We start from the raw sequence: 144179 nt of genomic DNA, 5'->3' as shown, positions 1-144179 counted from the left end.
ACGTGGATTTAAGCTATTTACCCCTAGACGAAGGTGTGTTGGCACCTGGAATCCCCTTTTCCAAAATATAACCCATTTCCGACACAAGCGACCAATAGAGTTGCTCGTACAGACCTTTACCAGCTACTTTATTGGTCGCCAGCAGGGAGCTCCTTCATTGGCACACTGACTGCAGTCTTCCCTCCTCCTGACCCTACTGTGACATTGAGAGGTCCTCTCCCCTGTACTCATCTCCATAGTCCCTTTGTCACTCATTCTCCTTTACTTAATCCCTGCACTTATTTAAATCCACAGCGTTACAAATAGCAGTACGCAGCAGATCCACAAACTCAGCCCCCAACGCAGCAAAGACTTTCCATTGACTAATGGTAGTTCTGGACATCTTTAAGCCTGAGAAGAAAACAAAACTGATTTGAGGATCTTATCTAGGAACTTGATCTTTCCAAGTAGATTAAGAGACATGTCTTGACACATGCAAGGAATGCAACTGCCATTCTTTCTTGTTAGATGAAGGACAAAAGGTAGATAAGCATACCTGGGAACTCTCCGGGTTTGACCCAGAGATCTCCAGGTGAAGCTCCGGTTCTCCAGGTCAACACCCAAATCCACCTACTCCAAGCGTGCGCGTGACTTGGTTCTGGTGGTAAAAGGGTTAAAATTGACATCTGGCCTAGACCGGAAATAGTGATAAAAATAAAAATATCCACCCTTAATACCACCCGCAATGAACTATAATGATATAACTAATATCATAACGCTGCCACCACCAAGACAATTTATAAATTGGTCCCCCAAGCAAATTAGACTACAAATCCACACAATATACTTTAACACAATAATTAGGTGATTTCAAATTACCAATAAAATGGTCTCATGAGGTAACATGAGTCTTTACCAGACAAAGGCAGAACTCAATAAAGGAATATTTATTATGAACAAAAAATAGTCACAGTGCATACAAAAAAGATGATAAACTGATTATTTACACCAAACAGGCAAAATAAAAAGGAGAAATTACAGAAAACTTAACTACTCACTTGAATTGTAAAGTAACAGTTCTTCTGGCCCCTAGTAAGCACACTGACCAATTTCCTCTCATTATCTTTATACCTTTTCCAGTTCATCTCGAGTTTCCAAGCTGGCCCAGAGGTGGTATAAGCGGAGGGAAGGTGTACCTACAGGAACCATAAGTGACCTCCCCCTTGTGTTGTGGAAACATATCAGTCAAAATAACTAATTTTCATTTTATCATCCCTCCTGTGCTTGCCACAGCAATAATTCATGCATTTATGAATTTCTTGTAAATTATGAAGTCCATAGATATGTCACACTTGCTACTTATGACTGAATATCAGACTTCACAATTCCTTCCAAACAGCTTAAGTTGCACTACCCATATTTGTATTCTTTTGGTAGGGTGTGCTTTCCCCGTTCTAGATATGCACAAAAGGAGGTATGATTATGAATGTATGGGTTATTATTGATGTATGTGTTGGATATGACCTGGATATGAAATGGTTTTTCTGATTGCTAGTGGTCACTTAGTATATCAAAGAATCCAGTATCTATGAGGGGATACAGTCATATGGTGGATCAAGTAGACATAGCTTCAAAAGACAAATTTATCTGATAAGACCTTTTGGCACCACATGCCTGTACAATTATTAAATTAAACCCTCTCATGCTGAAATTCGTCATCCCTACCGGGTAGCAAGTCCGTGTATGCACTACACATGTTGGCGTGACAGGGCTTCCTACCCATTTGCCCCATAAATGGGTGTGTTTCCCACCGACATCAACGGGAACACCCTCAACATCAGCGGGAATGCCCACCGACATGAGCGGGACTGCCCAGCAGGGGAAGGCTCCGGGTAGCCAGAGTGAAGAAGTTCCCAGGTATGTAGATAAGATAATCCTTTGATTAAGATGAAAGATTGAGAACACCTTAGGCCAGAGTTCCAGGAGAGGGGTTAAGGACACTTCACCTTCATGAAACCTTAGAAATTGCAGAGGTATGACTGCAAAGAACATACTCTTAAGAATGACAAAGGAAAACTCTTTTATTGCTGTGAATGAAGAATACATCTTCAATAATCTGGGCTGTCAAATTCTGGTGGTCGCTAGCAAGAAAAGTTGAACTTTTATATTATCAGCCAGTCTTTGCTCCCTAAAAACACTCAAGGTAGGCGGTTGGACCCTAAGTATAGCAGGATAAGGCATTTACCAAAGACTAGCCAGAAAAATAGTGCAACATCAGGGTCTATAGGTCATGTCCTCCAAACCTTACCTGGTCTTTTAGATCTTGGCATACTTGACAGATGTCACCTGTTAGACTGTAGACTGTAAGCAGTCATCAGCTTCTGCTAAATCTCCAAAGAGTCAGCTTTAGGGAACTCAGACAAGGATGCAGGACTGGACTCTGATGGTTCAATCTGCTTTCCTTTGTCTTTAGGTCCTTGCTTAAATATATTTCCTGGTACATTTCCCTCCTGCCTGTCACTTTTTGACATTTTGGGGCCCTGCTGTCCAGCTTAATTGTTATTGTTGAGACTAGATTTGAAACATCTGCATTCTGTAAGTAATCAACTCTAACTACAGAAGGGGGAAAAAATGAGTAATGCTCTGTGTGTACCTTGAAGTGGTTCATTAGATTTCAACTTACCGGACTAGGTGCGTGTTGGTATTTGAAACATCAACCTTTGGTCACAGCTGAGATTTCCACATGTTTACCGGTCAACCAAGTTCTAGAAGAGTCTCGACATTTTGCGCCTAAAGCATAGCTGATGACTTGTTCAGGTAGGAGAAGACCTTGATGCTAGTTTTGTAAAGAAAATTGTCCACCACAGCCATGATTTAAAGGTAAGCAGCAAAACCCTGACTTGGAGATGCATCATTCCCTCTCCTGATAGTACTCCAATATGGAAGTAATGCTGAGGAGGATCTCAAATAGGGACTAGAGGGTAGTTGTCCTATAAATCCAGGGTGCCTGGTAGTCTCCTGGAGACAGGGATTCCAACAGTGATTGTTTGACAGCAAGGTTTAATTGGTAACCTTTGACCAACCACAGGTCATATAAATCTGACAGTAGACAAAAGCCATAGAGCACATCTCGAATGCCCCTTTTTGCTGATGTAAAGACTCAGACCTTAATCAATCCCTGGTCTTGTCTTACATTCAGGGTAGCTTTTTGCATATGCAAACATATGCAAACACAGAAACCACTTACCACTTTTGACCAGCTTGAAAATTTACCATTTATAACAACTCTCTGTTCTCTATTTCTAAGCCAATGTTCTACCCAAGAACCCAATTTGCATCTAGACCAATTTCCTTCAGTTTGAATACTAACCTATTGTGTGGAACCGTGTCAAACGCCTTGGCAAAATCCAAGTAGATTACATCCACTGCAACACCCTGATCGACACTTCTACTTACTTCTTCGTAGAATTCAATTAGATTAGTTTGACAGGACCTATGTTTCATAAAACCATGCTGATTTCTTGAATATTATCCCTAAACAGCCCTTCAAATACTTTCCCAGCCACGGAAGTTAAACTCACAGGTCTATAATTTCCGGGCACGGAGTTTAAACCCTTTTTGAAAATAGGAACCACATCTGCCTTCCTCCAATCCTCTGGTACAATTCCTGAAAGAAAAGAATCCCAAAAGATTAGAAACAGAGGTTCACTTATTTCCTGACTCAGCTCCTTAAGTACTCGTGGGTGAATACCGTCAGGCCCCGGAGCTTTGTTAACATTAATTTTCTTTAGTTGCTGCAGCACCTTGTCCTGAGCCATCCACTCACAGTTTGACTGAAAATTTTTCTCAATGGTCCTATGTATATCCATTGCCATAGGTTCCTCCTTAATATATACTGAGGAAAAATAGTCATTTAAAGTTTCTGCTTTTTCCTGGTCCTCCTTAACCAACACTCCCCTTTCTGTTTTTAATGAACCTACAATTTCATTTTTTCTTTTTTTTGAATTTATGTACTTAAAGAATTTTTTGGGGTTAGTTTTGCTCTCTTTGGCAATCACTCTTTCATTTTCTAGTTTAGCCCATCTAATCACCTTTTTGCATGCTTTATTGGCTTCCTTATATCTTATATAGGATGCCTCTGATTCGTCTGATTTAAATGCTGCAAAAGCCATTTTTTTATTTTTAATTTTCTGCTTAAGTCCCCACTAAGCCACATCGGTTTCAATTTGTTTCTTTTATATTTGTTTCCTAGTGGTACATACTGAGAAGTGTACCCTGCTAATATTTGTTTGAAAATACTCAATTTTTCCTCAGTATTTTTATCCCTGAAGAGCTTTTGCCAGTCTATAAGTTGTAAAGCTGTCCTTATCTTTTTGAAATTGGCCTTCTTAAAATTATACGTTTTAGCATTCCCCATGGGCAATTTCTTTTTTGAGTTTATTTCAAAAGAGACCATATTTTGATCACTATTACCCAAGTGCTCCCCCACTTGAATGTTAGACACAAGATCAACATTTGTTTGTTATCACCAGATCCAAACAAGTATCCTTTCTAGTTGGTGCTTGTACCAGTTGTGACATGAATGTGTCATTTAACAGGTTCAAAAACCTGAATCCCCTTGCAGAACTACTAGTCCCTCTATCCCAATTTATGTCCAGGTAATTAAAATCTCCAATAATTAACGTGTTTCCCAGATGTGTAGCTATCTCAATTTGCTCTAACAGCTGCTCTTCCTCATCATTATTAACATTAGGTGGTTTATGACATATCCCAACCAGTAGTTCTTTTCCTTTTTTTGCCCCAGGTTGATATCTACCCATAAAGCTTCCACAAATCCCTTGTCGCCTTCAAGATGCTTAATATTTGACTCGTTAGCTCGTTGTTAACATACAAGCATACTCCTCCTCCCTTCCTGCCTTTTCTGTCCTTCCTATATAACATATAACCTTTTAAGTTAACTGCCCAGTCATGGGTCTCATCCCACCATGTTTCTGTTATGCCTATTATATCATATTGCTTAGTATATGCTATTGCCTCTAGTTCTCCCATTTTGTTATTTAGGCTCCTTGCATTAGCAAACACACATTTAATATTACCCTGAGTCTCTTGAATTTTATGAGAATTTTTATTAATACATACCTCCTCTGTTCTGATCTTGCCCCTCTCCTTTCTGCGCTATCTCCATTTTCAAGATCCCTGTGTCCCTCCCCCCCTACCACTAGTTTAAAAACCCCTCTAGCCTTCTAGCCATCCTCTCCCCTAGCACAGCGGACCCTCTTCTGTTTAGGTGCAATCCATCACCGCTATAAAGATTGTACCCAAGCGCAAAATCAGCCCAGTGCTCTAGAAAGCCAAAACCCTCCTTCCTACACCATGACTTTAGCCACGCATTTACCTCCCTGATCTCCCGCTGCCTTTCTACTGTTGCCCGTGGCACAGGTAATATTTCTGAAAATACTACCTTGGAGGTCCTTTTCTTCAGTTTATCTCCTAATTCCCTGAAATCATTCTTTAGGACCTTCCATTTTCCACTGACTTTGTCATTGGTACCAATATGGACCATGACAGCCGGGTCTTCCCCAGCCCCTCCCAATAATCCATCCACTCTGTCAGCAACAGGGTTGAGCCTATCAGAACGGCAGATTATCTACTCTCTTAATAATAGAGTCCCCTACCACCACAACCTGTCTAGCCTTTCTTAAGCTCTCAACCCCACTCATACTAGAGGGGTTGTTCCCTCAGCTGTTAGAAGGAACAGCTTTCTCCAGTATAGCTACTCCTGAGCTGATGCACCCAACATCTTCACTCAAGTGGGCAAATCTGTTAGGCTGCACAAGGTCAGGACTAGCTAAACCTTTCCTATTTCCTCTCCCTCTGCCACCACGTGTAACTGTTACCCAGCTACATGCCTGTTCCCCAGCTGACTTATCTCCTCCCTCTTCACTACCTGCACACACTAAACTCTGCTCAGTGAGCAGCAGACTCCTTTCAAGATTGTCTATCTCTCTCAAAGTTGCAATTTGCTTCTCCAGATCTCTAATATGAGCTTCCAGAGAAACCACTTGCTCACACCTGCCACAGAGGTATGGACCCTGGACGGATTCATCCAGGCATGCATACATTAGGCAAGATGTGCATTGAGTCAGATCATCAATTTTGCTAACTCCCATAACCATACTCACAATCAAGTATAAGAAAAAAAATAAAATAAATGAGAATCTACAAAATAACAGTTAAACAAGAACACCCGTCAAAAATAAACGGTTAAAAGTACAGAACTATAGTTCAACAAAAACAGTCCAATAAATATATAGCAGTATAAATACAGTACCTTGTGGAACCCCTTTTTCTCTTTCCAACTCATGTTTCTTTTTAACTCCTGCTTAAAATAGCCTACTTGTAAAAGAGGCTCAAGTGAGCAAGCTCTGAGTTAGTTGGGGCTATATATAGATAAACCCACACAGGTGAAACTAGGTAACCACTCCCCTCAATTAACTGAGCTGCAGCACACAGAAGAAAAAAAACACACCAAAAATAAAGCACCCAAAACAGTAATTAAATGCAACCAAATAAAGCTTTACTTTTACAATCACCAGTTGTACTCCTCCAAGGGAACTCCTGTTTCTTTTTAACTCCTACTTAAAATAGCCTACTTGGAAAGAGACTATCTCAATGCAGAAGCAACTCAAGTATATATTTCTGTAAAGCAGACAACCCAGAGAATCCTATCAGGGGTATTTCGACATTTTTCATACAGCCATTTGGCCACCATTCACTGTCAAAGGTGGCCGCAGAAATTATTTCCTGTGCTTTTCTTCACCAACATTTCTGTGTTGCTTAGAATTTCTTGCACAGGGTATTTGTGATGGCAGAGAAACCCAGCCAAAATTGTTAAGCTGCATCTCCTGATTACAGAAATACCCCACATGCTTAGTTTTTTTACTTTCTAGAGGGCCACATCCATCCCTTACATATAGTACCCTAAAGGGTAGTATTTTTCATACTTACGGCATAACGGGTTTGAAGGTTGTTAACGGGGAAGGGGGTTTGTACAGTGAAGGAAAAAAAAAATTTGATCCCCTGCTGGTTTTGGACATTTGTCCACTGACAAAGACATGATCAATCTATATAATTTTAATCTTAGGTTTATTTGAACATAGAATAACAACAAAAAATCCAGAATAACGCATTTCAAATAAGTTATAAATTGATTTGCATTTTTATTCAGTGAAATAAGTATTTGACCCCTTTGCAAAACATGACTTAGTACTTGGTGGCAAAACCCTTGTTGGTAATCACAGAGGAGGGATTTTGTCCCACTCCTCTTTGCAGATCCTCTCCAAGTCATTAAGGTTTTCAGCTCCCTCCACAGATTGTCTATGGGATAAAGGGTTTGAGATTGGCTAGGCCACTCCAGGACCTTAACGTGCTTCTTCTCGAGCCACTCCTTTGTTGCCGTGGATTTTGGGTAATTGTCATGCTGGGATACCCATCCATGACCCATTTTCAATGCCCTGGAGGAAGGAGGTTCTCACCCAAGATTTGACAGTACATGGCCCTATTCATCATCCCTTTGTCTCTTACTGTTCAAATAAACCTACCGTTAAAATTATAGACTGATCATGTCTTTGTCAGTGGGCAAACGTACAAAATCAGCAGGGGATCAAAACATTTTTTTCCTCACTGTACTTTTTAGATGTTGTGGGAGGGCACTGGGATGTAAGGGTTTTTTCTTTTTTTATTTTTTTTTATGATTTAATTTATTTTGTATTTTTGTAATTTTTATTTTGTTATCAGTGCAGTATGGTTAGAGGTCCTCTTAGGCACCTTTTGAACATTATTATTAATACCAGTGATGTCAGAATGACATCACTTAGCTCGCTTTATTGTTTCCGTGATTGTGTCCGTGATCAGTGCATCATCGGAGCAATCGGATGACTTGCATTGAGCATCACAGTGTCCGTGCGTAACCCTGCAGGGGATATCCTGTCCTCTGATGACCTTCTGGGTGACGTCAGCAGTGATCGGGCATTTTAACTGTAACGGCTTTCTGGCACTTGCGCCAACAAACATTACAAAGTTGTATTTGATTCCACTTAGAGGTGTACCCACTTTTGTTGCCAAGGTTTAGACATTAATGGCTGTGTGTTGAGTTACTTTGATGGGAAAACCAAATTTACACTGTTATACAGGCCGTACACTCACTACTTTACATTGTAGCTGTCACGTCCTACCCAGGCCGTGGCGCTGCATATCTCAATCTTGCTTCAGTTTCTCTGTTTTGCTTTAATCCGTTCCTGGATTTCCTTATGCTCTGATCTGCCATTCCTTGCTTCTAGTACTGATCTTTGCTTCAGCTCTGTTTCCTTCATAGGTGTGCCCCGCCCATTATGTTTGTCTCAGTCTGCAGTCTACAGGTATGTCTCTCTAATATGTGTATAGATTCAATGTTCAGTTTATTTCGTACCTCTGTAAGCAGGCTTTAGCGTTGGGACTCACTGTCATTGGAGTACTTTGCGTAGTGGTGGACTAAGCATACTATGGCCATAAGATGTGACGGAATCTCCAATAGTTATCATATAGTCCTAGGCTACTTCCTGTATGCATGTGTGTCAGTCTGTGATGTAACCTGTGGGGTGTCCTGTCCTGTCTTGTAACCCCGGTAGAGGGGTGTCATGTCCTGTCTTGTAACCCCAGTAGAGGGGTGTCCTGTCTTGTAACCCTGGTAGAGGGGTGTCCTGTCCTGTTCATGTCGGATCTTGAGTATTCCTTGTTCCCTGTTGTGCCCTGTATTATGTATATCTTGTCTGGTTATGGTTCTTGCTTGGTCTCCCTGTCTCTTTCTTGTTATGTTTTTGCTATATACTCTGCTTAGCTACCCTATTCTCAGCCTGCAGCATCCTGCACATGATTCCAGTGCTATGTCTCATGCCTGCTACAGGGTGCCTGCAGGATTTCTCCAAGTTCTGTTCTGTCATCATCCGCTGCTTTGTCAGGGCGCTGGTATGTGGCTGCACAACCCTAGATGCCCACCGTGAGAGTACTGTCGCCCTGCACCAGGCCCTGTCCAACTCCGCTACTGCACCGTAACGCTGTTATGGAACCATTATATATATATCAGCAAGAAACGCTTATTGCTTTAATGAATATAAGCTGGCCTCGACCAATAAAGGGTTACACCTCACGCAGATACGTGAGAGACGCAAGTAGCAGTGTATTCAGTTATCTATATTTTACTAACCGCAAGCGCCATTCTGGCTATATCTTGTTGCAGGAAAGTATCTAATATTTGTTTCTAACGGTTTTCTGCCTTTCTGCCTATTTCCGCATAGTTTCAGGATTAACCAATTAATAAGCTTTACGTAACCTGACGTCCCTTTTTGACGTCCCTATATAATCTATAATATAAACAAAATAAAGCAGAGTGATTTTGGACCTGACCCAGAGTGTGTCGTGTGTCTTATTTTTCTCTCCGTGCACGTACATTTATATTCACATAATTTGGAGCAGTTCAACAATTGAAGAAAGGCTTTATTGGAAAGCATCCAAAACAGTTGGCGCCCAACGTGGGGCTCGAGGAAGCCGTACCTGTCGGAGGTCCCTCCCGGGGAGAGTTCACGCCGTGAGCTGACGATTAGACCCTGGGACTGCAGCCCAGTTACAAGGTAAGATCGTTTCTTATCTACCTTGTGTGTCTCTCGTTACTCACGTGTGTATTCGGAGGAGGGAACTCAGGTGGTTGACGCACCCTCGAGAGGCAATAAAAGAACCCCATGTAAATCTACTGTATAATCACTTGTTGAACTGTGGTGCCTCCCTTTTGCTGGCGAGCACACTGTTTCGGAAAGGTTTCGGAAAGTGTTTCAAGTCTACACCGGATCAACCCAGTTGCTCTGATCCCCAGACGGTGCTGTAAGACTAACACTAATTTGGACAGCCTAGTCGTCTGTCCCTAGCACACTGTAGAAATCGGTAAAGTGTTTCAAGTCTACACCTGATCAACCCAGTTGCTCTGACCCCAGACGGTGCCGTAAGACTAACACTATTTTGGACAGCCCAGTCGCCTGTCCCCAGTGCATAATATTACTACAGTGTGTGTGTGCCTCGCTCGTATCAGAAGGTTTCGGACGGTTGCGGACAAGGTTACGATACCGCTGCGGAATGGGGAACGATAACAGCGTTCCAAGTGGGTTCTGTACTCCCTCCCAATTAGTTGCTGACAGACGAGGGAAAAGATACATTAAGCAATTATCTAAGTTGGAAAAACGATATAAAGTACCCAGAGGAGGAACCTTATCAATTTGCACCTGGCAAAACCTCCTAAATGAAAAAGCAGGAAAATTAGACGACGACGGATTGAAAGATACTGTTAAAATCTGGCTAGATTGTAGCAAAGAATTTAAATCGTTAGATGGCGAAGAAATGTATGATGAAAAGCACTCAAGATATCTGTGTAAAATTCCAATGTTTTATACGCCACAGCTCTATAATGGCGCCGAGTCGTCGGACAAGGGGTGGAGCTGCCCAGCCTGTAATGCAATGACGTCAGGAAGCCGTCGCTCTTGTCTGTACTGTGAGGCCCCCCGCCCCCCGTCTACTCCGGCTACTGTGTCGTGTCTGACACAGACACCAGCGCCATCTTGTGACGCACTTCACCAACTGTCTTCAGTGGAAAAACCCCCACCAATTGCCTGCCCCGCCTTCCATGTTAAATCCGGTACAGGCATCGAGGCCATCTTTGTTAACTGACAACGCCCAAAATTCTGGCCTACCTCCAGCTCCGTTATCTTCTATGTCTATTCCCACAGTGTCATTGTACCCAGTAGTTAATCCGGATGGCACATTTGTATTACCTACCCAGATTACAGCACCCAGACATATGGTCCCAATCATGATAATGGCAAGCGGTGAGGAAACAAAGAAGGAAAATATATCTACTAGTGCTGTTATGCTTCCGGCCCAACACCAGGCTGAGGAAGGCCTACTACTCCAGGAAGGCAAAACACTAGAAAAACCTCAAACAGTACTATTTCCACCCACTCCTCCCGTAGTTACACCCCCGGTACCTACACCCAGCACTACTGTCCCGTTAATGATGATGGGCCCAGGCGACAGTCCAGAAGGGGAGGAATCCCAAAGTATTTACCAGAGCTTACCTTTTGTACGTTCTCCTATAGGCCATCGCCGTATAAGATATACTCGACAATCTGATACCGAACAGCCCTCAAGTACGTCAGCCCCTCAGCCACCATCCATGGGGAATACAAATCCCAATAATCCGTTTTCTTCTCAATTCGCTGAAATTATGTCTGCAGCTATAGTACAAGCCACCCGACTCGCCACAGAAAATGCTACTCCACGAGATGGTCTCGCTTCCACGGAGCCGCGTTCCAAGTATGTAGCATTCAATCCGCAACAACTGTATACAATCGTCAAAGATCTCCCTGAACCTGATACACATCCAATGCCATTTTATCGAAAAGTTTCACAGGCCTGGACTACCTATGGATGTACCTGGTCTGACCTTGTTAGTATTGTCCAAGCCAAAGCAGGAGACTACGCAGATCTTATTCTCAACCAAATTATACGAGACCCATCTTATCTACCTTGCGATCCCAGATCCACTGAATCAGGTCAACAGTTTATCAAGCAATTGGAAATCTGGGCGAAGGACAGATTGTCCGAACAAACAGTATCTCTACAGGATATAACTCAAGAAAAAGGAGAGTCAGTGGAGAAATATGCCTACAGAATCAAACGACATTTTCGTGATCTAGGATTCTCACTCCAAGAAGTGGCACATATTCGTATGTTGGGTCGTGCCTTTGTAGACGGCCTCCATTCTGATCTCAACAAAGTACTCACTACCTGCCGCCCGGAATGGAGGTCAATGGATCTTGAAGTCCTTATACAGGTTGCTAAAGGATTGGAGGCAGGAAACAGCAAGAAAAAGTCCGCCATCATGGCGGTAATGACCGGAGCCGACGCCACTAATGAAGCCACGGACAGACAGCGACAACCTCGTGTGTTTTGGATGCGGAAAAGTCGGTCATCTTAAAAGAGTATGCCGTAGTCGCCATCTGTGGGCCGCTTATCAAGCCCAGAACCAAAACCAGAACCAGAACACTCTTCCTCCACCTCCTCCTCCTCAGCCATAGGAAATAGGCGAGCAAATGGAGGAGGGGGACTCTATTTGCATGGCCGTCTCCGCCCCTCCTTCCGGCCCTTCCCCTAAGATCACTCTTGATGTAGCCGGAAAACCTTGCTCATTTCTTGTTGACACTGGCGCTGCTCGTAGCGTGCTTTGTGAGACGGATGCATTACCATCCTGGCTATCTGATATACAACTCCCCTGTAGTGGGTTAGAAGGCGTGGTTCAACACAACCCACTCACACGCCCCTTACCCGTCACAAGCTCTTCAATACATCTGCCTTCATCTACTCTAGCTCAATTTGTGGTCAGTGCCACTTGCCCTTTCAATCTTCTAGGAGCGGATTTTCTCAGCAAAATCCAAGCCAATATTACCTTCACTGACAAAGGAACTGTCACTCTCAACACTGCTCTTGCCCCTGAAGAAACCTGTATGCTTATGGCAGTAGTACATGATCCTGGTGCCGAAACCTGGGATAATCTATTTAATTCTTTGAATACCATGCTAGACCATCTTCCAGCTACCCTATGGGTGTCACGGACTGGGTCCAAGCTGGTGGCTGGAAGGACCCAGCGCGCCCGATGGTTGTTTGCAGGAGTCTCGATGCAGTAGCGGAGTCTGGGGCAGGGCCTGGTGCAGGGTGACCACACTCGCCCAGGCGTTGAGCACCTAGGTAGTGCAGCCAAACACCAGCGCCCTGATATGGCAGCAGATGGAGTCCAGAACAAAACGAATCCTGCAGGCACCCTGGAACAGGCATGAAGCATATCACTGGATCACGTGCAGGATGCTGCAGGCTGGGAGAATGGAGGCTAAGCAAAGGGTTAATGTAGCAGACACAAAACACAGCAAGGGAAAGGGAGACCAGGCAAGAAACATGATATGAAATATACACGAGAAGTGGCTAGAAACATGACATGAATAGCGTAAAGTATAAACAGGCACAAGACAAGGAATAAACATAACCAGATAAGACATACATGTTACAGGGCACAACAAAGGACAGGGAAGAAGGCAAGGAACACAGGGGAAGGAGTGAGGAGCCGGAACCCTCGGACGCTTCTCCTATAAGCAAGGATAGGACATATTAACAGGGACATGGGGAGAGGAGAGAGGAACCGGAATCCTCAGATGATTCAAGGAAGAAGGGCAAAGGTACATAAGAGACAAACAAACATGAATACAGAAACTAGCCTAGGACTACAAGATAACTATTGGAGATTCCGTCACATGATATGGCCATAGTATGTTTAGCCCACCACTACGCCAAAGTACTCCAATGACGGTGGGTCCTAACGCTAATCCCTGCTGACAAAGATACAAAACAAACCACACATGAAAACCAAACACATAGCACTGAGACATACCTTAGACTGCAGACTGCAGACTGAGACAAACAGAACACACAGGTGGGGCACACTTAATAAAGAAAGCAGAGCTGAAGCAAAGAGCCGGAGCAGAAGCAAGGAATGGAAAATAGAACAAAGCAAAAGGAAATCCAGGAATGGATCAAAGCAAAGCAGAGAAACTACAGCAGGACAGATATGCAGCTCCGCAGCCTGGGCAGACCGTGACAGTATCCCCCTCCGAAAAGAGCGGCCTCCGGACGCGAACAGAAACATCAATAGAAGGAGGACCCGCCCTCAGACGGGAGAACGGAGGAAACAAGTCAACCCAGGAACCAGCATACAGAGTCCGAAAAACGTAGGAGTCCTTCGATGACCAGCACTGCCGCTAGTAGACAAATCTCCTCCAAAAACAGGAATCAGAATGACTGTACAGGATTGAGGAAGTAGTCTCTAGCTGACATTTAGAGCCAGACGAAGGCAAGGTAGATAAGCCACTTGACAAGGCAGACACGGCAGGAACCCACTTGCTGGGCACTCGACCAGGGTAGGCCGGATACAGGCACTCATCCTGGGAGTCCACAGTGGTCGCTGGCCGCAAACTCAGGAAACCCTCTTTCAGGGTACACGGCGGTTGCCCACTTGCAGGGTACTCGACCAGGGTAGGCCGGATACAGGCACTCATCCTGGGAGTCCACAGGGGTCGCTGGCCGCAAACTCAGGAAACCCTCTTTCAGGGTACACGGCAGGTTGCCCACTTGCAGGGTACTCGACCAGGGTAGGCCGGATACAGGCACTCATCCTGGGAGTCCACAGTGGGTCGCTGGCCGCAAACTCAGGAAACCCTCTTTCAGGGTACACGGCAGGTTGCCCACTTGCAGGGTACTCGACCAGGGTAGGCCGGATACAGGCACTCATCCTGGGAGTCCACAGTGGGTCGCTGGCCGCAAACTCAGGAAACCCTCTTTCAGGGTACACGGCAGGTTGCCCACTTGCAGGGTACTCGACCAGGGTAGGCCGGATACAGGCACTCATCCTGGGAGTCCACAGTGGGTCGCTGGCCGCAAACTCCGGAACATGACAGGAAGCCCACCGGAAGGGGCAAGCTTGGTAGGAAGCCCTACGGAAAGGGCTAGCTTGGCAGGAAACCCTCTGGAAAGGGCACGCTCGGTAGGAAGCCCTACGGAAAGGGCTCACACATCAGGAAACCCTACGGAAAGGGCACGCTCGGTAGGAAGCCCTATGGAAAGGGCTCACACATCAGGAAGCCCACCGGAAGGGGCGAGCTTAGGAGGAAACCCCTTTTGATGGGGTGCACACAACAGAAAACCCCGTTTGGTGGGGTGCATGAAAAATAGCCCTCTGGCCGGGCTGGAATGCTGCAGACAGGTACGGAGGCCCACTGGAAGGGCAGACGGATACGGAGGCCCACTGGAAGGGCTGACGCTGCAAACTCCACTCCGCGAACTCCTGGCCTTTTACCTGCGGACATGTGTCACGGACTGGGTCCAAGCTGGTGGCTGGAAGGACCCAGCGCGCCCGATGGTTGTTTGCAGGAGTCTCGATGCAGTAGCGGAGTCTGGGGCAGGGCCTGGTGCAGGGTGACCACACTCGCCCAGGCGTTGAGCACCTAGGTAGTGCAGCCAAACACCAGCGCCCTGATATGGCAGCAGATGGAGTCCAGAACAAAACGAATCCTGCAGGCACCCTGGAACAGGCATGAAGCATATCACTGGATCACGTGCAGGATGCTGCAGGCTGGGAGAATGGAGGCTAAGCAAAGGGTTAATGTAGCAGACACAAAACACAGCAAGGGAAAGGGAGACCAGGCAAGAAACATGATATGAAATATACACGAGAAGTGGCTAGAAACATGACATGAATAGCGTAAAGTATAAACAGGCACAAGACAAGGAATAAACATAACCAGATAAGACATACATGTTACAGGGCACAACAAAGGACAGGGAAGAAGGCAAGGAACACAGGGGAAGGAGTGAGGAGCCGGAACCCTCGGACGCTTCTCCTATAAGCAAGGATAGGACATATTAACAGGGACATGGGGAGAGGAGAGAGGAACCGGAATCCTCAGATGATTCAAGGAAGAAGGGCAAAGGTACATAAGAGACAAACAAACATGAATACAGAAACTAGCCTAGGACTACAAGATAACTATTGGAGATTCCGTCACATGATATGGCCATAGTATGTTTAGCCCACCACTACGCCAAAGTACTCCAATGACGGTGGGTCCTAACGCTAATCCCTGCTGACAAAGATACAAAACAAACCACACATGAAAACCAAACACATAGCACTGAGACATACCTTAGACTGCAGACTGCAGACTGAGACAAACAGAACACACAGGTGGGGCACACTTAATAAAGAAAGCAGAGCTGAAGCAAAGAGCCGGAGCAGAAGCAAGGAATGGAAAATAGAACAAAGCAAAAGGAAATCCAGGAATGGATCAAAGCAAAGCAGAGAAACTACAGCAGGACAGATATGCAGCTCCGCAGCCTGGGCAGACCGTGACAATGGGCCTCTGGACCTATGGACATTGGACGTCTCAATGTCCCACCGGTACAAGTTGTGCTTAAGGATCCTAATGTTCTTCCATACAAGGCCCAATATCCTTTATCAGTGGCCCAACTAGATGCAATATCTATTCAAGTAGCTGCACTCCTAGAATCCGGTGCAATAATACCTACTACTTCTCCTTGCAATACTCCGCTGTATCCAGTCAAAAAGAAGCAGATAAAAGGCCAACCTCCAGTGTACAGGATGGTACAAGATTTACGCGCTGTCAACGAAGCCACGGTTCTGGATACCCCTATTGTGCCAAATCCACATACTCTTCTATCCAGTATTCCACCTACGGCATCCTGGTTCACTGTAATTGATCTTGCTAATGCCTTTTTCTCCATTCCATTACACCCTTCGTGTCAATATCTTTTTGCATTCACACATGCTGGTCGGCAATACACCTGGACGGTGATGCCACAAGGAGCTCAAAACAGCCCATCCAGTTTCAGCAAAGCTATGTCTTCTGTGCTTTCTTCATGGCAAGACGCTCACCCGGAAGTTGAGCTCCTGCAATACGTGGATGACCTACTTCTTTGTGCTCCAGACCCATCCACGTGTCAAGAAACTACCCTGGACCTACTCTATTTTCTAGCTACAGCTGGCTGTAAGGTCTCCAAATCGAAACTACAGTTATGCCTTCAAAAAGTGATTTTTCTGGGACACTGTATTACCAAAGGCCATGCCACAGGTGTTCTCACTCAGATGCACGGTGGTCGACATCGTCCCCTCGGATTCTACTCCAAACGATTGGACCCAGTTGCTCGCGCGACACCTTCCTGTGTAAGGGCTATTCACGCTGCCAGCTGTCTTCTGGACGTCACTTCAGATATTGTCCTCGGACATCCCTTGACAATTCTAGCTCCACATGACATCTCAGCTATTTTACAACAGACTCAACCCAGACATCTCACTGCTCAGCGTCATCTTCGTCTCCAAGGGAGTCTGTTGTTGCCCGACAATGTTACTATTCAACGATGCAATGTTCTCAATCCGGCTGCCCTCCTTCCACTTCCAAGGGGGGAGTATACTGATATTCCGTCTACGGATTTTATTGATCTAGCCACAGAAGAAGATCTTCAGGAACAGCTATTGTGGCATACACAGTCATCAAATGTCGATTTTCCAGATGTACCACCCGAGGACGATCCACATGATTGTCTGACCATGATGCAAGCGGAAGTCGGTTCGCCTCCGAATATACAGGATACCCCACTCTCAAACCCAGAATGGACCCTATTTGTGGACGGCTCCAGATATGCCGATGACAAGGGTCATTTCCATACGGGAATGGCGGTTACGACTGACACGACTGTACTCTGTGCAAAAGCTCTACGACCGGATCAGTCGGCTCAGGAGGCTGAACTAGCTGCCCTCACCGAGGCCTGCATTATGGCTAAAGATTCTACCGCGAATATCTATACGGATTCCAGGTACGCCTTTGGAGTTGTACATGATTTTGGAGTCATCTGGAAGGCAAGAGATTATATCACCGCAGCAGGGACTCCAATCAAGAACGGGAAAGCAGTTGAAGCTTTGATGACTGCGGCCCTACTCCCGAAACAAGTTGCAGTGATCAAAGTCAAGGCACACTCACGGGCTGACACTATGGAAGCAAAAGGAAATGCCTTAGCAGATAGTGCAGCCAAGCAAGCAGCTCTCGATGAAGACTCAGTGGTCCCTTTAATGACGGTGACCAAGAAAGCACCAATGGAATTAGACTGGGATATTTTAATTCAATTACAACAACAAGCTTCAACCAAGGAACAAAATCAATGGATACAAGAAGGAGCATCCGAGGATGAGCGGGGAGCCTGGGCCAGAGGCCAATATCTTTGTTTACCCCGGACTTTATATCCTTTAGTCGCATCACTAGCTCATGGACCGACGCATCAGTCTAAAACCATTATGAAGGAGATTATCGACAAAATCTGGATCGCACCAGGAATCACCCCAATGCTAGCACGAACCACCGAATCATGTTTAATCTGTGCTCAGTGCAATACCGGAAGGACAGAACCTACACCATCCAAATGTTTACCGAATGCTCAATACCCTTTCCAACGGATTCAAATTGACCATATTCAAATGCCGATGTGTCAGACATTTCAGTATGTACTGGTAGTGGTAGATGTGTTTTCCGGATGGCCAGAAGCCTATCCAGTACGAAACCAAACCGCACCCACTACCGCAAAGAAGCTTATTCAGGAACTCATTTGCCGGTTCGGTGTCCCAGAAGTCATAGAAAGTGATCAGGGACCTGCATTTACGGCAAACGTCACTCAAGAAGTGTGGAAAATTATAGGTTCACATCTTGCTTTCCATACTCCCTACAGACCGCAGAGTAGCGGGAAAGTGGAAAGATTAAATGGCATAATCAAATCAAAGATATTGAAAATGACACAAGAGACTGGTCTAAATTGGGTACAGTGCCTACCCATCGTACTTTTTGCTATCAGACATACGCCAAAGGCGTCACACAAACTGACCCCACACGAAATACTTTTTGGAAGTAGCCCTAGGTTAGGACAATACTTCCCACAACAGTTGCAAATGAATTATGAAACAATGGCAAAATATGTTATTGCTTTGACTACTCAATTATCTAATATATATACCCAAGTTTTCTCTTCTATTCCAGATCCCAATATCCTCGAAGGTACTCACTCTCTATTGCCTGGAGAGTGGGTGGTCGTGAAGAAACACGTCCGATCTACTTTGGAACCGAGATTCGAGGGCCCTTTTCAAGTGCTACTAACGACTCCTACCTCAATAAAAGTTGAAGGGAAACCCACGTGGATACACGCATCGCATTGCAAGAGAGTCAAAGGATACGATCCTCCAATCAATGACTCCTAGAATGCATATCCTTTGCAAAAGAGTGGGCATCCCACTATTATTATCATTCATTTTCCAATATATATGGGGAAAACCAGCCCAAGCTATCAGTCACCAGGGGGGTCGGGTAGCCATTACAAGAGATGCAAAACAAGCAGGTCCTCCCATTTTTTGGTACAACTCCAGTAGCACAACAGTAGCCACATACTCATTCCAATTTTGTCACATTATAGATTGTGTTTCTAAACGCTACACCAATGTATATACCGGGGTGATGACACAAGAAGGGGATACCACCGACAATTTTGACCCCGGGTATTGTGATGTTCAAATAGGAGAATGTGTTGGGTACATATGCTATGTTGGAGGGCAATGGGGGGACGACTGCAGGTATTGGGGCTCTGTTATAACTAATTCAGGAACCAAATGGGGATATAAGCCCCCTGAAGCCCTAGCCCTCAAAGATCAATATGGTAAATCATTGCTCTCACGAATGACTCTCATATCCACCGGAACTGGTGATAACCAACGATACACCCTTACTATAGAGAATCCCCGGCCAACTGATGCTCGAAAATATATTTTCGGGATTTACAAATATGGTTTCATGAGCGGCAAGGCCCCCTTCTATCTTAAAGATATGTATAATAGTTTAGAATGGGAAGAGCCACAAGGTAAACCATCAAACCAACCAGTTTCGAAACCACCGGAAATTCCATATGCTGTTCTGCGCGCCATTCAAAGTATGATAGCTATAGCGAATCCCACTTATGATGATACTTTAGCCATAGAAACTGGATATAATGATATTAATCTATGGCTCGAGTGGATGCAATATTCTGCTATTAAGCACAATAAGTCCAATTGCTATGTGTGTGGTAAAGCCCGTCCACATCTGGGTACAGTACCCCTACAGTTGCCCTATCAGTCACTACTATGTCTGTTGAGTCTTTATACCAATACCAGTAACAAATTCACCGAATGTGAGAAATGGAAAAGAGAATATCCTCTACTAATCGAGGCTCCCAAGCTCAACGGAGGAATTACTATATATTCTGGCACTTATATTTGTATTTCAAACACCAAAGGAACAGGCAAATTTCTTGGTAAATTCTCTAATGGTAATTGTGCTGAATACAGCAATTTGACCGGTCCCCCCACACAGAATCAAGTATATTCTCTGGGACACATCTATTGGCTATGTGGAGATATGAAATTGCGCACCAGATTAGAAGGTAGTTGGACTGGTGAATGCGCACTGGCCAAAGTTATAATGCCGTTATTTATAATGTCGGAAGAGCCAGAAGCTGTTGAGGCCCAGTCTACCCTGTTCCGTAAAAAACGCAGTGTCTCAAAAGCCCCCGAAGGAAGTTTCGACCCCCATGTGTATATAGATGCAATAGGAGTTCCTAGGGGGGTCCCAGATGAGTATAAAGCCCGAGATCAAGTAGCCGCTGGTTTCGAATCCATTTTTCCCATTGTTACAATAAATAAAAATGTTGACTGGATTAACTATATCTATTATAATCAGCAGAGATTTGTCAACTATACCCGAGATGCACTCCAAGGACTTTCGGATCAATTGGAGGCTGCAACCCAGATGACTTTTCAGAATCGTATGGCATTAGATATGATTGCCAAGCTTTGCATCTTCTTATGAAACACCATCTAGTTCGATAGTTCCCCCTGACAGTAATCCCCGCCCCGTGTAGGGACATATAGATCCGAGGGACATGTCCAAGACCTGAAACCGGGATTTTATCCAATAGGGATAATTTGTCGCCACTGCAGGTGAAGAGGATGCGGGATCATGTCCGGTAGGATCTGTCAGGATTAGGGACAGTCGGCCATCGTATATTCAAGGGGGGACTGTTATGGAACCATTATATATATCAGCAAGAAACGCTTATTGCTTTAATGAATATAAGCTGGCCTCGACCAATAAAGGGTTACACCTCACGCAGATACGTGAGAGACGCAAGTAGCAGTGTATTCAGTTATCTATATTTTACTAACCGCAAGCGCCATTCTGGCTATATCTTGTTGCAGGAAAGTATCTAATATTTGTTTCTAACGGTTTTCTGCCTTTCTGCCTATTTCCGCATAGTTTCAGGATTAACCAATTAATAAGCTTTACGTAACCTGACGTCCCTTTTTGACGTCCCTATATAATCTATAATATAAACAAAATAAAGCAGAGTGATTTTGGACCTGACCCAGAGTGTGTCGTGTGTCTTATTTTTCTCTCCGTGCACGTACATTTATATTCACATAATTTGGAGCAGTTCAACAATTGAAGAAAGGCTTTATTGGAAAGCATCCAAAACAACGCCTGAACACAATCTTTGGGTGCTCTGGGTCTTTACAGTAGTCTGTATGGACCCGGTACCTGACAGTAGCATAGTGTCATTTCTTCAATGTTGTAACATGAAAAGATATGATAAAATATTTACAAAAATGTGAGGGGTGTACTCACTTTTGTGAGATACTGTAGGTTCGAAAAACACGCGGACGATACGTCCGAGGGAACATAAAAGGAAGAACACAACGGAACCGGAAATATATCTCCTGAGGAAGCCACGCACTGGCGAAACGCGTAGAGGATCACTTGCTTTGGACTATACTTTGCTTTTATTATTTTTTGTATCCTACAATACGGACATCTTTTAACTTTTTAACCCAATATCGGATTATTTCTTCAACACATGTAAAGTGTGATTTCCGATTTGTTTGTGAGGGCCGAGTCCCGGAATAACAGAGGGTTGTAGTCAATGGCGTATATTCAGAACAAGGTCTTGTTACCAGTGGGATACCTCAGGGATCTGTACTTGGACCCATTCTCTTTAATATTTTCATTAGTGATATTGCAGATGGTGTTGATGGAAAGGTATGTTTATTTGCCGACGACACAAAAATTTGCAACAGGGTTGATGTTCCTGGAGGAAGAAGCCAAATGGCAAACGATCTAGGTAAGCTGGAAAAATGGTCAGAGCTGTGGCAATTGGCATTTAACGTGGATAAATGCAAAGTAATGCACCTTTTTTTCGTTAGATCTACTCTAAAATAGGCAATATTAACAATCTTTTTCAGGGGGGGCTAACCCGTAGCCACCCCCCCTCAACAAAAATTTCAACAAAATGTTACTGATTATGATAGCTCCACGTTAGATCAGGTTTGATCAGACAAAATTTTTGTTAGATCTAGTCTAATTACTGAGATATTGCATATTTAATGAGGGGGGCTGGCCCTCCCTCAACTGAAATTTGGAAAAAAAATGTATGGATTTTGGTAGATATTCGTTAGATCCGGTTAGATCAACTCTTTTTTTTGTTAGATCTATCACACAGGAGGCGGTATTCACAATCCTATTTTGTGTGCAGGGGATGGGTATACATACGAGTTGGCCCCCCTCAACTGAAATTTGGATTTTTTTTTATGGATTTTGGTAGATATTCGTTAGATCAACTGTTTTTTTCGTTAGATCTATCACACAGGAGGCGGTATTCACAATCCTATTTTGTGTGCCGGGGTGGGTATACATATGGGCTGGCCCCCCTCAACTGAAATTTTGAATTTTTTTTATGGATTTTGGTAGATATTCGTTAGATCCGGTTAGAGCAACTATCTTTTTCGTTAGATCTATCACACAGGAGGCGGTATTTACAATCCTATTTTGTGTGCGGGGGATGGGTATACATATGGGCTGGCCCCCCTCAACTGAAATTTGGAAAAAAAATATGGATTTTGGTGGATATTCGTTAGATCAATTTTTTTTTTGTTAGATCTATCATGCAAAAGGCGGTATTCACAATCCTATTTTGTGTGCGAGGGGGGGGGATTAGGTTTTATTTCCTAAATGCTTTATTTCCTATCTTTTAGCTTTGTATCGCGTTTCCAGGGCCGGCCTTAGGTGTTCAGGTGCCCTGTGCGGACCACCCCCGAACTCCACGGAACAGTGGTAGAGCTCAGCGGGACATAAATCCCAAATTTCAGTTGGAGGGGCAGCCCATATGTATTCTCATCCCTCGCACACAAAATAGGATTGTGAATACCGCCTCCTGCGTGATAGATCTAACGAAAAAAACAGTTGATCTAACCAGATCTAATGAATATCTACCAAAATCCATTAAAAAAAATCAAAATTTCAGTTGAGGGGGGCCAACTCGTATGTATACCCATCCCCTGCACACAAAATAGGATTGTGAATACCGCCTCCTGCGTGATAGATCTAATGAAAAAAACTGTTGATCTAACCGGATCTAACGAATATCTACCAAAATCCATAAAAAAACCTCCAAATTTCTGTTGAGTGGGGGCCAACTCGTATGTATACACCCATCCCCCGCACACAAAATAGGATTGTGAATATCGCCTCCTGTGTGATAGATCTAACAAAAAAACAGTTGATCTAACCGGATCTAACGAATATCTACCAAAATCCACAAAAAAATTCCACATTTCTGTTGGGGGGGGCCAACTCGTATGTATACCCATCCCCCGCACACAAAATAGGATTGTGAATACCGCCTCCTGCGTGATAGATCAACAGTTTTTTTCGTTAGATCTAACGAATATCTACCAAAATCCATAAAAAAAATCCAAATTTCAGTTGAGGGGGGCCAACTCGTATGTATACCCATCCCCCGCACACAAAATAGGATTGTGAATACCGCCTCCTGCGTGATAGATCTAACGAAAAAAACAGTTGATCTAACCGGATCTAATGAATATCTACCAAAATCCATAAAAAAAATTCCAAATTTAAGTTGAGGGGGGGCCAGCCCATATGTATACCCACCCCCGGCACACAAAATAGGATTGTGAATACCACCTCCTGCATGATAGATCTAACGGAAAAAACAGTTGATCTAACGAATATCTACCAAAATCCATAAAAAAAATCCAAATTTCAGTTGAGGGGGGGCCAACTCGTATGTATACCCATGCCCCGCACACAAAATAGGATTGTGAATACCGCCTCCTGCGTGATAGATCTAATGAAAAAAACAGTTGATCTAACCGGATCTAATGAATATCTACCAAAATCCATAAAAACAAAAATTCCAAATTTCAGTTGAGGAGGGCCAACTCGTATGTATACCCACCCCCGGCACACAAAATAGGATTGAGTATACCGCCTCCTGTGTGATAGATCTAATGAAAAAAACAGTTGATCTAACCGGATCTAACGAATATCTACCAAAATCCATAATTTTTTTTCCAAATTTCAGTTGAGGGGGGGCCAGCCCCCCTCATAAAATATGCAATATCTCAGTAATTAGACTAGATCTAACAAAAATTTTGTCTGATCAAACCTGATCTAACGTGGAGCTATCATAATCAGTAACATTTTGTTGAAATTTTTGTTGAGTGGGGGCTGGCTAAGGGTTAGCCCCCCCTGAAAAAGATTGTTAATATTGCCTATTTTAGAGTAGATCTAACGAAAAAAAACAGTTGATCAAACCTGATCTAACAAAGATCTAACAAATGCAATGATCTTTTGTAAAAATTCTTATTATGGGGGGGCTAACCCGGGGAGGTCCAAAAGGTTGCCTACCCCTGATCTAATCTATGCTTTCAATTCCTCTTAATCCTGCAATGAGCCTTTCCTCCATAACGTTCACTTAACTCCTTGACATATAATCTAGGGGTAGTGTACTAGTGGGTGTGTCTCCACCATATCCCTCCCACTTACTCTAAACAAAGAAGCAATAACGAGAATGCTGCTACAGACGTGAATAATGAATATACTACGAACGTTGTAGAAGTATCCTATTCCATTTAGCACAGGTAACTACAACCCTAATTCTTCATTTCTACAGAAAAAATGTCATGCCATTGTCAATTTCCTTATTCTGTTCTTAAGATGTTTTTTCGTCTCAAAGATATTGCTGATTTCACAGCGTGCATTTAAATACATTAAGGTAACATAAACTAGGTGTGTAAACCACACCATATCTAATTGAAAATTTCTCATTCGTTCCTTCTGGTTTAGTTTTAAAGAGGTTCATTAAATTGAATTCACAGGACTAGGTGTGTGCTGGTATTTGCTTTTACGTGGTAGGAATTTAAGAAAAGAAAAAAAATCTGTAGGGTGGGGCAGGTATGAATACTTAACACAAACCTATGAGAAACTTTTTGTTCAACTTCCTGTTCAACAGTTCTAGTGTATTAGAACAATGAAGATAATACTGATTTTTGAAAGTCACACTATTGTGGGAATTGCAGCTGAAGAACTGTGGTTGGAGTAACTGGAAAAAAACACTGATAGAGATGTAAGTAAAATATATACCCACACATACAGTAGGAGAGAGAGAGATAGAGGGAGAGAGAGAGAGAGAGAGAGATAGAGGGAGAGAGAGAGAGATAGAGGGAGGGAGGGAGAGGGTCTCAGTCAGAAAGTTGGATGACAGAGAGAGATAGGGACATTTTAACAGAGATTTGACAAAATGGACAGATACATATGTAAACATTATATAAAATATTATTATTCCAACACATAGAAATTATTCTTTAAAATTATTATGGTGTTAGAACATGCACCTAGCTAGCTCAAGTTGACCCTTATTGCAGACCCACATTAAAGAAACAGAATTTGACAGTGGATAATGACCATTTTACCTATGTAGTCTGTACATTTTTCCTGATGTGAAGACTCAAACATTAATCAGTCCTTGTTTCATCTAAGAATCAACATACATATGTGCATATGCTATGCATGTATTAAGTCCCCCCCACAACACAATCTCAGTAAAGTAAAACCTCCTTACATTACATCTAAGTTGGGGGAAAAAAAAAGACTGGAAACCATTGGCACAGTTGATTAGACTTGTACATTTGGATTCATACAAACCTTATTTTTAACAAAAAATGTCATTTTCGTGTGTTCATATGAATCTCTGATAATAGATAATGGTGGCTACAATAAATTAAAAGGAATGACAGACCCTGGAATTTTGTCCCAGGGTCTGGAAAGTAGGAAGGGACTAAGTAGAAAGATACATAATAAATGATACATACAAGTAGCCAAAATAATAGGGGGATTGATAATTATGGCTGTGATTGGTGGGTCCAACAGCCTGCAGGGTTGTTCCATTCATTGTTTTCTTTTTAAATCTGGCCGGTCAGCATTTGCAAGGGGAATGCACAGGCATCGAGATATGTGTTGATGCCATTGTAATGTTTCAGTAGTAGTCACAGACAAGGAATGTGTGACAGTAACTGTTAGATTCAGCTGCGAATAAGGCTCATTTACCAAACTGCATGTGCCAAGTGTGGCATTCTGCCCTGGTTTCCTGGCTCCTGTATTGTGCATTCAGGTTTTTGGACTGTTCCTAGTTCAGCCTCTAGTGGCCGCTCTGCCTATGTTTCTGCTCTCCTCCTTTTGTTGTCACCTGGCCTCGTTACCTGCTGCCCTGCAGTATAAAGGGCTGTAGCTTCCCGCAAACTGGGCCTTGGCATTGTAGTAATAGGACCGGTTTGCCCTGGTCCTGTTCCTGAATTATTCCTGGCTTCTGCAAGTGGGCTTCTTGTCGTGTGCCCAGCCTGAGGGCTGTCCAGCAGCATGTCCAGTCCTGTGCTCTGCCAGTGAGCTTCCAGTCGTGTGCCCTGCCGGTGGGCTTTTATTTCAGCATCAGCCTTGCCAGTTTAAGTCCCGCACTTCTGTCTGCTGTGTGCCTGTCTACCTTGCACCATGAATCGCAGTGTACAAACAGACAACGCTATCCCTGCACCGAGGCCCCTCACTAACCTGCTTACCCGGTGTGTGACAGAATGCCAAGGCCATACTGAGGAGTCCGCAGGGATACCATCGGTGTTACTGATGCTGGCTGAGGGTATGCTGGTGTTGTGCAAGTCATTTAAGTGCATGGTTGAGTGCAGCACTAGGTGTGCTAGTACCAGTAAGTCCAGGGCTGTGTCTGAACCTAAAAAGGTCCAAAACAAAAGTTATAAACGAGAACCCCTCACTAAAGCCGAAAAACAAAAGCGACAGGAGGGCTGTTTTGATACCTCCTATGCATAGATTGATGCACTCTTGTTAAGGGTAAAACAGGCTTCTTTATTATGCATAGCTTCATAACATACAACTGCCATGCTGAGCTGGTTAGCTCCAAACTCCAGTTACTACAACTCACACTGAACTCTCTAGCACCCTCTGCAGGTTGCTTGTATAACATTGCTACATCTTTTCTCTTAAAGAAACAAAAACAACATTAGTAAATATAAACATGTATAATACAGAAAAGATATATGATTTCAAATGGTGTCCTAAATTAGGTAAAATCAGACATAATCTTTCAGATGAACTGGCTTTTTGCATATTCTGCCAGATCTGGTTGTATATTGGTCTTCTGCATTGCTCCCTGGAATATTTGCATTGTCTGTCCCTTGTACTCCAGTGTTTCACGCTTCTGGTGTTCTTGATTCCTGCACATTTCGCATGGGGCTTTCGCCTGGTCGAGTGTTGATAGGTGACACTTCTGGTAGAGTAACTTCAAGATCCCCACCTGGTTCCCTATTGGGCAGTTCTCTTGTTCTCCTTAGGTGCCGACGATTTCTTCTAAACAATCGACTGTCTTCTGTTTGTACTACATATGAGCGGGGTCCCACTTGCCGACAGACAGTTGCCTTTTGCCAATTTTTGTTGTAGTTATCCACCGGCTGTATTCGCACAGAATCATTTCTTTGGAGCACTGGCAGATCTCTTGCACCTTTGTTATAATAATGTTCCTGTCGTTTTTGGTTTTCGTGTAACCTGACTCGAGTCTGCTCCAGAAGTTTGGGTTTTAGTAGCTGTTCACTCATTGGCAGAAGAGTCTTCGTTCGCCTGCTCATAAGCCTTTGTACTGGACTACTGGACAAACCCTGGCTTGGTGTATTGCGTTGATCCAATAAAGACAGATATATATCTGTCCCTGCTTGCTTTGCCTTCCGCATCAGCCCTTTTACAGTTTTCACTGCAGACTCTGCTTTCCCATTACTTTGCGGGTATCCTGGGGATGAAGTCCGATGGTCAAACTCCCACTTTGTACTGAAATCTTTAAATTCCGCTGATGAAAATTGTGCAGCATTGTCTGAAAACACAATGTCTGGAATGCCATATCGTGCAAAATGGGCTTTTAATTTTCTAATAACTGTGTTAGATCTGGTGTCCTTTAAATGGTCCACTTCCCAAAAATTAGAAAAATAGTCCACAGTTATTAAAAAGTCCTTGTTATCCCAAGTAAACAAATCTGTACCGATTTTTTTCCCAGGGTCTTTTCGGAATTTCATGTGAGTGCAGTGTTTCCTTACTTTGTTTGTCTTCCCAACATCGGCATATACTACACTTCTCGATAAAGGTTCTTAACTGTTCATTCATACCAGGCCAATAAACACACTCTCTTGCTCTCCGTAAACAACCCTCTATGCCAATATGTGAGACATGTATTCTGTGCATTATGTCTTGTCTCAGACCTTCAGGTATAACTGCTCTTTCCCCCTTAAAGATTATTCCATGCTGTACTGACAACTCATCTCGTATATGGAAAAAAGGAGAAACATCCACTGGGACATATTGTTTACATTTAGGCCAGCCCTCCAGAATTACTTCTTTCAAAAGTTTCAGTGTCTTGTCATTTTCTGTGTATGTTTGTATTGATTGTAGACGTTCTTGTGTCAAGGGCAAATATTCGATCATATTGATAGTCTCGATGTCTTGAGCTATTCCTTCGTCCGTTGTTATTGGTAAATAAGCTCTACTGAGGGCATCTGCAATAAGTAAGTCTTTTCCTGGACAGTAGCAGATGGTGAAGTCATATTTCTGCAGTCTGAGCAGCATACGCTGCAACCTCCTTGGAGCCATTAGTAATGCTTTCTTTGTTATACTTTCTAACGGCTTGTGATCAGAATGCACTACTACAGGTCGACCATAAGTATACTGATGAAACTTTTCCATCCCGAACAACACAGCTAACAATTCTTTTTCAATTTGCGCATATCCACATTCTGTTATAGTCAGTGCTCGACTTGCAAATGCAACAGGCATCTTCTCCTGCATGAGTGTTGCCCCCAGGCCTTTCTCGGATGCATCACATTGTAAAACTAGTTCATGTTCTGGGTTATAGTACTTCAGAATTGTGATTTCTGCAATTGTCTGCTTTATAGACTCAAATGTTGTTTGCTGTATCTCCGTCCATTCCCATAGTGCATCTTTGTGTGTCAGCTGTCGTAGTGGTTCACACATTTCTGACAAATGACTGCAAAATTTAGACAGATAATTTACCATGCCCAGGAAGCGCTGGACCCCATGCACATCTGTAGGTGAGGGCATTCCTTGAATTGCCTTGACTTTTTCTGGATCCACTTTCAATCCCTGAGATGTTAGGAGATGTCCAATGTATGGTACTTCCGTCAACTTAAGTTGCAATTTTTCAAAATTTAGTTTGATATTGTGTTTCCTACATCTTTCTAAAAATAGAGTCATTTTTCTATCATGATCCTGTATTGCAGACTCCATATTTTCACCTTCTCCTATCACCAGTATATCATCTGCTATTGTTTTGATTCCTGGAAGTCCCTCCAGAGCTTGGTTGAGCTTCTGCTGAAACACTTCAGGGGCCGGACTTATGCCCATAGGCATTCGAAGCCACCTATATCGCCCAAATGGTGTTGCAAAAGTTGTCAAATAGCTAGATTGCTCATCTAACTCTACGTGCCAAAATCCATTTTTGACGTCACAGACAGAAAATATTTTAGCCTTTGAAAGATCTGGTAAAATATCATCAATTGTAGGCAATGGGTAATGGTTTTGGGTCAATACAGATTCTTAATTTTTCCGATGGTTTCTTGACTATCACTAGGCTGCTTATCCAATCTGTGCTCTGTTGTACTGGTGCTATTATGCCTCTTTTCTGAAGGTCTTGGAGTTCTGCTTTCAGAGGGTTTACCATGGACACAGGCACCCTCCTTTTGGGTAGTTTTGTTGGCTCAATTCTGTTATTCACTTCTAATTTATATCTACCTTCCAGACATCCATCTCCCTCAAACACATCTGAGAATCGTGCTTGTAAGGTATGCAAATCAATAGGTGCCTGGGTGTCAGTTTGCTGTGGCCCTGTGTGACAATCCATTGCCATAATGTTGTGAAACTGCACTTGTATTAAATTCATTGCCTGCACAGCTTTTATTCCCAGCAGAGAAACATGGTCACCCTCCTTTACCACTGTAAATTCCAGTCTATAACATTTGTTGTTACGTGGGTTTTTCAGTTTAAGTCTGCACTTACCCACAGGTTTAAGAATGCTTTTATTGTACATCATTAGGACTTGATCTGTAGGTTCTATGTCTACGGTCTGATTCAGCAGATGAGATGGAATAACATTGCAGCTTGCCCCACAATCTAACTGAAATCGGATGGGCTTTTTATCCAGCATCATAGTGGCAAAGAGCTGGGTTGCTCTGTTTGTAGTTGGTTGTTGTATTACATTTTCACTTTCTGTTTCAGGCTGTAACTGAATCCACATCACATCCTCATAACTATCTGATTCTGCGTCCTCTGTGACTGCATGTACATTCATGTGCTTAATGTTTTCTTTCAGCTTACACTGTGTAGAAAAATGGTTGCTTTTGTCACAACTCCTGCATGTCTGTCCATAAGCTGGGCATTTCTCTTTGTTTCTCTCATGTCTTTTGCCACAGTATTTACACAGCAGTAGATATCCAGTACTCTTACTTGCATTAACATGTGCCTTTCTTACTTTTGGTGTTACAGCATGCACCATGGAATGAGAAGGACTCTCTATCATTTTCACACTTTCTCTTGTCAGTTGTGAGGCTCTACATATTTGGAGACATTTTTCAAGATTCAGCTCATCTTCTCTTAAAAGTCTCTCTCTTAATTGGGAATCCCTTATACCACAGACTATTCTGTCCCTGATTAAAGAGTCTCTTATATCCCCAAATTCACAGGTTGTTGCTAACCTTTTCAAATGTGTGACATATGAGTCCATTTTCTCCTCTGGCTCCTAATTCCTTGAAAAAAAACTTATATCTTTCCACAGTTTCATTCTTTCTTGGGTCACAATATTTATCAAATGCTTGTATAATGTCTCTCAGTGCAGGGGTCTCTGTATCACCTGGGATGCTTAGTGTCTTGGCTATTTCTCTACCTTCCACACAAATCAAATAATAAAATAGTTTTACCTTCTTGCTCTCATCTCTTGCTGTCAGTGTCAGATCCACATACAGTGTAAACTCCTCTTTCCAGCTTCTCCAAGCTTGTGACAAGTTAGCAACACTGAGATTCAAGCTTTCTGGTGGTTTTAGAACAGCTTCCATGATATACTCAGTAAGCTTACTTACAGTGTTCTCTGCTGTATATAAGTCTGCTACTCAAACAGGCTTCTCAGTGCTCTGAAGTAGTGATGTCCGGATCATGAACGAATCGTTCATTTGATCCGGTTCTTTTTAGTGATCCGGGTGAGTCGGTTCACTAGACTGAACGATTCGTTTGTAGCGGTTCAGTCTGTGAATCATCATGCAGCTGTAACCTGATCCTAGAGCTGTGAGTCATCTGCAGAGCACTCTGGGGTCAGGTTACAGCTCATTAATTCTCACAGGAACGATGACTCATAGAGTCAGAGATTCGTTCAAAGAGTCGAATGATCCGAAGAGTCGAATGAACCGAAGAGTCGAATGAACCGAAGAGTCGAATGAACCGAAGAGTCGAATGAACCGAAGAGTCGAATGAACCGAAGAGTCGAATGATTCGAATCTTACAGGGATCCGGATCTTACAAGGATCCGGATCTTACAGAGATTCGAATCATTCAGAGAAAATCACTGATACCATACTTTTATAAATAAATACATTAATAATGTTCACACTGCCCCCAGGATTTAGATTCCCCTGAGTTTGCCCCCTTTACCTATAACTGCACCTACAGTTAACTTTATTAAATTAATTAAATTAACCCTCAATCATCAGCATAAAATTAACCCTTATACCCCATCAACCATAACTGCCCCTGAAATTAACCGTAAAGATCCCATTAACCATAACGGCCCCTGAAATTAACCCTAAAGACCCCATTAACCACAACGGCCCCTGAAATTAACCCTAAATACTCCATTAACCATAACTGCCCCTAAATTAATTGCATGTACTCCAGATAAATTACCTAATAAATTGGTATGGTTGATGGGGTCTTTAGTGTTAATTTGGGGGCAGTTATGCTTAATGGGGTGTTTAAGGATAATTTAGGGGCAGTTATGCTTAATGGGGTCTTTAGTGTTAATTTAGGGGCAGTTATGCTTAATGAGGTGTTTAGGGTTAATTTGGGGGCAGTTATGCTTAATGGGTCTTTAGTGTTAATTTAGGGGCAGTTATGCTTAATGAGGTGTTTAGGGTTAATTTGGGGGCAGTTATGCTTAATGGGGTTTTTAGTGTTAATTTAGGGGCATTTATGCTTAATGAGGTGTTTAGGGTTAATTTGGGGGCAGTTATGCTTAATGGGGTGTTTAGGGTTAATTTGGGGGCAGTTATGCTTAATGGGGTCTTTAGTGTTAATTTGGGGGCAGTTATGCTTAAAGGGGTCTTTAGTGTTAATTTGGGGGCAGTTATGCTTAATGGGGTCTTTAGTGTTTATTTGGGGGCAGTTATGCTTAATGGGGTGTTTAGGGTTAATTTGGGGGCAGTTATGGTTGATGGGGTGTTTAGGGTTAATTTAATGGTGAGGGTTAATTTAATTAATTTAATAAAGTTAGCTTAAGGTGCAGTTGCAGGTAAAGGGGAATGTAACGTCATGGTTGATGGGGTGTTAAGGGTTAATTTTAGGGCAGTCATGGTTGATGGGGTGTTTAGGGTTAATTTAATGGTGAGGGTTAATTTAATTAATTTAATAAAGTTAGCTTAAGGTGCAGTTGCAGGTAAAGGGGAATGTAAATCCTGGGGGCAGTGATTATTAATGTATTATTTATAACAGTATGGTGACATTCTCTGAATGATTAGAATGCCAATGAAGGCAGAGAGTCGTTCAAAGATCCGGATCTTACAATGATCCGGATCTTACAATGATCCGGATCTTACAATGATCCGGATCTTACAGTGATCCGGATCACTGTAAGATTCGGATCCCTGTAAGATCCGAATCTTTGAACGACTCTCTGCCTTCATTGACATCACTGGAGGCAGGGGGGAGGATTCATAATGAAAGGGGCGGGGCCAATCGTTAGTGTGCCTGCACGGAGTTACTGGAAAACAGTAACTCCGTGCAGACACACTGAGTGATCCGAAGATCCGGATCATGAATCGGATCATTTCAGTGAACGAATCGAAATGATCCGATTCACTTTAATGATCCGAACTTCCCATCACTACTCTGAAGGCCTCTCTGTGCCTCTGCTGTTTTTTGCTCAAAAGCTCCAGGTTTTCTTTTACAGTTTAGAAATTCAGTATTATCCACATACCGCTGCCACCATGTTTTGATACCTCCTATGCATAGATTGATGCACTCTTGTTAAGGGTAAAACAGGCTTCTTTATTATGCATAGCTTCATAACATACAACTGCCATGCTGGTTAGCTCCAAACTCCAGTTACTACAACTCACACTGAACTCTCTAGCACCCTCTGCAGGTTGCTTGTATAACATTGCTACAAGGGCAATTTATGCTTTTATTGTGGGGGGGGGGATAGATCACAGGATTTCTTTTTGCCGTTCAGGCCACCTAAACCAGCTAAGTCCTCTGTTGCTGATGAACAAAATATGCAAGCCTCAGAACATGAAAGACATGGGGAAACTAGAGGTGAATCGGGGGAGGGTGAACCCAGTGCTCCCATTAACCCTTTCAATCCTGTCGTTGGGCCTAATGATCTTGAAATGCCTAGTGTGTCTGAACTTACAGGGGAGGAAAATATGTCTTTCGAGGCTGCAGATCTCAGTGAGGAGGACATAACTGAGAATCATTTTTGTAGTCCTATTTGCACTGTTAAAGAGGCTGTTTCTTCTACTCCCCACAGACGCAAAACTTATAAAAGGAAAACTGTTGCTGCAAGGACTCCTATGGCAATTGGTTCTGTCAGGAGTACTACTCCTATCACTCAAAGCAAAAGAAAAAATAACTCTGGAAAATTGCAGACTGCATGACATCCTTTAGGGGCCCCAGGTCTTGTCTTGGTTTCTGACGGGACAATCTTAGGTAGAGAAAGTCTTGCTCAGTATGAAAAACATTTAAGTGAACACAAGTCACTCCAATGTAAACGGCTACCTAATGAGTCTAAACATGTTTCTTTGATAAGCCAAAATGATTCTGAAAGAACCCCTAGCTCCTTTTCTAAACCCCTTGTCCTTGGCACAGTTCTGGTCTCTGATAAAGCTGAGGTAAAGAAGAAAAAGAAACCTGGTGCTCGCCAAGAGAAGATTATGACAGCCCATACAGAGGAGTCGCGCTACGTTCTGCCACCAGATTGTACCTATGCCTCTGATGGGACTGTAGTGAAACTTAAAGACCTACAGATTTATGAAAATATGTTGTGTACTAATTCTGACTAGTTACCTGTTCATGCCCTGTCTGTCTGGTTTTCTGTATTAGGGACTGGAGTGTGCTGTTTTCAGCAGCTCCTTTAGTGTGGTCCCTCTTCGTTTCAAGTTTTGTCGCGTCCTGAGTTCGCTCCTTAAAGAGGGGGTACTGTGGCATTCTGCCCTGGTTTCCTGGCTCCTGTATTGTGGATTAAGGTTTTTGGACTGTTCCTAGTTCAGCCTCTAGTGGCCGCTCTGCCTATGTTTCTGCTCTCCTCCTTTTGTTGTCACCTGGCCTCGTTACCTGCTGCCCTGCAGTATAAAGGGCTGTAGCTTCCTGCAAACTGGGCCTTGGCATTGTAGTAATAGGACCGGTTTGCCCTGGTCCTGTTCCTGAATTATTCCTGGCTTCCTTTTGTACCTGACTCAGTATTGCTCCTGCCTTCAGCCCTGCGAGTGGGCTTCTTGTCGTGTGCCCTGCGAGTGGGCTTCCTGTCGTGTGCCCAGCCTGAGGGCTTCCAGCAGCATGTCCAGTCCTGTGCTCTGCCAGTGAGCTTCCAGTCGTGTGCCCTGCCGGTGGGCTTCTATTTCAGCATCAGCCTTGCCAGTTCCAGTCCCGCACTTCTGTCTGCTGTGTGCCTGTCTACCTTGCACCATGAATCGCAGTGTACACGCTATCCCTGCACCGAGGCCCCTCGCTAACCTGCTTACCCAGTGTGTGACACCAAGTTGTGTAGTGCAGAAATTTTACTTGGGTGGGATGGATTAGAGGACTGCATTGGGAGGCGGGACCAAAAAACTTGCGGGCGGTCTTGCTGGTGCTGCGGGCGGGAGCGGGCGGTCAGGCACTATACCTGCAGGCCCCGGTAATCCTGCTCAGTCCCGCAAGGCTGCCTTCTCGCTGCTCCCTTACAGTGGGCTTCCAGGCAGACCACCAGCAGCAGAGCCCTGTACAAAATGGGAATTAACCGCTAAAATGTCGCGAATGCGGCATTGAAGGGGTTAACGCTGCACTGTCGCTCTAAGGGAGCGATCAGGCAGCAGGGGGGTGATGTGTCAGGTCCTAATCAACACTCCACCCCCTTTCCTGAAGCTGCCCGTTGGAGTGATCACAGACTCGGGGGCGGGCTCTGAGTGGCTGTGCTGGTCTGCCCAGACAGCAGCAGCGCCCCAGCGATCACCACGATTGTGGCGATGTGGGGGCGTTTTTTAGGGATTTAACAGGCTGACAAACACCTAGGCGCCATTCTCAGTCGCCATGGCGACCTGACGCCTGGGATTTGTCGAGCCTTGACTTATGCTACCAACAAAACCTCTACATTTTTGAACAAAAAACATAAAATAATGAACTAGCAAATATTGTGCGTGTGCTGCCTGCTCAAGCGGTCATTCACTTGTCATGCCCTTGTCTGTGGCCTCTAAAGTAGTCAGTTTGGAAATGTCAGTTTCAGTTGGAAATGTCTTCTAGAGGAAAAGCTAATCGGATAACCCCTAGTACACCAGCCCCAAGTATGCTGAAGCCTTCTTGCTCGGAGCCAGTAGCAGCTGTACTAGTGAACATTCTGGCTCTAGTGCTAAAATCTTGTCCACTTACCAAAGTAAGGCACAATTTTAGTTATTAGCAAGGACTCACAGAGGGGTTATATGTTGGTACCTTGGTGGGATCAAAGACCAGTACTTTGGGCATTGGGTGGGGTGCAGGAAGCGGCATCCGGATCCAGTTAAGATAGTGGCGGTTGCTAATTGGCCTACCCCTAGGATGAAGACACAGGTTTAGCCTTCCTAGGGACTGCGCGTTGCTGACGCAAGTTTTTCACTAACTATAGTATCTGTCAGGACTTACCTCTCCACACTTTCCACAATGCCCCATCTCTATCCCTATCTCTATTCTGGTTTGGATACAGGATATATTCTGCCAAACAGAATGGCGGCTCCCGGGAGAAGTTCAATGAGGCAGTCGTAGGGTCGAGAAGGGGGGAGTCTTTCAGCGCCCTTTTCCTCAAAGACATCCTTAAAGTGTCTATATGGTTTCGGAATCTCCTGGGGAGAGGTAGTGGTGTGTGTGTTTGTGTGTGAGACATAAAGATGTATTCCTTAAATAGGTCTAAATACAGAAAGTGGATTTGAACTGAATATTGCCTGTTTTTCAGTTTGTTTGTTTTTTAAACTTTCAACTTTTATTCCTCAACAAAGTGAATACAGCACGCAGATATGGTAATATCGTAACACGGAAGGACCATGAAAGGCGCTACAAACAGAGGTGCTCAAACAATAGCAATCAAAACCATATCGCAAGTCAGAGATTAATAGTGATTGTGGCTGCATAAGTCAAGTTAAAAGAACAATGCACGATGCAGCAACATAATATGCACTATAGACACAAAAGAAAGCCAACAACAACAAACAAATGTTGTCCGTCCAATCGTCGCATAAGATGTCAGCATGACAAGTCTGTACAACTGGGTCAAGCGTAATAAAAAGTCATTGCAAACATTGGATAAAGAGACACAGGAATGTAGGCACCAAAACCCTCAGTCCTCAGCCAGAAATCAAAGCAGAGCCACAATGCCAATCACTCACATCAGCACTCAAAATGTCTCAATTAATCCCATATAGGATCCCGCTGACGCATTATTGCCTCCATGTACCAGGGAGTGGTAAGAAAGGTCAGTTTGACCACCTTGCGCATAGGTGGCGGAAGTCCGTTAATGTAGTCCTGCCACACAGTGATAAACTTCCCTGTCTGTGTCGATTTTGCCATTTGAGCAGTGAGCCACGTCATTCAAAAGAGATAGAATAGCTTAGAATGAAACAAGGAGAGCGGCAGCTGCATAGGGTCAAGCCAATGGTTAAGGATAGTTTTGAGAGCCACTGCTCCTAAAATACACTGCAAGGTGGCCCGTCTGGGAGATGCAAGAATACCAAACACAGCGTATTCGGGCATTAGTGTCAGGGTAACACGAAAAGCGGATTGTAAGCCCCAAGAATAGACAGGAGAGTCAGGGAGGGAAAGTGTCTCAACCAACGCTTAATGCCACTCGGTATGTCATGAACCAGATGGCGTTGTGTCCGTTTAAGTATGACCGAGATAAAGTACCCCCCTCTTCAGTGACAGTATGGACCAAGTCATCAAGGGTGTTAGACCAGTCCCTATCCGTAAATTCTCTAAGTTGGACCTGAATAAAATGCCTGTGTTGTAAAAAGACAAAGGGTGATACAGAGAGGTCAGGGAATTTCAGCCTAAGGTCAAATAAAGAGAGAACTGAGTGTGAGTCACAATCCAGGAAGGGTTTAATGTACCTAATACCCCTATGCGACCAACTCACAAATGGAGCGGCTGCTTTGCCTTCCTGGAACCTAGGGTTCCCTAAAAAGGGAAAGAACACGGAGTGAGTGGCGGACAGCGACAGCCGAGCGTGAAGTACCCGCAACACACTCCTAACGGTGTAAACAGTAATGGATTGGCCCAGACAGTAGGAGGAACTTGCCCCAGTGGGGTATGCAGTAGAGCCAGCAGGTGCAGTCCTGGGCACATAGATTGGTCTAGAGACGGTGAGGTAAATCTAGAGCCATCTACTATCCAATCTAAAGCCTGCCTATAGAGGGCAGCCAAATTATAATCCCGAAAATCGGGAACGTTTAAACCCACCCTGCTGGCTAATCTGCTGTATTTTAAACAAACTAATTGTTGTTGTTCCATAAAAACCCTGTAAGTGCCTTATTCAACAATTTAATCTTTGTTCTGTAAAAGAAGGGGTAGAAACTGCAACGGACATAGTAGTTGGGGGAAGCTCGCCATTCTAAAATGAGCGACCCTGCCCATGTAAGAGAGAGAAACAGCCCCCCAAGATTTAAGTTCAGTAATAATAATCTACACAACAGGTTTGATATTGAGCACATAAAGCTTATGAATATTTTTTGGGAATTGTTACAACAAGGTAGATGAAGGAAGACCATGCCCATATCAAAGGCACCTGGGGCATATTAGGGGGTATAGTAGACCTATTCAAGTATAAGGCCGTAGGTTTGTCATAATTAATACATAGGCCGCTGACCCTACCAAAATGTTAAAGAAGGGAGAGAACCACAGGCCACTCAACACGCGGGTTAGCCAAGAACAACAGAATGTCATCCGCAAAAGCGGAGACTTTAAGCGGGCGAGTGCCAACCAGAATCCTTGAAAGAGTCGGGGAACTGTCCACTAGACAAAGCAATGGGTCTAACGCAATATTAAAAAGTAGCGAAGACAGAGGACATCCCTGGCAAACCCCTCGTTCAAGCAAAATGGGCCTTGAATTGACGCCATTGGTAGAGATCACAGTGCATGGCTTAGAGTAAATGTTCTAAAAAAATCCAAGAAAATTAGAGCCAAAAAATTTGAACTTCAAAATATTCACAATGTGTGGCCATGCAATAGATTCAAAGGCTTTATGGGCATCCAGGCAAAGTAGCGTATAATGGTGTTTATGGGTCGCGGTAGTAGCATGCATAATCACAGTAACGCTTTACGAATGCCTAGAACTGGACTACGTGATCGTTTAAAACCGATCTGTGTAGCAGAGAGAATATGTGGTAGACTAGAATGTAACCGCATAGCTATTATTTTGGTAAGAATCTTGATGTCAGTATTTAGTAGCGTAATGGGACGATAAGACATTATCAACCCTACTTCCTTGCCAGGCTTAGGGAGTAGAATAGTCCTAGCCTCCAATAAGGAGGAAGTCTCAAGCTGATCCAAATAAATAGCATTAGCATTATATAAAAAAAATAAAGTGGGCACCAAATCAGCCCTTAGGGATTTATAAAAATCTGCAGAGAACACATCCGGGCCTGGGGATTTAGCATTGGCATTCAAAGTGTGATATGGGAGCATTAAGGCTGCCGCGCTGCTCATTTGTAAGTTTTGAAAGACCTGCCCTCTGTAAAAGCGCAACCCCCTGAGACTGATCATCAGGGCGAGCCCCATAAAAGGATTGATAGTAGTCTGCAAAAGCATCATTTATTTTCCCGGGGTCTGTAACAAAGCCAGTAGGGGTGCGCAATTTAAAAAATTTGGGTAGCGGCCACCAGGCCCTAGCAACACGCGCCAGCAGTCTACCCGCCTTCCCACCCCACTGAAAGAAGTGCTGTTTAGTATAATTGATTTGTCGAGTTGCTTTTTCTGTCTCTCGCAGAATTGTATCGCACCCTGTCAATGTCAGAATGTGTACGGAAAAATTGCGCCTGGCTACTAGTCAATTCCCCCAACAAGGCCTCGTATTTCTTATTCCATTCCAATTTACGTTGAGTAATATATTGTATAATATGACCCCTCATAACCACCTTGGAGGTCTTCCACAATGAGAGGGTCATCAAGGTGTACAATATTGTCGTCAAGAAAGTTAGCCCTGGACGTTTCGTTGTCTCGAAATAGCAGGATTGAGCCAAAACAAATTAAATACCGTATTTGCTTGATTATAAGATGACCCTGATTATAACATGACCCCCCAAAATCTGAATCTTAATTTATGAAAAAAAGAGCCTGAATATAAGACGACCCTATAGGAAAAATTTTACCAGTAAATGTTAATTCATGTAAACTATGTGAACGTTTTTTTTTTCTATTTTTTCTCAACCTGCCCCCCCCCCCCAGTTATGCACATCTGCCCCCTGGCTTGCCCCAGAAATGCCTTATAACTTTGCTATGACTGGTCTTGGCCTCTGTGAGTTGTCAGGCGTCGCCAGGCCCAGGCAATGAGCTCTCTCAATGTGCAGGCGTGTATGGGGGTGTGCTAAGCCTAGAGCTTCAGGAAGCCATTGTTGTAGCATTTGAGACAGGTTTTGTGGAGAGACATGTTCCGGTATGCCAACAAATCTGAGGTTTTTTCGTCGCGACCTGTTTTCCAGGTCGTCCGCATTGGTTAGAAGGTCTTGTATCATGGCATGTTGATGCTGTAGCGATGTCTGTTGAGTAGCCAAAGTGTCATCCATCTCGTGTTGAAATTTCTGTAGGTCAATAATAGCAGCAGTGTTTTTGTTTATCGAGGTAATAGCAGTGTCAATGGATTGTCGCAGTAACTCCTAAACTCCATCTTTGGGCGCTCTGACCATGGACCCGGGTCCTTACAGAGTCCTGTTTTCACCTCAACATGAGTGTTGCCAGATGCTTGGGGTGGGCTGCTATGATCCATTATTGTCCTTTTCAGGACAATAGCCACACTGTGTAGCTAAGCTTCGGATAGCCACAGTGCCAACGCAGCTCTGGTGCAGCGACGTCCCCCGTTCTATCTACAACGCTGGTTCTGCCTGGTGCTGAAGGGGTTAATTGTTGGTGTCCCGGCAGAAGGAAGCAACAATTGACGGGAGTACCCAGTCGGGGTACAGGTCGGTCCGGTCACACTGCAGTTCTTAAACATGTGATCTGCTCTACCACAGTACATGCAAAGCCCCAGGGTTCTGCATCACTCTTTCTCTGCTGGGGACAGGGGTCCTCGAACGATGCCTATTTGCATAGGTTCTTCAGGAGAAGGAAGTGGAGTCCCCGCAGTTGATGGCTGTGCAGGAGTCCAAGTGGTGTTGGAGGATTGATGTTCAAGTCCTCTCTCTCTCTAAGGCGATCGTCAATCTGCGTAACAAGCTTAATGAAATCTTCTAATATGGCAGGCATCTAATATGGCATTGAAGTGCGAGCAAGCTCATCTTTTACAGCATCAGATAGACCCCAACAGAATTGGTCATGGTGGTTTTCAGGGGCTATGCGCCTGAACTCGGTTATGTATTCTTCCACCGGCCGTCTTTCTTGCTTCAGGGCCCTTAAGGTAGTGGAAGCTGAAGAGGGTCTGTATGGGTCTTCGTAAAGTGCATCCAGTACCTGCCGGAAGGTCCAAGAGAGGGCTATGTAGAAGGGGATGTGCCCACATTTTGGGTTCATCCGACAGAAGAAAAATTATGAACCTTTATGTAATCAGAGGCGTAAGTCCGAGGCTTAAGGTTAAAAAGGATCAGGCATGACTGTCACACACTGGGTAAGCAGGTTAGCGAGGGGCCTTTGTACAGGGATAGTGTTGTCTGTTTGCACCATGAATCGCAGTGTACAAGGTAGACAGCAACACAGTAGACAGAAGAGCAGGACTGGGACTGGCAAGGCTGATGCTGAACTAGAAGCCCACTGGCAGGGCACACAGCTGGAAGCCCACTGGCAGGGCACACGACTGGCCTTGCTGCTGGAAGATCTCAGGCAGGGAACACGGCTGGACACACGACTGGAAGCCCACTGACAGCGCACACGACTGGAAGCCCACTGGCAAGGCAGACATAGGCAGGCCGGGTCAGAATCAGAAGGACAGTATCAAAGCCAAATTGGAATACTGGAGGAGAGTCAGAAGCAAGCCAAGACAACAACCGCTAATCCAAAACAGAATGCTGCTAGCATGAGAACAAGGACCAAAGCCAAACAATGCAAAGGCTCGGTTTGCAGGAAGCTACAGGCCTTTATACTGCAGGGCTGCAGGTAACGAGGCCAGGTGGCAACAATAGGAGGAGAGCAGAAACAGAGAGAATGTCACAACGACGTGATAAAGGTGCGGTATTTCATACGGTCGCCAGATAATCTTTCCGGTAAAGGAACCTGAGGTTCAAGGGCAGAGGCTCCTTCTAGTACAGATGCAGATGGGTGGCTGCTCAGGTGGTGCATTTTTTTTGTAACTGCAATAAATTCATCTGTTGCCTTAATTGGTTCTGACTCGCCTGCATCTCTTGTAAGGAGTCAAGGTAGCCAAGGTAGCCATCTGCTGGGTTAAAGCTACAATGGAGTAGGATAGTCCTGCGGGCTCCATATAGGTTCAGTTATTATGTCAGGTCGGTGTAGGCGTATTACAGAGGAGTCCGGAATCCAGGACACAGGATAACTGAGTACAAAAAACAAAAACTGTCTGCGCTTCTTACCCTAATAAAGTTGGCAACAAATATATAAACAATATAAATGAAAGGTTTTGGTAGCAGTATAAACTGCTTTGTGTGCCCACTATGTAGGAGGTGAGAGTAGGCTCTCACCCTATTGAGAGTGTGCTTTGACGTGGCGGGTGAGCTTAATTATGCTTTGGCCAATTCATATTACCAACACCTCTCATTTATATTATGTTTATATATTTGTTGCCAACTTGAGGCTAGGTTTCCACTTGGTTTTTTTTGCTAAAAACGCCCATAAAAACGCCAAAGGCTGGAAAAACTGCCTAAGGTCAAAAAAAGCAATTTCCACAGAAAGGTTAAAACGCCAGAAAAAACTCCAGAAAAAACGCCAAAAAAGCAGGAAAATGCAGTGGCAGTTTTCTTGGCGTTTTTCCTGGCGTTTTTCATCAAGAAAAAAACGCAGGACAAAAACCCAAGTGGAAACCTAGCCTGATTAGGGTAAGAAGCGCAGACAGTTTTTGTTTTTTGTATACATTGTACAGCCAATACACTGTTTCTTGCAGCATGCTTACACCTGTTTGGTAGGCCTCGTATTACACATTTGTATTATTTGAGCCTGAGACTAGCTTAGCGCACCGACATTTTTTCTTTTCCCTGTTTGCACAGGATAACTGAGGTCAGGAGCTTAGCAAGCACAAGAATCAGCAAGTCCAACATAGTAGCCGAGGTCAGGTATGCGGAGGTCAGTGGAGTTCAAATAGATAGCCAGGTTCGGTACATGGAGATCAATAGGTGAAGCAAACGGCATGAACAATGAACAACGGCACAATAACTGAGCAATGAGTACAACTTAGTGCTGGGTTTTAAACTCGCCGCTCGTGGATGCCCCGCCCCACCCCCGTGCATGACGTCGTCCAAGCACATTCCCCGTCGTCTCCATTTATTAACGAGTTGAGTGAGGGCGCACGCAGAAGCAGCCATGTGGGATGCAGACGAGGAGGGAGCAGGAGACGCGACGCTGGACTCAGCATCCGCGGGTAACGGGTAGTGACTATGTTGGGGTCTTGTACGAGGACCCTGACAGGTTGTCTGCTGCATTGCAGCCCTACAATTTCATCATTCAATACAGGCAGGGGAAAACAGAATAGGTCTTTCCTAGCAAACCGCGTTGGAAATAAATCTACCTGGACAGCTCCAACTGGGCCCGACATGATCTAGGGGAAGCATTGTCACAATATAAGGCTGCAAAGACGATTATCTGGACTTCCTTATTATTTAATCAGTTTACCTTGCTCATCATGTGTATCTTACAGTTGAGCGCATGTCATTATGTCATACACACTCCTAGTTGTTCCCTTACCCATTTTTCCTGTTTTCTTGCTTGACCGGGTCTCAGCTGTGACTTCCTGGAACTGTTTGGTTGCTGGGTCCCACGCAATTGCCTGCTAAAATCCTTCCAGCTGCCTGTTGCCCTATGAGACCACTCTTCAGAGGATATGTTAGACACACTATGGTGGTTCCAAAAAGAGAGCCCACTTGAGAACCCTGTTTTTCTTCATGTCATCTGGAGGCCGGGGTTTGGTAACCCACTCATGGAACCCTTGTCGGACTGCACCCGGGGACCTTTCCATTGCTGTCACTTGGGGTCCTGCCCATTGATAAGGGGGCTTTTTGGACTGGGACATCCTGGGACCCTGAACTATCCATCGGTACCCTGGAATTGCTCTATTCAGATCACCTCAAAATAAGTGACTTGTGTTGTCCGGGTATTGCTGGCTATGCTGAACGGTTTGTGGAGCTAGGCTGCCTGGGCAGGGTGTTGCCTGTCTTAATGTAATCATCCTCTTGTCAAGATCTCTGTGTGTATATAAGTCGAGGTGCTGCATTTTAACTCTGAGTATTTACGGCCCCCAAGCAGCTTGTTATCTTTGCTGTCAAACAGCTTGTCTGTGCCACCTTTGCCCCAAAGCAGCTTATCGGTGCCACCAACAGCCTGCTTGTGCCACCTTTGCTCCCGCTTGTCAGTGCCTTAAACAGCTTATCTGTGTCACATTTGCCCCAAAGCAGCTTATCAGTGCCCCAAATAGCCTGCATGTGCCATCTTTGCTCCAGCTTCTCTGTACCATCATTGCCCACTTATACAAATTTACACATGCTAACACACACACACTTACTCATTAACACACATGTACACACTCATGCTAATACAAACTCCATCTCATAACACTTACACACACACACATAGTCACACACTGACACATATATGCTCGCTCACTCACACACATTTATAGATCCACCTCTATGGTAACATACACTTATATGTAGACATGCATGATCATATACACTTATACAAACACATGCAAGCTCACACACACTTATACATACACATTCATGCATAAAAACACACATACCCCTTCCCTCCCACCCATACGTCCTTACCTCCCACCCATACGTCCTTACCTCTCTTGTAGATTTCAGTCTGGTGATCGCACACTGTGCATGCAGCCTCAGTTTTTTCTGAAGGGTCATGTGATGTAACATGACCCCACTGTGTGCCTGTCTCTCTCCATGTTGGTACAAAATGTTTAGAAAAGGGCCTTCCAACACCACGGTCATAGGGGTCGCCCAGGCCTCCTAAAAAGGCGGCACCTTTGCAGTTGTGACCACTGCAACCCCTGTAGTTACATCACTGGCTTGCATTTTATATGGTTTCTCATTATACAGTAATACCTTTTTTATTGGACTAACAGTATTAAAATAATAGACAAGCTTTCGGGAGTCCTCCCTTTATCAAGTCAAAAGCATTTCTGACCAAGCAAGTGAAAAACACAGTTTAAAACTGACCAGTACATGTTCTGATACAGGGTTAAAACAGGGGTTAAAACAACCTGTATCAGAACATGTACTGGTCAGTTTTAAACTGTGTTTTTCACTTGCTTGGTCAGAAATGCTTTTGACTTGATAAAGGGAGGACTCCCGAAAGATTGTCTATTATTTTAATACTGTTAGTCCAATAAAAAAGGTATTACAAGATTCTGCAACTCTCTGTTTTTTGCATTCGTATACACTGGACTGATACGGCTACCCCAAACTACAGTACTCATTATACAGTATAACCATGTCTACTTGATCTACCTCTATTCTGTCAGCTTACCAGATGGTGACATTTCGGGCATGTTATGGATTTATGGAAATCGGAAGATCAAGCAATGATTAGAATGAAGATGGCGTATCATTTACAGTTATGTTTCTACACTCTACATTTTTACTTAACGCTGGAAAAAGTGTGGGGTAAGCAAAACAATGCATAACATTTATATAAATGGCAATAAAATATAGTAACATGGAAATTAATTCTGTATTTATCTAAGAACATAGACTATTGTTTTTAAATGGAGCCCATATTTAAAGGCACCCATAGAATTGAGAGTCTGTAGGTAGTGAATGCCACATATTGTTTTTTGAGTGAAAATTAATTTCTTTAAGTGTGAATAAATGACCTCTTACTGTTGGCAACATCCTATTAATGAACAGAAAATGTATATAAGTGAAAAAGAAAAAAATACTAATATTTATGGATATACCGACCAATAACACAGCTGCAACCCACAAAAGACTATTTCCAATATCTAACAGCAAATTTAAAACCAAAAATGTGGGGTGCTTGTGTAAAACTGGAGTATAAAAGAAAAAATACATACAATAATTGAATAGCAATCAAATCATACTCAAAAAGACAATATAATGGGATGGATTTCCCTTAAAATCTTAAAAAGTAACAGCAGCAAAAAAGCCAGCAAACAACATAAAAATTTGCAATTATTGCAGTTTATGAACTTATAATGAGGTAGAATCTGGGTTCACCTGCAAAATAAATTCCAATTTATGAAGATGTCTCAAAGTATAAATAGCAATGCAATAAAAATCTGTTTAAATATAAAGTGCTTCAGTCTGTAAATAAGTGAATAAGGTGTAGTTGACGAAGATATGTTATGCAGGAAATTCCCTTTATAAGCTGCAGTTTGTGAAATATATATTGCACTGAAATATACACCAGAGCACCCAAAGATTGTGTTCAGTAGTTATTGCACAGGGCCTGGAGCAGGGCGACTGCACTCTCCCGTTGGGCATCTAGGGTTGTGCGGCCACATACTAGGGACCTGACATAGTAGCTGATGTTGACTAGAACAAAGCAGAACTTGGAGATATCCTGCAGGCACCCTGGAGCAGGCATGAAACAGCACTAGAATCGTGTGCAGGATGCTGCAGGCTGGGAGTAGGGAATCTAAGCAGAGTAACAGCTGAAACATAGCGAGCAAGGGGGACAGAGCAAGGAACAGGGAATGGAGTGAGGAGCCGGAATCCTCAGATGATTCAGGGAATAGAGGGCAAAGGCACACAAGAGACAGACAAACATGAATACAGAAACTAGCCTAGGACTATTGGAGATTTCATCACATCATATGGCCATAGTATGTTTAGCCCACCACTATGCCAAAGTACTCCAATTCAGTGGGTCCTAGCACTAAACCCTACCTACTGAATTACTAATAAGCTGAAACCAAACATTGACTCTATACACAAAACCAAGGACATACCTTTAGACTGCAGACTGAGACAAACATAACAAATGAACTGGAATCAAGGTATCAGACGCACAGAACAGAGCATATGGAAATCCAGGAATGGATTACAGCAAAACATGGGAACTGAGGCAAGACACCCTTAAAGTTTGGTGCTATTTTAACCCCTTAAGGACAATAGGGGTTATTACTCGTAGTATATTGCGGGACAATGGCTCTTTTAACATTTTCCAGTGTTGCTGTTTAGCTGTGATTTTCCTCTTTCTCATTTCATGCTCCCACACATATTATATATTGTTTTTTTCTCAGGACAAACAGGGCTTTCTTTAGATACCATTACTTTTATCATATCCTCTAATTCACTATAAAAAATGATAAAATATGGGTATTTTTTGTTAAATTACTCTCACTTTTTAAACATAAAACTTTTACTCATCTGCAAAAATTTGCTATTTCAAAACCATTTTTTCCAAATCTGGTAATTCTTCCCCCCATGTGTCATTTCGGGTATCTTTGAAGCCCGCCAATGCAATTTACCCCATCAAATCATATATTTTTAAAAATTAGACACCCCAAGGTATTTGAAATGCTGGTATTTTAACCCTTTCCATGCAATGATTTTACCACCAGCCTTTGTGAAACTTTATGGTAGTATTTTTTTTTTTTTTTTTTTTTTTTACACACGTTGTACTTCAGGTAAAAATTTACCGCTCCTGGTATATGTAAAACACCCCAATATGTGTTCAGTAACATCTACTGAGCGCAATGATACCTCCCATGCATGGGTTTGTTGGGTTATTTGGGAGGTAAAAGGCGACCTTTGTGAGGTGTGTATTTTTTTGCCATTTAGAAATCTGATCCTACTGCCCCCATGTCCCATATTTGGGACATCTTTGAACCCGGCCAATTCAATTTACCGCATCAAATCATGCATTTTTTAATACTAGACACCTTTTGGGCATTTGTAATGCCAATATTTTAACTCGTTCCATGCGGGAATTATTGTTAAGATAAAGGATGGCATTAACAATAGAAAATGAGTTCACAGAGGGTCTATCCAGACCCTCTTGAGAACTCGCGAGTTCCTCCTGCAGGTTGAATGCAGGTACTGCATCCAACCATGCAAGGTCAATGGAGCCCAGCTCACTAATCAGAGTGATTAGTAAAAAAAAAAAAAAAAAATTTACAAAAATTATTGTTCAAAAATGTTAAACAAAATTTTTTACAAAATATGGTAACATGTAAAAATCTCCACTGTCACCAAAAAAAAAAGTTTTTAATAAGCAAGTCCTACAAGGAAATGGAAGGCAGATAACAACCATTAGGCCCATCCAGTCTGCCCAACCTCTGAGTACTTTCCTTAGTACTTCCTTAGTAGTATCTAGCTTGGCCTTATGCCTATCCCATGGTTGCCTAAATGTCTTTACTGTATTAACATCTGCCACTTCTGCTGGAAGGATATTCCATGCGTCCGCTACCCTATACGTTAGGTAACATTTCCTGAGGTTACCTTTAAACCTTTGCCCCTCTAGCTTATGACTTTGTCCTCTTTTGGTAGTATTTCTTTAAATAAACTATCTTCCTTTATCTTGTTGATTCCCTTTAAGTGTTTAAATGTTTCTATCATATCCTCCCTGTCACGTCTTTCTTCCAGGCTATATATGTTAAGATCCTTTAACCTGGCCTGGTAAATTTTATCCTGTAATCCATGATCCATTTTAGTAGCCCTTCTCTGAACTTTCTCCAACATATCTATAATATCCTTCTGGACATATACACAATGCTCCATGTGAGGTCTTACCAGTGATCTGTACAAACGGCATGAGCACTTCCCTCTTTCTAATGCTAATACCTCTCCCTATACAACCAAGCATTCTGCGAGCATTTCCTGCTGCTCTATTGCATTGTCTACTTACCTTTAAATCCTCAGAAATAATTAACCCTAAATCCCTTTCCTCGCATGTTGAGGTTAGGACAGTATCAAATATTCTATACTCTGTCCTTAGGGTTTTATGCCCTAGATCAGTGATGGCGAACCTATGACACGCGTGTCAGTGCTGACACGCGTAGCCATTTGGGGTGACACGCGCAGGATTTCCTGCGATTCATCCTTGGCTCCTGCACGGCCGCCGAGGATGAAAGAATCTGTGCTGGAGGACCCGTTCCTCCAGCACAGATTCTTTCATCCTCGGCGGCCGTGCAGGAGCCGAGGATGAATCGCAGGAAATCCTGCGCGTGTCACCCCCCAAAAAAAGGGGGGGCGGGACGTGCAGTAGCGTACCTAGCGGGGGCGGTGGAGGAGCAGGCTCGCAAGGGAGCGGTATCGGAGGTCTTTAACAGACCACCGGCTCCCTTGAGTGATTTTAAGCCGGTTCAAGGATCTCCCTTGAACCCGGCTTAAAATCACTCAAGGGAGCCGGAGGTCTGTTAAAGACCTCCGATACCGCTCCCTTGCGATCCGCGCGGCAACAGCTGTTGTGCGCCGGGGTTTGTTGTCAGATCCCGGCGCACAACACTGAAGCCGCGCCCACCGCTGTCCGTGCCCTCTGAACCCCGTGCCCTCGGAAGAAGACAGAAGAACTGAAGAAGAAGAGGAGCGAAGAGCAGGAAAAGGAGCTGTAAGGAGAAAAGAGGAAAGGTAGGAAAGCATACAGTGAGAGTGGATTGGTGTATGTGTGTGGATTGGTGTATGTGTGTGGATTGGTATGTGTGTGGATTGGTATGTGTGTGTGGATTGGTATATGTGTGGATTGGTATGTGTGTGGATTGGTGTATGTGTGTGGATTGGTGTATGTGTGTGGATTGGTATGTGTGTGTGGATTGGTATGTGTGTGGATTGGTATGTGTGTGGATTGGTGTATATGTGTGGATTGGTGTATGTGTGTGGATTGGTGTTTGTGTGTGGATTGGTGTTTGTGTGTGGATTGGTGTTTGTGTGTGGATTGGTATGTGTGTGTGGATTGGCATGTGTGTGTGGATTGGCGTATGTGTGTGGATTGGCGTATTTGTGTGGATTGGTGTATGTGTGTGGATTGGTGTATGTGTGTGGATTGGTATGTGTCTGGATTGGTGTGTGTGGATTGGTATGTGTGTGGATTGGTATGTGTGGATTAGTATATGTGTGTGGATTGGTATGTGTGTGTGGATTGGTGTATGTGTGTGGATGTGTATGTGTGTGGATTGGTATGTGTGTGTGGATTGGTATGTGTGTGTGGATTGGTATGTGTGTGGATTGGTAAATGCGGATTGGTAAGTGTGTGAGAGTGATGGGTGTCATGCTGTACCATTTCCAATGTATTTTTCATTATATAATTATGCTCTAAAGTACATCATAACTCCCATCACTCTATACTGTTCCATACAGTGGCAGAGCTGGGAGACAGAGGCCTTGCACCCCCACCGCAGGACTCCTGAAAGGTAAGTAGTTACTAAGCAGGTATGTTAAATAATTTGTTTTTGGTTTATTAAATACAATTATATATTGCAATTATACATTTTTGTAGTTTAAACTATAAATTGCGCAAAATTATGTTTTTTTGTCGAAGTGACACACCACGCGAGTTATGCTCGATTTTTTGCCGATTTTTGACACACCACGCCAAAAAGGTTGCCCATCACTGCCCTAGATACATTACTTTGCATTCTAGCATTGAGATTAGAGCGTCATTTGCCCAGCTCCTGAGGAAGTCAGTGGATCTGACGAAAGGCATAGAGCCAGAGTGACACTATTTGCATTGATATTTTTTACTAGTGTCAGGATTCAGCCCCAGCCCTGCAAACTGCCAGGCGTGACTGCCCTAGAGAGGTCTGCCTGGAGTTGAACTCCTCTCCACAGCTTGCTGTCTTGTTTATTTGTGTGTGTATTTTATGTACCTTTTCCCTCTTTCCCTTATACACCAGAAGATCTCAGCTCCTCACTCCATCCCTTGTGATCTTTGCCTTGTTCCCTGTCCTTTGTGGCATCCTGTACCATGTCTGTAATATCTGGCTATGTATATAATCAATGTTCTGGGTATTTCTGTTCAGCTGTATATTGTTATGCTATTACCCTGCCTCCCTCACCTGAAGCCTAGACCATTCACACCTGACCTAATGACAGGCTTTATATCCCTGCCTCCCAGTAACAGTGGTGAGTTCATTAAGTTCTTTAGAATCACAGTTCATGCCAGACTCTGGATCTCTCTATTGGATTTACCCTTTTGCCAGCCTGTTGCCTGTTTGACCTGGACTGCCTTCTGGATTTACCCTTCTGCCAGCCTGTTACCTGTTTGACCTGGACTGCCTACTGGTTATCCCCTTTTTGCTTGCTACCTGTCCCAGACCCTTTAGGATACTTACCTGGACTTTTCTACCTTCATGCTCCCCAGCATTCTGTATACATGATATGCCTTCTACTCTGCTGCTTATGGTGAGATATCTGCTTTGTTTTGTTTAATATACCCATAACCAAACATTCCGCTTGTGTCTCATTTTTCTCATTCTATCGCTGTTCGCGTTCTTACACTCCTGCGCTCTGGACTCCAACATCCAGTAAAGGCTGAGATATGATGAGCCTGGCAACTAGTATGCTGATTGATTTGTAATGTGGTTTGCCAGTGGAGACACAATGATATCTCATCTCCAATACCTGCCTAAATCTGAATGGCGAAGGATTGATGCCCACGGGGGCCCGAGTGGGCCCTGACTGGTCTCCCGAGTAGGGCCAGGCTTTTTTGGCACCAGTTTTGGTGGGTTGGAGTTCTAGGGGAAAGTTACTTAAGGGGTTGTGACACAAGGTTTAGGGACATTTTATAGTCACCTTACCTTGTGGTGTTTGTCCGGCCCTCCCTCTCTGTTTATTGGGGTATTTGTATTATGTTGGGGTACTTATGCTGTCACAGCCTGGTGGGTAGCTTACCAGGCATCTAGGGGGTGTAAATGCTCTGGGTGAGAACATTTGATGGGAGGTTCCCGGTAGGAGGTGCTGGGAGCCTCGAGTTTGGGCATCTTGGTATGTCTGTCCCTGTATGGTGGTTCCTAGTTTGCGTGGTAGGCTTTATGGTCTTTGTTAATTATTTATGTTTGTGGATGTTATTTATTATATTTGGGTGTTCATTTGGTAGTCTTTGCCCTGTAAATGCATATAAAACCATATACCAGCTACTTTGGTTTTCCAGCTCACATCAGGGAGATTAAAGTCACCCATGATTATAACCTCCCCCTTCACTGTCATTTTAGCTATTTTCTCCACTGGTGGATTATCTAGTTCTTGTACTTGACCTGGGGGTCTATAAATCACACCTACACAAGTTACTTTACTTTTGCCAAATTGTAATGTAACTCAAACCGACTCTATGTTCTCCTCACCAACTTGTGTTAGATTCGATTTTATGTTATTTTTTGCAAATAGGGCCACCCCTCCCCTTTCTTGCCCTTTCTGTCTTTTCTATATAAAGAGCACTCCGGTATTAATGTCCTAGTCATTGTTCTCATTTATACCATGTCTCAGTAAGAGCCACCATATCAACATTATTAGTTGCCACTACTGTCACGAGTTCTTGGATCTTATTCCCTAAACTGCGAGCATTTGCAGACATAACCTTAAACTTGTCATTTAACACTAATGCTGTAATTGCTTTCTGTCCTTGTTTTGGGTGGCAAAATATATTCTTCTCCCTATTATCTGTATAGACCAAGCCCCCGGGTCCACCCACCTGGTTACTAAGTAAATGGCCTTCCCTTTCTATATTGTCTAGCCTGGTATTTATCCCCCCCCCCCCATTCGTAGTTTAAAATCTCATCCAACCGTCTAGCCATTCTCTCCCCAAGCACATTAGACCCTCTTGCATTTAGGTCCAATCCATCACGACTATAGAGATTGTACTCCAAAGCAATTTAGCTGCCTACTCTCCTGCTGCTTTTCTGGTGTAGCGCATGGCTAATTACCTTTTAGGACACTCCATCTTCCTCTTACCATGTCATTGGTAAGAGCTGGATCCTCACCAGCCCCTCCCAATAATCTATCCACTCTGTCTGCAACATGCCAAAACCGGGAGACAGCAAACCATTCGGCAAGCTTTTTCTGGAAAGCCTCTGGGTCTGCCTCTCCTACATAGGCAAACTTGTTGGGATGGAGAAACTCTGGGCTGGCTTTCCTCTTCCTCTTCCCTCCCCAACTGCAATCATGTCTTATTGTCACCCAGCTATGTGCCTGACTCCCTTCTGACTGATTTCCTTCCTCAGTGCTAGCGGCCCCATCTAAACTCTTCTCAGTGAGCAAGAGACTCCTCTCAGGATTGTCAATCTCTCTGTGTTTCAATGTGCCTCTTCAGAGCTCCAACCTCACCTTCCAGAGAGGCAAATTGTTGCCACACTGATATGGACCCAGGAACTGCTGTTCCAAGCATGCATACATCTGGCATGATGTACACTATGTGATATCTTCAAGCTTCCTCAAACTTTTGGGAGAGACGTGAGCACTTACAAAAGTTAAACAATATCTGGCTTACCTTCGTTTCTCTTGCACCTCTTGTGTTGCATTAACTGCTGTGTTTTTGCACAAACTCGCCACTTACAGAAAGCAAGTCACTTAAACAATTCAAGCCCTTACTATGAGTATGCTCTGAGTTTAGTCCCTTACTTTATACAGAGCAACACAGTTAATTGATTATAAGCCTCTAGACAAGGGAGGGGGAAAAACAGTAACTACAAACTTTTTTTTTTTTTCCTTTTCTTGTCACACACCCTTCAACCTTATTGTTGCTGGTTGAGATACAAACCCACTGTTGGTATACTTATAATACCACTTCTCTGCTGTGGTGCACAAACTGGCCACTTATAGAAAGCAAGTCACTTGGAGAAGTGCAAGCCCCTTACTATGAGCCATGTGTTATAATATTTATGGGGATCTGTATTCTGTAGTGTTACTGAGTAAGTTTATTAATTTTATGAATTGGCCGGCTACAAAGATGTCCCAAATATGGGACGTGGGCACGGTCTGACCAGATGTCTAAATGGCAAAAAATACACACCTCACAAAGGTGGCCTTTTACCTCCCAAATAACCCAACAAACCCATGCATGTGGGGTATCACTGCGCTCAGTAGATGTTACTGAACACACATTGCTGTGGTGTTTGACAGGGACATAGCAGAAGTGGTAAATTCATACCTGAAGTACAACGTATGTGGGGAAAAAAGAAATTTACTACCATAAAGTTTGACAAAGGCTGGTGGTAAAATTAGTTCATGGAAAGGGTTAAAATACCAGCATTTCAAATACCTTGGGGTGTCCAGTTTTCAAAAATATTTGGTTTGATGGGGTAAACTCTATTGGCCGGCTTCAAACATACCCAAAATAGGGTATGTGGGCGGACTTTTTGACAAGTCAAAATTCCAATTTGAAAAATGCACACCCCTCATAAAGGGCCTTTTTAGTCCCCGAACAACTCAACAAACCCATGCATGGATAATGGTATCTAAAGAAAGCCCTGTTTGTCCTGAAAAAAACAATATTTAATATGTGTGGGTGCACGAAATGAGAAAGTAGAAAATTACAGCTAAACGGCAAACCTGAAAAATGTTAAGAGCCATTGTCCTAAAATGTACTACGAGTAAGAAACAGTCTTGTCCTTAAGGGGTTAAATTGTTTCCTAGGTACCTTTTTTGTACGTGTGATAACAAATGTATTCCCTTTGTCCTACTTGATTTGTCCATTGTTGGAAAAAGTGTTTATTTTGTTGTATAACTTCTTGCAGTTCAGATCTGTTAACTTTAACTGTTACTGGATTAAGAAATCAATATTCACAGGTATTGTTAGGGTTTGTGAGTACTATTCCCACCTTCTCTTACTCTCTTCTGCTTTTCCTTTTAGCAGTAGGAGCCCTTTTTTGGTGCTCTATTCCCTGTCCTCTCACAGTTAACATTCCAGAAACTTCAACAATCTTGTCCACATACCTGGCACTCCTCCTACCCCCCTTTTACGTTTGCACTCTGGAACGCACTTCCTGTATGTAACAAACAGCCTTACACAACCACTTTGCCCCTAGCTGCCTGCACCTTCTCACTCTGACTGAAACCTGGCTAACCTCTTGTAACACTTCTTCTCCCGCTGCACTCTCCTATGGTGACCTCCACCTCACTTGCACTCCCAGACCTGATGACAGGAAGCGTGGTGGGGTAGGCTTCCTATTCACCCCAACATGTACTTTTTTTTTTTAGCTGATTCCCTCTTCTCCTTCAATCTGTCTCCTCATTTGAAGCCCATGCTATAGGACTATTTAATCCAATCTCCTTATGCATTGCTATTGTATACTGTCCCCCTGGCCCAGCTAACATATTTCTTGACCACTTCTCCTCATGGCTTCCTCTCTTTCTCTCCTCTGATGTTCATTCTGTCATCCTTGGGGTCTTCAACATCCCAGTTGAGACCCCAAAGAGTCCCATGGCTCACACAACATCTTAACTCCCCTACTCATGATTATGGTCACACCCTGGACCTTATTTTTTCTGGCATGTGCTCTCTTACTAACTTCTCTAATTCCTCTTTCCCCTTCTTTGACCACCAATTGCTTTCCTGCCCTCTATCCTTGCCTCCTTCTCGCTCCTGTGCACTCCAACCTCGCCTAACCAGAGACCTCAGATCTATTAACCTTCAGAAACTCTCAACCAATTTACTCCCTCTACTCTCTCAAACATGGTGTGCCCTAACAACGACACCTCTCTCTATAACTCCACCTTCACAACTGCTCTTGGGGATGTAGCCCCAGTTACCTACTTGCTCTTCACGACGTGCACCTTTCCAACCCTGGCATGCGACTGTAACCAGACACCTACGACATTGTTCTCGCACGTAGTTGTCGGAAGCCTGATTCAATGTCTGACTTTCTGCACTATAAATTCATGTTACATTCCTACTACTCTGCTCTCAACCTTCCCAGGAAAACCTACTTCACCTCCCTTATGTCCTCCCTGTATCATAACCAATGTTCCCTCTAATTTTTCTTAGGTGGTGTGCGCAGGAAATTTCTGTCGTGCAAAATTTTACCCAGAGCCAAAATTTTGTGCGCACAATATGCTTCTATAGTCCATCTAAAGCGAAGTTGGTGGAGCTGAAAAAAATTCACATAGCAAGGGGGGTGGAGCTAAATATTTCCAACCCTTTTGACTCCATGGTCTATTTTCAAGGTGAAATTTTCACTGCAAAAGTTAATTATGAGCGAATCACGAGCGGGGGCTCCGGGCTGCATAAAGGATCTATGTATATATGTGTGTGTGTGTGTGTGTGTATATATATAATGTATATGTATGTGTATATATATATGTGTGTGTGTGTGTATATATATATATGTGTGTATGTGTGTGTATAATAAATATATAATTTTATTGGGGGGGGACTGCATAGCTTCTGTCGTTATGCTATACCTCTGTCAATGGTTGCCTATCACTATATACTGAGGCAGACATTGACGTTGTTGCAGCATAACTGCTATCATTATATACTGAGGCAAATATTGACAGTGGTGCAGCATAACACCTATCACTATATACTGAGGCACGTACTGACGGTGGTACAGCATAACACCTATCACTATATACTAGGCCAAACATTGATGTGGTGTAGACCTACCGCTTCAGTGTCTGGTTTAGTATATAGGGATGCACCGAAATGAAAATTCTGGACTGAAACCAAAAATTCAGCATTCACTTGATTGAAAATGACCCCCCCCCAAAAAAACTTTATTAACAATAACACACCAAAATTATATATGTGACGATACGGATACCTGGAGCAGCCTCTGCCCCAGGATGTATCGTCCAGAAAGGAGCGTTGCTGAGACCGGGGTCAAGTCGGTGACTATATCTATCCCAGGATGCTGGTCTCGGTAGGGGAAACTTCTGGGGCGAGGCTGAAGGGTCAGTAGACGGTAGCAGGTTTGACCTTAGCTGGGTTAGGCATCAAGTCCTTTAACCACTGGATAGGGAGGCATGTATTGATCCCTCTGCCTCCAAGTACAGCCTTTACAGAGGCTGCCAAGTGTTAAGCTCAATGCTGACAGATCCGAAGACTTTGCCGCAACCCTCCCAAGAAATGGACACACACCAAACTCTTGGGGAAGACTTCTGTTTATTGCAAGGCAGACAAGGTTATATAGGAAAACAAGGGGTGGGTGAAATACTACAAACAACCAAGTACTTTGTATACAAAAGGAAAGTTAACATAAGGAAATTAACTCAGGCATTTAATTAATACAATACAATAGTTCACACCACAACAAAGGATCAATAACATCAGCTCAAGATAATGGCAGTCCAGACAGAAAGCAGCACCAATAAACATAAAGGGATTATACAAAGAAGGAACATCAGTTTGAAAATACAAAATACACATTAACCCTTGTATGCCCACAAGTCTCAGACGGCTACCATCACTATATATATATATATATATATATATATATATATATATATATATATATATATATGTGATGGTAGCCGTCTGAGACTTGTGGGCATACAAGGGTTAATGTGTATTTTGTATTTTCAAACTGATGTTCCTTCTTTGTATAATCCCTTTATGTATATGTATGTATATTATGTATATATATATATATTGCTAACAGCAATCCCACGCCTATCATGCTCAGGCAGCCAATACATGCTGGAACATGGGCATCATATGAATGTGATTACAGCCTCCCTATGCCATGCTATCCCCCCCCACTTACACATCCATGCTATCACACACACACTCATTCAAAAACATTCAGCATAAACTACAGCATAACACCCATCACTCTCACACGCTTACTAATCCACTCTCACTTAATGTTTTCCTACCTTTCCTCTGTTAATTACTTTTCCTCCTCCTCCTCCTCCTCCTCATCATCATCATTCTTCCTCCTGATTCTTGCTCCTCTGTGTCCTGTCCTTCCAGTGCAGTGGTGGTGGACGTGGCTTCAGTGCTGTGCGCCGGGATATGACATCAAACCACAAGTGCCATCAGTGAATGGCTTTGCCACCGCTCACAAAATTAAACCTACGGATTTCTGCTCCCGTTATCTACGGAGAGGAGGCCCCTGCAGGTGACCAATAGGCTCACTCGCACTGCCTTTTTAAGTCCTGACGGTGCAACTTGGCCGGCAGAGACCACTGGTCTCCCTGCTCCAACAGTTAAAAGTCCATAAACGACCAATAAAGGCACTTGTACGAACCTTTAACTGTTGGCGCAGGGAGACCAGTGGACTCTGATGGCCCGGTTGCGGCACCAGGATTTTAAGTCTGTATGAGCAACTCTATTGGTCACCAGCAGGGGGCTCGTCTGCCATCAACCAATGAAGTACAGGTCTTAAAACTACAGCTTAACCGCAACACTGGAAAAATGTTAAGAGCCTTTGTCCCAAAGTGTACTATGAGTAAGAAACTTACTTGTCATTAGGGGGTCAAAGAAGGAGACAGATGAGCAGCAGCAGTGGGGTACTTGTCTGGGGTAAGCACTGACAGACACATCCAACCACAGAATTTTGTGGGACAGAATTTTCACAATATACAACCAACGTAAAGAACTGATTAAGAACAGAGTAAGAAAGAAGACAGAGGAGAAGCAGCAGCAGTGTAAGGCATGTGGACAGGCACTTGCAGCACCTTGATACATGACTGATTTTCCATAATATAAGAAATTTTTAAAAATCTGATCCCCAAATTAAAGGAGGAGAGAGAGCAGCAGCAGCAGTAGGGTACTGGGCCAATGGAAGCACTTGCAGACAAACACATCCAGCCATTTGGTACAGGAATGAATTATAACAATATATGAAAAATTAAAAGAATCGATTCCCTAGAGTTAGGAAGGAGACAGAGGAGCAGTAGTAGTTGTAAAGCATGTCATTTTTGCAGGCACTGGCAGATGATAGACCTTACTTACTTTGAATATTGAGTGCGGGGTAACCTAATTTAGGAACCAGGTGTGGGAAGAGCTGTGTTCTCTGGGGGTTGAGTATGTAGCCTGTCACATAGAAAACCCTCTCGCCGAATAACAGCTTTCTGGTCCTCATACCTTTTAGAAGTTATCAATAAATATAAATTTCCTAGCTGTCCATGGCAGCATTACATATGGGTAGCGCTTTCCCTCTCAGCTAATAGGACAGGAAAAGATTGACAGATGACACAAATAGGCCCCTGCATGCCTCTATATTCAGGATTTTTTCTCGGAGCCCGCATCTCACAGCTTGTATTTAAGGTGTCTTCCTGCGGTCTCCCCCAGTTTTAGCGACTGAGCGGGTGAGCCTGGAACACTTGAGGCAAGGAAGCTTTGTGATCCAGCCCTTGCTCTTTTCTGCCTTCCCTTGGTGGTTTTCCCTCTTGTTCTCTCCTTTATTTTTTCTTCTCCTTCCTGCTGTTGTCCTGTCTTTGGGTACCTGCTTTACAGCTGCCCAGTATATCCAGGTCCATTTCTCCTTCCCTCCAGAGGCCACAATCTCAGGTTGTAAGGTAAGCCATTTTAGTTAAGTACTTTTTAGGTCTCTTCAAAAGGGTGCACTATTGGATAACAGCGATGTGCTTAGTTCCCCAGAACAGGCCTCCCATTCCTGGTCAGGGAAACATTCCAGTAAATCTGCCTTTGTCAGGATTGTCAATCCTTGGCTGCCGGTCTCCCTGCTTTCTCTATGCTAGAAGGTTTTTCCTCGAGAGGAGGATTTTTCCTACGTGCTGGAAGCTGAGGATGATTTTCTGCCCTCTCAAGATGAGGAATTTGCAGAGCCTTCAAGTCCCTTGGACGACAGGGCGATCCAGCAGTTGATTTCAGTGAAGGCTTCTCTCCAGATTGAAGGTCTGGTTCCTGATATACCTTCCTCTCATCAGTTCTTCTTGGATGTTCATAGTCAGAAGCCTCCATTCCTCTTTAAAGATGCCATCATGAAAATTTCTCTGCATTGCTCGTCTTTATCCGTTCAAGGAGTCCGCAGTCGGGTCGGGTCTGGGTCTCAGACTCCCAAGTTAGATGCCGCTATAGCTCGGTTACCCCACCATACAGTTTTTACCTATGGATGATGCCAGCTACTTCAGAGATCCTATGGAGAAGAAAATTGACTCCTGTCTCTCCAAGGACTATTTAACCACTAGAGCAGGGTGCCATCCTCTGTGGCCTTGACCTTAGGTTCACAGGCATTACGAGTTTGGCTTAACAACCATCAAGGAGCCTTGGAGTCTGGCACCATAGATCCAGAATCATACAGACCGTGTCTGACATCAAAACCGCTGCCAATTTCATTTAAGTGGGCTCTGTGGACCTAGTCAGGGTCCAGGCATGTTCTATGGCTCTGTGGCGGCTAGGAGAGAACTCTAGCGAAGATCTTGCTGAGATCTCCAAGTTTAACCATTGTGCCTTTCCGTTCCAGGGTGTCAAGCTTCCAGCTCCTCCAGGGGCTCTCGTGCCAAATCTGTTTTTTCACCCCAACAAGTCACAATTGTGAAGGTGGTTTTGTCCCAGGTGTTGGTGCTCGACTTCTCCTCTTCTCAGACATCTGGGCTGCCCACATTCCAGACCAGTGGGTCAACGTTAATGTCAGAAGAGAGACATCCTTGAACTTCAAGACCATCCTCCCCAGATTCCTTTGTAAGAACCTCCCTTCCTCCGGTTCCTCACGTAATTCTACGTGTCGAAACTTCCTTTTGGTCTCAGCACAACTCCAAGAACTTTCTAAAAGTGCTTCTTCCTGTTATTGCCTACTTCAGACTCCTGGGAATCAACATCTTTCATTATCTGGATGACATCCTGATTGTGTTGAATTTCCCCAAGATGCTGTCTTCTCACAGGGACAAGTCCCTCCGGATCCTAGAAAGATGGGGATGGTTGATCAACTGGTCCAAATTTCTTTTTTTTTTTTTTTCTTTTTTTTTTTTAATTCTCCGTTTATTGAGTTGTGCATAGAAAAAAACAGATTGCAGCAAGGATGAACACAAGTGGTGCAGTCATAACATAGCATACAATGAGCCGCGTGACCGCGTTATAGCCAGAGAGCAACACAAACATCACTCGTAGGAGGCACAATAGCAGAGAATGCGAATGGTAGGCACAATGAAGATTACAGACAAATGCCTAGGTTACAATGTTAATTCAAGAAACATGTTAAACACATTGCATGAAAACCATTCCCAGTAATCAGGTACGCAGAGATGTGTGAGCCAAAAAAGTGAACACCCTGCACAGCAAGAACAACCAAATTGAGGTAAGGTTTCGGAGAAACATGGCTCAACAATAAAATAAAAAAGGAACCCGTAAGTTACCTTCATAACAAACAGAGAAAAAAAAAAGGGGAATAAAGGGAAAGGAAGGGAAGGCGACGCGTGTGTGACAGTGTTAACAGCCATCCAAAGTAAAACATATGTAATGTATAAAATAAGAGGCCTGTGTATAAGGACGCGGCATGAAAAGAAGGGCCGCGAGAGGGCTGGAGAGCCAGCGCAAACCATGGGGGAGCCTATTCAGCTAAGCATCTCAGGGAACTTTGGGGAGGACGTAAGGTCTCTCCACCACAACCAGCGTCTATTATATTGGAATTCTTTTCCCCGAGAGGTCCAAACTAATTCCTCCATGTGTGAGATAAAGTTCATCTTGCTAAGCCAGATGTGAATAGGAGGGGTGTATGTGATAAGTGACTGAATTTTTATATGTAGTGACGGAAAGAGGGGTATGATGTAGCAGGTCTGCCTCTGGGGTCAGGGTAAAAGACGGGTCGGTCACTTCCCGAAGTACCTGTTCCACAATCTTCCAGTAAGGTACGACACGTGGGCACTCCCACCAAATATGAAGGAAGGTACCCGGTCCCCCTTCACACCTCCAGCAGACGTCAGGAATCGCCGGGAGGAATCTGTGTAAATCATGAGGTACACGGTACCATCTGATAAGCAACTTGTAAGAGGCTTCCTGAATTTTACTAGCTAAGGCCCCCTTGTGTATTAACCTAATAATTTTGTCCCAATCCTCTTCTGAAGAAATATGAGGGAGGTCGCGCTCCCAAGGGGCAAGAAAGTATGGCTTAGACTTAGTGTCTAAAGCGAGTAGCATGGAGTAGAGGATGGACATCAAATGCAGCGGTTCAGAGGTTGTTGAGCAAATCTGTTCAAAGTCCGTCAAAGGTCTGCAGTAGTCAAGGCGTCGAGGTAGGGAAGTTATGAAGTGTGAGAGTTGGAGGTAGAGAAAGTTGTCCAGTGTGCGAGGGGGGCGAGCACCCAGTAGCTCCCTCATAGGTTTCACAGCGTTGCCCGCATAGGCGTGGTGAAAACGTAAAGCCCCCGCGGGTGTGGGTGAGAACCGCGACATCTGGCCTGCGATACAACCGGGCGGGAAGGCCGGGTTGTCAGATAGAGGGTAAAGGGGGCTAGGAAAAGATAATAGCTGGCCCTTAGAGGCGTATCTTCGAAAAACTCGGAGTGTGGGTGAAACAGTGGGGTGTTTAATAGGCCGAGAACGGCCAGACACGATTGGTAACCATGGGTAAATATGTATAGGAAGGGGGAGCATCTCCTCCTCCAGCAGGACCCACTGTTTGGGAGAACGAATCGACCACTCGATCACCCATCGTAAGTGGGCCGCATGATAATATAATTCCAGATGTGGGACCCCCAGACCCCCGGTAAGTTTAGGTCGAATGAGGTGGGAGAAAGCAAGACGGTGCGAGCCAGATGACCAAATATATTTCAGAAAAGTCCGATGGCATCGTTTAAAATAAGATCGAGAAATAAAAATCGGTAAAGGGTGAAACAGTTAGAGGAATCGCGGTAGGATGTTCATTTTAATCACTGAAACCTTCCCAAACCATGAAATGTGCGGGAAGGACCAGCGCCGCAAATCCCGCGACACCCTATCCAAAAGGGGGAGGAAGTTCAAGGAGAATAGTAAAGAAAGGTCTTTGGGGATTATTAATCCTAAAAATTTAAAATTAGTATCACACCACTTAATGAGGAAGCGGAGGCCAAGAGAATGTTTGACAGAGGTTGGAACCCGCACCCCTAGTATTTCAGATTTTTCTAAATTAATTTTATAGTTGGAAAATGTTTGATAGGTCTCAAGCTCACTAAGAAAGTGAGGAAGAGACGTCTCGGGATCCGTTAATATACCTAACATATCGTCCGCGAATAATGCTAAGCGGTGCTCAACACCCCGAACTCTAAACCCCTTAATATCAGGATTGGCGTGGATGCTGTTGGCCAATGGCTCCATAGCTATGATGAAAAGATGGGGGGAGAGAGGGGGCATCCCTGGCGAGTGCCATTAGATAGGGTGATAGACTCCGACAGGGACCCGTTGACTCGGATTCGAGCCGTAGGGTTAAAGTAAAGGGCGGAAATCCAGTTACGGAAAATCCGTCCAAGGCCCAAGTGTCGGAGAGCCTGAAAGAGGTAGGGCCAGGAAACCCCATCAAAGGCTTTCTCCGCATCAGTTGACACCAAAGTCAGGGAAGTGTCGTGGCGCTGAGCATGCGCGATCACGTCAAGCACGCGTATGGTGTTATCACGTGCCTCCTGCCCCGGGACAAACCCCACCTGGTCCAAATGAATTACAGCAGGAATGAGAGGCTTTAGGCCAGTATCTTGGCCAGCAGCTAAACATCTGTATTAAGCAAAGAAATTGGCCTATAGTTGCCACAAAAATCCGCGCTTTTGCCGGGTTTCAATATAAGAGCTATATGGGCCGTGTTAGTGTAGGGATCAAAGTGGTCGCCTTTTGCCAATCTATTAAACAGAGTGACCAAGTGGGGGCCAAGTACCGGGAGGAATTTACGATAGTAAGCCTTTGTTAAGCCATCAGGGTCTGGGCTCTTGCCGTTTGGCATAGATTTAATAGCTGTCTCCACTTCTTGAAGCTCGATAGGCGCATCCAATAATTCGGAGTCTGCCCTAGAGATATGGACAGGGAGAAATTTGTTTAAGTATTGCCGAAGAGAGTCCCTGAGGGCAGGGGTCAAGCCCGGGGCGGGAGGCAGACCATACAGAGATTTATAGTAGTCGCGGAAGCAGGACATAATGTCAGGGGTGGAGTGATATGTTCTACCAGAGCGGTCCCGTATTTTGGAGATAAACGACATCGCACGTTTGGCCCGAATAGCTCTAGCAAGGAGTTTCCCAGCCTTGTCTCCCATTTCGTAGGAATGGCTGCGTGTCAGAAGATAGTGACGCTTAGCACAAGCATTAACCAGGGATGCCAGCCGCTCCCTCAACACTCCAAGTTGGGTCAATAGTTCAGGGCTCAAGGAAAACTTATGAGATCCCTCTAGGGAAGCGATTTCATTGGTAAGGTGCGTTATTTCCCCGAGAGCGAGGCGCTTAGCTGTGGCCCCCAGCTTGATGAGGTGCCCACAAATGACAGATTTATGGGCCTCCCATACGGTGGGGAAGGGCACATCAGGGGAAATGTTAGAAGTAAAATAATTTCGTAACTCTTCCGAGAGGGTATGGACATTGGACGAGGAAGAAAGGAGGGACTCATTAAGCTTCCAGCTCCATATTCTAGGTGGTAAGGTGGCGAAAGTTAAGAGTTGTGGGCCCGATACTGGAGGAGGAGAGCATTGGTAAGTGGTGATGCGTGACAAAAATGGAGTCAATCCTGGTGTAACGGGCGTGTAGGGGCGAGTAATATGTATAGTCCTTGGTGGTAGGGTGCTGAATGCGCCACGCGTCAAAGTCACGTAGGGCCCGTCTAACTTTCGATATCCGTGAATAGGAAATATGTGAGCGTCCAGTAGAACAGTCCAGTCTAGGGTCAAGAGTCATATTGAAATCTCCCCCGACCACAGAAATCCCATCTTGGAAGTCAGCGAGTTTACGACGCGCCGACACCAAGAAAGTTGATTGGTTACGGTTGGGGGCGTACAAACAGGCGAAGGTAACCATTTGAGAGGCAATGTAACCCTTGATAAAGATACACCGTCCCTCAGAGTTCCTCCAGGTGTCCACTAGCTGAAATGGTAAAGATTTGTGTAATAAAATAGCAACCCCTCTGGGGTCGCCTCTGAAGTGGGTTTCTTGAAGGAAAGCCGCTGTAGATTTAGTAGAATGAAGGAAATAAGATAAGCTGGAACGGCTCTCAGGCTTATTGAGGCCACATACATTTAGAGTGACAAATTTAACCTTAGGAGGCTGCATGAAAATGACACCTGAAGGGACATATATGTATTATCAGCACAACACGCGTCGCCAAAAACATAAAGGGGATCAAGAACTGAAAACCCCAAATAGGAAACAAAATCGAACTTGGTGGTCCCGCAGAGCGGGTTCCATCAGGATGTAAAAACATCAACCAGAGAGCCATTTAATCCAAAGAGTGGATTAAACCAAATACACGGATCACAAAGTGTCCGGATGGTCGGCTCGGGGGGTACACAAAGTAATATAGATCTTATCAAACACGTATATACCGTATATTTGTGAAGAGAAGACAGACAAAAGTAGGTACCGGGACCCACTGCTTAAGAAATTGTACAACAGAGAGCTGATAGCACAGCTCAAAGGAAGTAGCAACATAAATTAAATCAAAACATATTAGTGTAGGCGCAAACAGTCGAGTAGAGGAGCAATAGTTTGTTCAATAGGGGTAAAGACTCCCCAACTCTTACACTATGAGGAAGTGGTAGCACGCAATACAATACCCGGAGCAAATGACGGGGCAAAGACGTGAGAGTACCTGCGCTAGCAGGTAACATGAGGTACATAACATTGGGAGCAGAGCCCAGGTGTGTGTGCAAAGAGAAGGGTTGAATAGTAAGAAGTGTATGACAGACATGTGGAAGATAACGTGTATCAGTGTAATGCAAACCGGGGGAAAGGCAGCCCGGAGTCAGGTAGGGCAAACCAGAAATGTACCTGGGCTACATGAGTATCGACAACATAGGATGTGCAGTACCAGTGACTAGCAACAAAAATAAAATAAAAAGAGAAAAAACACAAAAAACCATACGCGGATAGAGTCCAACCAGGCGCTAGGAGGACCACCACATAGATACCTGAACCGCATACAGGGATAGCGGTAGTAAAGCTGGTCGTCAGGAAAGTTCGAGCGTCGCAGTCCAAGAGACCCGTAGCATGTGGAGCTGCAAGAGAGTTTGTCGCTACCACACCCGGTCCAATGGTGAGCGTGGAGGGAGCCGAAAAAGGACTTCACCATGAAGAGATGCCGCAGGAACCAGTCGGTGCGAGGGAGTCCGTTGGTGCAGTGTAACACGGGTCCAGAGGTGAGTAAAAAGTAGAGGTAGAGACGGCATATGGAGCAGTCAGATCCATATCGGTGGAGGCTGCAGTTTGCCACAGAAGGATGCCCAGCCAGAAGGTATGCACGCAAAGAAAGGCAACCTCAGAGAGTCTTGAGACAGGTAAGAGGCATGTGGAAGGAGTTCCAAGTCAGGAGAAGTCTCAATGTGGTCACAGTGCGCAGGTTGGTAAGATCGACGGAAAATACAGGTAGATAAAAATAAAAAACAAAAAAGCTGCTCAGAGTGGAATAGAGGTGGCGGGCCTGGGCCTGCGGCGGCGCTGTGGCTTAGAGGACCAGTCTCGGTTCGGATCGCTCAACTTCGGTGGAGGGACATAGGAGAGCTCCCAGTCCGGCACCTCTATAGCGGGCAGGCCCAATTTCTCCAACAGACCAGGTACATCAGCCGCGCTACGTACAGTGAATCGGTCAGTGCCCTTGCGAACCATCAAAGAAAAAGGGAAGCCCCACTGGTAAGGAATAGCAGCTTCACACAGGACCGAGGTTAGAGGGCGCAGGATACAGCGATATTGTAAAGTGATAGGGGATAAGTCAGGGAATACCTGGATGGCATGGCCTTCCCACTCCAAAGAGCCGGCTCTGCGGCATTCAGCCAGGACAGCATCCTTCGTCACATATTCCGAAAAGCAGCAGATAATATCCCTCGGGGGGTGGTCATCAGATTGGCGAGGTCGTAGCGCACGATGGGCTCTGTCAAATTTGATCTCCGCGTCATCTGGTTGCCGAAGAAGTTTATTGAAGATGGTGCTAAGAACAGAGACTATCTCGGAACCGGAGACTGATTCAGGGATACCTCAAATCCGTAAGTTAGATCGGGGTCCCCGATTATCAAGGTCTTCAATCTTCTGCATGAGTCGAGTGATAGTCGTGGCTTGTGTATGATGTTGGTCAGAGATAGTGTCGACTGTAGAGCGTGTGGCGAGGGTATCAGACTCCAAGGTAGAAACTAGGTCCCCCATGTGCTGCAGGTCCTTCTTGATGTCAGAAAGGTCAGCTTTCAACGGCGCGTGGGCCTCAGTGATAATAGAAATAAGGTCAGATTTAGTCGGCAAATCCTTCAGGGTACTGCGCCAGTTATCCTTGTCCGAATTGAGTGAAGGATGTGGAGGATCCCCGCCGGATTCCGAAGGTAAGTCAGAGAATTGACTCCCAGGGCTGCCAGGTGGCGAGGCCTTCTGCATGGAGTCGTGGGAATCCGCATCTTGCAGATTTTGGAAAAATGATTTCACCGAGGTGTGTGTAGGTTTGTCCTTTGGTGGAGGATGCTTCGAGGTAGCAACAGATTTAATATGTTTCCCCATTTGCTCGGTTTAAATGCTGATTAAAAGCAAATTATAGCAGTGGGTCCGTGGAGCCAGAGAATTATGCATCCATCCTGGTTGATGGTTGGCCACGCCCCCCGTCCTAAGGGGAAGACCGTGTGGCCAGTCTATTGGTAATAACTGGTTTAAGCAGAGAAGTGTGAAAAACCGGATGGATTTTGATAGATGGCGGTAACGCAAGTCGATAAATAACTGGGTTAATATGGTGAGGGATGGTATATGGACCAATAAATCGGGGTCCCAACTTTAAAGAGGGTAGGGCTAGTTTCATATTTCGAGTAGACAACCATACATTATCCCCGGGTTGATAGTCAGGACCATTACGTCTATGTTTATCAGCTTGACCCTTATATCGTTGTTGAGCAATGGTCAGATTTTGTTTTGCCATACGCAATGCTTTATGTATTATTCGTAGTCTTTTTGCCGCTTCGGGCACCATTACTGGGGTTATGGATATAGGTAAGTCAGGAGGATGGTAACTGTATAGCAGAAAGAATGGGGTTTGTTGTGTTGATGAGTTCTTAATATTATTGTGTGCAAATTCTGCCATAGGTAGCAAAGAGGTAAGATGTGAAACAACGAATATATTGTTCTAGACTTTGATTTATTCGCTCCGTCTGACCATTAGTTTGAGGGTGATAACCAGAAGATAGGGCTGGTTCAATCTTCAACCCTTTACAAAATGACCTCCAGAATTTTGAAGTGAACTGAGAACCCCGGTCAGTCAGTATTTGAAGAGGAACTCCATGTAAGCGAACAATCTCTTTTATGAACATGTCAGCTGTCTCAGTTGCTGATGGGAGGTGTTTCAGTGGTATGAAATGCGCCATTTTGGTCAGTCTGTCTACAACAACCATGATGGTATTATATCCGTTAGATAAGGGTAATTCCACTATAAAGTCCATTGATACAGAGGACCATGGCGATTGGGGAGTGGGAATAATTTGTAACAATCCCGGAGGGCATTGGTGTGAGGTCTTGTTCCTTGCGCAAACTTGGCATGAGTTCACATAGTCTTTTGCATTCATTGCCATGTTAGGCCACCAGAAGTGACGGCGAAGCAAACTGAGCGTTCCTGAGATCCCTGGATGCCCTGCCAACGGAGTGTCATGGCAGATGCGGAAAGCGTCGGTCACAAAAGGTGGAGGTATTATCAATTTATTTTGATGATAAAAGAGTCCTCCTCTCCTCTGCAACGGTTGGACTGTAGGACGATGAACTCTGAATTTGAAGTAGTCCCTCAGGGAGCTAATAAAATCTTTCTTGGTGACCAAAAAATGTCTTGGGGGAATTATTGGTTGGGTGGTGTTGGGGTCATCCTGTTCATTGACATATTGGCGAGATAAAGCGTCAGCCTTGCCATTTTTAGTCCTCGGCCTCTGTGCTCCATAAAAAACTTGGTATTTTTTGGATGTTAGGGTTGTGAGAGGAAGGACGACTCTGGAAAAATTATGAATGAAACTATAGAAATTAGCAAATCCAAGGAATCGTTGCACATCTTTACGTGATTGAGGCTGTGGCCACTGTTCAAGAAGCGAGAATGTAAGGACTTACCTGCCTCTCCGGCCCCGCTCCATGGCTGCTCCCACAACGCTTCCTCAGGCGGTTTCCCGGGCAGCGAGTACCACCGCTACCCGGTCGGCGTCTTCACCGCATGGCCGACCACGCGGTAAACGGGTACCACAGCGCCACAGTGTGGTCAAAAGTTAATATTGCACGTTACATTTGTAACATGCTTTTATAACCTCGGGTGACCTCTTCATGCAGGACACGCCTCCTTCTCTCCCTATTTAAACCCGGACTTCCTCTTCTGGATCACCCTTGGTTGGTGTATTTTGCTATTTGCTTGTGCATTGATTGTGACTACTGCTCCGGTTTGACTTGGCTTGTTGACCTCGTTCCTGTCTCCTGATTCGGCTCCTGATTCCTGCTCGTCTGGTATTGATTCGGCTTGTCGACCTCGTCTCTGGATTCTGATTTGGCTTATCCTGATTACCTGTCTGACCCGGTTGGTTCTCTGACTTTCTGGTTCCTGTTTGGCCTGGCTACCTCCGCCATCTGGGGTCCTGCCTCATCATACCATTACAGTACCAAGGGTCACCATGGACCCCGCGGAGATTGGCCAGAAGATGTCTACCTGTGAAGCCCGTATTGAAAGTCTGGATCATCGCATGGACCAGTTTGCTCAGGCTTTGCAAACCCTCCTGGCGAGGACTGATCCAGCACGTGGTCCTCCTCCTGTGCCCGCTGCTGCACCTGTTGCTGTTCCACCGCCTGCTGACCCAGGTCTTCATACCCTCCATTTACCTCCTCCTCCCAGATCCTGCTACCTGTCGTGGATTCCTCAATCAGTGCTCCATTCACTTCGAGATGTCTCCCTACTTGTTTCCTTTCGACAGAGCCCGTGTGGGGTATGTCATCTCCCTACTCACTGACAGGGCTCTGGCCTGGGCAACTCCTCTTTGGGAACGCAACTGTCACGGACTGGGTCCAAGCTGATGGCTGGAAGGACCCAGCGCGCGCGATGTAGTTTGCAGGAGTCACGATGCAGCAGTGGAGTCAGGGGCAGGGCCTGGTTGCAGGGTGACCACACTCGCCCAGGCGGTGAGCAACTAGGTAGTGCAGCCAAACACCAGCGCCCTGATATGGCAGCAGATGGAGTCCAGAACAAAACGAATCCTGCAGGCACCCTGGAGCAGGCATGAAGCATATCACACGGATCACGAGCAGGATGCTGCAGGCTGGGAGAATGAAAGCTAGGCAAAGGGTTAATGTAGCAGACACATAACACAGCAAGGGAAAGGGAGACCAGGCAAGAAACATGATATAGGATATACATGAGAAGTGGCTAGAAACATGACATGAATAGCGTAAAGTATAAACAGGCACAAGACAAGGAATAAACATAACCTGACAAGACATACATGGTACAGGGCACAACAAAGGACAGGGAAGAAGGCAAGGAACACAGGGGAAGGAGTGAGGAGCCGGAACCCTCGGACGCTTCTTCCTTTAAGCAAGGATAGGAAATCTTAACAGGGACATGGGGAGAGGAGAGAGGAACCGGAATCCTCAGATGATTCAAGGAAGAAGGGCAAAGGTACATAAAAGACACACAAACATGAATACAGAAACTAGCCTAGGACTACAAGATAACTATTGGAGATTTCGTCACATGATATGGCCATAGTATGCTTAGCCCACCACTACGCCAAAGTACTCCAATGACGGTGGGTCCTAACGCTAATCCCTGCTGACAAGATACAAAACAAACCACACATGTAAACCAAACACACAGCACTGAGACATACCTTAGACTGAAGACTGAGACAAACAGAACACACAGGTGGGGCACACCTAATAAAGGAAGCAGAGCTGAAGCAAAGAGCCGGAGCAGAAGCAAGGAATGGACAATAGAACAAAGCAAAAGGAAATCCAGGAATGGATCAAAGCAAAACAGAGAAACTACAGCAGGACAGAAATGCAGCTCCGCAGCCAGGGCAGAACGTAACACAATCCCCCTCCGAAAGAGCGGCCTCTGGACGCGAACAGAAACATCAACAGAAGGAAGGCCCGCTTCTAACGGAAGAACTGAAGACACAAGTCAACCCAGGAACCAGCATACGGAGTCTGAAAAACGTAAGAGTCCTTCGATGACCAGCACTGCCGCTAGTAGACCAATCTCCTCCAAAAACAGGACTCAGAATGACTGAACAGGATTGAGGAAGTAGTCTCTAGCTGACATTAGATCCAGACGAAGGCAAAACAGATAAGCCACTTGACAAGGCAGACACGGCAGGTAACCCACTTGCTGGGCATACACGACAGGTACGGGTTCAGGCACAGGCACGGATTCAGGCTCGGGCACGGGTTCAGGTTCAGGCACGGGTTCAGGTTCAGGCACGGGTTCAGGTTCAGGCACGGGTTCAGGTTCAGGCACGGGTTCAGGTTCAGGCAACAGGTTACCCACTTGCAGGGCACACGGCAGGTTGCCCACTTGCAGGGTACTCGACCAGGGTAGCCCGGATGCAGGCACTCTTCCTGGGAGTCCACAGTGGGGCGCTGGCCGCAACTCAGGAAACCCTCTTTCAGGGTACACGGCAGGTTGCCCACTTACAGGGTACTCGACTTAGGAGTCCACTTACTGGGGCGCTGGCCGCAAATCAGGAAACCCTCTTTCAGGGTACACGGCAGGTTGCCCACTTACAGGGTACTCGACTTAGGAGTCCACTTACTGGGGCGCTGACCGCAACTCAGGAACAAGGCAGGTACTGGAACAAGGCAGGTACTGGAACAAGGCAGGTACTGGAGCAAGGCAGGTTCTGGAGCAAGGCAGGTTCTGGAGCAAGGCAGGTTTCTGGAACAAGGCAGGTTTCTGGAACAAGGCAGGTTTCTGGAACAAGGCAGGTTTCTGGAACAAGGCAGGTTTCTGGAACAAGGCAGGTTTCTGGAACAAGGCAGGTTTCTGGAACAAGGCAGGTTTCTGGAACAAGGCAGGTTTCTGGAACAAGGCAGGTTTCTGGAACAAGGCAGGTTTCTGGAACAAGGCAGGTTTCTGGAACAAGGCAGGTACTGGAACAAGGCAGGTTCTGGAACAAGGCAGGTTCTGGAACAAGGCAGGTACTGGAACAAGGCAGGTACTGGAACAAGGAGAAGCCCTCTTGCGGGGCACACGACTAGAAGCCCTCTTGCGGGGCACACGACTAGAAGCCCTCTTGCGGGGCACACGACTAGAAGCCCTCTTCCAGGGCACACAACTAGAAGCCCTCTTGCGGGGCACACAACATGGCTAGAAGCCCTCTTTCAGGGCGGACGAGAACGGAGTACCACCGGGCCAGGCACGTGTACTGGATCAAGCATGGGTACAGGCATAAGCTCAGATACTATGTCATGCATGCGTACCGGCTCAGGCACGGGTACAGGAACGGAGGCCCACTGGAAGGGGCGGACGAGAACGGAGTACCACCGGGCCAGGCACATGTACTGGTTCATGCAAGGGTACCGGCATAAGCTCAGGTAGTGGATCATGCATGCGTACAGGCTCAGGCACGGGTACGGGAACGGACACAGGCTCAGGCAGGAACAGGCTCAGGCAGGAACAGGCACAGGCTCAGGCAAGCGGGTACGGAGGCCCACTGAAAGGGCAGACGGGTACGGAGGCCCACTGGAAGGGCAGACGGGTACGGAGGCCCACTGGAAGGGCAGACGGGTACGGAGGCCCACTGGAAGGGCAGACGGGTACGGAGGCCCACTGGAAGGGCTGGAATGCTGCGGACTCCACTCCGCGAACTCCTGGCCGATTACCTGCGGCCATGTGTCACGGACTGGGTCCAAGCTGATGGCTGGAAGGACCCAGCGCGCGCGATGTAGTTTGCAGGAGTCACGATGCAGCAGTGGAGTCAGGGGCAGGGCCTGGTTGCAGGGTGACCACACTCGCCCAGGCGGTGAGCAACTAGGTAGTGCAGCCAAACACCAGCGCCCTGATATGGCAGCAGATGGAGTCCAGAACAAAACGAATCCTGCAGGCACCCTGGAGCAGGCATGAAGCATATCACACGGATCACGAGCAGGATGCTGCAGGCTGGGAGAATGAAAGCTAGGCAAAGGGTTAATGTAGCAGACACATAACACAGCAAGGGAAAGGGAGACCAGGCAAGAAACATGATATAGGATATACATGAGAAGTGGCTAGAAACATGACATGAATAGCGTAAAGTATAAACAGGCACAAGACAAGGAATAAACATAACCTGACAAGACATACATGGTACAGGGCACAACAAAGGACAGGGAAGAAGGCAAGGAACACAGGGGAAGGAGTGAGGAGCCGGAACCCTCGGACGCTTCTTCCTTTAAGCAAGGATAGGAAATCTTAACAGGGACATGGGGAGAGGAGAGAGGAACCGGAATCCTCAGATGATTCAAGGAAGAAGGGCAAAGGTACATAAAAGACACACAAACATGAATACAGAAACTAGCCTAGGACTACAAGATAACTATTGGAGATTTCGTCACATGATATGGCCATAGTATGCTTAGCCCACCACTACGCCAAAGTACTCCAATGACGGTGGGTCCTAACGCTAATCCCTGCTGACAAGATACAAAACAAACCACACATGTAAACCAAACACACAGCACTGAGACATACCTTAGACTGAAGACTGAGACAAACAGAACACACAGGTGGGGCACACCTAATAAAGGAAGCAGAGCTGAAGCAAAGAGCCGGAGCAGAAGCAAGGAATGGACAATAGAACAAAGCAAAAGGAAATCCAGGAATGGATCAAAGCAAAACAGAGAAACTACAGCAGGACAGAAATGCAGCTCCGCAGCCAGGGCAGAACGTAACACAATCCCCCTCCGAAAGAGCGGCCTCTGGACGCGAACAGAAACATCAACAGAAGGAAGGCCCGCTTCTAACGGAAGAACTGAAGACACAAGTCAACCCAGGAACCAGCATACGGAGTCTGAAAAACGTAAGAGTCCTTCGATGACCAGCACTGCCGCTAGTAGACCAATCTCCTCCAAAAACAGGACTCAGAATGACTGAACAGGATTGAGGAAGTAGTCTCTAGCTGACATTAGATCCAGACGAAGGCAAAACAGATAAGCCACTTGACAAGGCAGACACGGCAGGTAACCCACTTGCTGGGCATACACGACAGGTACGGGTTCAGGCACAGGCACGGATTCAGGCTCGGGCACGGGTTCAGGTTCAGGCACGGGTTCAGGTTCAGGCACGGGTTCAGGTTCAGGCACGGGTTCAGGTTCAGGCACGGGTTCAGGTTCAGGCACGGGTTCAGGTTCAGGCAACAGGTTACCCACTTGCAGGGCACACGGCAGGTTGCCCACTTGCAGGGTACTCGACCAGGGTAGCCCGGATGCAGGCACTCTTCCTGGGAGTCCACAGTGGGGCGCTGGCCGCAACTCAGGAAACCCTCTTTCAGGGTACACGGCAGGTTGCCCACTTACAGGGTACTCGACTTAGGAGTCCACTTACTGGGGCGCTGGCCGCAAATCAGGAAACCCTCTTTCAGGGTACACGGCAGGTTGCCCACTTACAGGGTACTCGACTTAGGAGTCCACTTACTGGGGCGCTGACCGCAACTCAGGAACAAGGCAGGTACTGGAACAAGGCAGGTACTGGAACAAGGCAGGTACTGGAGCAAGGCAGGTTCTGGAGCAAGGCAGGTTCTGGAGCAAGGCAGGTTTCTGGAACAAGGCAGGTTTCTGGAACAAGGCAGGTTTCTGGAACAAGGCAGGTTTCTGGAACAAGGCAGGTTTCTGGAACAAGGCAGGTTTCTGGAACAAGGCAGGTTTCTGGAACAAGGCAGGTTTCTGGAACAAGGCAGGTTTCTGGAACAAGGCAGGTTTCTGGAACAAGGCAGGTTTCTGGAACAAGGCAGGTTTCTGGAACAAGGCAGGTACTGGAACAAGGCAGGTTCTGGAACAAGGCAGGTTCTGGAACAAGGCAGGTACTGGAACAAGGCAGGTACTGGAACAAGGAGAAGCCCTCTTGCGGGGCACACGACTAGAAGCCCTCTTGCGGGGCACACGACTAGAAGCCCTCTTGCGGGGCACACGACTAGAAGCCCTCTTCCAGGGCACACAACTAGAAGCCCTCTTGCGGGGCACACAACATGGCTAGAAGCCCTCTTTCAGGGCGGACGAGAACGGAGTACCACCGGGCCAGGCACGTGTACTGGATCAAGCATGGGTACAGGCATAAGCTCAGATACTATGTCATGCATGCGTACCGGCTCAGGCACGGGTACAGGAACGGAGGCCCACTGGAAGGGGCGGACGAGAACGGAGTACCACCGGGCCAGGCACATGTACTGGTTCATGCAAGGGTACCGGCATAAGCTCAGGTAGTGGATCATGCATGCGTACAGGCTCAGGCACGGGTACGGGAACGGACACAGGCTCAGGCAGGAACAGGCTCAGGCAGGAACAGGCACAGGCTCAGGCAAGCGGGTACGGAGGCCCACTGAAAGGGCAGACGGGTACGGAGGCCCACTGGAAGGGCAGACGGGTACGGAGGCCCACTGGAAGGGCAGACGGGTACGGAGGCCCACTGGAAGGGCAGACGGGTACGGAGGCCCACTGGAAGGGCTGGAATGCTGCGGACTCCACTCCGCGAACTCCTGGCCGATTACCTGCGGCCATGTGTCACGGACTGGGTCCAAGCTGATGGCTGGAAGGACCCAGCGCGCGCGATGTAGTTTGCAGGAGTCACGATGCAGCAGTGGAGTCAGGGGCAGGGCCTGGTTGCAGGGTGACCACACTCGCCCAGGCGGTGAGCAACTAGGTAGTGCAGCCAAACACCAGCGCCCTGATATGGCAGCAGATGGAGTCCAGAACAAAACGAATCCTGCAGGCACCCTGGAGCAGGCATGAAGCATATCACACGGATCACGAGCAGGATGCTGCAGGCTGGGAGAATGAAAGCTAGGCAAAGGGTTAATGTAGCAGACACATAACACAGCAAGGGAAAGGGAGACCAGGCAAGAAACATGATATAGGATATACATGAGAAGTGGCTAGAAACATGACATGAATAGCGTAAAGTATAAACAGGCACAAGACAAGGAATAAACATAACCTGACAAGACATACATGGTACAGGGCACAACAAAGGACAGGGAAGAAGGCAAGGAACACAGGGGAAGGAGTGAGGAGCCGGAACCCTCGGACGCTTCTTCCTTTAAGCAAGGATAGGAAATCTTAACAGGGACATGGGGAGAGGAGAGAGGAACCGGAATCCTCAGATGATTCAAGGAAGAAGGGCAAAGGTACATAAAAGACACACAAACATGAATACAGAAACTAGCCTAGGACTACAAGATAACTATTGGAGATTTCGTCACATGATATGGCCATAGTATGCTTAGCCCACCACTACGCCAAAGTACTCCAATGACGGTGGGTCCTAACGCTAATCCCTGCTGACAAGATACAAAACAAACCACACATGTAAACCAAACACACAGCACTGAGACATACCTTAGACTGAAGACTGAGACAAACAGAACACACAGGTGGGGCACACCTAATAAAGGAAGCAGAGCTGAAGCAAAGAGCCGGAGCAGAAGCAAGGAATGGACAATAGAACAAAGCAAAAGGAAATCCAGGAATGGATCAAAGCAAAACAGAGAAACTACAGCAGGACAGAAATGCAGCTCCGCAGCCAGGGCAGAACGTAACAGCAACTCTCCAGTGGTCAACAATTATAATGACTTTGTAACCACTTTCCGTCAAGTGTTTGACAGGCCAGGTCGCGGCCATATTGCCTCGTCAAGTCTCTTCTCATTGCGACAGGGTACACGCAGTTTATCGGACTATGACATTGAATTCCGTACCCCGGCTGCAGAAGTGGCATGGAACAACGACGCCTTGGTTGCTGCCTTCACTAATGGCCTGTCTGACCGCCTGAAAGATGAAGTAGCAGCCCGAGACCTGCCCACGGACTTGGAAGAACTCATCGCCTACATTGGCCAGGTACAGCGAGATCGCCAAAGAAGGGGTCCAGTGCGTTTTGCGCCACGTCTCACTGCTTCTGACTCTGCTTCTCTTTCGCCTGAAGAGCCCATGCAGACCGGCTCCACACATCTCTCCGAGGAGGAGAGAACCCTCCGGCGCCAACAGGACCTCTGTATGTACTGTGGCAAACAAGGTCATTACGTGCGCTCCTGCCCTGTGAAGCCGGGAAACTACAGGGCCTAAGGAGGATTGGGGAGTCTCCTCTAGGCCTTCCTGCTGTTTTTCCCCACGACCGGACATCGCGTATGTTTGTGCCTGCTGCTCTCACTGTCCAGGAGAGAACCATTCTAGCCCCAGCCCTTATTGACTCTGGGGCCGCCGGAAACTTTATCGACCGCGACTTCTGCAGGCTCCACAACATTCCCTTGGAGGAGAAAGCCTCTCCAGTTTTTGTGGAGGCAATCGACGGGCGGCCTCTCCTACCTGCAGCGGTGACCCATGACACTACACCGCTTTGTCTCCAAATAGGGGTTCTCCATAAAGAGACTGTGGTTCTACATGTAATATCTTCTCCGGCTGCTCCCATAGTGTTGGGCTACCCTTGGCTGCAGCTACACAACCCAGACATCAATTGGTCCACCCGTGAGATCACCTCCTGGCGGTGTACCACTTGCGTTTCACCTCAACCCTGTGTATTGAAGGTTGCCTCCTTAGGTACCACCATCTTACCTCCACAATATCAGACCTTTTCTGATGTATTCGACAAAAAGGAAGCTGACTCCTTGCCCCCGCACCGTCCTTACGATTGTCCCATCGACCTGCTTCCTGGCACCGTACCCCCACGGGGTAGGGTGTATCCGTTATCCCCGGCTGAAACCGAAGCTATGGAGACCTATATCCGTGAAAATCTCCTAAAAGGCTTTATCCGCCGCTCCACGAAGGATGGAGGTATACGTCCGTGCATCGACTATCGAGGTCTTAATCGAATCACCATAAAAAACACTTACCCTTTGCCACTCATCTCTGAGTTGTTTGACCGTCTAAAAGGCTCAAAAGTTTTCTCGAAATTAGATCTATGGGGTGCGTACAACCTCATTCGTATCCGTCAGAACGACGAGTGGAAGACAGTTTTTAACACCCGCTCTGGTCACTACGAATATACAGTAATGCCATTCGGGCTCTGTAACGCCCCGGCTGTTTTTTAGGACTTTGTAAATGACTGTTTTCGGGATTATCTGCACCAATTCGTTGTCATCTACCTTGATGACATTCTAATCCATTCACCTGACCTGCTTTCACATCGAACTCACGTAAAGAAGGTCCTGACACGTCTTCGTGAAAACCGGTTGTACGCAAAACTAGAGAAATGTGAATTTGAAGTCTACCGTGTATCCTTCTTAGGTTACGTCATTAGCGGTACAGGGTTCGAGATGGATCCTGACAAGCTCCAGTCCATTCTGCAATGGCCTCAGCCACAGGGACTTAAAGCCCTACAGAGATTTCTCGGCTTTGCCAATTATTATCGCCGATTCATCCGGGACTTTTCCAAAGTGGTAGCTCCTTTGACCGATCTCACCAAGAAGGGAGCTGACTGCCATAACTGGCCTACCGCTGCAGTCCAAGCGTTCCATACACTAAAGACCCTGTTTGTGTCCGCTCCGATCCTCATACATCCTGATGTATCTCAACCCTTCGTAATCGAAGTAGATTCTTTGGAAATCGGGGCCGGAGCAGTATTGTCCCAACGCAAAACGTACGAAGGGCCTCTACACCCCTGTAGCTTCTTCTCTAAACGATTCTCTCCTGCAGAGAGGAACTATGACATAGGCAATCGTGAACTACTGGCAGTGATTCTCGCCCTTTCTGAATGGCGTCACCTTCTGGAGGGCTCCCGTATTCCTGTAACCATCCTCACGGATCACAAGAACCTCCAGTATATTGGCGATGCCAAGCGACTAACAATTCGACAAGCACGATGGTCCCTTTTCTTATCCCGCTTCAATTACATAATCTCCTATCGTCCGGGGTCCAAGAATACCAAGGCCGACGCTTTATCACGTATGTTCTGTACTGCCTCTGAGGAGAAACCTGACCCGGAACCCATCGTACCCACTAACCGTATCATCTCTGCTGTCATCTCTGCTGTCCCCTTCTGCAACGAATTCAAGCCAGTCAACCCACTGCTCCAGCCCAGACCCCTTCTGACAAGTTGTTCGTGCCCCCTGTATACCGTGAGAAGATACTCCGGTTGCACCACACCACAAAGTTTGCGCGCCACCTTGGTCTCCGGCGCACCTGTCAGGCTCTGGGCCGTAGTTTTTGGTGGCCCTCCTGGAGAAAGGACGTTGCAGACTTCCTTAAATCTTGCCACACTTGTGCTACGACCAAGACCCCCAGGACTCCCCCTTCCGGTCTGCTATTGCCCCTTCCAGTACCCAGTCGTCCCTGGACCCACATCGCCATGGACTTCATAGTGGAGCTACCTTCCTCTCATCGCTACACCACTATACTTACTGTTGTTGACCGGTTCTCCAGGATGGTTCAGTTCGTGCCTCTCGTCAAATTACCGACAGCTAAGGAGCTTGCAGTCATCTTCATCAGAGACGTTGTACGACTCCACGGCCTTCCCCAGGTGATTGTCTCCGATCGTGGAGTCCAGTTTGTTTCCCGTTTCTGGAGAGCCTTCTGCAAAGCTGTGGGTATCACCCTTTCCTTTTCCACGGCTTATCACCCCCAAACCAATGGAGCGGCTGAACGATCCAATCAACGCCTTGAGCAGTATTTGCGGGCTTTCATTAATGACAACCAGAACGATTGGGCTGACCTTCTTCCACTCGCGGAGTTCGCCCTAAACAATGCGGTACAAGGCTCTACCCAGCATACACCTTTTTACTGTGTCTATGGTTTCCACCCGACTGTACTTCCTGCGGTATCCCCTGATTTGAGTGTTCCTGCGTTGGATGATCATCTTAAGCGGCTAACTTCAGTGTGGTCCTCTGTCCGCTCTGCGTCCATTGCTGCCTCTCAGGATCAAAAGAAGTACTATGATCGCAGACGGTTACCAGCCCCCACTTACATGCCCGGGGACAAAGTCTGGCTATCAACCCGACATATACGCCTACGTACTCCCTCCAAAAAATTGGCTCCTTGCTTTATTGGACCTTATTCCGTCCGCCGTCGTATCAACCCTGTTACCTATGAACTGGACTTGCCTCGCAACCTCCGTATTCCTCGTACATTTCACGTTTCCCTCCTGAAGCCGGTGATATTTAACCGTTTTTCCCGGACGCTGGCCAGTCCTGGTCCTGTTTCAGTCTCCTCCATGGATGATTATGAGATCCGTTCCATCCTGGATTCACGCTTCTTCCGGGGTACCCTCCAATACCTTGTACACTGGAAGGGATACGGACCGGAGGAAAGAGCCTGGGTGCCCGCCTCTGAAGTCCACGCTCCTCGTCTGGTTCGTCAGTTTCATGTCAGGTACCCCCGGAAACCCAGTGGGGGTCCTGGTCGCCCTTCGGGCGGCTCTTGAGGGGGGGGTACTGTAAGGACTTACCTGCCTCTCCGGCCCCGCTCCATGGCTGCTCCCACGACGCTTCCTCAGGCGGCTTCCCGGGCAGCGAGTACCACCGCTACCCGGTCGGCGTCTTCACCACATGGCCGAAATGTTAAAAGTTAATATTGCACATTACATTTGTAACATGCTTTTATAACCTTGGGTGACCTCTTCATGCAGGACACGCCTCCTTCTCTCCCTATTTAAACCCGGACTTCCTCTTCTGGATCACCCTTGGTTGGTGTATTTTGCTATTTGCTTGTGCATTGATTATGACTACTGCTCCGGTTTGACTTGGCTTGTTGACCTCGTTCCTGTCTCCTGATTCGGCTCCTGATTCCTGTTCGTCTGGTATTGATTCGGCTTGTTGACCTCGTCTCTGGATTCTGATTTGGCTTATCCTGATTACCTGTCTGACCCAGTTGGTTCTCTGACTTTCTGGTTCCTGTTTGGCCTGGCTACCTCCGCCATCTGGGGTCCTGCCTCATCATACCATTACAGAGAATAGGGTCTGGTACACAAAGGGTCAAACCACAGAGAACGCTTCAGTATAGGAATCTAACTTCAACTGATACTTCAGCAAAGGATACTGGGACTGAAGCGTCTAAATACGTTCAAATTTGGCGCCAAAATGACGTCAGCATTTGAAACGTGTTGCTATGGCAACGGTGGAGCGTGTCGTACGTTTCACTTGATTCTGCCGGCAGCTAGAGAGAGACGCGTCTCCCTGGCAACGGAGCGAGCGCCCCCTCCCTCCTGTTAACCTCGGGCTGCAGCTGCGTAGGAGTGTAGCTGGAGAGGCCCTGCTTGCTGCTGTGTCAGTAAGCCGGGAAGGAGCAGAGACGTCAGCGTGGGAACGATGGCGGGGGGGGGGGTAAGTACTTGATTTATGACACTCGTTCAACACTCTTCAGGGAAGGGTCTTCCTGGCTCCAGATTGTATCACAAAGATTCAGAGGTCTATTTGGCTTATTCAGTCTTCCACAAGTAGATCTGATGGCATCCAGGATCAACCGGCAATTGCCTCAGTTCTTCTCCAGCTCTAAGGACAGATTCCCTTTCCAGTCCTTGGAATTTCAGCCTGGGCTACATGTTCCCTCCGATACTTTTAGCCTTAGTTACCTGCGAGTTCATGTATCCCCTATTTTAGCTTTAACTGAAGAAGTCCGTTGGGTTTATTGATCAGGATATTTCAAGGGTCTTCAAGGCAGTTCTGAAATTTAAACCCCCTCCCATGTCGTTTGTTCTTCTATAGGATCTCCCTTTGGTACTCTGAGCCTTCTCCTCCTGTTTGACCCTCTGGATGAAGCTTCCGTGTGCCTCCTTACCCTGAAGACTCTGCTGTAGCTAAAAGGGTTTCGAAACAAGTCCTCAGGCTTCTCTTGCATTTCAGGCCCAATTTGACTTCCAAGTTCCATCTGGATGAGAAGATAGTTATTCTGTCTTTTTACCCCAATACCTTCTGAGGAACAAATTTCTCTTTATTTCCTGGATCTGGTCAGTTAACTGAACTCCGGATTAGAGGAAATCAGACAGGGTGTTTTTTCAATGGAGCCCAGCTTTCTAATCACTTTGTGATTAGTAAAATAGATGAAAAAGAAAAAAAGAATATAAAAATAGTTAAAAAAACATGTAAAAATAACTTTAAAATAAAAAAAGAAAAATAAAATAAAATTAGCTCTTAATCTTAAAACAAATCTTGCATGTTAAATGCCCATGGGGTATCTATTTTCAAAAAAAAACAAAAAAGTATGATTTGATGGGGTAAATTGAATTGACTGGGTTCAACAATTTTCCAATTAACACCAGCGGAAGGATGACCATATGTGTAATTTCCAATTTGAAAAATGCACATGTCCCAAATGTGTATTTCAACCCCCAAACAACCCCACAAACCCATGCAAGGGTGGTATCACTGTGTTCAGGAGATGTTGCTGAACACATATTAGGGTGTTGTGTGACAGTGACATATACCAGGAGCTGAAAATTCATACCTAAATTACGTGTCTGGGGAAAAATACACACAAAAAATACTCCTGCTAATTTTGACAAATGCTGGTGGTAGAATAAATGCATGGAAAGAGTTCAAATACCAGCATTTGAAATACCCTGGGGTGTCTAGTTTTCAAAAATGTATGGTTTTATTGGGCACTGAATTGACCAGGCTCAAAGATGTACCAAATAGGGCATGAGCACAGGATCACCAAATAGCAAAGTTCAAGATGCACATGCCCCAAATGTGGCCCTCTTGCCCCCAGTTTGACAAACCCATGCATGGGTGGTATCACTGTACTCGATGATAATGAACACATATATAGTGTTGTATGTGTGTGGAAAAAAACATAAAACTATGAATACCACAAATTTCGATAAAGACTGGCGGTAGAATTAGTGCATGGAAAGAGTTGAAATACCCTGGGGTATCTAGTCTTCAAAAATATATGGTTTGATGGGGTAAATTGTATTGGCCAGCTTCAAAGATACCTGAAATAGCACATGAGGGAAGAATTACTAGATTTTGAAAAAATGGTTTTGAAATAGCAAACCGCTACTTATTGCCCATAACATGCAGAAAGAAGAAAAAAATAGTTGATATTTCTAAGCTCAGGACAAATAGGACAAATGGTAGAATCTATTTAGCGTTTTTTTCCATAAATTTTTATAGATGAGTAAACAAGTAAAAGTCAAAAAAAGTCAGGCTTCAGGCTTATAATTTCTGGTCAGTCCATGATGTGTGTGATGGCAACCACTGTCACTGTACATTTGCACACCATTTGTGCCACACATACAGTGCCATTTTTGTGCCCAAGCAGCGTTTGTTATAGTTGTCTCCAAACAGCTCAAAAATATTCTTTGCCTCCAAACTGTTTTGTCCCCAAATAGCTTAACAGTGCCATATCTATGCCAGGCAGCTTGTCTAAGTAATGTTTTCCCCCATAAACATACACATCCATGGTGACACATACATACATGCTCACATACAAACACATACAATCTAACGTACATAAAGTCATACATGCATACTCCCTCCCTACCTGTCACTGCGGTGATACTGGCTGTGGATCCGCACTGCAGAAATTGGAAAAGGCGCCTCCTAGCAGAGATGGAGAGTTCAGCAACTAGCGCAACAGAGACGTGAGCAGAGAACAACAGAATCAGCAACGTAGATGGTTTTAGATAATTCAAGAACAAAAATAATAAATTCCAGGGATCAGGCAAAAGAGTAGTTGGGGTCACAAGCATAGGTCAGGGCAGGCAGCAAACGACGAAGGTCAGGAACAAGCCAGAATCAATAACCAAATAGATAAAGCAGGTCAAACACTAGTGTAGGCTGTTAGGCACTATCACAGGCAAAGGTGTAGTGCAAAATGAGGGTTTAAATATCCCTCCACCAAACTGGATCCTCCTACCCACCTTATTAGGGGGAGGAGGAAAAAAGATAAATGTCGCTTTAAGAAGCGACATGAATATTCATGAGTTAGCCGCATGCGCTAACGGCTCTCCATGATGTCGAGATGTGCACCCCGTCAAGATCCCTTGAACTCTGTGGGGACGCGTGTCTAGAAGCAGGACAGACCCGGTGGCAGCGCCCGTCGACGGAATGAGAAGGGGGCTGAACGCGCGGGCTGCGTCTCGGCATCCCTGCTCGCAGAGGAGACGTAACCACGGAGGAGATAACACTACTTCACTGATTCCCGTTACATAACTCACCCCATTAATTCAACCACAACTGTGCGCAACCTCACGTTTAACCGTAAGGTCATGTGACCCCAGACCCCACTATGTTTGAGGGGGCGGTGCGCCCCGGGTGCGGCTACATTAGCATCGGCTTTCACCAGGGTGATCCAAAATGGTTCACAAAGGGCTATCCCTTTTTGAATAATTATGGACCAGCCAGGGGGAAGCCCGATCCTGTGTGTCAGTGTGGCACCTCCCTGATGAGAGGCACATGGGGGGGTTCCAGATACCACCTATCCAAGCATGTCACTGCTCCTGGTGAACTTCCGCAAAAGGACGTGCTTCCAGGCTACAGCCTATCCCCTGACTGGTGGAATGCAGGGGTAGGGGCGTCCGAGCAGGCAGTGAGGAAAATGCCACTCCCTGTAAAGTGCCGCCCTAGGCCAAGATACAGCACTGTCTGTGTATGAGTATTTATGTATTGGTCCAACAACAGAGGTTCCCCTAGAATCCTGCTAGTAGTAAGAATATCCCTGCCTTAAGAAAACTATTACATACCACAAATTGTTAAAGCTCTCGGCCTACAAGACCACTCATATGTCCATTTGAAACATCTATGGACCCTGGGTGTCTGCTTTAACCTGTTTAAAAAAGGGCTACCTACATAGCATGTACATTTTCATTGATCTTACTGTATTTAGCAATAGAGTTTTGTTAGTAAATCTGTATAACTTAAAAAATGTTTGTATGTAGGTTTGTTAAGTTATATATTAAGTGGGATCACCCTTCTTTCATTTTTATTTTAGGTGTAGACTTCCACACTTTGATAGACCCTGGACAGGACTGTACTGGACAACCTACCCTTTCCCCTAATCACGTTGATGATGGTATCTATCCTATTCATCCACAAAGCTAATCTTACATAACTATTGCATATCTTCTCTTATTTCTTATGTTTTTCCTCATTCTTCAGAACATCTGTATATCAGTTTTTCCATTAGCTTGGACTTTGATTCAGTTATATCCCTTTTTTTTCTCCTGTGTTACCCTCTAGTATATGAACTTTACCATGCTTTGCTCCTATGTTCCATGTCCTCGCCTCCTTTCTAGTACCAATCTTATAAAAGGCATTGACGTATACTCCTACACACAATAACCTTTCCAAAAGATGATACTGCCAAGAAGAGTTCATATCTCTACTGTATTTAACCTTTAAACCACTTTTTTTACATTAAAAATACACCTCCCCTGGGTTAGCCCCCCCATATAAAGAATGTTAACAAAAGATCATTCGATTTATTAGATCTTTGTTAGATCAGGTTAGATCAATTGTTTTTTTTCTAAGATCTACTGTAAAATATAAAACATTAACAATCTTTTTCAGGGAGCTAACCCGTAGTCCCCCTCAACTGAAATTTGGAAATGTTTTTATTGATTTTGGTAGATATTTGTTAGATTCGGTAAGATCTAACAAAAAAATCAGTTGATCTTACCGGATCTAATGAATATCTACCCCCCTCATTAACTATGCACTATCTCAGTAATTAAGGCTAGATCTAACAGAAATGTTGTCTGACCAAATCTAACACGGAGCTATCATAATCAATAAGTTTGTTGACATTTTTGTTGAGGGGGGGCTGGCTACAGGTTAGCTCACCTGAAAAGATTGTTAATATTGCATATTTTAGAGACGTTGTCTAACCTGATTTAACAAATGGAATGATCTTATGTTAAAAAGATTTATATGGGGAGGCTAACCCGGGGGAGGTTAAAAATACATCTACTCTAGTACGTTATGTCACTTTTTTGCACACCAGTTCATTACAACCCACAGTTGACCCATTGCAGTAATGTTCTATTATCTTGTAAATTCAATACATCCCCCTATATACCGTAATTGCTCGATTATAAGACGACCCCCCAAAATCTGACTAATAATTTAGGAAAAAAAGCCTGAATTTAGGAAAAAAATCCTACCCTATAGGAAAAAGTTTTACTACTAAATATTCATGTAAACTATTTCTTCAAATTTAATAAAAGCTATGATTAAGAAAAATATTTTTTTTATTTTATTTTCTTGCCACTCTGCCCCCAGAAATGCCTTATACCCCCCTATATGCCACTCTGCCTCCCTGATATGCCTTATACTAGACTCTTCGTGTTCGTCTTCGTCTTCATGGGGAAAATAATCTAAGTATTCCACGAAAATTCGCCCGTTCCTGTCTTCTGTTTGGGCGAATATTCGCGTGCGTTGTTCGTGTTCGTTTTATTTTTAGAAGAGGTTAATATGGGCTTAACGCGGTACGGACTACTACAGCAGTACAGCAACAGCACACCTGTACTTCATATGCTCCTGCTGGCAACTGATAGGGTCACTCGTAAATACTTTTTTAAAATCCTTCCCGCAGAGACCACCGGTCTCCCTGCTACAGCAGTTACAAGTCCGTACGCACGACCACTAAAGTCGCTCGTACAAACCTTTAACTGTTATAGCAGGGAGACCAGTGGTGTCTGCCGGCCAAGTTATCCCCTGACGGGGAACCTACAGATTTCCGTTCCCGTTATCCCCGCAGCATCACAGGGGTTAACGGGAGCAGAAATACGTAGGTTCCCCGTCAGGAGTTAAAAAGGCCGTGCGAGTAAGCCTATTGGTCGCCTGCATGGTCTTCCTCTGGCATCAACCACTTATATCTCAACATACCTTTTTGTGTTTCAATGGAATTAATGTTATTAATTATTTTTTTGTGCGCATGATTATACTTAATTGACAGGGAATTGACTGTTTACCTGCAACTAGTAGTTAAACAGTCAGTGTTGCTCTGCTAATGTCTAACATGGTTTTGTTGCTCTTATATGGCATAATATATATTTTTTTTACTTGATAGTACTGTTAAAAAGTCATCTTACACCATTCTTGTGCTGTGGCTAATATATTGTTTATTTTTGCCTGTAAACACATATAAACAAATACACCAATCAGCCTTAACATTATGACCTCAGACAGAAGTGGAAAACACTGATAATTTTTTTATCATGGCACCTGTCAGTGGGTGGGATATATTAGGCAGCAAGTGAACATTTCGTCCTCAAAATTAATGTATTAGAAACAGGAAAAATGATCAAACATAAGGATCTGAGCAACTTTGACAAGGGCCAAATAGTGATGGCTAGACAAACCTGGATCAGAGCATCTCCTAAAATGCAGCTCTTGTGGGATGTTCCCATTATGCAGTGGACAGTACCTATCAAAGGTGGTCCAAGGAAGGAAAAGCAGTGAATCTGCGACAGCGTCATGTTTGGCCAAGGGTCATTGATGGACGTGGGGGGCAAACGCTAGCCCGTGTGATCAAATCCAACAGACAAGCCACTGTAGCTCAAATTACTGAAAACGTTTATGCTGGTTCTGATAAAAAGGTAACAGAACACACAGTGCACCGCAGTTTGCTGCATATGGGGCTGTGTAGCCGCTGACCAGTCACGGTGCCCATGCTGACTCTTGTTCACTGCTGAAAGTACCTATAATGGGCACGTGAGCATTTTTCCCCACAAATGGATAGCGCAAAATCCGGTCGCATTGTTGATCCCTCTGCGGCTTTCATCCTTGTGGTGCTGTAAGTAGATAGCACAACCATCTCTGTGGTCTCTCTTTAAAGGCTGTTCTTACCACTCGATGCCTCTTTGGTTCTGGGAGCACTCTAGCCTAGTGCTGACAACTCTATTCCTCTGAAGGAGGTGGTGGCCCTATGGAGTGATGGTGCTAAATTCAAGCGACTTTTTTTTTTTTTCTTTTCAGGAAGCATTGCCCTTGCGATAAGGTAAGACCCATTCTCAGAACAATGGAAACATCTAGAAAGGAAAATCACTTTTTCCAAGAGGTTAAAAAGGCCCTTTCCTTGGATGATAAGAATAATGAACTATGGGATACCCCTAGAGTGGATGATTCAGTATCCAAGGCCACCATAAAGACTGCTATCCCCCTGGAGGAGACCTGGCCGCTATCCCAGGACCTAAGCAAGTAGCCATAAATATTTATGATACTTGCCTTGCAGTGGACTTTGTTTTAGATGCTGCGTTAGAGTCCAGTCAGTCTATCTGTAAAACACGGTATTCCCTGATGGCATTGATCATTCCCTGATGATCCATATCACAAACATCCAAGTGGATTCAGTTCTACCCGGCAAATGGAGCCTTCATTCAAATGTATTCTATACCATCACAGACAGGTGGGGAATGCCAGACATCGACCCTATGGCTTCCTATCTGAACAAGAAGGTACAAGGCTTCTTTTCCCTCTTTCCTGTCAGTCAACCTCTGGGGTTGGATGCCCTCGCTCAAAATTGGGACTTCCGTCTCACCTAAATATTTCCTCCTCTGCCTCTCGTCTCTCTGGTGATGAGCAAGATACAGAAAGAAAGGGCACTGATCATCATCGTACCCTTCTGGCCCAAGAGAATCTGGTTTTACGAACTGGGTATGTCTTGCCATGGACAGTCCTCTCCATCTGCCAGACAGACCGGATCTCCTTCTTCAGGGCCCTCCCATACATCCAAACCCTGCTTACTTGTAACTGACGGCCTGGTTATTGAATGAACCTTCGTAGAGCACGAGGGCCTATTGTCCTCGGTGATCAAAACTCTATTTGCCAGCAAAAACTTATAACTTACAAGAAATATTGAAATATTTTGGGAAGTTTTTTCTCTTTGGTGCCGCGAACGCAGAATTGACCATCGATCTATTCCAGTCACCCTGGACTGCAACAAGGGTTTGATTCTGACCCCTTACTGAGCATCCATGGGTAGCAAGGTTCTCCAACGCTATTTCCTGCTCCTTCCAGTTGACATCTAAACCTTTTGAGCCACTGGAAACGACTTCAGAAAAGCTAGTTACCCTGGAAATCGTACTCCTTGTCACTCTCACTTCAGCACGGAGGGTTTAAGAACTTCAAGCACTCTCTATCTAAGACCCTTTTCTGCAAATTTCCGCTGACTGGGTTCTTCTACGACCAGAATTTCTACCTAAGGTCTTAGGCATGTCAGATTTTCATGTCTCGCGTGACATCGTTCTTGTTTTTTTATGCGGAGCCCCATTACTCAAAGAAAGATAAGCTCCATACTCTGGACCTTAAAAGGTGCCTCTCCATATATTTAGCATGTTCCCAACCGTGGTGAAAATAGACGGCCCTCCTTTATTGCCTATTCTGGAGCTAGAAAGGGTATAACTATAAAGGTCATCAGTTGATGGATCATACAGGGAATCACTGAAGCTTATATCCATGCAAAGGTTACACCTCCCTCCACTCTCTCCGTCACCACATCCTGGGTAGAAGCCTCTTCCATCCACCCAGGTTTGATCTGCAAGGCTGCCACCTGGAACAGCATCCACACCATCACTAAACATTATAGACTGTCCCTGTGTTCCTCTTGGGACACTAAAGAATGTTCTTCAGGCAGCCATTTGACCCCCCCCCCATTCTCTTGCTACTTTTCTCATCATGTGCCACCAGGAATGAGAAGGAAACTGTGAATTCTTACCTGGGAATTCCTTTTCTTTCTCCATTTCCCTGGTGGTACATTTTTCACCCAATAAATATTTTGATATTTACTTTCTGAGTTGGCCTTTTCAATTACACTGGGGGACGAAGGTAATTCATGAACAAGGTATTCCTTGATGAAATTGGCCCCTTTCAGCAGGATAATGCGCCCTGCCACAAAGCAAAAATTGTTCATGAATGGTTTAAGGAACACAACAAAGAGTTCAAGGCGTTGACTTGTCCTCTAAATTCCCCAGATCTTAATCCAATAAAGCATCTGTGGGATGTGCTGGACAAACAAGTCTGATTCATGGAAGCCCCACCTCGCAACTTAACGTAAGGGATCTGCTGCTAACAGCTCTAGTGGTGTCCATGCCTTGACGGAGTCAAGGCTGTTTTGGCAGCAAAAGGGGGACCTACACAATATTAGGCAGGTAGTCATAATGTTATGGCTAATGGATGTATATGGGAGAGTTAAATGCAAATAACTATTATTATTTGATGTTGATGTTTGTATATACAATTATAGATGGCCCTTCTCTCACGTCTGTGAACCTTCGCAGTATTTTGAAGTGGAAATCAGAGGAACGGTACTGTGATATTGAACTTGGAAATGGGTAAGGTTTAGGGGAAATGGAAAAATTATTTGTTTTATATAGCGCCATCGATTTCTGTACACTTCCACTGAAATGTTATAAGAAGCTACTCTTCCATTTTTCAACTTAAAACCATGCCTAGTCGAATGTTTCTCTATTCATTTAACCTTATTACAGTTCCCCCTTTGTTGTAATCTATTCCTGGATTTCCTTGTGCTCTGCCATTTACTTCTGATACTTTGTTTCCAGTTCTGTTCTTAGCTTAGATTCCTTTATAAGTTGTGCCCCACCCATTTGTTATGTATGTCCTTCTCTGTTCTTTGTTTAGATTCAATGTTTAGTTTCAGCTTTAGAAATTCAGTAGGCAGGGTTTAGCTCTAGGACTAACCAAATATTGGAGTAATTTGGTGTAGTGGTGGGCTAAGCATACTATGGCAATATGATGTGACTAAATCTCCAATTGTTATCATTAGTCCCAGGCTAGTCCTATATTTATGTGTGTCAGTCTTTTATGTGCCTCTTTTCCCTTAATCATTTGAGGATCTCAGTTCCTCTCTCCTCTCCCCATGCCCCAGTTAAGATAAGTGTCTGAGGATCTCGGCTTCTCACTCCATCCCTTGTGTTCCTTGCCTTGTTGCCTGTCCTTTGTTGTGTCCTGTACCATGTACATCCATGTTCCTTGTTCTGCCCCTTGCTTGCTATGTTTCTGCTGTTTCTCTGCTTAGCTTCCCTACTCCCAGCCTGCAGCATCCTGCACATTTTTCTATTGAGCTATGTCTCATGCCTGCTCCAAGGTGCCTGCAGGATATCACTTTGTTTTGAACTGGACAACATCCGCTGCTATATCAGGGCCCTGGTACTCGACACCCGGGAGAGTGCAGTGCCCTACACCAGGCCTGTCCGACCCCGCTACTGCACAATAACTCCTGAATACCATCATTGGGCTGTCTGGGCCTTTACAGTCATCTGTATGGACCCAGCCCCTGACACCTTCTTTCTACTATGTACATATTAAGTTTCTGGAATGAGACATAATACTTAGATTTGTCAAATCTAAGACACAAGGTGCGGCAGGGGTACTTACACTCTGGTAAGTAATTTCAACTCTAGTCTATTTCAATGCTGTATATTGTTCACTTTGTTACCAGCACTCATTGGATACCTCTACATGTGCCTACAACCTGCGTAAGGGGTTGTTGCAGTGCTGACCTATCCGGTTACATCAAGGACATTTATGTGCATTACCAGGCAAAAGTGAGATGTCCAAGGGGCAATTTGGAATCCCAATGGAATACATCATGTAGAATGCAACTGTATAAAGATGGTAAGAAAAAAAAATGTTAGTGGGCAATGATCCATTTTAGTTATTAGGAAAGTGCTAGAGAATGATAATTAGAAGCAAAGCAAGATTAGAATTAATAAGATGTTTTAGGAATGCTCTGTCTAGAAAAGAGAGGTTTATATTCCCTAATAAAAACCTTATTTATGACCTTTGGATGGAAGGAAATGGTTGGCTGTAGGATGTTGATGAACAAACTTCAAATAAATGTATTCCACTAAGGAGATTGTGCTTGATAAATGACAACTTATGTGCATGTATTATTGACATATTTTCTGAAGTCTGTCTTTCACTTGTCTATTTTCTACAGCTAGGGTGGGTCCCCCATTGTTGAATATTTCCCTTGGTCAGAGTCAACTGGACATCGTGGTGAAGCTACCTCCCTCTCCATGGTTTACACAAAATGGAAGCCAACTCCCCATACAGAGATATATCAGTAAACTTGGACACCTGATTATCAGTGTGGAAATAGGAAGCCAGCTCTGGAACACTGTAAGATTACAGTATTCTTTGAACTAAAAACTAACAAAGTTTGAAGCCCAATTTAGAGGACGGGGAATGTGTTGGATAAAAAAAAAAATCCACTCCAATTGTCTTGTAAAATGTAATTGATAGAGTATATTCACTAACCTGTGAGTTTTATGGGTAATAGGACTTTAACAAAGCTCTTCTTCTTATCCACACTGTTTAATAGCATTAAATAAAGCTAGGGATCAGGCCCTTGATGTGTCTAATACGTCATGGGGTAAAACGAGCTTAGAAAGTGATTATTGTTTTTGAACTCAAATGGTGTTGCTGAAATGCTTTGATGCATTCAGCAATACCCTAAAAGTTGCAGGGGCCCCACATGATCACTTTTAGGAGTGATCAAATTTGCCGTACTCAATATGGCAGCAGCCAGCTGCTCAATTAGAGCGTAGAAAGTGATCAACAATCACCTCCTGGCATGCCTCGATATCAAGGCATTTAGCAACACAAAAAGAATCAGCTCCATAGTAAGAGACCTGCTGTCTCTAACAAGATGGCAGCGCCCAGTACAAAGTAAAAGTTTCTGTTTATCAGCTGTTAGCCTCTCCATGCCTCTTATCTTCAATCCTTGGAACAGAATATGGACGCTTTCACTGATCTGCTTACGGGTCTCAACTCATCAGCTTCCTCTCTAGTTGTGGCTGCTTCTGCTCTGGGATACCTGGAAATAAGCCTCCTAAAATACCTATACAAATAGAAAACCGAAATCTCACGTGTGAATATGAAATAAATATAAATACTTCCCACAATGAGAGCAGCTACCAAACAACACTCTTCCTCAAAGTGTATACAGAAGCAAACCAGGAATAACGGAGCGCATATACATAGGGGAAGAAAAACAAAACAAAAACAATGGTGTAGTATGTCAAAAAAAATTATAAATGAATAAAATGTAAGTTCCACTCACAAAAGGACTGGATAAGCAGGCTCATCAAATGTCAAGCTTCTAAAACTGTAATCTGTAAAAGCAAGCATAAACCAGGATGGTGCAGTATCTTCAGTAAACTGATCTTAAAAGATCAAAATGCACTTACAATTGAGATGTAGCACAACTCAAAGAGTATTGTGCAAAAGCATGTAGAAATAAAGCATCCGGTGTATGGTTATAAAATCTCTCCAATTTATTTTCTCTCTCTCAACGCGTTTCGCCGATGGGTCGTCGGCTTCATCAGGAGAAAAGGAAATCAAACGGCAGTATAAATCATAAAAAGTTCCGTATAGCATCAATCGTCCATTTAAATAGATGTGAGCTTTCCGGGTACGTCATCACGTCCTCAGTCGCGTCCTCAGTCGCGTCGTCCCGTCCTCAGTGCAGCTACATGGGGCTACGTGCCGGCGTCATCACGTCCCTACGGTAGAGTTATGTATCGGCGTCACCGCGTCTTTGACTGGAGCCGCGTGTCGGCGTCATCAGTAGGAGTGGCATATTCACTTCTTCTCATGCCGTACAGGACCTTAAGTACGGCATACAGATCTTCTCTTTATCGGACGGAGCGGCGCGTCTGTCCCATGAGGCTTTGCTACTGGCTGTCAGATCATATAATGTCCCGGAGATCACACGCAATAAATAAAATCAAATCCACTACTAAATATAATCACAATAGTTTTGTATGCTTGATCATTTGATATAAATATATATAAATATTAATATATCTTAAAAAATGCTAAAAAGGAATAAAAATGTGACTATAAACGGGATCCTCCTAAAATGCAGATGCCTGACAAATTTGCTGGCGATCATCAGGAATATCGAGGCTTCCTGAATCAGTGTCAGCTACATTTTCGTGCCCAACCAGAGACTTTTGCTGCTCACACCAGTCGAGTAGTGTTTTATAATAAATCCACTCTGTGGGCACACCTTGCATGGAACATAATTCCCCGCTGCTTGACAACACTGATGCCTTTATTTCTGCCTTCATGGCTGATTTTGTTGCTCCAGGGAGAGTAGAGACTGCCAAGCCCAATTGCATGGATCTACACCAGGGAAGAAAGTCTGTGGCTCAATATGCAGTAGAAGTTCGGACTTTAGCCTACGAGACCAATTGAAACTCCCAATTCCTCAAAGCGGCTTTCCGTAGAGGCCTGAATGAACCAATTAAGGATGCTCTCAAGTAAAGAGACCTTCCCAAGAGTCTTGAGGACTTTATTGCTCTCTGCCTTAAATTAGACGGCCGCAATCAAGAGAGACACCAAAAACGAGGCAGAGAGCAACAAGGATACCCTATTCGTCCTCTGGTTCCGGTTGCCCCTTTTTCCTGTGTCCCCTCAAGCATCTCCCTCCACGCCCGAAGCCATGGAGATTGGCCCCATGGTTCATCTCTCAGGCACTGAGAAGCAGCGTCACCGCTCCTTAGGCCTTTATCTTTACTGTGGGCAGCAGGGGCATAGAGCATTCAATTGCTCCAACAAGTCAGGAAACTCCATAGCTTAGTGGATGTTAGAGGCAATCCACTGAGCGTCGCCATTTCCTTGCCTCAGACCTCATCACGTTTCCTGGTACCCGTCACGCTGCAGTCGAACAGTCACCAAGTGACCACACAAGCTTTCATTGATTCCGGTGACGTTGTGATCAGCCCACACATTCTGGTGATTCTTGGTTTACCTTGGGACCATACCCCCACTATCGATTGGCCCACTTAGGACATGTGGGCAGTAGGATCAGATATTAAAGTTCCAAGTTGAAAAATCACTGCATGCAACCCAGGTTGTCACGCTACTTGCTGCACACAGCACACACCGAACTGTCCTAGAACCCATCTCCAAGGACCCTCGTACCATTGTTCCCCATTACTACTGGGACTATTTGGATGTATTTTCTAAACAAAAGGCAGAGACTCTACCTCCCCATCTTATGCACGACTGTCCACAGATTTACAGCAAGGCACTCCCCCCCGACGGGTCGTATTTACCCTCTCTCCAAACCAGAAAGTCGGGCTCTGGCTGAATACATACAGATAATTCAACCCCTTAACCTCCATTGACAGGCCAGGCATGTCACACAAAAAAATGGTCAAGTAACGACTTAACTTGCACGTACTTTCATTAAACAAGCCTAGAAAGTGATCTACAATCTATGATCACTTTATTCGCTTAAACGGTGTTGCTGTAAGGCCTAGATGTCAAGGCATTCAGCAACACCGAGCTCGGCATCAGGGGCCATGTCTGGCCCCTCCTCGGGGGGGGGGGTGTCAACGTCCGCCATACACTGTATGGTGGGGGATGCCTGTTTTAAGAGTGTTTCAGATCGTTGATCGCCTCAACTTCAATGGTTTTGCTGAAATGCCTTGATAGCGTCTCACCCCAGGACGCACTGTGACCTCTCCAGAGAACGGTAACAACTGCCACTGCAAGAGACTTTGCCAAGTTGCGAAAGTTCGCAAGAGGCTCTCTAGACCTCTCTTGAGAACTCTGGCTTCCCTTGCAGGTTGAATACAGGTACTGCATTCAACCATGCAAGTCAATGGATCACAGCTTTTTAATCACAATGTTACATAGTTACATAGTTACATAGGCTGAAAAAAGACATGCGTCCATCAAGTACAGCCTTTCCTATATCTGTTAATTTATTGCTGTTTGATCCAAAAGAAGGCAAAAAACCCCGGCTTCGCTCTTTCCAATTTTGCACTAACCAGGGAAAAAAGTTCCTTCTTGACCCCAAAATGGCAGTCAGATTTCTCCTTGGATCAATAAGCTGTTTCCCCATAATTAAAGATTATATCCCCGAATATTATGTTTTTCCAGGTATCCATCCAGTTGCAGTTTAAACGTCTGTACAGACTCTGATAAAACTACCTCTGCAGGCAGAGAATTCCACATCCTTATTGTCCTTACTGTAAAAAACCCTTTCCTCTGCTTTAGTCTAAATCTCCTTTCTTCCAGTCTAAATGCATGATGTGATTGGTAAAATGTTTAATAAAAAAAAAAAAAATAGTGGAAACAAAACTTATGAAGTGATGTCACCATCAGAAGAACCATTTAGTTCCAGCAAACTGTAATCACTGTAATGAAAAGGTGTTGCTGAACACATATTGGGGTGTTGTTTGACAGTGACGGGAGCTGTAAATTCACACCTGAAGTACAATTTGTGTGATTAGAAACAAAAGTTTCTACCACAAATCTTGACAAAGGTTGGTGGTAGAATCTCATGCATGGAAAGGGTTAAAATACTAGCATTTGAAATACCTTGGGATGTCTAGTTTTCAAAAATATGTGGTAAATTGAATTAGCCCGCTTCAAAGATGGCCCACTTAGGACATGGGGGCAGTAGGACCAGATATTAAAGTTTCAAGTTGAAAAATGCATACTTCTTTCTTTCTTTCTTTCTTTCTTTCTTTCTCTTCTATTGCACTGTGTAACTTTAACTTAACTATTGTCAATTTGTCATATATTCCCCTTCTATCCTTGTCTTAGGAACACTTATACTAGTACACATCTCCACACTTACCACTATTTTTTTTTCTTGTTCCCCTCTTCCCTCAGAGGAATATTAGTGTAATAGACTTGTTGTATTTGCTATAATTAGAAATCAGCAGGAGATAAGAGTCAGCAGAACTTGGAAATATCTGCTCAGACTCTGAAAGGATGAAGTACAAGTGGAATGATATGTGTGTATTTTGGGGGGATGTTCTCCGGGGTTTTTCAAATATCAGGGACATGAAACAAGGTAGAATCAGAGATGTCCCTTAGATTCTTAACTATAAATACCCAAGTCCTGAATTCCCCTCAGAAGGGAGGTAATCTCTTTAGAATGTTGGAAGATTTTAACATTGATTTGGCCTTTATACAAGAAACCCACTTTGTGAAATCCAACACCCAGATGTGGAAATATACTAAATATCCCCATATATATGCTAATCTTCAGGGTACAAAGAAGAATAGAGAGGTTGCAATAATTATTTAGCATAAACTTAAAGTGGAGTTGATACATCAGGAAATAGACAATAATGGGTGATATGTAATTATATAGAAGGTAAGAGTTGGTACCGTGTTAGCCGTAGAATTACAGGAGAGTTTGTTTTTCCACAAAAATGTGGAAAACCTCTCTTTAAGTATCAGTCAAATGACATGGTTAAAAGTAGGAAGCAGATAACATCAAAAAGTCTACAAAAAGGTTATTAGATCAGTCAATAGTGTTAAAATCTGATGTGGATTGGAGTCATCAAATGGAGGTGTCAGGAGGTATTCACACCTCCTAGTGGGGTCAGGTTGTGTGCCTGTCTGGTTTGTTAATCCACAAAGTGATAATGGGATACAAATTCCCTACCCTGGGTTGAGGCCAGCATTGAAAGAGTTAAATTTCAGTATTAATTTAACATCCCATATTTTTCTCTCCCTCTGAGTTTTGAACAGTCCCATTAATACAGCCAGTCTGATGTCTCTGATACTATGTCCATTTTGGAAAAATTGTTATCCCACTGGTGTTTCCGTTCTCTTGTTGTTGATGTTGAATCTGTGTGAATTAAACCTTTTGTGCAATGACTGGCCTGTTTCCCCCACATAGAGGACTGTTGGACACTTTGCACACATAATAAGGTATACCACATTACAAGATTTACAGGAGAAGGCACCATTGATCTTATGGTGCGTATTTGAATTTGGTATAGGCAGTAGCGTACCTAGCGGGGGGCGGGGGGGGCGGTCCGCACCGGGTGCCGCTCATCAGGGGGGTGCCAACTTGCCGGCACCCCTCCAGAGACGGACAGCAATGTCCGCCGCTGGAGGAGCAGGCTTGCAACAGACCACCGGCTCCCTTGAACCCGGCTTAAAATCACTCAAGGGAGCCGGAGGTCTGTTAAAGACCTCCGATACCGCTCCCTTGCGATCCGCGCGGCAACAGCTGTTGTGCGCCGGGGTTTGTTGTCAGATCCCGGCGCACAACACTGAAGCCGCGCCCACTGCTGTCCGTGCCCTCTGACCCGGAAGAAGACAGAAGAACTGAAGAAGAGGAGCGAAGAGCAGGAAAAGGAGCTGTAAGGAGAAAAGAGGAAAGGTAGGAAAGCATTCAGTGAGAGTGGCAGTGAGAGTGGATTGGTGTGTGTGTGGATTGGTATGTGTGTGGATTGGTATGTGTGTGTGGATTGGTATGTGTGTGTGGATTGGTATGTGTGTGTGGATTGGTATGTGTGTGTGGATTGGTATATGTGTGGATTGGTATGTGTGTGGATTGGTGTGTGGATTGGTGTGTGTGTGTGTGGATTGGTATGTGTGTGTGGATTGGTATATGTGTGGATTGGTATGTGTGTGTGGATTGGTATATGTGTGGATTGGTATGTGTGTGGATTGGTATGTGTGTGGATTGGTATGTGTGTGTGGATTGGTATGTGTGTGTGGATTGGTATATGTGTGGATTGGTGTGTGTGTGGATTGGTGTGTGTGTGTGTGGATTGGTATGTGTGTGTGTGGATTGGTATATGTGTGGATTGGTATGTGTGTGTGGATTGGTATGTGTGTGGATTGGTATGTGTGTGTGGATTGGTATGTGTGTGTGGATTGGTATGTGTGTGTGGATTGGTATGTGTGTGTGGATTGGTATGTGTGTGTGGATTGGTATATGTGTGGATTGGTATATGTGTGGATTGGTGTGTGTGTGGATTGGTATGTGTGTGGATTGGTATGTGTGTGTGGATTGGTATGTGTGTGTGGATTGGTATGTGTGTGTGGATTGGTATATGTGTGGATTGGTGTGTGTGTGGATTGGTATGTGTGTGTGTGGATTGGTATATGTGTGGATTGGTATGTGTGTGTGGATTGGTGTGTGTGTGGATTGGTATGTGTGTGTGGATTGGTATGTGTGTGTGGATTGGTATGTGTGTGTGGATTGGTATATGTGTGGATTGGTATATGTGTGGATTGGTGTGTGTGTGGATTGGTATGTGTGTGTGGATTGGTATGTGTGTGTGGATTGGTATATGTGTGGATTGGTATATGTGTGGATTGGTATGTGTGTGTGGATTGGTATGTGTGTGTGGATTGGTATATGTGTGTGTGGATTGGTATGTGTGTGGATTGGTATATGTGTGTGTGGATTGGTATATGTGTGTGTGGATTGGTATGTGTGTGTGAATTGGTATGTATGTGTGGATTGGTATATGTGTGGATTGGTATATGTGTGGATTGGTGTGTGGATTGGTATGTGTGTGTGGATTGGTATGTGTGTGTGGATTGGTATATGTGTGGATTGGTATGTGTGTGGATTGGTGTGTGTGTGTGGATTGGTATGTGTGTGGATTGGTGTGTGTGTGTGGATTGGTATGTGTGTGGATTGGTATATGTGTGGATTGGTATGTGTGTGGATTGGTATGTGTGTGTGGATTGGTATGTGTGTGTGGATTGGTATATGTGTGGATTGGTGTGTGTGTGGATTGGTATGTGTGTGTGTGGATTGGTATATGTGTGAATTGGTATATGTGTGGATTGGTGTGTGGATTGGTATGTGTGTGTGGATTGGTATGTGTGTGTGGATTGGTATGTGTGTGTGGATTGGTATATGTGTGGATTGGTATGTGTGTGGATTGGTATGTGTGTGGATTGGTGTGTGTGTGTGGATTGGTATGTGTGTGTGGATTGGTATGTGTGTGTGGATTGGTATATGTGTGTGTGGATTGGTATATGTGTGTGTGGATTGGTATATGTGTGTGGATTGGTATATGTGTGTGGATTGGTATGTGTGTGTGGATTGGTATGTGTGTGTGGATTGGTGTGTGTGGATTGGTATGTGTGTGTGGATTGGTATGTGTGTGTGTGGATTGGTATATGTGTGGATTGGTATATGTGTGGATTGGTATATGTGTAGATTGGTATATGTGTGGATTGGTATGTGTGTGTGGATTGGTATGTGTGTGTGGATTGGTATGTGTGTGTGGATTGGTATATGTGTGTGTGGATTGGTATGTGTGTGGATTGGTATGTGTGTGTGGATTGGTATGTGTGTGTGGATTGGTATGTGTGTGTGGATTGGTATATGTGTGGATTGGTATTTGTGTGGATTGGTGTGTGGATTGGTATGTGTGTGTGGATTGGTATATGTGTGGATTGGGATATGTGTGTAGATTGGTATTTGTGTGGATTGGTATGTGTGTGTGGATTGGTATGTGTGTGTGGATTGGTGTGTGTGTGGATTGGTATGTGTGTGGATTGGTATGTGTGTGTGTGGATTGGTATATGTGTGTGTGGATTGGTATATGTGTGGATTGGTATGTGTGTGTGGATTGGTATATGTGTGGATTGGTATATGTGTGGATTGGTATATGTGTGGATTGCTATGTGTGTGTGGATTGGTATGTGTGTGTGGATTGGTATATGTGTGTGTGGATTGGTATGTGTGTGTGGATTGGTATGTGTGTGGATTGGTATGTGTGTGTGGATTGGTATGTGTGTGGATTGGTATATGTGTGTGGATTGGTATGTGTGTGGATTGGTGTGTGTGTGGATTGGTATATGTGTGTGGATTGGTGTGTGTGTGGATTGGTATATGTGTGGATTGGTATGTGTGTGGATTGGTAAGTGTGTGAGAGTGATGGGTGTTATGCTGTACCATTTCCAATGTATTTTTCATTATATAATTATGCTCTAAAGTACATCATAACTCCCATCACTCTATACTGTTCCATACAGTGGCAGAGCTGGGAGACAGAGGCCTTGCACCCCCACCGCAGGACTCCTGAAAGGTAAGTGAACTTCAAAGAGGGAGAGGGTAGATAGGAGGGGTAGATAGGGAGAAGGGAGTGAGAAGGGGTAGGTAGGGCAGAAGGGGTAGGTAGGGCAGAAGGGGTAGATAGGGCAATCATACTCCTATCATGCCAAGTCTGCGAGTGCCTCCTGGAATCTGGGTATGCCTGAGCAGGACAGGAATGTGATTGCTGTTAACAATATATATATATATATATATATATATAGATATAGATATATAGTTATTTAATTGTTTTGTCCTATTTTGGTGTGTTACTTACTTTAAATAAAAGTGTTAGATTTTTTTATGGTGTGTGGGGGGGTCATATTCAGTTTCAGCCAGGTAGTTTTAAAGTGTGTGGGGGGGGTGCCACATACAGGATCCGCCCCGGGTGCCAAATACTCTAGGTACGCCCCTGGGTATAGGCACCGTGTCCACAGTGTGGATGTGTGTGCATGTTTTACACCTTCCTTGTAGGCAGGGGAAAGTGCCATTTTTGTGGACTTGTTCAGGGCACTCCTGGTTATCAGTTGTTTAAGATTGGGGGGCTGTCTGAAGGAAAGTAGGGGGTGCTGTGGAAAAATTTCCCTGAGTCTGTCATCGGTGTGTAGTGTTGCTTGAAGTTCTTTAGATATTTTGCGTAGAGCTTCTACTTGGGGGTGGTAAGTCACCACCAGAGGCACACAGGTTCCAGTACGATGTTCTATTTACTATTATAGTGAAACTACATGATATCACATATATTCTAGTGAATTTGTATGCTCCGAAATAGATACCATTAATTTCTTGGAGACGCTCATTACTGAAATAGAAAACATACAAGTTGGTGCACTCATAGTCGGAGGGGACTTCAACACTATTTAAGATTACAAATTAGAAAGAAACTCCTACAAAATGAGCCATTGACTGAAAATTCCCACTGACATACAAAATGTTCTATATAAAAATGAATTATACGACTGTTGGAGGGTATACCACCCGCAGGAAAGACATTATACTTTCTTTTCAAATGTCCACCAGACCTATCCTCGTACTGACTTTTTCTTAACGAAGCCTGATTTATTTTGGACACACAGAGCTGGATATATCCAGCAAAACACACATTAACATAAAATAAGATATTGGGACACAAACTGCCCCCTTAATCTGCCTCCCTGAGACAATAGGGGCAGTAACGGGATTAACAATTCAGTGGGGGGAGGGGCCTGATTTATACAACATAATAATGCACCATGGGGTGGAGGGGTCTGATATTAAATTAAAACAATGGTGGTCACTCCCTGCTTGCAGATCCTGGCTGTCTGCTGGAGATAATCCCCTCAGCCAGTGATGACATGATATACTGCTGGGGGTAGCCACAGAAGTCTTTACAAACCCAGGGCCCATAGTCAATAGGGAGGAGGCTGGAAGTCAGGCCTCTCCAGTGGTCCCAGTGATGGAGGGTCCCATCACAGTGAATAATAAACACTTCCTTACTGCAAAATAAATCTCTTAACTCCTTTTTAAATTACTACAAGGCTTTATATAACCTCCCTGACCCATCTCAGTCGTTTCTACAAGAAGACTTGTTTCTGAAAAAACTAAATTTACCTAAGATCTCAGATGCAGAAACAATAAATCTACCCTTCTCGCTACTAGAAATAAATAAAGCTATAGACGAACTCAAACCGGGGAAGGCACCAGGCCCTGATGGCTTTTCATCTTAATCTTAAATTTAACATAAAATAATCTCCCCAATGCTTCTTAAAACATTCTCCATAAGCTCCAACCACTCCGGGTAGAACTATTACAGGCTACAATTACTCCAATTTTGAAGGCTGACAAGGACCCAAGCTCAACTTACAGATAGAGAGCGAGAAAGGATCCAGGGAGGGAAACGCAAGGGAGGGAAAATACTCGCCTCCTGTCTTTAATAAAATTTAGATTAATTCTGCACCAAGGCTAGATTAATCCCCGATTTTATAACAAGACAGGAGGCTTCATATTTTAACGCCTCAGAAGAGGAAATGAAGCGTGTGAGGTCGAAAGTAGATTCCCGGGTGTCAGGGTCCGCAACGTAGCTACTCACCCGAGTACCCGCTGATACTAGCGGTAGATTTAAAAACTGACACTGAGCTTCACTCAGTGCTCGGTTATTGTGCTTGAGCTATTTAGTTTTCGCTGCCGTTTGTATTGATTCCTGTTTCTGACCTCTGGCTTGATTATCGCTGTTCCTGACCTCTCCTATACCGACCTATTGTCTTGTTATACAGACTTCGCTGCTCTCTCCCTCCCTGACCTTCGGACCTGCTTTGGATTTCTCCTTGTCTACTAACCTTCCCCTATCTCCTGGAAGGTAGCCTGCATACTGAGTTCCTCACCTTGTTCCCTACAGCTTGACACCGGGACTAGTCAGCTGCCGACATAATGTCTGCGAGAGAGCTCCCTGAGGAGAAAGCCGCCAAAGCCGCAGTGCCACACACAGAATGAGCCCCAAAAGATCTGTCAATACTGTCCAAAGCAAGGATCGGCTTAATCCACCTGGCCAAGGTAGGGGCAGAAACAGGACAAAACGGACAGACATAAGAGATGAAAAGGGCACCCGACGGAGAAGCGCAAAACTGACGCGAAATGCACGAACGCACTGCGCAACACAAAGCTTGGGCCGATCCGGAAAGTAAGGATAGGACGCTGAGACAGAAGACTTGGTCCTACGGGAAATGGAAACCGACACCCCCTCAGGGGAGAAAGAAAAGGAGTCCACCTCGAAGGCCCTGACATCAGAGAACCAACGAAAGGAGAGCAGACACAGCAGAAGCACAGTCTTAGCGGAAAGCTGGCGAAAGGACAGAAGAGCATTGTCTGGCCACACTTCCACAAAATCCAACACTCCAGAGACATCCCAAAAGGTAGAATAACGAGCCGATGGAGGGTGCGCAGACCGGATGCCCTGTAGAAGACGGCATACAGAAGGGTCCTTCCCAACCCCCAGGCTGTCAACAGGAACATGGACAGCGGAGATAGCCGAGCGGAACAAATTAATGGTCAGATAAGACTTTCCCTGGGAATAGAGATGAGCGAGGAAGTTCAGGACAACAGGAGCCGTAAAGGGATCAACGCAGTGTTCCAAACACCAGCGACGCCAAATGCCCCAAGCCTGGAGATAGAATTTTCTGGTTCCAGGAGTCCAGGATCCCCAGAGTAGGTCTCTAGCCGCCGACGCTAGTCCTGACACATCCCAGGATCCCCTGAAACCATCCAGGCCACCAACGATAACCGAACCTGGAGAATGAGGATTCCCTTCTGGATCCAGAAGCAAGTGATCCACGCACGACCTCTCCAGAAGAAGCGGAAACCACAGTTGATGGTTGAGTCCTCCACAGGAGGGGTTATCACCAGAACCGTAACACCCTGTCTGCTGAGGCAGTGGAGTGTCTGGAGGATCATGGCAAAAGGGGGGTGAAGCAGAGGCGCCCCTGAACGGCCAATCCTGCAGGAAAGCGTCTACCGCCAGGGAAAGCGGGTCCAGAAGACAACTGAAGCACTTGTCGGTCTGAGGATTCACCTTGGACGTGAAGAGATCCAGATAAAGAAGACCCCGACAAGGATCGAGTGCAAGGAACACGCTGCAAAGAAGACTCCAGTCGCTTGCGTCCCTCCAGTGGCGGGAGAACCAATCTGCCACTAGATATTCTGCTCGGAAGGAAGGGTGGTTGTCCAGGCAGTACTGGTACAGGTCCTTGGTGAGCTCTGTCAAAAGTCTTGACTGTGATCGTCCCAGGCGGTTGATGTAGCGCACTGCCGACATGTTGCCCATGCGAAGGATGAGAGAACAGTGAGTGAGATCTTTTGTAAAACTGCGGACAGCCAACGAAGCGATAAGCTCCAAACAATTGATGTGAAGATCGTGCTCCTTGCTGGTCCAGAGCCCCCCCCCCGTCGCCATCTCCCCGCACGCTGCTCCCCAGCCACCTAGGCTGGCATCTGAATCCAATACTGAAGGACTTTGAGAAATTACAGCTCAAAAATAAAACTTTCATTTTAAGTAAGACAGAACATAGATCTATAAGGGAACTAAAAAACAAACATGATATAATTATTAAGCCAGCAGACAAAGGTGGCGCTATAGTGCTCAAGATAGCTCCAGTTTTATTATAAAAAAATCAGTTAATTTCAGTTCTTCAGCTGCTGATACAAGTGACTATTGCACAGATGCATCAGAGGAAGATATTATTGATCATAGCCATAAATTTAACACCACGCAACAATATAGCCATCAAGGAGCTACAAAAAACGAAGTTGGCTCTACCAAAAAAACGCAAAAGAAAAAACAAATGCAATATCAACAGTCAGAACAAAACGCAGGGGGCACCGGGCAGGACGCAAACATAGGTGGTCGAACCAGACACACTCGGTACCAACAGTATCAACACAAGTAAATGATTTATCTGTCATCAATTTATCTGCTAATATATTAACACAGGAACAAGTGGAAGTTTTGAGAAAAGGCTTGAATTTCGTCCCGGATCAATCCTTCAATTTATACAATACTCTACAGGATGTCAACCGATTTGTTAGATCATTGACAATTAAAAAACCTGGATCCTCCTGTCTCCCCCCACGCCCCACTTACCGGTACTTCTGAGTCCCCGGTGTGTAGCTGGGGCAGCGTGTAGATGTCTACGCGATTCGCGTAGACAACTTTCGCTGCAGCAGGAAGGAGGTGTGGTGAGCAGTACGTTGCATGCCTCTTTCTGGCTGCAGCGGAAGTGCGTGGGCTCTACATGCTGCCCCGGCTACATGACAGGGAAGTCGGAAGCACCGGTAAGTTGGGGGGGGAGTGTTAAATGGGGGGCATCATAAGGCATTTCTGGAGGCAGAGTGCTCTGTGAAATGCCTTTTAACCCCCTTAATGCCACTCTGCCTCCAGAAATGCCTTTTTAACCCTCTATACGCCTACTGAATGCCTTAAACCTCCCTATATGCCACTCTTCCCCATAATATGCCTTTTAACCCTCTAAATGCCAGAGTGGCATAAAGGGGTATAAGGCATATCATGGGGCACAGTGGCATATAGGGTTAAAAGGCATATCATGGGGCACAGTGGCATTTAGAGGGTTAAAAGGCATATCATGGGGCACAGTGGCATATAGGGGGTATAAGGCATTTCTGGGGCAGATGTGCATAACTGGGGGGCAGGTTGGAAAATAGAAGGAAATAAAACCAAAATATTTTTCTCAATTATAGCTTTTATTAAAAAAAAATAGTTTAGATGAATTAACATTTACTGATAAAACTTTTTTCCTATAGGGTCGTCTTATATTCAGGCTTTTTCTTTTTTTTCCTGAATTAATATTCAGATTTGGGGGGTCGTCTTATAATCGAGCAAATACTGTAATTTCTTTAGGTTTGATAGTAATTTTTACTTTCAAATCACTGGTTGCCCTATGGGTGCAAAGTTGTCCCCTACTTTGGCGAAGCTCTATATTTCCTACTAGGAGGAGAGTCATCTATATGCGGCCGCCAATCCGTTCACATCTTGGATTGGCTGGTATGGCCGATGTATATATGACCTCCTCCTGGTGTGGACAGGGTCACGTGTAGATGTGGATAAATTATATTAATTCTAATGAGTTGAATCTTAAATTTACACTAGAGTGGGGTGGAAATACCATCAATTTTTTGGATGTTTGTCTAACAAGGCGGCAGAGGCGTATATAGGGTATGGCAGCTATGGCTCATGCCATGGGCGCCATCTCAAGGGGGGCGCCGGTGAGCGGCTTTTAAATGCCGCTCGGCGCCCCTCATTCTCCTCCACGAGCCCTCTACCCCCGTCCCGGTGCCGGCATTTCATGCAGAGCGCCGCAATATGTCGGCATATTGCGGCGCTCAGCAGTGAAGCAGCGGGCACCAGCGAGCGCCTTTGAAACACTGATGCGGAGGAGAGAGAGGGGCGCCTAGCAACCGCTCAGCGCCCCTCGTTCTCCCCCGCATCAAAAAAAAGAAGACAGCGTTTAAAAGCCGCTCGCTGGTGCCCGCTACTTCACTGCTGGGCGCCGAAATATGATGAGGGGGAGGGGGGAGAGGGGTTAGGAAGTGATAAGGAAGGGAGAGGGGGTTAGGAAGTGATTAGGAAGGGAGAGGGGGGTAGAAAGTGATAAGGGAGGGAGAGGGGGGTAGAAAGTTATAAGGGAGAGGGGGTAGAAAGTGATAAGGGAGGGAGAGGGGGTAGAAAGTGATAAGGGAGGGAGATGGGGGGTAGAAAGTGAAAAGGGAGGGAGAGGGGGTAGAAAATGATAGGGGAGGGAGAGGGGGGTAGAAGGTGATAAGGGAGGGAGAGGGGGGTAGAAGGTGATAAGGGAGGGAGAGGGGGTAGATATAAGTAAAGAGTGTGCATTAATGTGTGGATGCATTGAGTGAATGAGCGAAAGCATGAGTTAATATGTGAATCTATTGTCTGAATGAGGGAGAGCATGAGTTAATGTGTGAATGTATTGTCTGAATGAGGGAGAGCATGAGTTAATGTGTGGATGAATTGTCTGAATGAGGGAGAGCATGAGTTAATGTGTTGATGCATTGAGTGAATGAGGGAGAGCATGAGTTAATGTGTGGATGAATTGTCTGAATGAGGGAGAGCATGAGTTAATGTGTGGATGAGTTGTCTGAATTAAAGTGCGTATTAGTGAGTGACTGTAAAAGTGTTTGTGTATCATAGATGTATAATTGTGGAAGGGCAAAGATGGCACTAGCAGGAGGTTTGAGCCTTGGGGACCAAGATGGCATAGCCAGGGTGTATATGGGACAAAGATGGCACTGGCCGGACTGTTTGGAGACAAAGTTGACTTGTGCTGGGCTATCTGGGGACAAAGATTGCAAATCTTATGTGTGTAATCTGGGTGCTGGCCAGGTTCTATGTGGGCAGTGTGGACGCCAGGGCTGGCTTTGGGGTGTGCAACCTGTGATCTATGCCTGTAATTTAGGGGGTTTTAAATATACCTTTAATGCCGTGTTTTTATGTGAATTCCAATTGATCTTTACCTGCAAAGCTGGGTTTTTGTGTTATTCTGTAGATCCATTTCTGCTATGCTATGTTTCTATACATTATTTATGTGTACCTACAAATACAGGGTTAATATGTCTTATTCAGTTGATCTATACCTGCGATGCTACGTTTCATATATTATTATTGTAAATACAGGACTTGTATGTCTGATTCTGTTTATTTGATATATACATTCAGTGCTGAGATCACAAGTGAATTTCAATTGATCTGGGTTTGTGTGTTGATCTATACCCGCTATCGGCAGCAGGGACTAATATATATATATATATATATATATATATATATATATATATATGTATATATATATATATATATATATGGGCAGCAGGGGCTTGTAAATGGGTTTTAGATATTTGGACAGGGGAGCAATTTCAGTGCTTGCCATAGGCGCTATTTTCAGTAGACACGCCTCTGCAAGGTGGTTACATCTTTGTTCCGTAAACCCACGTCCGGGAACAGTACGTTACATGCCTCTAGTTGCCTCTGTAGGAGAATACATTTGTGCCAAAAGAGCCTCTTCAAATTAATTTAATCATGAAATTACACGTAATGACATTACATATAGGCTTAGGAAGAGGGGCTACTCTAATTCCATCTTAAGTAGAGCCCAAAATATTGTGAACTTGGAAAAACGTAGCGATTTATTATCCACTAGAGATTTATATGTTGCTCCTTCCAATGAGGCTAGAAAATATGGTAGTAATGATTTAAAATACATTACTTTTTCTACTGCATACAGCACAGAATTCACATATATAAAGGATATTTTAACTAGGCATTTACCGGTGCTGTATGAAAATGACATCCTTAGTGATATTCTTAGAAATGGTGTCAGAGTAGTGGCAAAAAGAGGCTGTACATTACGCAATCAATTGTCTCCTAGTGATTTTTTTAACTCCTTAAGGACAATAGGGGTTTTTACTCGTAGTATATTGTGGGACAATGGCTCTTTTAACATTTTTCAGTGTTGCTGTTTAGCTGTGATTTTCTTCTTTCTCATTTCGTGCTCCCACACATATTATATATTTCTTTAGATACCATTATTTTTATCATATCATCTAATTTACTATAAAAAAAAATGATAAAATATGGGTATTTCTTGTTAAAAAAAAAATTTCTCACTTTTTAAACAAAAAACTTTTACTCATCTGCAAAAACTAATGAAAAAACCTGCTAAATGGATTCTACTATTTGTCCTGAGTTTAGAAATACCCAATGTTTTTATATTTTTTTGCTTTTTTCTGCACTTTATGGGGCAATAAGTACAGGTAGCGTTTTGCTATTTCAAAAGCATTTTTCCAAATCTGGTCATTCTTCCCCCCATGTGCCATTTTGGGTATCTTTGAAGCTGGCCAATGCAATTTACCCCATCAAATCATATATTTTTAAAAACTAGACACCCCAAGGTATTTGAAATGCTGGTATTTTAACCCTTTCCATGCACTGATTTTACCACCAGCCTTTGTGAAACTTTATGGTAGTAAAATTGTTTTGTATTTTTTTCACACACGTATTTCAGGTATAAATTTATCGCTCCTGGTGTATGTCTGTGTCGAACAACACCCCAATATGTGTTCAGTAACATCTCCTGAACGCAGTGATACCCCCATGTACCTTTGTGAGGTGTGTATTTTTTTGCCATTTAGACATCTGATCCTACTGCCCCCATGTCCCATATTTGGGACATCTTTGAACCCGGCCAATTCAATTTACCCCTCAAATCATGCATTTCATATGGGCATTTGTAATATTTTAACTCTTTCCATGCTGGAATTTTTGTGAAGATAAAGAATTGTAGGACTTGCTTATTGAAAGCTTTTTTTTTTTTTTGGTGACAGTCGAGATTTTTACATGTTACCATATTTTTTTACATTTTTTTTTTTTAACATTTTTGAACAATATTTTTTTTTTTTTTTTTTTTTTTTACTTATCACTGATTAGTGAGCTGGGCTCCATTGACCTTGCATGGTTGGATGCAGTACCTGCATTCAACCTGCAGGAGGAGCTCGAGGGTTCTCAAGAGGGTCTGGATACACCCAGGGCCGGCCCAAGGCAAAATGCCGCCTGGGGCGAATTTTAAAATGCCGCCCCCCCTTATCTACCCTTCCTCTCCCTCCGTCCCTGCCCCCCCCGTACTAACCTTTCAGCAGTCCTGCGGCGAGTCTCCCTGTTCGGTCTCGGTGCCGGCTTGTAATGCTGAGCGCCGGAAATCTTCCGGCACTCAGCATTACAAGCCGGCACCGAGACCGAACAGGGAGACTCGCCGCAGAAGAGAGAGAGAGAGGGGCGCCGAGCGGGTACTGACCACTCGGCTCCCCTTTCTCTCTCTTTCGTTTTAAAAAAAAAAATAAATAAATAAAGGGCTTGGGGCCGCGAAGTGCCGCCCCTTCAAAAGTGCCGCCTGGAGCGGTTGCCCCACTCGGCTCCATTGTTGGGCCGGCCCTGGATACACCCTCTGTGAACTCATTCCGTTTTCTATTGTTGATGCCATCTTGTGAATGACGGCAACGTCATTTACAGGATGGCTCTTGTGGTTGCTCTTTTGCTGTTTTAGCCCGCCTTTGATGATTCGTGCTGCAGCGGGCATTTTTCTTCTGGGGAGGGCTTTCCTCCCATGATCCACGGTCAGCCTCACTTGGTAGGCTTCCGTGGATGCTGCAAAGCCGCCGGTCGCGGCAAAAATGCTATTTTACGGCAGCCCGTACATGTACGGGAATTGTCATTATCGCGTTGCACGGCAACCCCGTGCATGTACGTGGATTGTCGTTAAGGGGTTAACCACTGATACATAGTTGGTTACATCTAAATCATAAAAGTTACTCTATAAAAACTTTTATTAACTGTGACACAACGCTTGTCATATGTTTAGCTACATGCACTTCATGTAATGTACAATATGTCGGGTGTACTATCCGAAAATTCAAAAGACGTGTATATGAACACATACATAATTCAGATACAGCGTTTTCCTCACTGCGATCTATGTCTGGTTTATCCAAACATTTTAGTGAAGTACATAATGGCAACACATCAAATTAATAGAACTAATAGGCAAGCGTGTTCACACCCCCAAAAGGGGAGGAGATTGGTCCCGAACTATTTGCCTAAGGGAAGCCTTCTGGATTCTATGTCTTGATACGAGATTTCCTTTGGGTATGAACTTTAGAAATGACCTAGCATATGTTTATTAAGTATTTATTAAGCATTTTTTTAATGCGTTATTATTATTTGTCATACGTACCGTAATTATCACCTGGTGTAGAATCTCCATGTGTGTTTTTAATGTCCTAGTAGTAATTGTAATAGTGATCAGGCGCTAAATAATATACTACCTAGTAAATTACTATTGTACCAAATAATTGTATAAAAAAATGTGTGGTTATAAATAATGCTTCAAATACTTATAGTATAACCCCAAAATACCCTTAATAATAATAAAAACGATAATAAAGTGTTGCGCCTGAAATTAATTATGAAAGTGAATATTGATTAATTATTACACCAAAAAAATGTGCAGTGAAGATAAAAAATAATACTTATATTGGTTTTCCAATCTCCGTCCGTTGTATCAAAATCATGTATCAATATGTTAAAACAAAAAAGAAACAAAAGGTCATAGTGCTTTCTACAAATATATATGAATCAGGTGTATCCCCTATGTGCCGCCCTTTCAAAAGTCCCGCCTGGAGCAGTTGCCCCACTCGGCTCCATTGTCGGGCCGGCCCTGAGGAGATAATTAATGAGTTTGTGAGAATGCATTAATGAATGTGTAAATTTGTGTGAATGAGTGAGAGAATAAATGATTGTGTGAATTAATTATGTGAATGAAAGTGTGAATTAGTGAGTGACTGTTAAAGTGTTTGTATGATAGATGTATAATTGATTTATGGAAAGGCAAAGATGGCACAAGGAGGATGGTTGAGCCTTGGGGACCAAGATGACACAGGCAGGGTGTTTATGGGACAAAAATGGCACAGGCCGGGCTGTTTGGGGACAAAGTTGACTCATGCTGGGCTGTTTGGGGACAAAGATGGTAAATCCTATGTGTGTAATCTGGGTGCTGGTCAGGTTCTATGTGAGCAGTGTGGACGCCAGAGCTGGCTTTGGGTTGTGCAACCTATCATCTATGCCTGTAGTTTTATCTCTTGCTATGTTTCCATACATTATTATTGTGTACCTGCAAATAAGGGATTTGTATGTCTGCAGTGCCTCCAGTGCTGAGTTCACATGTGAACAATAATAACAACAATATATATATATATATATATATATATATATATATATATATAAATTGCTAACAGCAACCACACTCCTATCATGCCAAGTCAGCTAGTACATGCTGTAATCTGGGTATGTCTGGGCATGATAGGAGTGTGATTGCTGTTAACAATCATATATATATATATTAATATTGTTATTGAATTTTTTGTCTTATTTTTCTGTGTTACTTGAAATAAAAGTGTGAGATTTTTTTATGGTGAGGGGTCATATTTAGTTTCGGACAGGTGAATGCTGGATTTTCGGTTTCAATCCAGAATTTTCGTTTCGGGGGATCCCTAAGCCAGACAATGAAGTGGTAGGCCTACAGCTAATCAATGTTTGGCTTAGTATATAGTGACAGGAGTTATGCTGCACTATAATCAGTGTCTGCCTCAATGTATAGTTATAGGGATTACGCTGTACCACCGTCAATGTCTGCCTCAGTACATAGTGATAGGTGTTATGCTGTACCCCCATCAATGTCTGCCTCAGTATATAGTGATATAAGTAATGCTGTACCACCTTCAATGTCTGCACCAGTATATAACGATAGAAGCTATGCAGTTTTAAAGTGTTTGGGGGGGGAGCCACATACAGGATCCGCCCCAGGTGCCAAATACTCTAGGTACGCCCCTGTGCCAACATATTTAGTATTTATATAATCTCTTAAATTTATAAAGGTTTAACAATTGTAAAGTGCATATAGATTTGTAACTTTCATAACTTCTTTAGTACTTGATTCTATAATTTATACATATATATAAAAGATAAATAAATATGAAATTAAATAAGTATATGTATGAATATAAATAGATAAATATCTATAATATACAATAAATACATTTCAAAATATAAAAAAAAACATAAATAGGCATAATAAATGATCAGTATAATAAATATTAAATATAATAAATACATATGTATAACACATAAAAAGTTTTAATTAATTCCTCTCCATAATATATATCCATAAAAAATTTTGATCAAATTTAAATATAAATATAGATATATAGAATACATATATATGTTAATAAGAATATAAATCCTATAAAAGAGAGGGGAAAATATATATATTAGAGAAGACAAAAATTATATTTGAACAGGTAATCTAGTCTAAAAAATTGAATAAATCAAAATCTTGATTTAGACCTTTCGGGTTTAACGTTTTGAGGTCAAAAACCCATCTCAACTCTGCCTGTCCTATTTTTTTCACATAGTCACCCCCTCTCCAATCTTTATTAATAATTTGGATTCCTATATATGTAAGGCATTTTGGGTCGCTTTTGTGGTATCTGGCAAAGTGTATTGGTACAGGATGATTAGCTTTGTTTGTTTTTATTGCTCTAACGTGTTCATCTAACCTTTTTATGTAGTGGGCGATTGGTTCTGCCTATGTACTGTAAGCCACAAGGGCATTGTAATAAATATATAACTCCCTTGGTGTGGCATGTTATTAGATGTCTAATTTTATATTGTTTTCCTGTAATTTATAATTGTCTAATTGCCTATGTACTGTAAGCCACAAGGGCATTGTAATAAATATATAACTCCCTTGGTGTGGCATGTTATTAGATGTCTAATTTTATATTGTTTTCCTGAAATTTATAATTGCATCGCTACTTCTGGAGTTTGTGTCGCGGAATGTAGTGCAATAGCCACATTTAAAAAACCCTTTCTGTTTATTTAGAAAATGTTCATTATGATTATCCTTTAATGGTCGGGTGTAACTAGAAGTCAAGTCACAACTTAGATTGGGTGCCCCTCTAAATATAACTTTGGGATTTGTTGATTGTAATGTCCACCTACTGCATCTGCTCCCTGTGTTGGCTAATCGTGGGATAATTAGTGGGCGTGAATGCAGATCAAGCTCCAGACAAGTTAATTTGTATATAAGGTTTGGTAGCCATGATTAAGAACCGTAAGGTTTGAAACGCGTTGGCGTATCTCCTTTTCTATCACTTGATCACATTTTTTCTTTTTTTTGTCTATTATGTTTTAACTGATCTAATAAAAATTTGAAACTCCTATTTTTGTGGAGTGCGATTCCTACATGTATCGCTACTTAGTCATCCTTAGTCGCATATACGACTAATAAGACCTATTATTAGTGGAATAGGCTCCTTGACGTGCAACACCTCCGTTTTATGTATTGTTTCCTGCAAAAATATGTTCCCAAAACTCTGGCTTACACATACCTTATACCTTAGACACCATCACATGGGAGAAAGGATGGAGATGGTAACTATGGATGTATCATCACTCTATATTAAACACAAACAGGGAATTGAAGCCATAGATTATACACTTACTCAAGATAAAGATATAGTGGACGTACAAAAGAATTTTATTTCAGGTTTTATTGAGTTCACTTTAATCTATAATTACTTTTAGTTTGAAGGCAGTTTCTACTTACAGAAATGCTGCACAGCCATGGGGGACCAGATTCCAACCCAGTTATGCTAATCTATTTGTGGCTAAGTGCATGGGTGTAGGAACCGAGGGGGACAGATCCCCCCCAGTAACTCATGTGGGGGGGTGATAATTAAGAATCCCCCCCCCCGGGGCCGTAGGAACCCCCTAATAGAAACGCCGCAGGAGGAGAGAGAGGGGTGCCGAGCGGTCGTTTTCAGCAACCACTTGGCATCCTTCTGTCTCCTCTGCTCCCTGCCACCACCCGCCCCAACGCTGCCCCGACTGCAGTGGTGGGAGCGTGAGGCGTCTGTCACAGTGCCGACGCTTCTCGCTGAGCACCAGCATATGACGTCATATGACGCTCAGCAGTGAAGCCGCACGTATCGCGGCAGAGCAGCGAGACAGAGGCCTCGCGCTCCCACCGCAGGACTGCAAAGTAAGTGACCTACAAAGGCGGTAGGGGAGGGTAGCTAGTGAGAAGGGGGCGTAGGGAGAGGGTAGATAGTGTGAGAAGGGGATAGATAGTGTGAGAAGGGGACAAAGGAGGGGATAAAAGTAACAAAAGGGGGGTAATAAGCATATTAAATTAAAGAGTGAGCATGAATTAATATGTGGATGAATTGTGTGAATGAGTGAAATAATGAATTAATGTGTGGATGAATTGCTTTAATTATTTGTGAGCTGGGCTGTTTGGGGAAAAAGTTGGCTCATGCTGGGCTGTTTGGGGACAAAGTTGGCTCATACTGGGCTGTTTGGGGACAAAGTTGGCTCACTCTGGACTGTAATTTGTTTGTGTAATCTGAGTGCTGGTCAGGTTCTATGTGGGGTATGTGGACGCCAGGGCTGGCCTTTGGGGTGTGCAACCTGTGATCTATGCCTGTAATTTAGGTTTTTTTATCTTTAATGCTGACTTTTTATGTGAATTCCGGTTGATTTATACCTGCAAAGCTGGGTTTATGTGTTATTCTGTTGATCCATATCTGCTATGCTATGTTTCCATACATTATTTATATATACCTGCAAATATAGGGTTTGTATATCTTATTCAGATAATCTACACATGCATGTGCTGTTTCCATGTGTTGTTTATTTGAGCTATACCTGAACTACAGGGAGTAAGTAAAAGAGAGGTGTGGCTTAGTGAATGAGGGATAAAGGGACTCAGGGAATGATTATGGGGGGGGGCCTCTCAATGTCACAGAGTATACACAGAAACAATGGTTGGAATTCAGCACTCAGTTTTGAGATGGTGCACGAGCCAGGGTACCACCAAGCCCTTCAATAAATCCAAAATAGAGAAGCAGAGGCTCAACACTCAAATGGTAAGGTGAGTTTATTTCACACAGGCAATGTGAAAGACCTGTGTGTCGAAACATTGCCTGTGTGAAATAAACTCACCTTACCATTTCAGTGCTGAGCCTCTGCTTCTATATTTTGGATTTAATGTCACGGAGTAGTCAGAAGGAGGGAAGACTGCACTGATTCTCACAGTCTTCCCTTAATCTACGGTCAGTGTGGCACATATAATTTTTTTGATGTGGGAACGGAGGGAGTGATTGCATGCTAGGGAGCATGGAGCGCGGCCCAAGGAAATGTTTGCCTAGGGTCCAATTTTTCAATATTTTAAAAAATGTTTTTGTTACAAAGATTAGCTGTTTTTTCCTATATTTAATGTATTAAACGTACATTATTCTTACCAGTGTTTCAAGTTATATATTATTGTACGTGTTTGCAAAAAAAAGAGATGGGGAGAAAGTGGGGATCTGATGGGGAAAATGCTGTCCCCCCAGATTTTTAGGGGTTCCTATGCCCATGGCTAAGTGGGAAGAGGAATATATTTGGCATAACAATCCACACGTAGCGAACCTGGTCCTATGCAGAAGATACATCGATGATGTATTGGTAATTTGGAGAGGAAATGTAACAGATTTAGATCAGTTATATACAATAATTCACATCCAACGTACAGGAACACAATATCGAATTTCTAGATGTGGAACTTTTTGTTGAGGGCAACAAGATCTGTTCGGGAAATTATACAAAACCTACAGATGCCAACGGCTATATAGACTATACGAGTTGCCACCAACAATCCTGGTTAGAGAACATTCTGAAGAGCCAAATGATGAGGATCAGGAGAAATTGCACCCCAGAGGAAGATTTTAGAACACAGGCATTGGAAATAAAGAAGAAATTTACAGAGAAGAAATACCCAGAGACTTTACTAAATAAAAGCCTGTTGGAAGTAGAACAAATGGATAGATTAAAATTACTAGAAGGGAGCAAACACAGACAAAAGAAAGATAATAAGAAACAGGACTGGAGCTGTTCATTTATTACAAAATACAATACAAAAGAACACCAAATCAGAAGAATTTTTTAAAAATATTGGCACATACTAAAAAGCGATGCAATTTTAGGGTCCTCTTTACCAATGAATCCCCAAATTATATATTGTCAGGCCCGGCCGGGAACACCTACCTCACTGCGGGGGCCGTCGCCTCGGAGCGCGATCCCCACCGGCAGACCTCCTCGCGACCGTCGGGCAGGAGGTCTAATCCTGCCTGCAGACCTCCCGATCACGGCGCGGCACTGCCTCGTGGCAGGCCGCGCTCCAGGACTCCCGGTCTGCGGGCACGAAGTGCCGAGCACCCGCCGCGCACCCGGAGAGGAGGGGGCGGGGCTTAACCCCGTTGATACAACCTCCCTCTCCAACAGCCACCAGAGGGAGGGGGAGGAGATAGACCCAGCTCTGTCTCCCTCCACTCAGGTGTAGCAAAGGGGAGGGAGACAGGCACTGTGGGTGGGAGGAGTACAGGTGATAGGGGGTTGAAGCCTAATTACCTGCCCCTATATAAACTCCCCAAGCCTCTACACCAGTGCTTCTTTGTTAAGCTTCAAGTGTTGCTTACACCTATCTATAGTACTCGTATCCTTGGTATTTCCCTCCTTAGTGAAAAAACTAAATGTTTTCATACGTGTGGAAGGTGTAAGATGTGTGCCAATTTACCCCAAAAAACTACCAGTTTCCCCTGTATACAAACAGGAATAACATATGAAATAAAGAAATTTATTAATTGTAATACCAAGTATGTGGTGTATCTCCTACAGTGCACCTGTAGACTGCAATATATCGAAGGAACAGTCAGACCCCTAAAAGAGAGAGGCCTGGAACATTTAGGAAATATCAGAAACAAAAGCGCCAAGCATAGTGTACCAAGACACTGCAACTCTCCATGGAAGAATTCTCCATGGAAACCCTCAATATTGTGGGGATAGATGTAGTGCCACCAAGTTGGAGGGGGGGACAATTATGTAGAGAGAATATCTCCAAAAAAGGGGCAGTTGTGGTTAATGAGGTCTTTAGAGTTAATGGTTGATGGGGTGTTTAGGGTTAATTTAAGGGCAGTTATGGTTGATGGGGTCTTTAGGGTTAATTTAGGGGCAGTTATGGTTAATGGGGTCTTTAGGGTTAATTTAATGCTGAGGACTGAGAGTTAATTTAATTAGTTTAATAAAGTTAACTTTAGGTGCAGTTAGAGGTAATGGGGGGACAAACTAAGGGAAATCTAAATCCTGGGGGCAGTGAAGATTATTAATGTATTTATTTATAAAAGTATGGTGTCTGATATTCTCTGAATGATTTGAATCCCTGTAAGATTCGGATCCCTGAACGATTGAACGATTCTCTGCCTTCAGTGACATCACTAGAGTAGGCAGGCAGGAGGGTTCATTGACTGTAATGAATGGGGCGGGGCCAATCGTTAGTGTGACTGCAGGGAGGGACTGGGAAACAGTAACTCCTGTGAGTCACACTGAATGATCCAAAGATTCGGATCATGAATCTGATAATTTCAATGAACTGGTCTGATTCACTTTACTGATCCGAACTTCCCTTAGCTAGTTCCCAGTGGCGGAACTACCAGGGTTGCAGGGGTCGCGACTGCGCCCGGGCCCTGGAGTTCTGCCAGTCAGGGGGGCCCAAGGGGTGCCGAGCAGTTGCTGAAAACGACCGCTCGGCAACTCTTGGGCCCCCCTGACTGACAGAAATCCAGGATGCCTCCACTCCCCGCCGCTGCTGCCGCCGTCGCCGCGGCTGCCGCCGCCTGCCTCAGCGCTGCCCAGAGTGCAGTGTTGGGAGCGTGAGGCGTCATATGCCGGCGCTCAGCAGTGAAGCGCCGGCACCCGAGACAAACGCCTCACGCTCCCAACACAGGAGTTGACGGTAAGTGACCTACAAAGGGGGGGTAGGGAGGGAGTGGGTAGATCGTGAGAAGGGGGGGTAGAGAGGGAGTGGGTAGATCGTGAGAAGGGGGGGTAGGGAGGGAGTGGGTAGATCGTGAGAAGGGGGGTAGGGAGGGAGTGGGTAGATCGTGAGAAGGGGGGGTAGGGAGGGAGAGGGTAGATCGGGAGAAGGGGGGTAGGGAGGGAGAGGGTTAATACAATGATACTATAAATAATATAAACCATATACATTAAAAACCATAATATTTTTAACCCCTTCAGGTCCGGGACGTACCTGGTACTTCCTGGTCACAGGTCACCGGTAGACCGGGACGTACCAGGTACGTCATCCCCAAAAACCGCCCCCACATCGACACAATTGTGGTGATCGCGGGGGCGCTGCTGCTGCTGCCTGGGCAGACCAGCACAGCCTCTCTAAGCCTGCCCCCAAGCCTACGATCACTGGGGACATGACACAACACCCCCCTGCTGCATGATCGCTCCATGAGATTTTTTATGGGGCTCTGCTGCTGGCAGGCAGACCAGCAACAGCAAAAATGAGCCCCCACAAGCCCTTTGATCAGTCCTGTAGGACTGATCAAAGAGACTCCTCCCCTGCAATCTCCAGTCTATGGGAGATTGTGTCCCAGCTGCCAGAGGCAGCTTCAGGGATAGGGTGACAGGGTTCTTTGGTCTCCACATGAGTGTGGAGACCAGCCCCCACCCCCTCCCTTGCTCAATTAACCCCTACCCCCCCTCTTGCTCAAGTAACCCCTTCAATGCTGCGATTGTGTATGACCTCCATCGCAGCATTGCAGGGGTTAATATTAGTCCCCACAAGCTTGTGGGACTAAATATCAGTCAGTGCCGTGCTTCAATGGAGCATCAGCATTGAAAGAGTTAAAAAAAAAAAAGAGATCAAAAAAAAAATTGATCGGTATCCCTGATTGATGTCAGCGGCTTAAACCTGTCACTTACAAGTAATCTGATAAAAAAAATGCGCATGTTCCCGTTTTGCCCTCATAGCTTCCTCAAAAAATGCATGAACCATGCATGTGAGGCCTTGTTGGAACCGGGGGATGTTGGTGTTTTTTTCTGCAGTTGCACCTATTCTATACAAAATATAATATGAAATCTAAAGCAACATTGCAACATATGCAAATAAACCCCCCAAAAATATAAAAATACCTCAAAATTTGGCAGCAATTGGCGATAAAATCCCTGTTTGAAAAGTGTCAAAATGACCCTAGTTGTACACCTTGACTTATTTACTATTCATAAACATATAATTTTGGGGGGATAATCAGTATCTGTGAAAACTATTGCAGTTATTAGACTACCATGCCAAATTTGCAAAAAATTACATTTTAAAAACGTGATGCATGCCTTGCAATATTTGCCCTATACTGGTCAAAATATATGAAAATCTTGACTTTATTGGGTGGTTTCCAAATAAGGACAAGTTAATGAATATATTTTGGATAATTTTTTCCCATTGGTTCAATGTGTGTACAATTTGTATGTATACAAAACTGTAAAAAAAATAGTTTTCATTTTTTCCCCACTTTTTCCAGTTTATTTAAAACAAAACAATGTACTACCCAGCTTAATATTCAAATGAAAGCCCTACTTGTGCTGAAAAAAACAATATATGATTTGTGTGGGTGCACTAATTGATAAGAGAGAAATTACAGTTGAAGAAAGACATAGCAAAAACACAAAAACGGCTCCGGTCCTTTAGCGACACCTTAGTATCAAAATCCCGGTCCTGATGGGGTTAATTTACATAAACCAATGATAACAAGACATTATAAAATGCAATAAATAGGCTCTATATAAAAACAGTTAAATAGTTGAATACAACCTAGAGTTAGGTTATAAAAAATGGCACAACTCAAAATCAGCATTGTGTTAAAGTGCGTAGTTTATAAATCCACCTCGTTTCCGTAGCTCCTAGTTTCTTAATCAAATCCTCTCCCCTCCATTCTCTAATAACAGATTCTATACCCCAAAATTGTAAGCCCTGTGGGTTACTGGAGTGTGTCTTTTTGTAGTGAAGGGAGAGACTATGCTTGTCATACCCGTTTCTGATAATCCTAACATGTTCCTCTATACGGGTATGCAATGGACGAGTGGTTCTACCTATATAACACTTATTACATGGACATTTTATAAGGTATATGACATTCCTAGAATAACATGTAATTAAGTTGTGTATATTAAAGATGGTATTAGTGTTTTCCATCTTAGACGTTGAAATGTGACGTTTCCTACTTCCCGTGGATCTGCAAGCCAGACAGATACCACAGCCAAAGAAGCCTACTGAGTCATTAAGAAAGTGCTTCTTGGGATCCTTTTTAATGTAACTGCTAGTAAGGTGCTTCTTTAACCCCTTCGTGACAAAGGCTGATTTTACTTTTTGTACCATTCGTGACAATGGCCTTTTTAATATTTCTGCGCTGCTCGTGTTTAGCTGTAATTTTCTTCTTTCCCGTTTACTGAACCCACATTAGATATTGTTTTTTTCAGGACAAGAAGGGCTTTCTTTAGATGACATTGTTTTGATTGTATCATATTATTTACTATTAAAAAAAGTATAAAATATGGTGAAAAATTTAGAAAAAAATGACTGTTTCTAACTTTTAGTTGAAAAATCTTTTACTCATCTATAAAAGGTAATGAAAAAAACTGCTAAATAGATTCTACTATTTGTCCTGAGTTTAGAAATACCCAATGTTTTTATGTTTTTTTGCTTTTTTCTACACATTATGGGGCAATAAGTACAGGTAGCGTTTTGCTATTTCAAAGCCATTTTTTCCAAATCTGGTAATTCTTCCCCCCATGTGCCATTTCGGGTATATTTGAAGCCAGCCAATGCAATTTACCCCATCAAGTCATATATTTTTGAAAACTAGACAGCCCAGGGTATTCCAAATGCTAGTATTTTAACCCTTTCAAAGCACTAATTCTACCATCAGCCTTTGTCAAACTTTATGGTAGTAATTTTTTTTGCATTTGTTTTTCCACACACATTTTACTTCAGGTATGAATTAAAAGGTTCTCGTATATGTCACTGTCATAAACACCCCAATATGTGTTCAGCAACATCTCCTGAGTACAGCGATACCTCACATGAATGATTTTGCCTGGCTGTTTGGGGGCAAAAGGGCCACATTTGGGACATGCGCATTTTTCAATGTTGAACTTTGGCATTTGGGGATCCACTGCCCATGCCCTATTTGGTACATCTTTGAGCCGGGCCATTTCAGTGTGCCCAATAAAGCCATATATTTTTGAAAACTAGACAACCCAGGGTATTTCAAATGCTAGTATCTTAACTCTTTCCATGCACCATATCTACCACCAGTCTTTGCCAAACTTTGTGGTAGTCATTTTTTGCATTTGTTTTTTCACACACATTTTACTTCAGGTATGAATTAAAAGGTTCTGGCATATGTCACTATCATAAAACACCCCAATATGTGTTCAGCAACATCTCCTGAGTACAGCGATACCTCACATGAATGATTTTGCCTGGCTGATTGGGGGCAAAAGGGCCACATTTGGGGCATGCGCATTTTTCAATGTTGAACTTTGGCATTTGGGGATCCACTGCCCATGCCCTATTTGGTATATCTTTGAGCCGGGCCATTTCAGTGGGCCCAATAAAGCCATATATTTTTGAAAACTAGACACCCCAGGGTATTTTAAATGCTGGTATTTTAACTCTTTGCATGCACACATTTTACCACCAGAATGTTTTCAAAGTTTGCAGTAGTATTTTTTTGTGTGTATTTTTCCCCCATACACCTACTTTATGTATGAATTTACAGCTCCTGGTTTATGCCGCTGTCACATGACACCCCGATATGTGTTCAGCAACATCTCCTGAACGCAGTGATACTCCACATGCATGGGTTTGTCATTTTTTGGGGGAACTAAAAGGCCACATTTGGTACGTGTGCATTTTTCTAATTGGAAATTAGATGTCTGGCCATCCTTCCCCCCGTGTTATTTGGGACATTGTTGAACCCGGCCAATTCAATTTACCCCATCAAATCATACATTTTTTAAAAGTAGACACCCCATGGGCATTTAATATGCCAGTATTTTAACTCTTTCAATGCGAGAATTGTTTTAAGCTAATATGCCAATTTTAGGACTTGCTCTCAAAAATATATTTTTTATATATATATATTTTTTTTTTTTGCCTTTTTTTTTCAACTTGAAGGTTCTCTTCATAGTGACATCAGTGGGAAATTATTTTTACATTTTACTGTTTTTTCAATATTTTTTTCTAATTATTATTAATTTTATTTTATTTTTTAATTTATTTTTACTAATCACACTGTGATTAGAAAGCTGGGCTCCATTGACTTGCATGGTGAATGCAGTACCTGTATTCAACCTGCAAGTGGAGCCAGAGTTCTCTAGAGGGTCTGGAGACCATCTAGCGAACTTTTTCACCTTTGTTGTTTTTTTTCCCGGGCCGCCGCCATCTTGCGGATGGCGACGATCACCGGCAGCTGCGGCTGTGACCGCTCCAATGAGAGGTCGAGGCATCAAGGTCGAGGCATTACAGCAACGCCGTTTCGATGCAGAAAGCGAAAATAGATCGCTTTCTGCACCCGTTTAAAGGTCATTTGTCGTTAAGGCCTTGATTTTCCGCGACGTGCCCGGACCGGCAATTGTCATCAAGGGGTTAAATAAGGTGCACTCCTATACACAATTTTGGGTTCACTAGACAGGATCCTATTTAAATCTGGATCTTTCTGTAAAATAGACCAGTGTCTTTTAAAAACATTTTTGACACGGTGACTATTAAAACTAAAATTACATATAAAAGGAATCTCTTTGTTAAAATCCTGTGTGTGGTTTTTAATATTACTATGTATTAAACGTCATCTGTCTCTTTTGGCTGCTTCTTCCCAAGCTTTAGTTTATCGATCAAATGCAGATTATAAAAGGGGAAAGACTTTGATTCGTGTTTTTAAGAGAATATGCATGGTTTTATTATTATTATTTAATATAGAATTTGTAGTACAATTACATATATGTAAGTAGGACTGCATGCGTTAAATGATGACTCCATGATGGAACAGCTGAGTCTGATGATACATTGAATATGGCGAAACCCAACCAACAGAGCCCTACTACCGTGTTTCCCCGATAGTAAGACACCCCCGATTGTAAGACGTATCGGGAGTTTCAGAGGGGTCGGCTAATATAAGCCGTACCCCGAAAGTAAGACATATGTCTTACTTTCGGGGAAACACGGGGGATTTGCCGGGTCCGCCACTCTAAGGGGCCGGGAAGTCCCCACCAAGGCCGGCCTTACGTGTCTGCGGCCGCACAGGATTTAAATTAAAACATCGGGGTTTTTTTTTAACTTTATTTAACATCCTCCATGTTAAATAAAGTTAAAAAAAACTTTATTTAACATGGAGGATGTTAAATAAAGTTTTTTTTACTTTATTTAACATGGAGGATGTTAAATAAAGTTGAAAAAAACCCCCGATGTTTTTATTTAAACCCTGTGCGGCCGCAGACCCCTAAGGCCGGCCCCTTAGAGCAGGGCCGACCTTTGGGGTGTGCGACCGCACAGGGCGCCACACTCCAGGGGGTGCCAACCTGCGGCACCCGGCACCCCTCCAGAGACGGACAGTAATGTCCGCCGCTGGAGGAGCAGGCTCGCAAGGGAGCGGTATCGGAGGTCATTAACAGACCTCCGGCTCCCTTGAGTGATTTTAAGCCGGGTTCAACCCGGCTTAAAATCACTCAAGGGAGCCGGAGGTCTGTTAATGACCTCCGATACCGCTCCCTTGTGATCTGCGCGGCAACAGCTGTTGTGCGCCGGGGTTTCTTGTCAGATCCCAGCGCACAACACTGAAGCCGCGCCCACCGCTGTCCGTGCCCTCTGACCCGGAAGGAGACAAGAACTGAAGAAGAGGAGGAAAAGAAGCTGAAAGAAGAAAGGAAAGGTAGGAAAGCATTAAGTGAGAGTGGATTGGTGTATATGTGTGTGGATTGGTGTATATGTGTGTGTGGATTGGTGTATATGTGTGTGTGGATTGGTGTATATGTGTGTGTGGATTGGTGTATATGTGTGTGTGGATTGGTGTATATGTGTGTGGATTGGTGTATATGTGTGTGGATTGGTGTATATGTGTGTGGATTGGTATATGTGTGTGGATTAGTGTATATGTGTGTGGATTTGTGTATACGTGTGGATTGGTGTATATGTGTGTGGATTGGTATACGTGTGGATTGGTAGGTGTGTTGATTGGTAAGTGTGTGAGAGTGATGGGTGTTATGCTGTACCATTTCCAATGTCTTTTTCATGATCTAATTATGCTCTAAAAGTACATCATAACTCCCATCACTCTCAATTTTTTCCCAATATAAGACATACCCCGAAAGTAAGACATAGTGGGGCTTTTAGGGATAAAAAGAAAGTAAGACACTGTCTTACTTTCGGGGAAACACGGTAGGATAAAAGCAGAGCAATGAACAGGTGATTCTATATGTCACTTGAAGAAGCCCTGGGCGGGGTACCTACGCATTAATTACCCACAAAGTTTTTTTTTCTATTTTATACTACCCTGATATTTAAGGAAAAATAAGAGGAAGATACATTTTATTCTCAAACGAAGCTCTTCAGGACCCTCTAACAGTTTACTTGAGTATCATTTTTTACTTTTGTGATGAGATACTTGCACAATATTTTGTTATATTCTGTTACAATTGTATCATAGCGCGCCATCTACTTTTCTTTCTCAATTTTGTAAAAGGTGTTAAAGGGAACCAGCACGTTAATGTTGTAGAGCAGCTTTGGCAATTAAGTTAAACATCAAAGATAGTGTCTAATAACATCTTCTGCACTCTTTCAATTATGTATTTGTACATAAGAAAAAACATGCTAAAAACATACACTTGAAAGTTGTTTGTGACTCACTGTGTTAATAAAAGAAGATAAACTTGTGCTTATGTTATTGCCCAAGATGTGAGCTTTTGGGAAATATATTTTTCTTTATTATAACAGTTGGAATATATCACTTACACACTCTGCACAGTCTTTCATAATGTACATGGGGAAGTTGGGGTGATCAAGATCTCTCTTGTTCTCAGCTTGATCCATCTGCCCTGGAGCCATGGGCTGAGATGTTGTGGTGTCTGAATTCCAAAATATTGGAGGGGCCCTCCATCTGTCTGCATTGTCAAAGGCCATGATTTTTAGTGGGCATCCTACACTGCTGGCATCTGTGGTTATGACTTCCCAGGAGATGCTTGCCTAGGGAAAAGTCCCTGGAAAAGTTTTGACCACCACCTGAGCTCCGGTTCCACCCACCTCGGAATCACTATAGATTGGTTGAAGTTGCGGTGATCCCATTGAAACTGGAGGAGGAGGAACCACTGAGGTGGATGAAGATGCCATTGACGCCACCTTACCAGGCCTATAGTAGACAACAAAGAACCCAGGAGACTCATCATTTCCCTTGCCATGATGCTTCAACATGGTAAAACCTTTCTGATCATCTGTAGAATTCTCTCTTGGCGCTCTGAGGAAAGACACACAGACTTGTTTTTGGAGTTAAAGAGGGCCCTTAAAGAGGACCATCTGCTGTGAAGGAACCAGCTATGCGTTGATGATCCAACCACAATTTTGAAGCACTCTTCTCATAAATGTGAAGAGTAGAAAGCACAGCCCTTGAAGATTTCAAAGTCACCCCATTTATAGGAGGCCCAGTGCAACCACAAATCTAACAAATGCACATGAGCTACCTAAAAAAGGAAAAAAAAAACAATCCCCCCACTTCTACTGAGCACTATATGTGGGAACGCTCCGGACAGGAGTTGCAGCACGCCCCTTTATCATAAAAAAGAGTGTTAAAACCAACTAGCATGCAAATACATAACATCTTAATAAAAAAAATACTTAGATGTTAGGGGATAGTGTAGGGGGTAGCACAGGCATCTTTTTTGTTGATAGGGAAAGTGTTTGGTACAGTTATTGTATAGGGTTAGTGATAAGGATTATGATCAGATTAGGTCAGATTATTGATCAATACAAGTAAAATGCCTTATTTGAGCTGTACTTTAACTGCTGAATTTGCATGATATTTTTCAGTTGATTTATACCTGCAATACCTTGTTTCCTTGTGGTGTTTATTTTATCTATACTTGAACTACGTGGAGGATAAGGAGGGGAGAAAAGTGTGGGGAAGCGACAGGGTGCCTGAAGGTGTAAGGCTCTGTTCATGGTAGACAGGACATATACATTCTGTCTGTCTAACCGAAGGCTAGCTGCTTTAGTTAAGACGCCCTATTTTGTTATGGCGTCCTGTCCTAATCTGTCCTGTCTACCATGAACAGAGCTAAGGTCTCAACCATGTACACACTTTTAACTGATTAAATGCTGGAATAATATGCAGCGAAAGGTAATTACTGACAATTTTCTTTCACACAGCTTTCAGAGTAGACTTGGGCGCTGGCCAACTGTTTGTGTTCGTCTTCATGTTAGTCTTCGTGGGGAAAAAAATCTTCCCATTCCACAAATATTCGCCCTATATTCGGTTCTTCGTTTTTTTTGCCGTTTTTTGTAGAAGAGGTTAATGCAGTACGCACTACGCAGCAGCTTTGGTGCCAGGATTTTAAAGGCCAGTTCAAGTAGCTCTATTGGTAGCTGGCAATGGCCTCCTCTGCCATCAACCAATGAAGTGCACCTCAGCGCGCGCGGGAAGAATGGAACGCAACGACCCTCTAGTTAGGCAACACTCAACTGCAGTCTCTGCAGCTGATGCTTTGGATGTCCTGGGTACACCGGCTGTTTTTCAGCATGGTCCTTCTCCTGCACCCTGTTTTGAGACCAGACCTGTTACATCCACCTTGGCGGGCGTTCCGGCCGCAGGTGAGCATGGTTCTGTCTCCCTTTTTTCTTCTTTTCGTGTTTCTGGGGCATCTTCTGGGGTCTCTGGGGAGTTGCTCGACCGATGCCGGCGCCAAGTGTCTGGTTCTTCTCCGGCAGATGCATAGGGGCTGTATCGTCCGACTGATTCGGCACCGGTTGTTCCTGTTCTGGGATGCTGCCGGAGGCTAAGGTTCAAGAGATGCTTTTTTAAGGTTGTCTAAGGTGCCTTTGCGGCAGATTCAGTCTTTGCTGGGCAAACTCAATTTTGCATGCAGGGTCCTTTCCATGGGGCATTTTTTTTTCTCTCGAAGGTTGTCATTGGCTACGACTGGGGTTAAGGCGTCACACCATTTTGTCCGGTTGACTAGGTGTCTGAAGGAGAACCTTCGGGTGTGGGACTTGTTCCTGCGGGATTATAATGGGAAGTCTTTATGGCTTGGGTTCTCTGTCTCCAATAGGGACACTAAGTTGTGGACTGATGCTTCAGGCTCTGTGGGTTTTAGGGCTTATTTTTGCAGTCATTGGTGTGTTCGAAGTTGGCCGAGGCGGTGGGCCGACCTGGGTTTAATGACAAATCTCACTTTTTTGGAATTGTTCCCGATTCTGGTGGCGGTCGAGGTTTGGGGGGAGGATTTGGCGAACCAGCTTGTTCATTTTTGGTTTGACAATCTGTCTGTGGTTCATGCGGTTAACAACCTTATGTCTTCTTTTGTGCGTATGCTTCGATTGCTTTAATCTGCGCCTTCTGCTTCGTTTTTTACAGCATAACGTGAGCTTTTGGGCAGGTCATGTGCCGGGGGACGATAACAGCATTGCTGATTCTCTCTCTCGTTTGCAGTGAGAGCGGTTTTTCCAGTTGGCTCCGGCTGCAGACGAGGTGGGAGTTCAGTTTCCACTGTGGATGTGGCAGCTGGGAGAGCCGGATTTGATGCGGTCTTTGGTGCCGGCCACTCAGGATTTTTACAGTAAGGTCTGGAGTGAATGGTCTGAGTTCTGGCACCAGGTGGGATCTCCTCATGGGGCGGTTGAATAGGATGAAGTCTTGTTGTGGTTTATTGGACACTTGTTTAGTTCTGGTGTTTCTGTGTCTGGTTTGAATCACAGGATGTCCGCGTTGTCTTTTCGGATTCGGGTGTTTGGATATCCGTCACATCACAAAAGGTTTTCTTGTTTGTTTGGCTTTACGTGGCTTTAGGAGGGGTTCCTTGCCGGCCGATGTCTTTTTTCCCATCTTGTTCATTTGGTTCGGTTGCTTCAGGGTGTCTGCAGTGCGATTCAGGAGTGTTATTTATTCTGTGTTTGGCTTTTGTTTTTGCGTTTTTGGGGGGTTTTCATGTTGGGGAACTGGTTAGTTCCAATAAGCAGGTTCATGGTGGGCTCCAGTTTACTGATGTGGTTTTGGAGGGGGGTGTGGTTCAGGTGAAGGTTCGGGGGTCTAAGACGGATTACTCTGGTGGGGGCCACTTTGTGGCTTTGCAGGCCCTTCAGGGTAGCCCGGTCTTTCCGTTGCAGCAACTCAGGCTTTTTTGGGGATCCGGCCTGCGGGGGAGGGATGTCGATGGTTCCCCTTTATCTCAGTATCAGTTTACGACACTCTTCCGTTGCTCTTTTAGGGGTTTGGGGTTACCCGCGAGGAAGGATGACACTCACTTCGGATAGGAGCGGCTACTGAGGCGGCCAGGTGCGGTCTGCATCAAGATTTTATTATGAAAATAGGAAGGTGGGAGTCTTCTAGGTTCAGCCTCTATGTGCGTCCTCACTTACTGTGATTTGTATTCTTGCAGGTAGTGCAGGTAGTGTGGATCCTGGGGAACTCTTTTATTTACTAGGCAACCCGAAGGGCGGCTGCTCGTCCTGCTGGCTGGCAACTTGGTTTCGACCCTTCTGGGGTGGATCTACGCTGGCTTGGTTTCCGAGGTATGAGGCGGGACAGGGTGTCCCATCAGCTGGCTAGGCATTCAGGATACAGGGGGTGCCCCAGATCCTGTTGCTTCACGTTGGGGGTAATGATCTAGGGCAGGTTCCCATTAGAACGTTGATTGCTAATATTAAGGCTGATTTACAGCAGTTTTGGACGGCCTATCCGCAAACCTTATTTGCTTGGTCGGAAATCTTCCTCGAGTTCGATGGCGGGGTCCGAATTCCCACTCTGGTATTGAGCAGGCGAGGAAGCAGGTCAATAAGACCATTTCTCGTTTTATGGTTTTTCGCGGTGGGATTGTTGTTAAGCACAGGGAATTGGAAGGTGATCCATTAGGTCTGTTTCAGCAGGATGGTACCCACTTCTCCGATGTCGGTTTGGACATATAGTTGTTGGATGTTCAAACCGCGCTTGAGAGGGCTTTGTCGGTGGTGGGAGGCTAGTGAGATGCAAGGGGGTGGCATCCTCTGGCTGTGGCGGTTGTTTAGTGGGGCTGGCATGGTGGAAGGGTTAACCACCTAGAGGTGTGGTTAAGCTCGTGGTACACAACCCCTAGTGTGCAGGACACTCCTTGGGCTTGTGCCCTTTTGAATCCGGTTGTTAGAAGGGCTGCTGTGCATGGGATGCCGCAACAGGGATACAGTGTTACATCTGTGCCAGTCGGTGTGGTTGTGTGTAATGTTTTAAATAGGTGCTAAGCAAAGCGTTGCTGATTTTTGTTTACAAATTAATCACGTTGTCAACAAGGGGTTGGCTTAATATTATTGTCACGTGTTTGATATGTTTGTACCACGTGCTTTATCACGTGTTATTATTAAGTGTTTATGTTACTTCAATAAATAAAGTATTACTTTTCGTGTCACGGTGCGGAAGGCGAAGCTGACTTAGCCGTGGCCAAATGTTTCATCCAAAGTTGACTTTAACCCCTTCAATCCCCTATGGACGTACCGGTGCGTCCAAAAAACGCATTCCAAGAATCCCCTATGGACGTACCGGTACGTCCAGCCCTTCTTGCAGGGTCAGGGACGCATCCCTGCCGCTGCACGGGAGATCAGGCTGTCCTTTGACAGCCTGGACTCCCCCCTGACAGCAGAAGCCGGAAAGCTGTTACATTTCAAACTGCCCGATCGCGTGATCGGGCATTCCCTTCCGGGTTGTGTCACTGCTGACGTAACCTGGAAGTTCATCGCAGGACAGGATATCCCCTGCAGGCACAGACGCTGCGATCTCTGTGCACGTCTGTGATCGGTGCGGGAGGATCGCAGGGAGGGGAGTGAGAAACCATGTCTCTCACCCCCCCTCCTGTCCTGAAACAGAGAAGCAAAAAAAAAAAACGTTATTCATTTAAAAAATAATAATAAAAAAATCATTAAAATAATAATAATAAAAATAATAATAATGTGAACTAAGTGATGTCATTGTGACATCACTGGCATGTTCAGGAGGTCCCTAAGAGGACCATTTTTTAAAATATATATATATATATATATATATATATATATATATATAAAAATAAAATACAATAAAAAAAATAAAAAATTTATATAAAAAAGATAATCATAAAAAAATTAAAAAACCTTACATCCCATTGCCCTAGCATAACATCTACCCAGTATAACCCTCCTGCCCCCGTTCACAACCCTAAACCCATAAAGCCATAAGCATAAAAATTCTACAAAAAATGTACACCTTATAGTATGTTCCTTGGTTCTGGGAAAGTATGGAAAATCTATATAAATTAGGTATTTCTGAAATCAGGACACATGAATTGATAAACTTGGAGGGGATTTTCCATCACTTTACCTAATTTTGTGAGGATTCAGAGGGAAAAAATTTTTTTTGAATTTTCGCTAGTTTTTACTAAATTTCTCATTCTAAATTTTCAGCTAATCATCCAACTATGGTATCAAAAGAAAGCTCTATCTCTCCTTGAAAAAACAATATATAGTTTACATGGGTACACTATTCACAGGAAAATAGAATAATCGCTGAACCGACAGCGCAAAAATGGCAAAATTGCTCTGGGACTTGAGGTACCAAAAACCCCTGGGATTAAACGATACATTATAAATATTATTAGGTTCATGTGTGCTTCATGGGAAGGGGAGTGTGCCAACATTGATACTACTTTAGTCATGAGAGTGATGGAACATGTAGTGCTCGAGTTTGGCATGCTTGGGGACTTATGCATTTCTTTTGCCTAGGGTTACCCAGAGCATGATTATGGAACTAATTATTATTTTATTATTATATAGCAAAACTAATAACATTGGCCTGCCCCTGACATGGAAAACGTGCTCCAGGCTTTGACTCCTTAAAAGGGATAAATGTTATGTAGAGTATATTATAGTAGAGAAAGTATTATATGGGGATAAAAATAAATAAACAGTGCTTGGTTGTAGACTCTTAACTTCACCCTTGCACTGCTCATATCCAGGATGTCACTCTAATTTGATCCCCACACCCACAGTAATGATACCAGACACGAGCAAGATCTGCATTCTGAATGGCAACTGTGGGTTCTCATCTTTAAACTGAAGATAGTGGCAACACTACCCCTCTCAATAACCCCACCCAATAACACCAGTCCCCCTACTGACAGTGGGTCAAGTAGGGCAGCTCCACCGTGAACTTCCATTTAGCCTTTGCTAAGGGGGGGAATTAATGCTAAACTCTAACCACTAGCCAACCAACTCAACATGCCACTCCCAGTAGACTTTAAACTCCGCCAGGAGACTCCTCCGCCATCACCAAAGAAAAAAACACCCTGCAAAGCAAAAACAAAAGAAAGGGGCAAAGCAACATGTTAAAGAGGAAAATAAAATGTGGGTGGTGGGGTGGGCGCAGAACTTCCCCTGTAGTTACCATTTAACTACCTTGTGCTGCACGTGAATGGGACCCCACTCTTTCCCGACCTTCCTCATACTCTATAGTCAGGGTAGACCATCTTGCAGTGCAGGCAGAGTCATGCCCCCCTTTCGCTAAAACCCCTTTCTAGAAGTGGTCATGGGATATTTTGGAAATGCAGATCATCCAATGCAAATTTTATTTCTTTACAGATAAACACTGACTTTGTGGAATCCACCAGATACAGATGTTTAGTGTCTGTTCCGCACATTCTAGGTGCAGTGTACTGTGTGACAGTATCATCCAAGAGTAACAATGGAATTGTAGAAAAGAAATGTGAAAAAGCACCAAATGGAGAAAAGTTTATCTCTTTACATACAGGTACGGTGACTAAGCTATATGGTTTAATTATTAAAAAATGTTAATGATGGAATACTTAGTTTACTGTATGAAAGCAGCCAAAAGTATATTATGGCTACAAAAATGAGGTAATGACGTGGGATTCACTCACAAGGAAAACCTTTAAAGTTTAATTGTGTTGACTGTGTATAGTGATCTGATTGGAGTAGGCTACACTGGATTAAACAGTCTTCAGAGCACTAGTGAACAAAATGACATTTTAATGTCATGCGATTATATATGTTGTGACAGTGTAAACCCTAGGGAGATGCTTAGTGTGACATTTGGGTTCAGGTGCTATCCAGATCGTAAATATGGGTCCCTGGGGTGAAGCAATTGGATAGCAGGGTGGGCCAATGCTCCGTTGCCCCATTCTGTGGAAAATCCATGCCGGCTTTTCCAGGAGGCATCAGGTACAGGTGCTGGACATTAAAAAACCCTGGAGCCTGATAATCAGAGAGACTGTTGGGGGAAGACGAAGTTCCCTGCGCTCCCAGGGCAAGGAAAGGCCTTGAACAAGAAGACCACCCCTGAGCCAAGTGAGGCAATACCTGTCTGTACATTTTGTGTGCAGTCTGGGGGAGGTTTTCCAGAGCCTGGCGTAGCTGGGTCTGGCTGGGAGGTTGAGTTAGTGGGTGATTAGGCTGATCTGCTGGACCAGCATCGTTTAGTTAGAGAGGGCTCTATTTGGGAGCTAGGGTTTCTTTTTATGATTTGTTTTTTGGTGGGTTTGAGTTAAAATAAAGTGCTGTTCAAAGCTGATGTTCCCGACTCTGATTGCCCTAGAGGACTGTGCTTAGGAACCCTAAATGTGACATGTATGGCCCTCACGCTACAGGGTTTGTCACAATGTTCATAATATATACAAAATGCCTAGAAATGCATAGAAATTGGTCTTTTATGTACACCAAAAACAGTAACTCTTTCTATAGGCAGATCTTACCATAAATGCTATCTAAACCTGGCTAGACCCTAGTGAAATGTGAACAGCATCCAATCTGAGTATCCTCAAAGAATGGATATGCTCTCTAAAGATTGGGCCCTGTGTGCACATTTGGGATGCAGCATCTAACATCTTCAGATCTATGATGTCAGAAATATGTTAAATTTTCATAACAGAATCATAATCATATAATAAAATCCTATTGTCCGGTTTTCGGGGCTAAAAGGCCACATTTCGGATGTGTGCATTTTTCAAATAGAAAATGTAAACACCAAAACCTATTGCAAGGAGAGCACGTAAGGAAAAAAGGTATATACAAAGTAAATCTTTATTAAACAATATGATTTAAATACATATATAAAAAAAAATATATAATATAAAAGCATCTCGGCACCAAGACACATATAGAAAGGTACAAATGAACAGAGACACAAGACTACAGGAACTAGGATGGAAATACGCATGTATATGAAGGCACAAATAAGAAACACAAGGATGACCACAGCGATAAAGTGAAAAGGAACAAATGAAATAATATATAACAATGGTACATCAGTACTCAAAAGTTACTAACCAAACCTAGAAGAAAGGCTGAAAACAGCAAAAAGCCTGGTGATGAATGGTGCCAAGTCCCAACGTACCAACCCCAACGTACGTTTGCTGCAATGAGCTTCATCAATGAGCTCATTGCAGCGATGCCCACATCTGGAAACTGGTCTTTACCATGTACAAATTTGGGTTTCACAAACAACAGTTTCGATTTGAAGTGCACGACTGTCAATATGCTTCAGTTTTCTGGAAGATTTGCCTTACTTCTCACCGTTTTTGACATATTTCCTGGAACAGGAGGAAGTGGAGCATGGGGAGTGACTAAAAGGTTAATTTGTTCAACAGTCCTAGGGACCATGGTCAAAGTAGCAGAGAGAGATCTGGTTATTGAATCAAATATGGCATTCATTGCTGAGTGAATTGCCTTTTGGGCGGTGCCGCTGATGTTGGTGGGCGGTCCTGCTGATGTCTGGAGGGGGACACCCCCATGTAAATGAAACAATGGGCGGGGAGTGGGGCATGTCAAGACCCCGCTCCGGCGACCCGGAGGATTTGGGCCTTGAACCGGAGGAGCAGTGCTCACCTGGCAATCTCCGGGTCAGACCCAGAGAGTTCCCAGGTATGGTAATAAGGCAGACCTTAAATTACACACCTCTAACCAACAGCCCTCATCCTGAAAAGAAAGTTTATTCTACTTGTTACCAACACCATTTTGTGGCTTAGCAGTAATACTACAGGACCTTGTATGAGCTTTTATTATATTACCAAAAGAATTTTCTAAAATATTTACAACTTAATTAAAATATGTATCTGGATATTGAGTTCCACAAGACTTATTTTCATCATGTCTGCTAATACGTATATATGACACTTCCAATTGACAATTGTTTTTGGACCGTTTGCTGATGTCTACAATACACCACTTTGTAGTGGTCATTGTTTATGATTGGGTCCTTGTACTGCCTGTGTGTAACACATAGAATTGTTGTTACATTTGAAATGTGTTTGCTTAGTAATAAAAACCTTTTTCTCCTCAGCTGTCACGGTCTTAGTGGGGATCATGTTTATTGTCTGTCTTGGCCTACTGATTTGGAGATGCCAGTGCCTCAGAACTACCATATCACAGCCGAAAGTGTTGGTGAGTTGCAAATTGTTTAGTAGATCAGGGTTTCATCAGTCAGCCGCCAAGCTTAAAGAGCCAGAGCCACCTGACCACCACCAGTCCAGTCCTGTTAGTTAGCAACCCTCCCCTACCCCCTTACCTGCACTGCAGCTCTTGATGCCACTTACAGACTTCAGCAGAGGGCGTGGCCTCACTCTGCGTTCTATTGTACTGTACAGAGGAAGCAGGACTGGAGCAGAGTCATGTGATATCACATACATGAAGCTGTAGGGTACCCAGGGCCGGCCGAAGACTTAACGCCGCCTGGGGCGAAGTTTAAAACGCCGCCCCCCCCCCCGCCGACGCAGGGGGGGCGGCATTTTAAACTTCGCCGACGCCATTATCTACCCCCGCCCCCCGGTACTTACCTTTAAACAGTCCTGCGGCGAGTCTCCCTGCTCTGCCACGGTGCCGGCTTGTAATGCTGAGCGCCGGAAATTGACGTCACTTCCGGCGCTCTGCATTACAAGCCAGCACCGGGACCGAACAGGGAGACTCGCCGCAGAGGAGAGAGAGAGAGGGGCGCCGAGCGGGTAAGCGAAAACCACTCGGTGCCCCTCTCTCTCTCTCCTCCGCTTCAAAAAAAAACCAAAAAAAAGCGCTTGGGGCGGCAAAGTGCCGCCCCTTCTAAAGTGCCGCCTGGGGCAATTGCCCCAGTCTGCCCCATTATAGGGCCGGCCCTGAGGGTACCTAATACGTATGTATGTAAAGAACATAAATGTTTGAACCAAAGAATAAAAACGCAACAACGTATATTGAATGAATCAGGCCGAGGACTTTTATTTAGTTTTTTACCATTACATACAAATCACTTTCAATATAACTTGTAACTTATAACCGATACATATAAACCAAATAACTTTAGCCCTTGGCACAAGCCCCAGAGCACATACTAACTCAAAACCTATTGCCAACCGCCCTATAAGCCAGCTGGCATAACTTTAAATATCAGTCCACCCCATTAATTATAATGGCGCAATTTCATCAGCTCTTCCATCTTCAGCTCGCCGCTTTGCCACTGCCAGGTAAGTAAAATAGCCCCCTCATGAGCCCTCTATTTATAGTTACATTTCCCGCCCATAGCGCAGCGCGAGACAGGGCGGCCACACCTAAACGCGGCGCGAGGCACCCGTGAGACAGCACGAGGCAGCTCAAAAAACGCGGCAAAGCGCTAGCGCAGGCGCAAACGCCACAAGCTTATATAACACACTTTTTTTTTTTAAACTCCTGACCTTTCCCTGACTCCATATCTTCATGTCAACCTGCCCTATGGTTTCCAGGCTTTATCATTCACGTGACTCTGCTGGGTTCCGTTTCTCTGCAGTACAAAAGACCATCCCACAGCTGAACTACATGCACTTTAACACCATACAGCGACACAAAAACACATGCTAAGAGCATACACACTCATGCTGAAGCCATACAGTAACACACATGCACACACATGCATGCATGCACACACAGTTATTCATACACTTACAGTATATATACATACACACACTCATTTTCCTTCTCTCTCTCATTACTCTGCATCTCCTCTGCTCCCATCACAGCTGCCCCACTATCCCTCTCTCGTAGCTTTCCCTCTCTCCTTACACAGCTCTCCTGCTTTCACAACTTCTCTCTCGCCCCCTTTCTCTTTTTTGTCTAATGCATAACCATTATCTTCAGTGCAGCTCACATACTCCATGCGAGCTAGTGTGGTTCTATTGTAGGTTCACATAATGGACAGGTGGAATCATGAGGCATATATCTGATTCAGCAGTACCTCCTTGATTCAGGCACCCTTGGCAACTGCCTAGGTAGCCTGTTACTAAGACTAGATCTGATGCAGATTAACATTTTACAATGTTTTTGCAGTTCTGCGAGTAAACATGCTAGATATTTCAACTGTAGGTTTAATTAAAGATAGAAAAAACAGTCCACTATACACTTCTACAAAGTTTCAAAATTGCACAAAAAATAAAATGTATACATTGTAGGTTGCGAAGCTATGATTTCCAGCTGCCACTGGTTAGCCTTACAACTACAAATATAAAAAACACCCAGCATGTGTAGCTCCATTTTACATATCCACTTGCATTTTAATGTCCTGTGCTTTTTCCACTGTGCCTGGAGAAATAAACTCATATGGACTTGTGGGCTTGATTCATATTCAACTTTTTCTGGTTGTTAAAGTACCATACCTGGACACCAGTGTCCCTGACAAGGCTTATGGAATATATTGTTGCTTATGGGGCATTTTGTCAAATGTCCTTAACAAAGTATCTTGCCCCTGGGGTATGGAATAATATATGAAGAAAATAGAAAAATGAAAAAAATAATCCCAAACCCTCAATTTTAATTGTGATATTTCTTTCACTGCTTAGGTGGCTCTTCTGACATATACTGTACCCCAATTTATGTTCAGCAAATTCCCCAATTACAGTAATACCCCATATATATAATTGTTTATGTTTTGGAGAATTACCAGGAAATGCTCTCTTATATATTATGCTGAGGTTTATTTTTTAATTACCGTATTTGCTCGATTATAAGACGAGGTTTTTTTCAGAGCAAATGCTCTGAAAAATACCCCTCGTCTTATAATCGGGGTCGTCTTCTAATCAGACCTCAAATAGAGGTCTGATTAGGAGACTAAGATCCAGATCCCCCGCACCGCTGCAGGGGACCTGGATCCTCCTGTCGTCGCCCCCCCCACACACACACACACTTACCGGTGCTTCCGGAGGTGAAGTTGGCAGCGGGGGTTTGTATGCGTCCGTCGCAAATACCTTCCCCGACTGTCAGAGATCAGAGTTCCAGAGTTCCTGATCTCTGACAGCCGGGGAAGGTATTTGCGACGGACGCATACAAACCCCCGCTGCCAACTCCACCTCCTTCCGGCTGCCGCGGAATGAGACGTCAACCCGCTGCCCCGGCAATACAGCAGGAAATTGGAAGCACCGGTAAGTAAGTGTGTGTGTGTGTAAGGCATTTCTGGAATGCCTTACACCCCTATATGCCACTCTGGCACTTAGGGGGTTAAAAGGCATATTATGGGGCAGAGTGGCATATAGGGAGGTATAAGGCATTTCAGGAGGCAGAGTGGCGTTAAGGGGGCATTTAATAGTGCACTCTGCCTCCTGAAATGCCTTATACCTCCCTATATGCCACTCTGCCCCATAATATGCCTTTTAACCCCCTAAATGCCAGAGTGGCATATAGGGGTATAAGGCATTTCTGGAGGCAGAGTGCTCTATATAATGCCTTTTAACTCCCTTAATGCCACTCTGCCTCCTGGAATGCCTTATACCTCCCTATATGCCACTCTGCCCCATAATATGCATTTTAACCCCCTAAATGCCAGAATGGGATATAGGGGTATAAGGCATTTCTGGAGGCAGAGTGGCACATAGGGGGTCAAAAGGCATACCATGGGGCACAGTGGCATATAGAGGGTTAAAAGGCATATCATGGGCCACAGTGCCATATTGGTGTGGCAAGCCTGGGGGCAGATGTGCGTAACTGGGGGACAGGTTGGAAAATACAATAGAAAATATAAAAGAAATAAAAACAAAAAAAATATATTTTTCTCAATCATAGCTTTTATTAAAAAAAATAGTTTACATGAATTAACATTTACTGGTAAAACTTTTTTCCTTTAGGGTCGTCTTATATTCAGGCTTTTTCTTTTTTTCCTAAGTTAATATTCAGATTTTGGGGGGTCGTCTTATAATCAGGGTCGTCTTATAATCGAGCAAATACGGTATTATCTTTGGATTGGGGCCAAAAAAAATAATTTCTATTTTATACTTATTAGGAGGGGTGAATGATGTTTAGGTGCCTTCTTGTAAATTAAAACAACTTTTCTCTTTTTTTTTCACATGATGTTTTTTCCTAATTTTTATTGTGTTCCTGCTCGTTTGATCCACACTACAGCTAATCACAGAGTGATCGACAAACAGGGCTCTACAGCTCTTCATTGCTGATCAATAATTTGACATAACTGTAATAAGAAGACCTTAGTTTCCTGTTTATTTGATTCCTACATACAGAGACTATCAACACGTATTTGAGGCATGTTATCTGCTTATATTTAGATTTATATGATAAGGAATAATGTAAGAAAAATAGTATATAGGATGATTCAATTCTGTAGAAACTTACATAAATTAGCTATTAACATTTTTTTTTATAGGACTTTCCTGTACATCCCCACCCTGCTGTTTTCGTGACAGAAGAGTTGAACCTTCATCCAGCTCTATCACTGGTGCACTTAGAAAAGACTGTTAGTCCAACAAAAGTCAGAAAACTAATGTCAAGGAACGAATATTTAGAAAATGGTTTTATAGTGAAGCTTGGACCAAATCAGGAAGGTTGGAAAAATGGAGATTGGGATTTAACAGAAGACAGTTCAGCATACAGCCAAGAGATTATGACAAATTCTGCAACTGAAAATCCACCCCTGTATTGTGGAATTCCTGATTATTGGGAAAACTCTACAAACATAAACTTAAACTATCTTCAGGTTATGGAGGCATGGTGGGATTTGTCTATTAATGAGGCAAGAGGGGAGACTGACAATGACATTTTGGATGTTTGTAATGGTTCAAAAGAATGCAGTGCAGATGAAAGGGAGAAAGAAGATAATGTACATTTGAAAACTAATGGATACAAGAGGAGATCTTTAGTTTTAGTTTGAACTTTTAGTCGAAGCATCAAATGTGTTTTTTTCACCACCACTTTATTTAACAAGAACAAAGCTATTACTGTATGCTATTGCATATATAATGTGCAACCAGATTCTCCAGCACTATATGATGTGTATTAATGGATTTAAAAATAACATTTAAACATTGAAGCTGCCCTTTATTTGTTAAAGCCAGAGACGCTCAGTGCCGGCGACCAATAGAGTCACCCATACAGACATTTAACTCCTGACGCCGAAACTTAGCCTGGAGGGTTTCCAGGAGTTAAAGGCCTGTACAAGTGACTCTGTTGGTCACCAGCAGAGGCCTCATCTAGCATCAACCGATGAAGGACAGCTGCCCTTCATTGGTTGATGCCAGAGGAGGCCCTTGCCACTGACCAATAGTTGCTCTTACGGACCTCCTAAAACCTGGTGCGGTCCTACGGATTCCCGTTCCCGTTAACCACTGCAGTGCTATGTAGAAAAGGTAGGGTAGAGGCAGTGGGATCAGGGAGATTAGCTAGGAGATATTAACGAAGACGAAGAAGAACACAAATGTTCTTTGTGTTGTGCTCCTTCGTGTACGTTTACCCACCACCATATTAGTTTTTTTGGTGTTCAGTTTAAACATGAAAATGCAACATTCGTGTTCGTTTTTTATGTTTTCCTGAATACCAATGCACAAGTCTAGTATTAACCAAAGTAGAAAAGGTGTTATCCCCACCAACTCGTATATAAAAGTGCAAAATATAATAATAGTACTTCCCACAGTCTGCTGCTTCCCGAATTTTACTCTTCCTCAGAGTGCAATAGTGTAAATGTGTCCAAAGGAAAAATCAAAATAGTGTGATATTGTCAGATGTGTGACTATACATTTTACATATTTCACATATAGTCACACATCTGACAATATCACACTATTTTGATTTTTCCTTTAGATTAGTATTAACCAAAACCAGATACATTTGCAATGGGTCATACAGAAGGTTAAACATATGTAGCAAAAGTATGCATGTAATCAAAATGATTCTTTATATAAATAAAACATGATAAATCAAAAATAATCTGAAAGCAGGAAAGGAACACACACACATTTGTCATACCAATCTCTATTGTTCAGTGATAACCACAGTTTTTATATAAGTTTTATTAGTGATACTAATGTGTGGAGGGTAGTAATGTGAGAGACAAAAAGAAACTTTTGCGCAATGTATGTGCTGAATCTAAGACAGAGAATAGGTGTAATTGAACAACAATTGGTGGGGGTAAAAAGAGGGGAGGGTTGGCATAAATTCAGTTTGCAGTGTATTTAAGGTAATAAAAAAAACCTCTTGGCAAATTAGTTGTTTGCACAACTACGGAACATCTTGCCTCTGATCGCACGTTCATGTTAGTCTTACCAGCTGCAAGGGCTCACGGCATGTCCTAGAATGTCAGATCTTCTCATCATTGCCAGGGTCTCTGTCAAATCTCTGGAGTCCACCACTGTCGCTTGTAAAGCAGAAAAAGAAAACAACTTAATGAGCCACCTTAAAAGGCTGTTCTATTGAGGCAAGCAAAGGAAAGGATTTTATTTCAATTGCCACCAAAAACAATCAAGCTCAGGGTGGAGTCTGTGGGGAAAGCCATTAGAATACAACGGTAATCTACATGGCAACACATATTGTAAAACAACACCCACTGCTCTTTACACACAGAGGGGAAGATGATTTTTGTTAAGCAGAAAGGTCTTACCTTTAATGAAGGGCTAAGTCTTCTCTTTAGCCAGTCTCCATGGATGGGCCACAATCATTTCTTGCTTTATTTCAGGAAAGTATGACAGTGTTAAAGACTTTACTGTAATTAAGGTGCCAATATTCTTAAGAGAAATTGTGGTGCCACACTCCTTTGACTATTGTGAGGTACCCTGTGGGACCACATTGGCCATATTTTCTTCCAAAACGGACAGAGATTGAATTACAATATGAACCACTGGGCCCATCTAGCCTGTGTTTCTTAACGCTGAAGTCCTTGTCTTTGTTTCAGGGCAGCTATACGATTTCCCGGCAAATGTTTATCTTCCATTATCCTACTAAACTCTACCACTTCTGGTTGAGAGGCTGTACAACTGATCTACAACCCCCTCCAACAAAATAATTACATTTTCAGAAAGAAAAATCATATACAGGATCAATGTTACTGACCAGAACAGACATGGAGAGACTGCCAGAAATGATTATGGCATGGCAGAAAATGGCACAGCTCTATGGATTCTGCTGGTGCTATATAAATAAATGTACTGACAAAGTGGAAAGCATTAGGAGAAAGAACATTTGGCCAGGGAACTAAAAGCAGAGTGGAAACAAACTGTTGAGGGAGACTTCAATTTAATAGAAGCAAGCAGGGGAGAGCAGAATGGGACATACAGTACTGAGAGAGCAGGGCCGGCCTGACAATGGACCTGAGTGGGGCAACTGCTCCAGGCGGCACTTTTGAAGGGGTGGCACTTCGCCGCCCAAAGTCCTTTTTTTTTTTTAAAGCGAAAGAGAGAGAAAGGGGCGCCGAGTGATTTTCGCTTACCAAGCTGTCAGTACCCGCTCGGCGCCCCCCTCTCTCTCTCTCCTCTGCAGCGAGTCTCCCTGTTCGGTCTCGGTGCCAGCTTGTAAGGGGGGGCGGCATTTTAAAATTCGCCAGGCAGCATTTTGCCTTGGGCCGGCCCTGTGAGAGAGGGGAAGTTAATAATAATAATAATAATAATAAAACATTAAAATGCTAAACGAGGCATAGACAAACTGGTAGATCTGTTCCATATGGGAATCTTTGCCTAATTTCAAAAATTACAAGAAAAGTTGGATAAAATGATATAAATGTGTTATTCACAATTGCAGCATTGTTAATTATTATATGTATCCATGTTCTCCTGGGTCAACACAAGCTCCATATTTACATGGTATCATTTCTGTTATAATTATTGTTTTGTTTTTTATTTGTGTGTGTGTGTTTTTTAAAGATTTCTTGTCCCCCAATTTTTTTAGGTTTATCAGGAAGTGGGGTGTCAATCAATTGCACATTTTGGTGGCCATCCCTCAGCATATAAAAATTAAATATCACAGGTTACTGGGGTTCCTACTTTTATCTGTTAAAGTAATCATTGCAAGAAACTGAATTGGTTGGCTGGTGGAGTCACTTGACCAGGTTCAGCCAATCAGACACATCCCACTGCAACCACAGCACCTGGATTTCTCAAAGAAAATGGATGAGGACAATACTCAAGGGTGTGGGGAGCAATGGGGCATTCATTTACATGTAGGGCTGGCTGAGGGTCATCACATAAATCAATACACAATGTGGGGATGTATGGTGGGATAAATATGCAATGCAGGGGTAATTTTTAAGCTGATAATTTTGTATGGCCTGTGAATGATGATATAAATATCCAAATGTGTGAATGATGATATAAATATCCAAATGGCTGACAGAGTGACCCAAATCCCTTTGAGTAAATCATTCAATTTAAATGCATGACCTGGGTGGCTTGTGTTTTGGTCTACCTGGTTGCTAACAATAGTTTTTTTCTGCCTCACCAAACCCAAAAAAACACAATGTAGAAAAGAGCTGAGAGAAAGTTCAAGATGGAGCTCCAGGGAATTGAACCCAGGACCTTAAGCACTGGAGTTCAGCTCTTTAACCATTCCTCTACATAGTCATATGGGAGCTGCACCTCGCTTGTCTTCCCACACAAACACAATTACTAAACGAAAGAATGGTAGCATGTACATTACAGACACGAGCAAACCTGTCCCCTGCAAACAATCCATTGGTTTTGAACACTGAATAGCAGTGTTCAGAAAAACAATCCTTCATACAATACAGTCCTCCAGCTGGCCTGACTTCCAAACAAACACACTAAATAAACTAAAGAATGGTGGCTTGTAGGGGCAGAGACAATATAGCTTAAATTTTGGTCTACGTGGTGATCCACATAAAAAATAAGCCTAAGGGAATCACCTAAAGCTAAACTAAAATCACGCTAACACCTTAACCAATACAG

The 144179-nt window shown here is 44.2% G+C and overlaps 1 protein-coding gene across 2 annotated transcripts; it reads left to right on the top strand.

The window, feature by feature from the left end:
* Nucleotides 1-45447: 45447 nt before the first annotated feature.
* On the top strand, nucleotides 45448-140395 carry LOC128503629 (uncharacterized). 2 transcript variants are annotated; one of them, XM_053473781.1, is made up of 8 exons: nucleotides 45448-45574; nucleotides 84956-85036; nucleotides 90209-90269; nucleotides 91424-91599; nucleotides 91925-92106; nucleotides 132637-132805; nucleotides 135353-135453; nucleotides 139658-140395. In XM_053473781.1, exons 1-8 carry the CDS (start codon nucleotides 45463-45465, stop codon nucleotides 140159-140161), a joined length of 1386 nt encoding a protein of 461 aa, XP_053329756.1. In that variant the 5' UTR covers nucleotides 45448-45462; the 3' UTR covers nucleotides 140162-140395. The 2 variants fall into 2 exon arrangements, with proteins under 2 accessions (XP_053329756.1, XP_053329755.1); XM_053473780.1 differs by having other exon boundaries at nucleotides 90209-90296.
* The last annotated feature ends 3784 nt before the right edge of the window (nucleotides 140396-144179 follow it).

This window comes from Spea bombifrons, chromosome 8 (assembly GCF_027358695.1).
Source record: "Spea bombifrons isolate aSpeBom1 chromosome 8, aSpeBom1.2.pri, whole genome shotgun sequence".
NCBI classification, from domain to species: Eukaryota; Metazoa; Chordata; class Amphibia; order Anura; family Pelobatidae; genus Spea; species Spea bombifrons.
Note: the sequence above shows the minus strand (reverse complement) of the source record. Positions and strands in the feature narration are given on the sequence as shown.

Excerpts from the sequence above, each read along its gene's own strand:
- LOC128503629 (XM_053473780.1), top strand. The coding sequence starts at position 45,463 with ATGGATTTATGGAAATCGGAAGATCAAGCAATGATTAGAATGAAGATG. Across the intron at positions 45,575-84,955 it reads AACGCTGGAAAAAGTGTGGG|GTGTAGACTTCCACACTTTG; the intron begins GTAAGCAAAACA and ends TTTTTATTTTAG. Across the intron at positions 85,037-90,208 it reads CCCTAATCACGTTGATGATG|ATGGCCCTTCTCTCACGTCT; the intron begins GTATCTATCCTA and ends ATACAATTATAG.